The 121,896-nt window shown below is 41.9% G+C and overlaps 2 protein-coding genes and 2 pseudogenes across 2 annotated transcripts; 1 reads left to right on the forward strand and 3 right to left on the reverse strand.

Moving 5' to 3' along the window:
• Positions 1–17,878: 17,878 nt before the first annotated feature.
• On the reverse strand, positions 17,879–22,498 carry LOC118660486 (annotated as a pseudogene).
• Positions 22,499–28,890: 6,392 nt separating this feature from the next.
• SRPK1 (SRSF protein kinase 1) lies at positions 28,891–105,732 on the forward strand. The gene is given in 16 exon segments (XM_036316116.1): positions 28,891–28,981; positions 28,984–29,506; positions 59,373–59,491; positions 61,121–61,229; positions 63,469–63,556; positions 64,533–64,620; positions 75,689–75,795; positions 77,898–78,063; positions 82,951–82,976; positions 83,391–83,604; positions 83,979–84,404; positions 84,736–84,836; positions 93,109–93,216; positions 98,025–98,094; positions 101,426–101,518; positions 103,047–105,732. Coding segments are annotated over 16 exon segments (2,499 nt in total). The 5' UTR covers positions 28,891–28,905; the 3' UTR covers positions 103,232–105,732.
• Positions 87,951–88,558, reverse strand: LOC118659767 (annotated as a pseudogene).
• Positions 105,733–110,714: 4,982 nt separating the features above from the next.
• LHFPL5 (LHFPL tetraspan subfamily member 5) lies at positions 110,715–121,696 on the reverse strand. Its single transcript, XM_036316117.1, has 4 exons — positions 121,281–121,696; positions 116,793–117,029; positions 112,106–112,131; positions 110,715–110,824 (listed from the first exon to the last, which is right to left on the reverse strand). Exons 1-3 carry the CDS (start codon positions 121,690–121,692, stop codon positions 112,121–112,123), a joined length of 660 nt encoding a protein of 219 aa, XP_036172010.1. The 5' UTR covers positions 121,693–121,696; the 3' UTR covers positions 110,715–110,824; positions 112,106–112,120.
• Between the last annotated feature and the right edge of the window lie 200 nt (positions 121,697–121,896).

Genomic DNA, 121,896 nt, shown 5'->3' on the forward strand with positions numbered 1-121,896 from the left:
TGTTCATCACCACCAAACCAGTATTATATGAAATGCTGAAGGGTATTCTTATAGAAGAGAAAGAAGAAGAAAGGGTAAAGATAAAAAATATGAACAACAAAGTGAAAACAAATACATATCTATCAACAATTGAATCTAAAAATCAAATGAATAAAAAATCTGATGAACAGAATAAACTGGTGAATGTAATAGAACCAGGGGCATGGAAATGGAACAGACTGACAATTCTCAGAGGGAAGGGGGTGTGGAGGGTGCGGGAAGAGATTAGACAAAGATCTTATATGCATGTATGTATTACCTATGACACAGACAATAGGGTGGCGAGGTCCTGGGGTGGCTGGGAACCTGGTGGAGGGGAACTGGGGGAAAGAAAAGGGACATCTATAAGAATCTCAACAATAAAGATTGATTAAAAATATATATACTAGAGGCCTGGTGCACAACATTCGTGCACCGGATGGGTTGGGGGGGGTCCTCAGCCCGGTCTGCACCCTCCTGCAGTCCAGGACCCCTCAGGGGATGTTTAACTTAGGCCCAATCCCCTGGGAAACGGGCCTAAGCCGGCAGCCGGACATCCCCCGAGGGGTCCTTAACACTGTAGCGGAGGCAGGAGAGGCTCCCGCAACCACTGCTGTGTTCACCAGCCATGAGCTGGGCTTCTGACTGAGCAGCACTCCCACTATGGGAGTGCACTGACCACCAGGGGGCAGCTCCTGCGTTGAGCATCTGCTTCCTGATGGTCAGTGCATTTCATAGTGACCGGTCATTCTGCCATTTGGTCAATTTGCATATTAGCCTTTTATTATATAGGATAGACATCTCAGGGCATCTGTAATACTGTCAATAATAAACTTAATATATATATTCTATATAATGAAAGCCTAATATGCTAAGTGTCTGGTCGTCTGTTCATCCGTTCAACCAATCAAAGCGTAATATGCTAATGATATATGCTAAGGCTGCTCAACCAGTCACTATGACATGCACTGACCACCAGGGGGCAGATGCTCTGACTGGTAGGTTATCTTGCTGCTGGGGTCCGGCTGATCGGGACTGAGCAAGATGGGCTGGACATGCCCTGGAGCCCTCCCACGGTTTCTCCCCAGCTGGCCAACCTCCCACGTCCTTCCCCAGCCCTGATAGTGCACCGGTGGGGTCCCTCGGCCTGGCCTGCACCTCTTGCAATCCAGGACCCCTCGGGGGATGTTGGAGAGAGCTGGTTTTGGCCTGATCCCGCAGGCCAGGCCAAGGTACCCCACTGGTACATGAACTTGTGCACCAGGCCTCTAAAATGTATTTTTATACATATATATATATATATATCTCTTATCATAGAGAAAACATAAATTCACTCATTCTACAAACATGTACTAGTCTAGTCACCTGCTACATACATAGCACCCCAAACAGTGTGGTAGATAAAACAGCACTATCCCTATTTTATATATACATAAACTAAGGCTCAGATAAGTTTGTATGCTAAGAAAAAGTGGGGGTCTAAGTCACAAGCTTCATTTATCCATGCTTACTTAATACTTTTTTTGAACTCCTACTATGTGCCACGCACTGTCACAGGTGCTAAAGATACAAGATGAGCAGAGTAGATGGCAAAAATAATGATAAATTGTGGTGGCAAACATCAGGAGGACATGAAACCATCTTCCTATAGTAATGACACGTGACCTGGCATCTGAAGGATAAGTAGGAGTTAGGCTTAAAGCAAGTTCCAGTAACTGCCAAAAGGGCAGAGCCAAATGGTGGACCAAGAGTGGCAACCATGGGTGAATACAGAAGCTGGTCACCCAGGGACACAACCAGATGGAGCCTGAGGATAATTAGCCTAAGGGTAATTACCAAGGGCTCAACCAGGAACTGTAGAGCTCAGTTTTGTGGGCTGCTGCTGTCTCACTCCAGCTCCCTTCTCTTCCCACATTGCTGTCAGAGGAAGGTCTTCAAGTACAGAATCAATGGCTTCTGACACTTGGGCAGCAAGTGGTAGAATTTAGAATTTGGTCCTTCCTGCTACAACCACAACATAGCTCAATCCTGGCTCTGGCGCTTTGCCTCAGAAAGACCAGCCTGATGCTTGGAATACAGTCTGTCTTTAAATAATATTCTGCTATAAACCCACAGCACCCAGCCTCTTTCACATTAATAGAATAAAGAAAAATGGCTAATTGATTGTAAATAGTTACTAGTAAAGTGAGTAACAATTACAAGGCCAAGTCTTCTTCCAAAATACCGATCACCCAAAATTCTAAGAAATTTCAAACTTTACAAAATGCTATGATTGGGTTGGTTAGCTCACTTTTCATAACATTGTCATCATTGAAGCTTTTATCTCTCTAATGAGAAATTGAAGAAAAATTCTAAAGACTGAAAAACTAGTACAGACTGGGTCTGAAAATGTAAACGTCTTAGCATAGATTTCTCTCCATTACTGAATAAAAACCTCAAAGCAGCTTATATTCTATAGTAAATGAGCTTTGGGTATAATTTTTATATGTGAAGAACTAAGTACAATCAATAGAACTGCAGAAAAGTAGGTTTGGTCAAAATAGGTGACCCTAGGTTGCTGTCTCTAAATATATCGCACCTTGAGTCTCACCCATATCTGATTTAGATGATATTTATATAAGACTTTGGGCTCAGACCTTTGAGTTGAGGACATGTGAGATGGACATGAATTGGGGAGGGGGTATGTGTCATGGCTGGATTGCTATGGTCTGAATGTTTGTTTCCTTCCCAAATCCATATGTTGAGATCCTAGCACTCAAGGTGATGATATTAGAAGGTGGGGATCTTTGGAAGATGATTAGGTCACCCTTATAATTATTAATGGGATTACTGCCCTTGAAAAAAATCCTCAGAGAGATCCCTCTTCCCTTCTGTCATATGAGGACACAGCAAAAAAAATGGCCATCTATGAACCAAGAAATGGCTTCTCACCAGATACGAAATCTGCCAGTTCTTTGATCTTGGACTTCTCAGTGTCAAGAATTGTGAGAAATAAATTTCTGCTGTCTATAAGCTACCCAATGTATGGATATTTGTCATAGCATCCCAAATGGACTAAGACACCCAAGAACTTAACAATATTGCATCTAAATTCAACTCTTCATTTGTCAGTAGAAATAGAGGAAGTAATGGCATAATACAAGGTCATTAATGATCTTGGGATCATAGAATCTCAGTGTGAGGAAGGACTATAAGAGTCATCTAGTCTCTTACAATTTAACAAACACTTATTGGAAGATTCAGCATATCTCAAATACTCTGTGTTTCTATAATCTATTGCTGCCTAACAATCTACCCCAAAATTTAGCAGCTTAAAACAGTAGTCATGGCCGAAACCGGTTTGGCTCAGTGGATAGAGCGTCGGCCTGCGGACTGAAAGGTCCCAGGTTTGATTCCGGTCAAGGGCATGTACCTGGGTTGCGGGCACATCCCCAGTAGGGGGTGTGCAGGAGGCGGCTGATCAATGTTTCTCTCTCATCGATGTTTCTAACTCTCTATCTCTCTCCCTTCCTCTCTGTAAAAAAATCAATAAAATATATTTAAAAAAACAAAAAAAACAAAAAACCAGTAGTCATGTATTTATTTGCTCATAGTTCTGCAATCTGGGCTGGATTTAGATGGGCCTATTCATAAGGCTGCAGTCATTTAGAGATTCAATGGGGGCTAGAAAGCGAAGATGGCTTTACAACATGTCTGACACCTCAGCTGGGATGGCAGGAAGAGCTGGAGGCTGGCCAAGCATATCTCTCTCTCTCTCTCTCTCTCTCTCTCTCTCTCTCTCTCTCTCTCTCTCCACGTGGTCTCTCCAGGAGAATGCCTAGACCAGGGGTGGGCAACCTTTTTGTGAGTGCGTGACAAAACCAGCAAAATCTCTGACTCAAAATTCTTCTGCGTGCCAACCCTAATTTTTTGAGGACATGTTACGACTACTTGGTATCTCTTAAGGTGTACGTATGTGAAGAACCTTGAAGAAATAATAAAATTCATTCAAGCGACAAAAACACAGTATATGATGATGAAAAATACATTTATTTTTTAATGTATACATGTGCACTGATAGTCCGACAGAAAACTTTATGACTGTTTGATATTACCAGTGGGGCTTTTGCTGCTGCATCACTGATGACAGAGATTTTACATCAGGTTTATATTCCGTGACCTTCAGAGATATGCACGAGCTACTACTTTCACCCGTCAGGCTACTCCTATTACGAGACTTAACAAAATTCATCACTGAGAACAAAGATTCACAAGCATATGTGGATGAAACCAAAACACTGGTCGGATCTAGGAAGGCAGGGAGAGTTAAGGCAGAGGCATAGAAATTGCTCTTCCCCTCTCTCGTCAATCCATGTCTATGGTCTTTAAGATAACCTGTTATGTAAAATTATTTATTTATCTAAGATGCACCTACACTGAATTTATCTGAAAAATAAAAAAAGTCGATATTAAGAAAAAAATTGTAAATGGAAGATTGTAAGAGAGGGTTTCACGTGCCAGCAAGTTACTGGCGTGCCATGTTTGGCATGCGTGCCAGGGGTTGCCCACCCCTGGCGTAGACCTTGCATGGCCACCCAAGGCAGTGTGTCACTAACCACATTCTGTTGATCAAAGTAAGTAACAAGGCCAGCCTTAATTCAATGTGAGAGCAAATACTCTCCATTTCTTGAAGGGAAAAGATCCTGATCTTGAGACATTTGAAACCAGAGGTGGACTAAGTCTAACCAAAGCCACAACATAGATCAGTTTCTAATAGAATTGAGATGATTAGTCCCTCACCTTATTTGCCTAATGAGAAGTATGTGTCCTATCGGGGAGAAATAATATTGACTTCAGTCTTTATTTTTTGCACAACATCCATCATACAGTTAAGAAAAAAAGTACAAGACATTTGAAGATACAGGAAAGGTGTCTGATAATTTGAAAAAGTATACAACAGAAGCAGTCCCACAGATGATCCAGATGTTGGAGTTAGCAGTCAAGAACTTCAAAATAACTATTATAAATATGTTCAAGAAAGTAGAGTAAAAGATGGACGAAATGAATGAAAAGATGAGCAATTTCAAAAGAGAATTATAATCTACAGAAAGAGAACCAAATAAACATTTTAGAACTGAAGTACAAAATATTGGGGAATAAAAACTAATTTGACAGTTTTAATAACAGACTGGACACAGCAAAAGATAGGATTATATAACTCAAAGGCAGCAAATAGAAAATATCCAAAATGAAGCACATACAGAAAAAATAGGGGAATAAAACAGAAGAGAGCAGCCAAGACATGTAAAACATAGGCAGGTGGCCTAATACATGTGTTTTAGGAGTCCCAGAATGAAGAGAGTGGAGAAAGCAATATTTGAAGATAGAATAACTGAGAATTTGCAAAACGCGAAAGATGGCAATTCAAAGATTCAAGGTTAGCAAACTCTAAGCAGGATAAATAGAAAGAAAACCAAGCATAGGCATATCATAGTCAAATTGCAGAAAACCAAAGATGAACAGAAAATCTTAAAAGCAGCCAGAGCGAATGCACATACTTTCAGAGCAACAACAATAACACTATTGCTAACTTCAAACAGAACCTATGGTGAACCAGAAGACCACAGAATGACCTTGTTTAGGTTCTGAAAGAAAAAATAATCTGCTGCCCGAAAATCCTGTACCCAGCGAAAATATCCTCTAAAAACAAAGATGAAATACAGATGTCAGACCAACAGAAACTGAGAGGATTCATTCCCCCTAGAGTCACTCTATGAGAAATGTTAAAGGAAATTCTTCAGGGTGAAGGAAAACTACTCCAGAGGAAAGCTGAGAACTGCTCAAAGGAATGAAGAACGCTGGAAAGGTTAAATGTGTGGACCCATATAAAAGAACATTGACTGTGATTGCTTAAAGCAACAAGAATAACTATCTTGGGCACTTTATAACATATGTAAAAGTATGTTATATGACTACAAAAATATGAAAGACAAGATAGTGGTAAATGGAGTTAAGTTATTCATGAAGTGGTAAAGAACTAATTTAAGGTAGATTAAAATAAGTCAAAGATGCATATTAATATATCTGGAGAAACTACTAAAGTAATATTTTAAAGGCATAATTAAAAATTAATAGAGAAGAAACCAAGATGGCAGCATAGGTAAACACCAGAGTTTGCTGCCTCGCACAACAACTTCAAAAATACAACTAAAAGACGGAACAGACATCATCCAGAACCACAGGAAGGCTGGCTGAGTGGAAATTCTACAAATAGAAAGAAAGAGAAAAGCATACTGACTCAGAGGAGGAGCGACTCGGAAGTAAAATACAAAGGTACAAAGGTACAGAGGCGCATGCGGAGCGGGCTGGCGGCTGAGGGCAAGGTTGTCTTTTGCAACTGGGAGGGAGTCTCAGGCTCTGAGCTCCAGTTCCAGGTGAGTCTTTGGGGACCCAGACTCATACAGGAGAAGCGGGACTGTCTGGCATCAGTCGGAACTCAAGGGCAGCTTTCTCTCCGAGGTGCTTGCAACAATTGCCGGGACACTGAGAAGCAGAGCCTCTGAGGGCAGGACTGAGAGCAGCCATAATTGCTAACCCCACCCTGTTGATCCTGTGGGACCCGCCCCGCCCAAGCCCTGCAGGGAGGCTTTTGCTGGGTAGCCTCAGGCAAAGGCTAGATTAGCACCTCCCTAGAGATCCAGGAGCGAGTGTGCCCAGTGGTCAGAGTGGGACCATCCAGTTTGTACCTCCTCAGACCCTTAAAGGACACACTCAGGGGCAGACTCAGTGAGCACCAAAGCCCCACTGAAGCAAGTCTTGCCCCGGAGGGGTGTCTCCAGCACAGAAGTTCTCCCACTGAAGACATAGCTGATTCTCACTGCCAATTGGCCTGGAGGTCAATTCCTCCCAGTGATCCTACAACAATCAAGGCTTAACTACAACAAGACTGTGCACAAAGCCCACAAGGGGGTGCACCAAGAGTGTCCACCTCAGGTAATTGCGGACGGAGGCTGAACCACTGGGCCCTAGAGGACACTTAGCACAGAAAACCACTTTATCAACACAGGGAAGCATAAAAATATGCGGAGACAAAGAAACAGGACACAAATGACAGAAATGGAGGAAAGCAAACTACTGGATATAGAGTTCAAAACCACACTATTAAGGTTTTTCAAGAACTTTCTAGAAGCCGCCGATAAATGTAGTGAGATCCTCGAAAAGACTGGTGAGACCACCGATAAATGTAGTGAGATCCTCAAGAAATCTAGTCAGCCCCTCGAGGGTATGATAAAGGACCTACTGGAAATTAAGCATACACTGACTGAAAAGGAGGATATTATACAGACTCCCAACAGCAGACTAGAGGATCACAAGAATCAAGTCAAAGATTTGAAATGCGAAGAAGCAAAAAACACCCAACCGGAAAAGCAAAATGAAAAAGAATCCAAAAATACCAAGATAGTGTAAGGAGCCTCTGGGACAGCTTCAAGCATACCAACATCCAAATTATAGGGGTGCCAGAAGAAGAGAGCGAGCAAGATATTAAAAACCTATTTGAAGAAATAATGACAGAAAACTTCCCCTACATGGTGAAAGAAATAGGCTTACAAGTCCAGGAAGCGTAGAGAACCCCAAACAAAAGGAATCCAAAGAGGACCACACCAAGACACACCATAATTAAAATGCCAAGAGCAAAAGACAAAGAGAGAATCTTAAAAGCAGCAAGAGAAAGAAAGTCAGTTATCTACAAGGGAGTACCCATACGACTGTCAGCTGATTTCTCAACAGAAACTTTGCAGGCCAGAAGGGAGTGGCAAGAAATATCCAAAGTGATGAATGCCAAGAACCTACAACCAAGATTACTTTATCCAGCAAAGCTATCATTCAGAATTGAAGGTCAGATAAAGAGCTTCACAGATAAGAAAAAGTTAAAGGAGTTCATCACCACCAAACCAGTATTATATGAAATGCTGAAAGGTATCCTTTAAGAAGAGGAAGAGGAAGAAAAAGGTAAAGATACAAATTATGAACAACAAATACACATCTATCAACAAGTGAATCTAAAAATCAAGTGAATAAATAATCTGATGAACAGAATGAACTGGTGATTATAATAGAATCAGGGGCATAGAAAGGGAATGGACTGACTATTCTTGTGGGGGAAAGGGGTGTGGGGGATGCGGGTAGAGACTGGACAAAAATCGTGCATCTATGGATGAGGACAGTGGGTGGGGAGTGAGGGCAGAGGGTCGGGTGGGAACTGGGAGGAGGGGAGTTATGGGGAGAAAAAGAGGAACAAATGTAATAATCTGAATAATAAAGATTTAATTAAAAATTAATAGAGAAAAAATTATAGAGGAGATTAATGGAATAATAAATACCCTTGATAACCCAAAAGTAGTAGAAAATTGAATAAAAGAACAAATACATATGGGACAAATAGGAAAGAAATACCAAGATGGCAGTCTTCAACTCAGCAATATCAATAACTAAATAGACTAAGCATCCCAATGAAAAGATACAGATTTTTCTGAATGAATTTTTTTTAATCCAATGGTATATATACAATTTATGAGAGCCACATTGTAAATATAAATACACAGGCAGTGTGCGCCAGGTTCCCAAGATGTCATTCCCTAAGTACAAGCCCTGGCGCCTGGCCACCCTGCCCCTACCCAGCTCTGGAAACCTGCCGGCCCCAGCCAGAGGTGGGCCATAGATCCAGCTAAAGGGAGTGCCTGCTTCTGTACAATGACTGCAGCTGCCAGGCTCCTCGAAGATTCTGCTTTGACTTGTTGGACCTACGTATGGTCAGCAAATGTCTATTCCAATTTCAGACCCAACTCCTAAGAACTCATTCTTAGGAGTTTTGGTTGGAATTAGGCCCCTCCTCTTCTGGTATTCCATTTTTAAAACTAACAGAGTTAGAAAAGAAAAACGTATCTGAGAGGGAAAATTGGATGGAACATTTAAAGTCTTAGATTAAGTCTGACAATGATGACGTATGTATTATTGTTTAATAAATCTATTAATCATTAAAAATAAATAAATAGAAATATGCAATGATGTAGAAAGCAGAAGGATGGAGAAAATATGGCAAGCAAATAGTAACCAAAAGAAAGCTGGGTGGCAATATTAATATCAGATAAAGCAGTTTGTGAGATAAGAAATATTCGTAAGGGTTAGAGGCCACACTGCACAGTGATGAAAGGGGTCAATTAAACAGAACATAACAATCCTAACTCTGTGTGCATTTACTAACATAGTTTCAAAATATATAAAGCAAAATGACAGACATAAGAGGAGAAATAGACAAATCTATGAGCACAGTTGGAGATTTTTAAACACAATTGTCTCAGTGCAGAAACAGAACATTCTAAATTCCTTGTATTTTTCAGGAGGAAGATAGAGATGGTGATTAACTCCATATTTCAAGTTAAATATGTGTAGCAATATTTTAAAGGTAGCCACTAAAATAAACAAAGCATGTACTTTCCAAACCACTAAAGGGAAAAATAGGGGAGGGGCAAGAAAGGAGAAAACACTTAATACACGTCATACATTATTAAGTTTGATAAATGTAAGTCTCAATAGGACTGCCTGAGCCCAGCTCGGTTCCCAATGGACCAAGGATGAGCAGGGGAGCCGCGTGTACTGACGACCTAATGTCCATTTGGGGACTCAGAAAAATCCTGAATCTGACTGTCCTTTCCTTGAGTAAATCTTTTCAAGTTTCTAGCATATGGTAGGTGCTCAGGACACATTTGCTGAAGGATGACTTTGAGCTTGAAGATCAAACACATATTGCTCATTTTTGAGGTCTCTCAGTTTCAGACTGACTCCAAAAGGCTGTTTGTGAGCATCATCAAAGAAAAAAGCCTTGAAAAATCATTTTAGCCCACCACTCTCTCAAATAGAGCGTGAGAAGCAGCTTTCGACATGCAGTATCTGAATCTTTTCATTCATTCATTCACTGGCCCATTCATTTCTTCTCTTAATCCTCCATGCATGCATAGATCAAACATTCAAGATAGTCCTTGCCCTGAAGATATTAATAATGTGGACGAGAAGACAGATAGATAGAAGGATAAATACAATACAATGTGATATGTACAACCCAAAAATTAATAAAGAAAACGTACAGAGGGAGGGAGAAAGAGAGAGACCAGGTTTTCCTGAACAGTGCATTCCACTCTTTTTTTATGTTAGTCCACATTTTATAACACAATACACACACACACACACACACACACACACACACGACAATATTATCTCATATTCCTCAATAGTTTCTGTTCTTTTCTATTCCTCAGCCTGAACTGAGTTCTGCTTTATTGTTTAATTATCTTTTAAAATAGTAAAAGTAGTTAGAGTTCAAAAATAAAAACTATTTAAAAATCCAATCAGTGAAAAATCTTGCTCCCAGCCCTAGTCCACACTCCCATTCCCAAATTCCGCCCCCACCCCCACCCCCCCCAGATAACCACTATCCTTAGTTTTTTGTGTGTGTGTGCTTCCAGGTCTTCATGCGAAAACAATAAGGACGGCTGCTTCTTTATGAAACTAGAAGTGAGTATGGATATATGAACATATAGTCTTAAGATCCCCTTTTCTTGCCCACATGGTTATTAAGTATTATTGACAACTTTCTTTTTTAAAGAACTTATCTCAGAGATTTCTATGATCAGTACTGATCCAAAGGGATGCTAGTTTGTTTGTTTGATTTTTTTTTTTTTTTGTTCTGGACTTCAGGTTAGTTTTTAATTTAAAACAGCTTTATTGAGCCATAATTGACACATAATAAATGATACAGTTTTAAAGGGCCCAGTTTGATGTGCCCATGAAACCATGACCACAATCAACATAGTGAACACAACCTGGCCAGTGTGGCTCAGTTGATTGAGCATTGTTCCCTGCACCAAAAGGTCACTGGTTTGATTCCTGGTCAGGGCACACGCCCAGGTTTTGGGTTCTATCCTTGGTTAGGGTGCATATGGAAGGCAACTGATGGATGTTTCTCTCTCACATCGATGTGTCTCATAACACATCCATCACCCCCAAAAGTTCCCTTGTGTCCTTCTGTAATCCCACCCCCCTGGTCCTCCCAACCACATCTCCATTCCCAGACAGCCGCTGACCTGCTTCCTGTCACTATAGACTGGCTCTCATTTTCTAGAATTTTACATAAATGGAATGACACCGCATGTGCTCTTTTGGGGAGGGGTGGCTTCTCTCATTCAGCATAATTATTTTAAGATTCATACATGTTGCTGCATGTATCAAGAATGCATCCCTTTCTGTTGCTAGGTAGTATTCCACTGTGTAGAAGGCACAATCTGTGTATCCATTCATCTGCTTATGGACACTTCGGTAGTTTCAGTTTAGGGCTATTACAAATAAAGGTGCCGTAAAGAGTAATGAGAAAGTCTTTGTATGAACATATATTTTCATTTCTCTTAGGAACAGAATGACTGAGTCATATGGTGAGTATATGATTAACATTTTAAGAATTTTCCAAAACGTTTGTATGATTTTATATTTTCACCAGCAGTGTATGATAATTCAGTTGCTCTCTAGCCTCATCAACACTTACCTCCAGTCTCTTCAATCTGAGACTTTCTAATAGGTGTAGAGTGATATCTCATTGTAGTTGTAATTTGCATTTCTCTAATGATCAATAATGTTGAAAATTTCTTCATTATTTGATATTCATGTTATCTTTTAATTTTATTGATTTTTCTCTCTGGTTTTTCTGTTTGTTTTGTTTTTTGTTTTATTGATTTCTACTCTGATCTTTATTTATCTTTATTTCTTTTCTTTGTTTATTTTAGGTTTCATTTGCCTTTTTTTTTTTATTATTGATTTCAGAGAGGAAGGAGGGGGAGAGAGAGAGAAAAAACATCAATGATGAGAGAGAATCATTGATTGGCTACCTCCTACACGCCCCCAACTGGAGGTCAAACCTGCAACCTGGGCAAGTGCCCTTGACTGGAATCAAACACAGGACACTTCAGTCCACAGGCCAAGACTCTCGCCACTGAGCCAAACAGGCTAGAGCTATTTGCCCTTCTTTTATGAGATTTTTAAGGTGGAAGCTGAGGTAATTGATTAGAGACCTTTCTTGGATTTCTGATTTCACTCCTGGTTTTGTCTTCGACCCCTGGATTTAGAAATGTGTTATTTAGTTTCCAAATATTTGGGGGATTGTCTGGATATCTTTCTCTTACTTATTTCTAACTTAATTCCTTTATAGTGAGAGAACATACTTATTCCTTTCCATTTGTTTTTTTTTTTGAGACTTGTTTTATGATCCAGAAAAGGTCCATCTTGGCAAATGATCCACATGCACTTGAAAAGAATGTGTATTCTGCTGTTGTTTGGAAAATGGTTTTACAAATGTCAATAAAGTTGGTTGATAGTGTTGTTCAAATCTTCTAAATCATTACTGATTTCTTATCCACTTGTTCCATCAGTTATTGAGAGAGAGGTATTAAAAACTCCAAGTATAACTTAAGGTTTGTCTGTTTCTCTTTGCATTTTGTCACTTTTGCTTATGTATTTTGATGCTCTGCTCTTAGGTGTTTAACATTTAGCTTTGTTATGTCTTCTTGAATGGACCCATTCAATTCCTAATGAAATTATATTCTTTGCGACTGATGATATTTTTGTCCTGAAATTTTCATTGCTATTCCCACTTTTTAAAAAAAATGTGTTACCATAGTAAATCTTTTTCTTTTCTTTTCTTTTTAACATATTTGTATTTATATTTAAAGTGGTTTTCTTGTAGGTGGCATGCAATTGGTTCTTGCTTTTTTTCTTTGTCTGAAAATCTCTCACTTTTAATTGGGGTATTTAGGCCATTTGCATTTAATGTGATTATTGATATGGTTAGGTTTTAATCTATCACCTTGTAATTTTTTATTTGTATCATCTGGAGCTTTTTTTTTTTCCTGCTGCCTTTTGTATTAATTGAATATTTTTAGTGATTCAATTTTATCATTTTTGTTGGATTGTTAGTTATAACTCTTTGTGGGATTGTCTTAGTGGTGGCTTCGGGTATAATATACATATTTAACTTACCACAGTCTACCTTCAAGTGATATTATATGACTTCATATATGGTATGAAAACATTACAACTATACACTTGCATGTCTTCCCTCCTAGACTTTGTGCTATTTTTGTCATTTTATTTATCATTTTACTTCTACATGTATTAGAGCCCCCCAAATTCATTGCTATTCTTTTTATCTTAAACAGCCAACTATCTTCTAAGAAGATTGAAATAAGAAAAAAGTTCTAGTATATGACCACATTGCGCTTTTGTTGTGCTTCATTCCTATGTGTCAATCCCTACTCCATCTGGTACCATTTGCCTTCTGCTTGAACATTTCTTGTACTGCAAGTCTTTCAGATTTTTTACGTCAGAACAAGTCTTATTTTCAACTTTGTTTTTGAAAAATATTTTAATTAAGTAAAATCTAGGTTGACAGTTTGAGTGTTTTAAAGAGGTTGTTCCACTCTCTGGTTTATATGGTTCCTAAAGAGAAAGCTGCTGTCCTCTTTTCTTGTCCTCTGTATGTAATGTGTCTTTTACCTCTGGCTGCTTTCAAGATTTGCTCTCTCTCTCTCTCTCTTTTTTTTCCTTTAAAGAATTACAGAACTTTTTTTTCCTTAGTCTTATTAAGGATTGCTCTTTTTTTACTGGTTTTATGTAAATTGATTTATGTACTTTGGTGTAGTTTCCATGCTTCTTCTGCTTGAGGTTCATTGAGGTTTTATGGTTTATAGTCTTCATCAAATTTGTAAGCTTTTTGGCCATTCTTATTCAAATATTTATTCTTTCCCTCTCCCTTCTCTTCCAGGAACTCCACTGACATGTATAGCTATCCACTTGAACCAGTCCCTTAGCAAACTGATACACTTGGTTTTTCTTTTCCCCTTTTCTTTTTACTTTCTTTAGTCTTTCCGTTTTGGGTTTCCTTTTGAATTGCTTCTATAGCTATATCTTCAGGTTCATTGATTTTTTTCTTCTACAATGTCTAAATCTGCTGTTAACCCATACAGTGAATTCTTTTCATCTCAGACTTTATTGTTTTCTCTTCTAGAAGTTCAATTTTGATCTTTTTTTATATCTCTCATGTCCCACCTGAACATGTTCAATATTTTCTGTAGTTTCTTAAACATGTGGAATACAGTTAAAGTTGTCTTAGTGTTCTTTTCTACTAATTATATCATTAATGTACATTGTAGGTCAGTTTCAATTGGCTTGTTTTTCTTTTCAGTAAGAGTCATATTTTTCTGCTTCTTTGCAAACTTGTTAACTTTTATTGAACACTTAACCAATCATGCTAGATATTGTACATTTGAGAATGGGATACAAGTGTATTCCTATAAATATTCTTTTTTAAAAAAAATACGTATTTTTTATTGATTTCAGAGAGGGAGGGAGGAGAGAGAGAGAGAGAGAGAGAGAGAGAGAGAGAGAGAGAGAGAGAGAGAGAAACATCAATGATGCCTCCTGCATGCCCCCCCTCGGATTGAGCCCACAACCTGGGCATGTGCCCTGATCGGGAATCAAACTGTGACCTCTTGGTTCATGGGTCCACGCTCAACCACTGAGCCATGCCAGCTGGGCTTCTATAAATATTCTTGAGCTTTGTTCTGGGATGTGGCTAAGTTACCAGGAAAGAGTTTGATCACTTCAGGAATTACCTTTATGTTTTGTTAGGTGAGGACAGAGCAGCATTTAATCCAGGGCTAATCCTACCCCAAAACTGAGACAAAATATTTCTAAATACTATACCAAGTACTCTGAAAATTGGACTTAACATAGTCAAAGGAGCCTCATCCTTCAATTAACTTTCCACTATTTTATAAATCAGCAAATGGAGACATTTCGAGGTCATAATATGGATTTTTTTTTAAAAAAAATAAAGTTTTTCATTAGAAGAATACCTTTTTTTTAATAAAAATCTATAAAATACCAAAAAAAAAAAATCAGGGGGAAAAAATTTCCACTCCCTAACAATACATCCTGTTAACATTCTGGGTGCTTCCCTTACTTTCCTAGTAGGCAAGATCTTTGTCGTAACGGAGGGATTCTCTCCTCCCAAAGTTATCGAACTTTTTTAAACTTCAGCAAATTAGGGGATGCTTTGATTCAATCTAAGAGGAAATAACCCATCCTAACATGCATTTCTTGTTCTCAAGGAGATTAACATAAACCTCCTGGGAGCCCTGCCAGCTGCCCACAGCCAGCCCAGCCCTGCAGTGAGCTCCCAGGCCCACGTTTGTTTCTAGCATCCTTCCTTCGGGTTTAATGCACTGAAGGAACTGCCAAGATTTCCCTCACTCTCTCCCGTTTTTTAGGAAGCCTCGGCTCACAGCTGTACTTCCGGTCTGGGGGCACGCTACACTTCCGGTCTGGGGCACGCTGTCTTTGACCAAGCTGTGATAGCCGCAGTTTACCTCCAGACTTTTTCACTTAAGGAACAAGTGCTTGCCATGTGCTGAGCCTTACGTTTGTGTGGGGTTTTACAGAATGACTCCTGGCTCTGAAGGACATCATAGGCTAGCAGGGGAGAGAGCATATAACCCAGGGAAGGTAATGCTGAGTACACTGATCCCCTGTGTTGTTTCAAGACCTTGCAGGACTTTTAAGAGAGAGGTAGGAGGCAGAACTCTACCTTGCCCTCTGCTGGGAGCATCTGGAAAGGTTTGGGGTTTGGTTTTGGTTTCTGTTTTTTACAAGAATACCAAACATATTTATTAGCACTAACAAGCAGCCGTAACAAGATATAGCAAGCAGAAACATACATTAGCAGTCAAAGGGCTAGTGTTGCATGCAAATAGCGCCTTTCTTTATTGTAGCCTTGGCAATAACCATAGGGATGTGCAAGAACATTCTGTAGCAGCAGAAACTAAGGAGCACTCGCCAGTGGTTCAGAGCACTTTAACACAGACACAAGAATGAGCTCAACTACTTTAGTACAAAATGTTAGGACAGAATTGTGAATTCATTCAATACCGATAAGCAAACACTAGAACTTGTTATTACGTCCAAAATAGCTCACTCAAGTAGTACTGCATACTATTCCAATTGACCAAAAGGTGCTAAGTAAAGTTATTTACAGATACAATGGTTGTACTACCTTTTGTTAATTTTTTTAATCCTCACCAAGGATATGTTTTTATTTATTTTTTTAGAGACAAAGGAAGGGAGAAAGAGAGAAATATCAATGTGAGAGAAACATCTGTCAGTTGCCTCTCCCATATGCCCTGATTAGGAATGGAACCCACAACCTTTTGGTGTATGGGACAACACTCCAACCAACTGGGCCACCTGGCCACGGCTATCCAGTACCTATTAATCTGAAATTTAGGCTTCAGATTTCTACTAAAAATTAATTGCACTGAAATTCTTTAATTGTGCTTAAGCAATCCAGTTATTAGCTTACTAACGAAGAGGTAAATACTGCCATCCAAATTACTAGTTACAGTCTAACAATAATGCCGACATCAGCAGCCCATGTAGTTACTATTACCTGACTCGGTTGGACATCTTCTAGTTTCAGTTTCTTCCTGGTTCCCAAATTCATCACGGACAGAGGAGAAGGTCCAACTTTAATGAATCAACAATGAGACTGTACCTGTTGACGTTAAAATCACAGGCCTAGACCGCAGGAGCTATTCCCAATGTTTGTTTTAAGTTAAAGCACTCATTAAAAAAAAATCATACCTAAGGCCTTTAAATAAAATTCTACTACCAATTATATAAACATGCATTTTTAAGAACTAATTCTATTTGGAAAACCTGGTTTATTTAACAGTACCTTTTGTGGAAGAGGCAAGAAGACTGAGTATAAACTATATCAATACTTAAGTGCACTGCGCTAAGTGGCCAGAAAATGGAATTGTTTTTTCTAAAAGGAAGGCAGTCTTTATTTTTTGGACTTCCAAAGCCTAAAGCTTGATTTATAGTAACTACAAACATTGCTACTTTGGGAAGTTGATAGAAAATTTCTTTAAAAACTATTAATTTCAAACACAAGTCACACTGTTGAAATAACTCATTCAACATCATTGGGTCATTTGTTCCTGAGTAAGAAATAGAATTCTTCATAGCAAATGCCCCAGGCTTGCCTCACTCAATTACTACAGCCATTAAAACCAAACAGCGCAATCAGCAAAATGTCGCCTCTGTTGTCCCCACAAGCACCACGTTTATGTAACAGCACATGGCATCTGGCAGATACTAACTCTAAGCCTACATTCTGCACTGCAAACTTAACACGGGTGTGTGCTGGCTGCAGGTGTGCTGGCTGATGCACATGAGAGCAGACCTACGGAATGCCCTTGGGGGATAGGAGAGTTTACCTTGCCCCGACTGGTTCTCATTCTAACCTGTGAACGCTAACTTATTGTTTATCATGATGCTCTTTTTTTTTAATATATATTTTATTATTGATTTTTTACAGAGAGAAAGGGAGGATAGAGAGTTAGAAACATCGATGAGAGAGAAACATCGATCAGCTGCCTCCTGCACACCTCCTACTGGGGATGTGCCCGCAACCAAGGTATATGCCCTTGACCGGAATCGAACCCGGGACCTTTCAGTCAACAGGCTGATGCTCTATCCAATGAGCCAAACCAGTTAGGGGCCATGATGCTCTTTTTAAAAGTCCTGCCGAGACCGGTTTGGCTCAGTGGATAGAGCGTCGGCCTGCGGACTGAGGGGTCCCAGGTTCGATTCCGGTCAAGGGCATGTACCTGGGTTGCGGGCACATCCCCAGTGGGAGATGTGCAGGAGGCAGCTGATCGATGTTTCTCTCTCATCGATGTTTCTGACTCTCTATCTCTCTCCCTTCTTCTCTGTAAAAAATCAATAAAATATATTTAAAAAAACAATTAAAAAAAAAAAAAAGTCCTATAACATTGACGGCAAAGGAAGTCCTCCGTCCATCACATGTAGTGCATCTGCAGATTACTACACTGCAGACATACTGTGGGCTAAAAGAGAAAGTCCTATTTAGTGACAAAGCAAATAATGGTTCAAAAACATGCAAGAACTGGAATCTTTATGCTGTTCCAAAAGTTACAGCGGAGTGAAATGCACAAGGGCGATGAACATCAAAGCTAAAGTTGTGATTCTACTGTCCCATGCGGGCTGGCGGGGATCTGCTGCAGTGCGGGAGCTCAGAGAAGAGGACCTTGGCAGCGTCCCGAGCAAATGTGTACCTCAAGTTCCTCCCCACGAAGGGTTTACTCTGTACCGGCCCGTCACTGTCCAGCAACAGAAACGGCCTGTGGTCTGGAGCAAATCGGGCACAAGAAGTGTGTGTGATTAGTCTGTGTGCGACTTTCCGAGCGTCCTGTGTGCGGGCGCAGGCGTGGCTCTCTCCGAGACCTGGAGGTGCTGCTGCCCGCGTGACCGCCAGCACAGCGTGGTGGTGTCCTCCTCTGGGTCACAATTAGCTGTGGAATTGCGGAACTGTCCCCGCGTGTTACAGTCACTCCAGGAGCCAACTTTGGTTCCAGTTTATGTAACAGATGACCCTGTGCAGTGGCTTCAAATGTATGTGTTTCTGCATTGAGAGGGGTCAACCCCTTATTCTATATTATGTCGCCTTCTCTCCCTCAGCTAATCTTCATCCAGCGATGGATCGATGTATCCAGAAATGTTGAATGTGGGCTCACGGCAGCTGAGTGCTGTTTAATCAAATGCCATTTGGGGGCGAAATCTGAGCCCACAGGAAAAAGACATTTCTCACGAATTCATTCAGAAAGGTGTGTTTTTCTTGTATTAGAAGAGAGGGGCTTTGATTGCTTGTAAATTCCCGTGGGGAAACACAGCCCACACTGTCCTGCCACCTCTGTCTCAGAGCGCGGCCTCCTACGGGGGCGCTGGAAACACCGTCCGCACCTGGGCGGAGCTCACGCCAAGTGGCCTCTCTCCTGTGACGTCACTTTGAGTTCTACCAACCTTTTTATCAGCATCCAGAGAACTGTGAGTCTTTGTAGAACAGGAATGTTTTTCCTCCCACCCCATGGAGCACGCCAAGGGTAGCAATCTCTTCTTGTAAGTCTTGCTCCCGGTTGACACACGAATCATTATCCATTTCAATGCTTATTTCACCCATCTAAGGGATGAGCTGAGTCTCTTATACTGATGTTATCTTGGACAAACATCTGTTGGAGTTCATGTCCACATTTTCACCACGGCTTCCTCCCTCATGGCTGAAGACATTCTGACACCTGTATCTGCAGTTAGTCCATATTTTTCCTGCTTTATCCATTGATGATAAGATTGGGACCAATAGGAGGCCGGGCTTTGGAGGGACAGAGACTTGAAGGAAATGTGTGGTTCCTCTGACCCCAGATACCCATGGTGTCTTTAACCTGCTACACCCACTGAAACCTGCCCACCGGTTTTCATTCCTCCGGTAGACCTGACTCTCTGTGACATCTCAATGCATCTTATAAATGGTGTGTGGGAGACAGAGCAACTGAGGAGATCCACCTTCCCACTCCACTTTCACCTTGGGTGCCCCTTCTCTTTCAGACAACACGGGTATGTTATCAGTGGCCTACAGGCAGGCCAAGATAGTAACAGTCATTCATTAACCCTTTACTGTGTGCCAGCCTCTCTCCTACACATTTCACAAAAGTTAACACATTTTTCTGCACAACAACCCTATGAGGGAGAGCTGATACTCCTGTTTTCTAGATGAGGAAACTGTGGTATAGGAGTTCCCTCTCTCCTAGATTCCACCTGAGGCCCTGGCTACCATCTTGCCTACATCTTGCAGCAGTGGGTTTTCAGGGCAAGTCCAATTTCTGGCCTAGTAAGAGGGAATAGTGGTGCCCCCGAAAGAAAAGCAGCAGGGTTGGAATGAAGGACAGCTCACAGCTCTGCGTGTGTGCCAGGTGCAGCTACTGTACCGGCAGCATCCTGTTTCCTTGCCATTTCCTCCAATGCTTCTTTTTATCCTCAAATTATCCTTTGTATCCAGGCTGAGTCTAAGCCCCAGAGTTCGCTCAAAGTCACAGCCATTTAATGTCCATGTCAGAATTCAAACCCAGGAAGGATGCCGAAGATTAGGCCTTGCCTCTACGGAGTGCTGCTTTGACTTGGGGAAAGGTGGCCTTTCCGTGCCTCTGAGCTGAGAAACCCAAATCCTCTCCTTGCCCCCTGCGAACACACCCTGACGTTCTTTCATAACATCCTGCAGATATTCGATATTCATTGAGCACGGACTATGTAGCTGACCCTTTTCTAGGCCCTGAAGACAAAGTATGAACAAAAGGCACTATCATTCCAGGGAGCAGTGGGGCACACAAGACAGACAGACAAACACCAAGGCCTCTCTCCCTCCCCAAAGAATCATTCCCAGATGCACTGCCAGGGGCATAGAGACCCCTTAGGGGTCCAAACAAAGGGGCATATTGAAACTCGGTGTCTGGATTGAGGAAGTAAACAACTTTAATGACTGGGTAACACATCTTTTTGAAAGTCGAAGGTTTCCGATCATTTGCTTTCAACAACATTGAATAAGGACCTCCTGGAGTTGTCAGCTTAAAATAAGTGATGATGATGATTACTATGAGATTTTTGGCACATTATTTGTGAGGAGTTCCCAAAAAATGGAATGATATTGCTACAGCAAAACCCTTTCCATTCCCATTTATTTTATGTGAACAAGTTTTCTTAGCCATTGCCAAAAAAAAAAAAAAAAAAAAAAAAAAAATAGGAATAGAATGATGCAGAACTTGTTGAGAAAAAATCACCTACTCTTGCACTGAGATATATCTGCAATAAATTTCCCTTTATCAAAAAGTGATACTATGTTATTTTGATTAATCATGCAATAGTAATACTGGCAACGTTAGGTAAAAAATAGTTTTTAGAGGATCATGATCTCAGGAAATGTTCTTACAAATTAAATTTCAATGTAGAAGTATGATAGACTTGCAAGCATAAAATTATATTACCTGAGGATAAACTTCTGTGGGAGGAAAATGGAATAGAAATACAAGTTTAAGGAGAAAGTGGAGTAATATAAAATTTATTATACTTAACAAAGTGATATTACTTGTTTTACATATATAAGTGGATGATGGTACAGAATTGCTATTTAAATTCCATTGGATGGCATTCAAAACTGTGAGGTAACACTTTTATTTTAAAATGTCAATTTTCTTTCCTATTTGTATGCATTGTATATCATTTCCTTGGCTAATGACCGTGGCTAGAACCTTCAGTACAATACTGAATAGAAGTGGTGAGACCAGACATCCTTGTCGTGGTCCTGATCTTAGGAGAGAGGACATGCAGCCTTTCACCACTGAGCACGATGTGAGCTGTGGGTTTTTCACAAACACCCTTTATGAGGCTGAGGAAGTTCCCTTCTAGTTTGTTGAGTATTTTGCATGAGAGGAGTTTCAAAAAGCTACTTTGGTGAGTAACTCACCCACCAAAGGAGCAAAATGTTTGATAGCTCAAGTTCAAGTTCCTTAGATGCCCTGCAATAGCCCAGCACTAAGCACCGTGCCTGCACATAGAAGGGATCCAATAAGTGTTAGTGGAGCAATCTATCTCCCCGCGCCCCTTGATTTTTGTAGCCCAGTGATACTGAGCTGCTTCTGGGTCCGCACACACCACGCTCAACTGCTGCCCAGGTGTCATCTCATTCAGGCAATGCCTCTCTCCTCACCTTTCCTCAAATCCTGAGCTTAGTGGGCCTCTTTATTTGAGCTCCTGTGGTACTTTGTGCATCTGCCATTGTGCATTGCATTTATTTACTTATGCGTCCTCCCCCCCACCCACTAATCTAGTGGTGATATGGTATGTGGGTAAGAAAAGGGTGACATGATGTGTGAGTAAGAGTATGGTGACATAGTGTGTGGGAAAGACCCCGGCTGCCCACATGCAAAACCCTGCCTCTTACAAGTTTGTGTGACTTTGTTTGTGCCTCAGTTTCCTAATCTGTCAAACAGATGACAATAGTACCTATGTCATAGGGTTGTTTGAGGGTTGAGAGACAACAATGTCTAGTAAACAGTAATTATTATGTAAGAGCTGGCTATTAAGTCCTACAGGTCATGGCCCGTGTTTGTTTTTCTCTTCTCTGCTTTTCAAAGCCCTTAGTCTAATGCCTGGCCTGCAGTGAGTACTCAGTAAATGTTTGTCATGAGGGTGAGCATGGTGCAAAGTATCTGAAAAAAAAAAAATAGATGCTCCCCATTTCAATGTATTTCTTAAATTGTCTTCACTTTGACCCTAAGATTGCTGAGTCCTTATGGTGCTCCTCTCCTAGGTCACATTGAGTCTGGAGGCTTAGTCACTGCTCAAAATGGGGAAAGGACTTCTGGTTTTCAGTCTGTTACTTTTTAAAAAATATATTTTTATTGATTTCAGAGAGAAAGGGGGAGAGAGAGAGAGAGAGAGAGAGAGAGAGAGTCATCAATGATAAGAGAATCATTGATTGGCTGCCTCCTGCATGCCCCCTACTGGGGATCAAGCCCGCAACCAGGGCACGTGCCCTTGACCGGAATCAAACCTGGAACCTTTCAGTCTGCAGGCCGATGCTCTATCCACTGAACCAAACCAGCTAGGGCCAGTTTGTTACTTTTATTGTCCAAGTCTGCATGGTCCTTTGAACATGTTAAATATAGCACAGCATCTCTCCTGGCCTGGAAGCCTTCTAGGGCACCACATCTCATGCTGTTTGTAGTTTACCTTAAATTACATCGGCATTTATCGTTAGAATCAAGGCAAGAGAAGCATATTCTGCTGAAGATGTTTAAGAAAGGTCTTCTGCTACTTCCAGACCATAAATGGGCTCCAACATGTCCCTGTTTTGGCAACTCACATAGACATGCCATAAAACTTCCTTAACCATTCCCCTAGTGTCCGACTCCCAGATTGCTGCTTCTTTTTAATTGTCTTTAAAAAAAAAAAATCTACTTTTTCAAAACAAAATACTTGGGCAAATTAAAACGTTTGGCAAAGGCAGGACATTTGTAGCTGCCAGTTACTGGAAGTTACACCCAGGTGCAGCTTGAGTTCTAATCAACAATTCCTTTGTCAGGAGAGGTTAGCGACCATTCTAATCAGAAGGTGGCTTTGACAAAATGGCTCAGAGTAACTGAACGCCACAAACTTTGCCAAGCACAGCTCTTTTATAGCAGCCATTACACAAATTAACAAGCAACCCATGTCAGCAGTGGAAACCTGTTTCAGTAACACCTCTGGCATTGATCAGGATTGGAACAGCATAAGGCCTATAAGGGAGCCTACCTCTCTGGTTGCCTGATGATATCTATGCGGGAACAGAGTCTTGCTGGGATACTGTTGTCCCTGCCTTGAGTAAACTTTTCATTCATGCTGTGGCCAAAGCATCCAAAAAGACAGAAAAACCCAGAACAGAGATCATAGGAACTCTTTGGTGTCTTCCTACTAATGAATGTTTAACACATATTAGCTTGTTTTCTTTTTGTTGTTAATCCTCACCCGAGGACATTTTTTCCATTGATCTTTAGAGAGAGTGGAAGGGAAGGAGGGGGGGAGGGAGGGAAGAGAGACACAGAGAGAGAGAAACTCCGATTGGTTGCCTCTTGTATGGGCCCCGGGGGCTGGGGATCAAACTTGCAACCCAGGTATGTGCCCTTGACTGGGAATCAAACTTGTGACCCTTCGGTGTGCAGGCCAATGCTCTAACCACTGCGCACACCGATCAGAGCTAACTTGTTTTCTTGATATACCAAGAGTGAAGTGATCTTGTGGGCAGGGCAAATCCTCATCACTTTAAACTTCTCTGGCAGGTATTGTTACCCGTGAAAGAGAACTGAGCACTGGGCATGATCAGCTTGCAATCCTTGCTGCCTCCCCAGAGCACTCCCAGGGAGCAGAGCGAGGGCCCTACCAGCCTCAGGAACCAGGGATCTCTAACATCCTCATGGCTGGAGAATGCCCTCCCCCCTCCAACCTTCATGCCCGGCCAGGGCATCCCAACGGCCAATGCTAAGACCTCAAAGAACTTACATGCTTTCCTGCCCACCAAGCCAAAGCTTTTACTCTTTCATCTCCTTCATCTACTCCCCTCGCCCCCTTCACTCCAGCACAGTTTCCTTGTGAAGTTTAAGCTTTCATAGAACAAAGCCAGAAAGGGGGTTATCTCTAAGTAGTTTCTGGTCTCTAGCCTCTCCAAGGATCAGGGATCCCAAGAAGGTGGCTTACTTGCTTGGAAAGTGCCAGCTGCCTTGGGTGTTTCCTATAGACTGCCCAGACAGGTTATGCTGGATAATCTGTTTGCCCTCCCATAACCACCCTCCATCCTTCTCCACCCTGCTCTGTGCCCTAAGAGGCTGGCTAGGGTGACCGAGTCCTGCGGGAGACTGCATCACCCAGGCACCCTTCTGACTTCCAGCTGGGGTTTGTCAATGGGAGGTGTCAGCCTGAGAGGATGAGAGGAGAAAGAAGTTGGGTGTTTCTTTCCCTGCTGGACCATGATTACTTCCCTTTATCAAAGGACACAGCTGCTGTCAGACAGCCCTTTCTTACCACGACAGCTCTTATGGATTGAATTGTGTGTCCCTTACCCCCCCTTACCCTCCCCCCCCGACACCCGCTGCAAAAGATGTATTGCAGTCCAACAAACAGCACCTTAGAAAGGGACCTTATTTGGAGATGTGGTTTACAGCGGTGACCACGTTAAAATGAGGTCACTGGGATGAGTCCTAATCCAATGTGACTGATGTCATTATGAAAAGGAGAAATTAGGACACAGATTCAGACACACACAGAGGTAAGACATATATAAAGAGACACGGAGAAGACATATCTACAAACCAAGGGAAAGAGAACAGATCTTTCCCTCACACTCCTCACAAGGAACCAACTCTGCTGACATTTTGATTTCAGGCGCTTTCAAGCCTCCAGAACTGTGAGACAGTGCATTTCTGTTTGGGGTACTTTGAGATGACAACCCCAGCAGACCCACGCAAGCTGTGGCTGGGTTCTGGTAATACCTCCAGCCCTGCGCCTTCAAGCCTAGAGGTGGTACAGACTCCTGCTGTTAGTCCCTGGACGCCTCACCACCCCTGTGGGTTTCCCTTAAACATACCCACACCCCAACCTGTTCATTCAATTATCTTCAATTATTCTGTTGAATGTGCCATGTGTTTCCAGATACTCAAGTTTAGATTACAATTATTTCCCAATATACTTCACAAAACTACCACAAGGGCAAGATAAAGTTCTACTTGGGTTCTCCAATTATGTAGACATCTACTGGGAGTCTTACATCACTCAAAATAGAGTATCTGATATATTTTCACTTTCCGTGGTCCATTTCATCTCACAGGACACTGGGGAAGCCATTAGGGCAGTGGTTCTCAACCTTGGCTGCACATTAGAATCAGCTGGGAATCTTTTTAAAATCCTGATTTCTGGGCCTCATCCTCCGGGAATTCTGTTTCTTTGTTATGGGGTGGGGCCACAAACATTAGTAACAAAGAAACAGAATTTCCAGAGGATGAGGCCCAGAAATCAGGATTTTAAAAAGATTCCCAGGTGATTCTAATGTGCGACCAAGGTTGAGAACCACTGCATTAGGGGAAGTGATAGTTTGGATTTAATTGGATAAAAACGTTGGTCTAAGTGTAAGCGTTTGTGGTAAGCAAGGCAGGGAATGTTGGATGTAATGAAATATATGTCCTACACTTTAGGAGCTCAGATTTCAAAAATTTCAAACAAGCATTAGGGAAGGCCCCAGGGCAGTCTTAAAAACTAAGTTAGCTCAAGAGGAATGGATCTTCTCAGGAATTAAATTCTGACATTGCCCATGAGCAGCAAACAGTACGGTGGCTCATGTTCTCTGAATAAATCCACTTTTAAACGAACCTGCAGAAAAACAGGTGTTTAACTGCGAATGAATACCAAAAAATGGCCACTACTTTTAAGAATAACTTCTGGCTTTCCCTGCCGATAGCTCACAAACATGGTGAACAAACCCGCCGAACTTTCTGTAAAAAGTGTGGCAAGCATCAGCCCCACAAAGTAACACAGTACAAGAAGGGCAAGGATTCTCTGTATGGGCAGGGAAAGCGGCGCTGCGACCGGAAGCAGATGACTTATGGTGGGCAGACTAAGCCGATTTTCCGGAAAAAAAAAAAAAGGAAAAAAAAAGCTAAAACTACAAAGAAGATTGTGCTGAGGCTTGAATGCATTGAGCCAACTGCAGATCTGAGAGAATGCTGGCTATTAAGAGATGCAAGCATTTTGAACTGGGAGGAGACAAGAAGCAAAAGGGTCAAGCGATCCAGGTCTAAGTTTCATATTTTGTTTTATTACTAGTATATGACAATAAAATCTTGATATGTTCACTTCAAAAAAAAAGAAAGAATAACTTCTGGAAGGGTAAATTCCAGACTAGGACAAACCCTGTGAAATTGGGGGGAAGAGGGAGTGATTTTTAAGTTACTTTAAAGCAAGAAGCACAAAACAAGATAGAGGCTTTAGAATAGGGGGAAAATACAAAGTAACTCATATAAACAATTAGAGAACATGTGTGGAGAACTGAAGCATGCTGGGAGAATGAAGAAAAAATGGGTGGGGGGAAACAGGAGAACTGGTCAATTCTGGGAACTTAGTCTGGAAACTTGACATTGACTCTGGAAAAAATCTCAAATGGAGTCCTTAAACAGAGGGCTAGTAAGTTCTTAGGGAGAGAAACAATAGCCAGAGCCTGAATAGGTATGTCCAATTCACGGCAAGTTAAAATTACTTCCTTTTTGATGGATCTGCACTAACACACCTGGGTTTTAGCACAGCTCTCATTTGTCCCTCTGAGTGCTGTCTCTCTTGTCTATACATGTGTCATAAACTGCATATCATTTATTGTCATTGTTGGAGACTGTGCTAGCCACCGAGGTTACATAAAGAAAAACCCACACAGGGCCCCCTACCCTCAGAGTTCGCTTCCTGGAGGGGGATAAATTCCCGATTCTGGGATTTTTCTCAGTGGTATCCGAGCTCTCTCCTGTCTTCCTAAACCACATGTGGTTTTCCTGAGCTGGCAGAAGCCTCAGGCTCCAGGCCTCCACTGTCTGCTCCTTCTCTCCTCTGTTCTCAAGTATAGAGTGGGGAGGAAACTGGGTTGCAGTTTTCCGTGGCCAACAGGTGGTGTCCTCTTTTGCAATACGCTACCATTCAGGTTCCATGCAACAGATATTAATTGGCTAATTTTCCTATTTGGCTAACCTACATTTCCAGCCTCACATTCCAAGTCATCCCTTTAGTCACTACCAGCCCCAGCCCTTGGCCATAAATTTCCAAGTCTGTGCCTTTTTGCTCAATTGATTTTCTCATTCTGGAATGTCTGGCATATCCTTCTCCACCTGTGGGAATCCTACACATTTCTCAAGACCCAGCTCCAAAGCTGCCTCCTCCCCGACTGCTCGATAAAATCCTGCCCAAGCTCCCACGCTTGACTTACGCCGCACGATTGTACTGTCATCTTCCTTTCTGGGTCAATTAATTACTGTCAATTAATTACTGGTCAATTAATTACTCTGTCTTCCCCACTAGAGTCTGAGAGCAAGGGTCTCCAGAACTCCCATCCTGTCCAGCTACAGCACTTCACAACCGGAGTTGGTAACTAAGGCCTGAGCCAAAAATGGTTGAAATAATTGAAAAAAGTTCAACAGAAGAATAATGCTTTGTTAAAATGACATGAAACGCAAATGTCGGGGACTGTAAATAAAGCTTTCTTGTAACACGTAGCCTCTGCTTTCTATGACTGCTTTTGAGTTCCAGGGGCAGAGTTGAGTAGTTGAAAAAGAAACCTCACGGCCCACATGTCTTAATATTTACTATATGACCCTTCACAGAAAATTCCACTAACCCTGCTTGACCACTGAATCACTGGGGCCAGACACCAAGATTTCCTTTCTTTGAATCGTGGAGGGAATAACTATCTTGTCTTTAAGTTGCCATCAACGTCAAATGAGATAATGACTTAGAAAAGCATAAAAGCACCATTTAAAGACAACTGTGTTTTTCATGTACTGAAAAGACAGTAAAGCGGTAAAATGAAAAACACTATTTTTGCTCCCCCCCTTCCTCCCTTTACAGCCTTTCTTTAAACTTTGAAGTTTATAAAAATTTCACTCCTGTTTTCATTTCTTTACAATCAACACTCTTTTGTATTAGTTTCGGGCTTTATATTAATTACAGAATAGTGGTTAGACATTCATATAGTTTACAAAGTGTTCCCCGACATTTCCAGTACCCACCTGGCATCATACCGTCATTACAACACTGTTGACTCTGTTCCCTATTTAAGTGACAATAGGTTTACAGGTTCCTTCCAGTCTTGTGTTGCTCGCCCTTCCTTTTCTTTCCCCCTTCTCCCCTCATTCTCTTTATACAGTATCTCAATTGGCCCTCAAAGCTCAGCGAAGGCCCTGGGGCACGCTGAACCCATTTTACAGGCCAGGAAACTGAGGCCAGCCCCAGTGGCTGCGGAACCGGACTCAGCCCGCCGGGAGCCCTCACAGCCGCGCTCCCCGCCCTTCCCGGGGGCGGCCGCGGAGCCAACAGAACAAACCCCCGTCAGGCTTCCGAGCCTCGTTCCCAAGCACCTCTCCATCGCGGACGCTCCACATTCTTCCCTCTCCCCGCCCCGCCCCCATTCTTTACGGCTCCCCCTTCTCGGGAGCAGGTGGTAGGCTTCGCCCTCACCGCGCAGGCGCGCGCCGCCGTGGGGCGGGGCGCTGGGGGCGGGGCGGGCGCTGGGGGCGGGCGCTCGGGGCGGGGCGGGCGCGGGCTTGCTTTTGGGCCGCGGCGGGAGCCGGAGTCGCCGCCTCTCCTGTGCGCAGGCGCCTGGCGGTTACCGGTCTCGCCATGGAGCGGAAAGGTGAGCGGCGAAGCGGCCTTCGCCACGAGGGGCAACGGCCGCCGGGGCGAGGCCCGGTCAGCGCCGGGAGCTTCGCCGAACCGCCGCAGTCGGGTCCCCGGCAGTGCGGCGCCCCTCCACTGAGGTGGCGCCGCCCCTCAACCCCCGCCTCAGGGCTGCGGATCCGCGCCCCTCCGCCCGGGCGTCCTTCCACGCCGGCAGTCATCGCCCCTTGTTCCCCGCCGGGCCGACCCCCGTCTTGGGGCCACTGCAGAACCTCGCTCTCCGCGGGCGAGGCCGATCCTCGCCCGCCGGCCCCCCGCCCCGGCCCGGGCCCCCTCTGGCGCACCCCGCCTCGGCGCCGCTCTGCGCCCCGTGGGCCGCCCGCCTCCTGGCCAGCCGCTTCGCCGATGCCGCGGCGCTCGCCCCGGAGCCGCCCCTCCGGCGGGCCCCGCAGTCGGGCCTCGCGCCGCTGCTAGGTGCCCACCCTCACCTGGGTCACCTCCCTTCTCCCACCTCCGCCCTTCATCCATCCCTCTCTCCTGCAGTGCTTGCGCTCCAGGCCCGAAAGAAAAGGACCAAGGCCAAGAAGGACAAAGCCCAAAGGAAGTGAGTCTTGACCCCCCCACGCCCCACTCTCGGGCTTCCTCCCGCGCCTCCTCTCGGTGGCACGTTCTGACCGGGCACCGGGTTCGGGCACCCCACAGCCCGGCCGCATGGCCTCCGGGCGGCCTGGTCGAGGCGCTCTCCGCGAACCTGTGGAGGGAAGGGCGCCTCCGTCGGTGCCCGGGGCCCGGCCCGGGTCTCAGCAGCCCCCCTGCCTGCTGCAGAGGGTGCAGGAGGAGGACCAGAGCCGTGCGTCCCCAGCTCCCCGACTCCGGAGGAGGCACCACCGGCGCCCTCGTCGCGGCCTCCCGGCGGGGCTGGTGGGTCGCGGTGTCGCTCCTCCCTACCTGCCCCCGAGCGCCTTCCCTTGCCTCCCGCGTCTGCGCCGTAGGCCGCCGGGGCGCTCCTGAATGCATGTGCCGCGAGCTGGGCCCTTTGCTCGAGGAGGGCCAGGAGCTCCCCCTGGTTCGTCGGTTTCCTGAGCCTTCGCTGGCGGTGCAGGCAGACCGCCGCGGACGCAGCCGGTTTCTCTTACTGCTCCGCTTCCCCCTGGACCCCAGGTCCTCGCTCCAATGCGGGTGCCTTCTGGCGTGGGCGCCACCGTAGCGACAGGAAAGGCCCCGAGCCAGCGCTGTTGGCGATTCTGGGCCGCTGTGTTCAGAGCCACTTGTCTGTCTGGCGTTATCAGCAGGATGCATCACCTTAGCGCTATTGTGGGAAGCACAAAAGTTGGGCACAGCTTTAGGAGAAACGCCCGGTAGAGGGCCTCTGCAGGCGAGGCCCGGTCTAAAGAAGTTTCCTCCTGTACTAACATTGAATAATTGCAAAGGGTCTTGGAAACGGTTAGGCGGTTTGTGTTCAGAAAAAAAAAAAAAAAAGTGCTCTATTCTCTCTGGGCTGATAAAACGCATTTCAAGGCTTTTCCCAGGTTGCCCTGCTGAGTGACAGTACCAGACAGGGGTGTGTGTTATTGGTGTCCGCCTTATCTTTAAGTGCAGCACGTAATGACTTGTGTCAATAGAGCTAATGTGGTAGGTGACCTCACCTCTTGCTCCATTTCTATCGGCTGTCTTATGAAATTTTTTATTTTGTACAGTGCTTGGTAACCAACGCATTTAAATGTGAGTTATCCAGGTATGGATTATTGGAAAACCAGTTTTTAATCCCAGATTGGTTTAATGGAAACAGCAAGGAGCTAACCTGGTTCTAATATGCAGTGGGATTTTAAATGTTACTCATTTTCTTTTTGTATCTTAGTTTTGTTATTCTCTGTGGAGCCGATATGAATATGTTATAAAACATTTTTTGCTGATGTAAGGAGGTGGTGATTTTGTTATTTTCCGTATTAGAAGTCCTCTGTCCTGGTCTTCGAACACGGAAATTAATCTTTATATTAGCCTGAATCAATCTATAATTTGGGAGGTATATAGATACAGATGATTGTGTACTTTATTTTAACACATTATTTATTACTTTGGATTATCTACTTAGCCTTATTCTAAAGCTGAATTATATGTACTTTGATTATCGGTTACTCTTCCATTTACTTCTATAACCTACTTACTTCTGTTCTTAATTATTTCCATACTTGCATAAAAGCAAGTGAATAGTACAGATAATCTGCAGTTATTTTGCTGATATTTAATCCTCTGCAACTTTGACTCCTGAAACTGATACTGTTTACTTGTAGTGTCAAAGGTGCTTTATTTTTTTGTCTTCAATTAATACTCTTTCTTGATAATTTTACCTTTTATTTTCTAACCTCCTCTTAAGTAGCTGAAATGTCTAATTAATTAACTTGATTAGAGTACAAGCCCCACCTGACTCAGGTAACTTGACTCTGTTCCATGACTCCTGATTCCAGTCTTTTCGCCAAGGCAAGCTGTTAGTTACCAGGAGATAATGAGGGAGAAGGTCTGAGGAAGAAGCATGCCATAGAGTTTGGTCAGAGTCAGATCTGGTTTGAATTTTGATTTTGCCACTTTTTAGCAATTTGACCTTTGTTAACTAAGTTAAGAAATAGTCCTACATGCTCTTATGTCTGGTAGCTCAGTCATAATGAAAATTGATAAGGACCAAGCATTTAAATGAAAAAAAATTAGAAACTTTTGAAAGTACAACAGTAATAGCATCCTGGTAATTTAGTCATGGTATGATACAGGTGGAAGTGCTTTTCGGTCCCCTGACTTTGTAGATCTTGAAACTAGAACTTAGTACATGAAATAATACACCCAGGGAGCTGGAGTTGGTTGTAGCAGGGTCAAAACTGGAATCCAGGGCTCCTGCTTGAGCTTCTTAGGGTGTTTCCTTTGGGTTCATATACTGTGTTGAAAGATTTTACTTTGAGGATTTTTAGTTGTCTTATTTGAAGAAATCCTCCTTCATTTCACTTTTTCAGACTCTACTCTTATTAACATTAACTTGTTGATGATAATCTGTATTTTACTTTGCATATAAGGAAATTGAGATTTGTAAATTACTCCCCTATAAAATTGTAAAGTTAGGATTCCAACCGGAGTTGACATACCCCAACGTACACTGCTGTCTCCAAGTGACAGTTGTTTCAGTGTGCCGGAGAACAAATAAGGTAGAGGCTGAGTGAACAGAGGCTTCTGAATAAGGGGCCTCTGGATGCCTTAGGTACCCTTTCATGGCCCATTGGTGATGGCTCTGAAAGGGCAGAATGCTCTATCTCCCTTTGAGCATTCATTCTGTTTTCAATGTGTATACCAATAGCTGGGCTTTTATCTGTTTGTCATGAGGTTTTATAATTTAACAGTTACACTGCTTGTGAAATTATTTCATGAAACATATTCCTGAATGGATTTTATATGTAATAATTTTATTACTTAGAAATTTAGTCTGGACAGTAATTTTTACTTTATTTGCAGTAAAGAACTTTGTGAGTTTAGTATAAATTTGGTAGCTACAGAAGTGCTTTTGCTTATTCTAGTACTTAACTGCTCTATGGAGGCAGAGGGGAGATGGTTTTATTTAATTTTCCAAAAATGTAATTGTTACATTAAAACTTTAGAAGAGAAAAATACTTTAAAATTTCCAATATTTTTATCCAGTAGTGAGTAGAGTACATAAACTTAAACCAATTTTTAAAAATGCAGTGGTATTGCCCTGGCTGGTGTGGCTCAGTTGGGATAAACATTGTCCTGTGCATCAAAAGGTCGCTGGTTGGCTTCCCAGTCAGAGCACATACCCAGTTGCAGGTTCGGTTCCTGGATTGGGGTACATGCTGGAAGCAACCAATCAATGTTTCTCCCTCTCCTTCCTTTCTAAAATCAATTTTAAAAAGTTGTTTTTAATTAAACAGTATTGGGTACTTTTTACACTGAACAGTGTACCTTGGAAATTGGTAAATTGGTTCTGTATCAGTTCCATATAGTTCAGTCTTACTATTTTTTTTAAGGTCTGTTTTTTGTTGTTGTTATTCTCGATAAGTCTTAGAATTGGCTCTATACTAAGACAGAGTAGCTTTATCTGGTATTCCATTAAATGGATAATTTATTTAGTTCCTATTAATGAGCGTGTACTATTGAAGACAAAAATTGAATCATTGGGTATACTTTTCCAAGCTACCATTACCATGAACATTTTTCATAGCATTTAGTATATTCTACATTTGAAATACTATACTGTAGGCTGTTTCCAGTTTTACACAGCCAAGATGAATAATCTTTTAGATAAACATTAGTCACTCACATCAGTGATTATTTTCTTAGGATAAATTCTTAGTCATAATGACAATAGTTCATATTGTCAAGAGTTTTCTTCAGAAGAGTTAAGTAGTTTAACTCCTATTTATTAAACAGTTTTGAACACCTATAATGTGATACATTAATAAAAGAAAAACATCGCATCCTGGGGAGCTGTACTTAAATGGGGTAGACAATAAGCAATGGACATAAGTTAATTACATAGTATGTTAGATGATAAGATGGAAAATGGGGGGATTGAGAAATGGGGATAGGGATGCAGTTTTAAATAGGGTGAGGCCACATTGAAAAGGAAGCACTTGAAGTAGGTAATTAAGGACTGTGCTAAGCAGAGTATCGGGGGTGGGACTATTCTTGTATCTCCTGCTTAGCCACCAAAACTGGGCACTATTCTTTGAAAAAGCCTCTCAAATCTGGTAATCTATAAATGAATTTTGTTTATATTTGTTACCAGCAAAGTGACCATTTGGAGATATATTTATTGACCTGCTCCTATCTTTTGCCCATTTTTTATATTAGAGTGTTGGTTATTTTCTTGGTATTAAGTGTTTATTTAGAATATATCTTTTGTCATGTGGCAGATTTGTATTTCAGCTTGTTAGCTTTTCAGATTTCATTTATAGTGTGTTTTTGACATAAATTGATTTTTTTTAAATGTAGCTAATCTGTCTTTTCCTTTTCCTTTGAAGTTTTCAACAGCAACTATCATATCCTTTAAAACTTGCATATTTAATTGTGTGATTACATTAGAATGGTACTTGGCAAAATTGTATTTCTAGATTTGCCCTTGTCAGAAATACTTGTTCCTCAGTAATTTTATATGTTGGTAAATTTTGTTTACATTACTGTTTCTACTACAGTGAGGCCCGAAGGCTGCCGTATTATCGTGTCCCTTTAGATTTCTTGAAATGAGGAACTTGTTTCATGCTTAGGAACTCCTTTATTTTTATTTTTATTTTTTTTAATATATTTTATTGATTTTTTACAGAGAGGAAGGGAGAGAGATAGAGAGTTAGAAACATCGATGAGAGAGAAACATCGATCAGCTGCCTCCCGCACATCCCCCACTGGGGATATGCCCGCAACCCAGGTACATGCCCTTGACCGGAATCGAACCTGGGACCCTTCAGTCCGCAGGCCGATGCTCCATCCACTGAGCCAAACCGGCTTCGGCAGGAACTCCTTTATTAAAAATGAAGAAAAGCCCAGCCAGTGTGGCTCAATGGTTGAGCGTCAGTCCATGAACCAGGAGATCAGGGTTCGACCCTGTCAGGGCACATGCCCAGGTTGCAGGCTTGATCCCTAGTAGAAGGCAGCTGATCAATGATTCTTTCCCATCATTGATGTTTCTCTCTTTCTCTCCCTCCCTATCTCTGAAATCAATAAAAATATATTTTTTTTAAGATGAAAAAAAGACAGATTGGTCAAGTAAAATCAGTTTTTATTATTTTTTTTAGACTGGGTGGAATAACTGCAGCAATTCTTCCCGCCCCCCCTCCAAGTACAATGCAAATAATTATTTAACTAAGGAGAAATCAGTATCTAAATACAGGATGGGGCAAAAGTAGATTTACAGTTGTCCATATGAAAAATATAATAATCTTACATATATATAAAAGCCAAATATGCAAAGTGTCCCCTTGGGAGTTCTGTCGCTTGCTATGATGTGCACTGGCCATCAGGGGGTGGTGTGGAATGAAGAAAGGCCCTGGCTGGCAGCTGGAAGACCCCGATCAGCACTGATCGCTGGCCAGTCCTAGGAACTCTACCCATGCATGAATTTTGTGCACTGGGCCTCTAGTAAATAATAGAAGAAACTTTCATGTACTCACAACTGTAAACCTACTTTTGCCCCACCCTATATATTTATAGCCTTACAGTTTTTTATTGAATTAAGGTGCAGTTTTAAAATACACCATTTTATGTACCACTAAGAAAAAACACTATCAATTAAACTGATACACCATTTGCTATAAAATGTGTCTAAAGCCCAGCTGGCATGGCTCAGTGGTTGGGCATCAATCTATGAACCAGGAGGTCACAGTTCGATTCCCAGTCAGGGCACATGCCCAGGTTGTTGTCTTGACCCCTAGTAGGGGGTGTGCAAGAGGCAGCTGATCAATGATTGTTCCTCATCATTGATGTTTCTATCTTCTCTCTCCCTTTCCCTTCCTCTCTGAAATCAATAAAAATATTTTTTAAATGTCTTGATTTCAGATATGTAATGGTGGGAGACATATCCATGTCTGATTTTGTGAAATGCAATAATTCCAATGATATGTAGAATTGATAGAATTATTGCCTTTATTTTATTTTTATTTCTAAATATATTTTTATTGATTTCAGAGAGGAAGGGAGAGGGACAGAGAGATAGAAACATCAATGATGAGAGAATCATTGATTGGCTGCCTCCTGCGCGCCCTCTGCTGGGGATCAGGCCCGCAACCGGGGCATGTGCCATTGACCAGAATCAAACCTGGGACCTTTCAGTCTGCAGACAGACTATCCACTGAGCCAAACCAGCTAGGGCAAATTACTGTCTTTTTTAAAACTTAATGTGGAAAATTTCAAATATATATAAAATGAGAGAAAATGGCAAAATAAATTTGTGTATTCATCTCAACTTCAGCAGTTATCAACTGTGGCTAATGTAATTTTATCTACAGTAAATCTCTCCTCCCCTCCATCTTATTTTAAAGCAAACCTTAGACATCATATTTTGTAAGATATGGACTCTTAATTTTTTAAAGTATAACTACAGCATTATTATCACACCTAAAATAATTTAAGCCCTGCTGGTCTGGTTGAGTGGTTGAGCAGAGGTCATTGCTTTGATTCCTGGTCAGGGCATATGCCCCAGTTGCAGGATCAATCTCCAGAAGGAGACATGCAGGAGGCCGCCAATCGATGATGTTTCTATCTCTTTATCTCTCTCCTTCCTCTCTCTCGAAAAATCAGTAAAAACGTATTTTTTAAGACAAGTCCTTAATAGCAAATATCCAAACTGTTCAGATTTTCCTGCTAATTTTAAGTTTGTTTGAATGAGGATTCCTAAGGTCTTTATATTGCTATTGTTGGAAAAGTATCTCTAGTCTTTTAATATATAGACTCTCTATGGTTTTCATTTTTGCTAGACTGCTTCATAGGTGATGGTGTATGCTTTTATTTTTTTAATATATTTTATTGACTTTTTTACAGAGAGGAAGGGAGAGGGATAGAGAGTTAGAAACATCGATGAGAGAGAAACATCGATCAGCTGCCTCCTGCACACTCCCTACTGGGGATGTGCCCGCAACCAAGTTGCATGCCCTTGACCGGAATCAAACCTGGGACCCTTGAGTCCGCAGGCCGATGCTCTATCCACTGAGCCAAACCGGCTAGGGCTGGTGTATGCTTTTTTACCAGGCAACACCTACTGTCTGATTGACTCTTTGTGATGTTAGTGGCCATTGGTCATTTCCTGGATCCATTTTATTTAGGGTTGCAAAATGATCATCTATTATTCTTAACTTTATTAACTAATATTTCTCTAAAGAGAAACTTCACCTCATCTCTTTGGTTACCTAGAAAGGTGCTTCATATGTTTGAGAGACAGGAGAAATACTTGGTACTTTCCAGTTTTCAAAATAAATTGGATTCCTAGTATCCTCCAAAATGACCAATAAAGCTTTATTTGAGTATAAACTCGTATTTGTGGTTCAATCAATTATAGTTAGTGCCCCTAGCCAGTTTGGCTCAGTGGATAGAGCAGCGGCCTGGGACCAAAGGGTTCTCGGTTCGATTCCAGTCAAGGGGCATGTACCTCAGTTGTAGGCTCCTCTCACATCGATATTTCTCTCTGTCTTTCCCTCTCTCTTCCACTTTCTAAAAATCAATGGAAAAATATCCTCGGGTGAGGATTTAAAAAAAATCATACTTGGTATTTTGTGTATAGCTTTATGGAGCTATAACTTAACACACATAAAATTCACCTGTTTAAAATGTATAATTCAGTTATATTTTTGTGTGTTCACAGAGTTGTGCAACCATCACCAAGATTTAATAAGTTTCAACCGTTTTCATCACCCCCAACAGAAACCCTGCATCCTTTAGTTAGTCACTCATCATTACCTCCAGTGCTATCCCACCTTTAACCCTAGCCAACCGTTAATCTATGATTTGTCTCAATGGATTTTCCTAGTCTGGGCATTTCATATAACTGGAATCATATAATATATACTCTTTTGTGTCTGTCTCCTTTTACTTTGCATAATATTTTCAATATTCATACATTTTGTAACGTGTAGTTATTTTTATTGACTGTTCCATCTTTGACCAATGGAATCCCTACATGATGCTCTCCTAGGTTCATTTGACTTAATTTAAGGCATCCCTGATAGCTTTTTGTACCTGGTATGACAGTTTATCCAGACTTATTTTGTACCTGGAAATAGCCTTTTCTCTTAGAACCCTTTTAATGGGAAATAGCATTTGGAAATCACAATCTGGGCACTTAAGATGCTTATGCCTATTGAGTTAGTGTTTCTAGGCCTTTTCCTGTTATTAGAGGTAGGACATAAGTTGTGTTTTTCCTTTTTTTTTTAAATCATGAATTCATGTTATGCTTGAAAATCAAGTGACCTGGGGACTTTTCTTACCTTTGATTTTACTTCTCTATCTCCTTTTGCCTAGACTAGAAACCCTAGTTCTCAACAGCATCAGCATTATTACTCGTTTTCTTTTTCCCACAGTATAGATACCAAGTAGTCTCAGAATGATAATGCCAACATTACCATCAACAATAGATTACTGAAGGAAGTTAATGATTTTTGTTGTTGTTGTTGTTGTTAGGGTATATTTCACTATGGCTGTAGAGTAAAATTACGGAGTTTAAAAATTACGTAGGCTAGTTTCTTGATGAGTGTTTATGTTACCATCTAGTTACACAGATCTTTTTTTTTTTTAATATATTTTTATTGATTTTAGAGAGGAAGGAAGAGGGAGAGAGAGAGAGAGAAGCATCCATGATGAGAGAGAATCATGGACCAGCTGCCTTCCGCAAGTCCCACACTAGGGATCGAGCCCCCAACCCGGGCACATGCCTTTGACCGGAATCGAACCTGGGACCCTTCAGTTTGCAGGCCGACGCTTTATCCACTGAGCCAAACCGGCCAGGGCGTTATACAGATCTTTTATTTCATTTTATATTTTTGGCCTTCAAAAAGATTCCTAATCTTGCAGAATTTGGGTTATCTGTATTTAAAATTAATAATGTATGTAATTTGTGATAGTGTTGGTTTATTTTTAGAATGTGGCTTATGAAGCATACTATGAGTAAGCCAAAAGGGAATGGTGATTATTAGAATGTGTTCAGTGGGACTCCTCCGTTATATCTAAAGAAAAGACTTCTTAGCTCTTACTGGTTGTCCAGTGGGAAGATGAGCCCAGAGTTACCAAGTTATCGTATATTTTGAGAGATTCTCCAAATTGTTCAGTGTTCACAACTATTTTAACTTTTTTTTTCTTTCTATACATTATAAACAAGAGCTTAGGAGCAAGATTTAGCTTACAGTCTGCGTCTGCACTCTGTAATTTCTGCCATAGAGTCTTCATAGGCATTAACGGGCTTAATACTGTCTCAAGCACCCTCTCTTAAAATGATAGTAAGCACAGATGTAGAAGAGCCCTGTGATTCTGTGTGCCTCTTATGAAATGATTCGCTTTGGGAATTTGAAAAGGACCACAAGATCAGTCATGAAGACCAGGGTATCAAGTTTTTCAACTACTTTAACATGAAGAAATTTCTGAAAGTTATCAGAAACCACAAAATAAGTTAAATATACTTTGTTCATTTTCAGAGAAGCATAGTAGTAGCACTGGACACCAAAGTCAGTTGGGAGGAGCTTATGATAAATCATGTTGATTGTACCAATGCATGCCTTTAGTTGTACAGATGACGATATAAAGCCAGGTGCTATTGGGTTATTTATTTATTTAGGGCAGACAAGCAGACAGACATCGTTTTGTTGAGTGCACTTATGTATGCATTCGTTTGTTGCTTCTTTTATGTGCCCTGCCTGGAGAGTAAACCTGCAACCTTGGCATTTTGGGACCAATGCTCTAACCAAATTGAGCTACCTGACCAAAGCTGCTATTGAGTACTAACATTTTGGGTGGCATAGTGCCTTGGACAATATTGATAGGTATTCTAGGATAGCTTATTTAAGGAATTTGAGAACATTTAATATATATTTTAACTACTATATAAGAACTGTCACCAATAGCGGTTAACAAACATCAATGACATAAAGCTTGGAGTTAGTACAATGAGTCATGTAGGTTATCTGTATATATTATTTACTTTACTCAAATTCTAAATTCTTTGTTTTGAGTGACACTAGGCATTTTTAAAAGGGCTCCCAGTCCTTGTGAACTTTTGTTTCCTGAAGTACTAGGGTAGGCTTGTTTTGTAATTGATTTAAAAATGTAATTTATGGGCATTCATATCCTCTCATTCACTTTGCTCTTAATCCCCTTGCTGCTCTTCAGCCTGTGCATGTTCTTGAATGTCCTTTCAACAAAGCAGTTTGATCAAAGATGTCAGGTTCTGAGTACACGTGAGCTTGCTCCCTTGATATTCTAGTACTCGTTTTAATGTTTTTATTGATTTTTTAAATATGTTTTCTATTGATTTCAAAGAGAAGGAAGGGAGAGAGAATTAGAAACATCAGTGATGAGAGAGAATCATTGATTGGCTGCCTCCTGCACACCCGCTACTGGGGATCAAGCCCACAACCCGGGCATGTGCCCTTAACTGGAATCAAACACGGGACCCTTCAAGAGTCTGTAGGCCAGTGCTCTATCCACTGAGCTAAACCAGCTAGGGCTTTATTGATTTTTTTAGAGAGAGGAAGGAAGAGGGAGAGAGAAACATTGATGTAGAGAGAAACATCAATCCACTAACTCCTGCATGCTCTTGTGCGTGTCTTAATCTGTGTCCAAATTTTCCCTTTTCATTGGGACACTAGTCATATGGATTAGGGCTCATCCTAATGAACTCAACTTAATTACTTCTATAAAGATCCTATCTTCAAATCACCTTCTGAGTTACTGGAGATTAGGACTTCAATATATCTTTGGGGGGGGAGGGGGTGCACAATTTAATGCATTACACAGTCCCCTAGAAGATAGTTCTCTGCATTGGGAGATCCTACAGTTCTTCATTCCTCAAGGCAGAAAGAAATGGAAGACTAAGTTTACATGTAAATAAACTGATTTCTAAAAATAAGTTAAATGAACAAATATTTGCTTGTTCCTTTTCCCTTATTTCCTACACGCAATGCTAAAATTTATATATCAGGCACTGTACTAAGCATAGGATAAACATAACCTGTATATAGTCCCTATGAGGTAGATACCTTTCCTGCCCTCATTTTACACACTGGGCAACTGAGGCACAAAGAGTTTCTTGAATTAGCAGTTTACTTAAAATCATGGACCCTGGTAAGCTGTCAATCAAACCTAAGTCTCCTGACACCAGAGACCTTGGCTAAAGTGTCTCCTGGATCTTTGCTTTCTAGTCCTGCTACATTTTACCACCTCCTTGCCAAAGGAATTTTTCTAAAGCACTGCTTTTGTAGGGTCACTCTGCTGCTTAAATCTCTTGAAGACTTCCTTCCACATAAAATACTAAAATGCCTGACATTTAAAGCTCTTCAGTCTAGTTCCATAGGGTTACTGGTGGGGGGTGGGAACATAATGGACTTCAATTGAAGAATGACATGTAATAGTGAAAGACGAAAGAGAAGATACATGCCTTGTATGTATCCTTCTTGAGCAAAATAAAGTCTGGGAATGTGGGGAGAAAGACAAAATGTCAAGTGCTGAAGACATATAAAGCAAGGTGAAGGGGGTTAGGTATGGCATGCAGCCAACGGCTCTTTTATATAGCAGGATCAGGGAAGTTCTCTGGAAAGTTAACACTAACACAGACCTAAAGAGAGAAGGTCAGAGGTAGGTTTGGGTGGCAATGAAAAGTGAGATCATAAGGCCTTGTAGGCCATTGTGAAAACATTTATTTTGAATGTAGTGGTTGCCTAAAATGGGTGCTTTATTAAAGATCATCAGTTTTTGTTTTTCTTTTTAAGTATAATTGAGTCTGAAATGCTTTCTGTGGAAACCTAGGCTGCTGAGATTAGGGAATCACAAACTGCCATCTAGTGCCTGTTTATCATAAATGTGGGTGAGCCTTCCAGAAAATAAGCAGGCTCTACAGAAGTTTGTGTTGCCAGCTTAGTCATATAAATGGAAAATGTGGATGCCTAGAAAAAACCTTCATTTATGAACTATGTGAAAGTAAGTTATAGACATTGTGCCTCTTTACCTCTAAATACTTTGCATATTCCCTTAGAACAAGGACATTCATTTATATAACTACTAGAGGCCCAGAGATCGGGTCGAAACCAGCAGTCTGACATCCCCCGAGGGGTCCCAGAGTGCAAGAGGGCACTCTGCAAAGTTGCTGTGCTCGGCAGCACCTGCATTGAGCGTCTGCCCCCTGGTGGTCATTGCATGTTGTAGCTACCGGCGGGTCGTCTGGTCCCTTAGGCTTTTATATATACAGATCAAATATAATTATCAAAATAGGAAATGGATTTTCTCTACATCTGCTCTGCTGTATGACTCCATGCCAAGACCTTTCATTATGAAGAGCTGTTAGTTTGCTGTGGGCCAGATTTCAAGAACTCTCAGTAAGCAAGGAAAATCTTAATACCTTGCTTTTGGGTTAATCCAGGGAGTTTTAATTATTAAAAACAGAAGGAAGGGAATTTAGTAGTCCCCCTTATTTGCAGTTTTGTTTTCTGCGATTTCAGTCACCTGCAATAAACCAGGGTCTGAAAATATTAAATGAACTTCCAAAAATAAATGATTCACAAGTTTTAAATTGGGTGCTATTTTGAGAGAAATCTCACACCATCCCTCTCCATCCAACCCAGGACATGAATCATCCTTTTGTCCAGTGTACCCAACACCATTTATGTTACCTGTCCACTTAGTAGCTATCTTGATTTTGAGATTGACTATTGTGGTATCACAGTGCTTATGTTCAAGGTATCCTTGTTTTACTTATAACTTTTATTATAGTATGTTGTTATACTTGTTCTATTTCATTATTAGTTATAATTGCTAATCTCACAATGCCAAATTGACAAATTAAACTTTATTATAGGTATTTATGTGTAGAGGGAAAACATAGCATATAGGGTTCAGTACTATCCACGGTTTCAGGCATCCACTGGGGTTCTTGGAACATGTCTCCGTGGATAAAAGGGAGACTGCTATACCTTGTTTTTATTTATTATTATTATTTTTTAAATATATTTTTATTGATTTCAGAGAGGAAGGGAGAGGGAGAGAGATAGAAACATCAGTGATAAGAGAGAATCATTGATTGGCTGCCTCCTGCATGCTCCCTACTGGGGATTGAGTCCACAACCCGGGCATATGCCCTTGACTGGAATTGAACCCAGGACCCTTCAGTCTACAGGCTGACACTCTATCCCAGCCGTGGGCAAACGACGGCCCGCGGGCCGAATCCGGCCCGTTTGAAATGAATAAAACTATTGAAATAAAAGACGGTACCCTTTTATGTAATGATGTTTACTTTGACTTTATATTAGTTCACACAAACACTCCATCCATGCTTTTGTTCCGGCCCTCCGGTCCAGTTTAAGAATCCATTGTGGCCCTCGAGTCAAGAAGTTTGCCCACCCCTGCTCTATCCACTGAGCCAAACTGGCTGGGGCTACCTTATTTTTAAATAGACTCTATTGAGTTATAATTTACAAACAATATAATGAATTCATTTTTAAGAGTGCAGTTTAGCCAAAACCGGTTTGGCTCAGTGGATAGAGCGTCAGCCTGCGGACTGAAAGGTCCCGGGTTCGATTCCAGTCAAGGGCATGTACCTCGGTTGTGGGCACATCCCCAGTAAGAGATGTGCAGGATACGACTGATCGATGTTTCTCTCCCATCGATGTTTCTAACTATCTCTCTCCCTTCCTCTCTGTAAAAAATCAATAAAATATATTAAAAAAAAAAAAAAGAGTGCAGTTTAGTATATTTTGGCAAATGGATGTATCCATGGAACCAGCACTCCAGTCAAGGCTGGAACATTCTCATCACTGCAGGAACTTCCAGGGTCTCACCCTCCCCATCCTGGCCCTAGGCAACCACCAGTCTTTCTGACTGTGATTAGTGTGGCTGGTCAACAATTTCATATAAATGGGATTGTACTGTATGTACTCTTCAGTGTCCAGCTTCCTCAGGTCAGCATAATGGTTTTAAGATTTGTTTGTGTTGGTCACATGTATTAGTATTTTATTCCTTTTTAATGTTGAATATGAATCTATTGCAAAAATATACCTAAGTTTGTTAATGTCTTCTCCATTGGTGGGCATCTGTGTTTTTTCTCTTTGGGGCCATTATGAGTAAAGTTCTATGAATTCTTATACAAATCTATGAGTGGACATATCTTTTATTTCTCTAGGATTAGAATTGCTAGAATGTGGTTGAAGTCTGTTTAATCCTATGTAATAAAAGCCCAGCGACCATAATGACCAGAACGACCGCTCAACCAGTTGCTATGAGGTGCATTGACCACCTTTTGGTCCCTCTTCTGCCCCCGCGTGCCCCCCCAACCCCCCGGCCCACAGGCTCCAATTGCCGGATGGCAAATGGGGAACCAGGGTGGGTGGCGGCGGGGCAGGACTAGGGACTGGTGAGCGGGTGGAAAGGCCAACCTCTTGGTGCCTCCCCCTGGCCCACAGGCTCCGATCACCAGATGAGAAATGGGGAACCATGGGGAACCAGGGTGGGTGGCGGCGGCGGGAATGGGGACTGGTGAGCAGGCGGAAGATGGCCCTGATCGCAGGCTAGGCCTAGGGACCCTACCCACGCACAATTTCGTGCACTGGGCCTCTAGTTTTATATAAAATGCCAAATTTCCCCAAAATGACTGTACCATTTAACATTATCACCAACAGTGTATGAAAATTTCGATTATTTCACATTTTTTATTTTTTTATTTTTTTTTTATTTTTATTTTTTTAAAATATATTTTATTGATTTTTTACAGAGAGGAAGGGAGAGAGATAGAGAGTTAGAAACATCGATGAGAGAGAAACATCGATCAGCTGCCTCCTGCACATCTCCTACTGGGGATATGCCCGCAACCCAGGTACATGCCCTTGACCGGAATCGAACCTGGGACCTCTATCCACTGAGCCAAACCGGTTTCGGCTATTTCACATTTTTTAATTGAATTTGTTGGAGTGACACTGGTTAACAAAATTATATAGATTTCAGGTGCACAATTCTACAACACATCATTTATACACTGATTGTGTTTTTACCATCCCAAGTCATTTCTCTGTCCATCACCATTTATCCCTCCTATACTCTCCTCCACTTTCCTCTTTACCCTTACCCCTGGCAGTTACCACACTGTTGTCTGTGTCCATGAGTTTTTGCTCTTTTTTTTTTTTTTTTTTTTTTTTTTTGCTCAATCCCTCTATTAACCTCCACCTAGCCCCCTTTCCTCGGACAACTGTCAGCCTACTATTTATGAGTCTCACTGTTTTGCTAATTAGTTCATTTTGTTTATTAGTTTTCACATATGAGTGAAATCATATGGTACTTGTTTTTCTCTGACTGGCTTATTTCACTTAGCATAATGTTCTCCAGGTCCATCCATGCTGTCCCAAAAGATAAGATTTTCTTCTTTTTTATAGCCAAGTAGTATTCCATTGTGTAAATGTACCATGGCTTTTTTATCCACTCAACTACTGATGGGCACTTGGGCTCCTTCCAAATCTTGGCTGGCTGGCTGGCTATCTATCTATCTATCTATCTATCTATCTATCTATCTATCTATCTATCTGTCTATCTAAAGAGCTAATATGCAAATGGTCATCACACCATAATGGCTCAGACACTCAACACTGGGGAGAGAGGAATGGGGACCAGCCAGGCACAAATGAGCTCATGAGAGAGGAATGGGGACCAGCCAGGCTGCGGCCCGGGATTGGGATAAGCCACCCGCCCTGCGGTCCCGGATGCCTGCAGCCCAAGCAAAGCTGCCTGCCCATGGTCCCCTGCAGCTGCGGCTGGCCCGGGCACAGCTGCCCTGGGTCCTGGGTGTCTGCAGCTGGCCAGAGGGAGGGAATCCTGGTTCCCAGGTGCGAGGTAGAGGCAGTTAGGGGTGATCAGGCCAGCAGGGGAGCAGTTAGAGGTGATCAGGCAGGCAGGCAGGCAGGCAGGCGAGCAGGTAGGAGCCAGCGGTCCTGGATTGCGAGAGGCCCCCCCCCGGGGGTCCCGGATTGGAGAGGGTGCAGGCCAGGCTGAGGGACCCCCAACCCTCACCCCCCGCACAAATTTTGTGCACCAGGCCTTTAGTTGTGAATAATGCTGCAATGAACATGGGGGTGCATATATTCTTTTGAATTAGTGTTTCGGGTTTCTTTGGATAAATTCCAAAAAGTAGGATCACTGAGTCATAAGGCAGTTTCATTTTTAATTTTTTGAGGTAACCATACTGCTTTCCATAGTAGCTGCACCATTTTGCATTCCCACCAGCACTGCACAAAGGTTCCCTTTTCTCCACATCCTCACCAGCACTTGTTGTTTGTTGATTTATTGATGATAGCCACTCTGACAGTTGTGAGGTGATATCTCATTGTGGTTTTAATTTGCATTTCTGTGATGGGTTAGTAACATTGAGCATGTTTACATATGCCCATTGGCCATCTGTATGTCCTCTTTGGAGAAGTATCTGTTTAGGTCCTTTGTCCATTTTTAAATTGGATTGTTTGGGGTTTTTTTTGGTGTTGAGATTTGTAAGTTCTTTATAAATTTTGGATATTAATCCCTTATCAAATGTATTGACAAATATGTTTTCCCATTCAGTGAGTTTCTTTCCTCATTTTATTGATAGTTTCCTTTGCTTTGCAAAAACTTTTGAGCTTGAAATAGTCCCATTTGTTTACTTTTTCTTGTTTCCCTTGCCTGAGAAAATATATCAAAAAATATATTGCTTATGGTTTTAAGTCTAATATTTAAGTTTTTAATTCATTTTGAGTTTATTCTTGTGTGGTGTAAGAAGGTTCAGTTTCCTACCCACCCCTTTTTTTTTTGCATGTACCTGTTCTTTTTTCCCAGCCCATTTATTGAATAGACTGTCTAGCTCATTATGTGTTTTTGCCTCCTTTAACAAATATTATTGGACTATAAAGGTGTGGGTTTATTTCTGGCCTCTTTATGTTGTTCCATTGGTCTATATGTCTTATTTTTATGCCAGTAACATGCTGTTTTGATTACTAGGCCGTATAGTATAATTTGATATCAGGTAGTGTGATTCCTTCAACTTTGTTCTTCTTTCTCAAGATAGCTGTTGCTATTCAGGGTCTTTTGTGGCTCCACATAAATTTTTGGAGTTGTGTTGACTCTATAGATTGCTTATCAGTTTTTGTGTGAAATCTTTAGGGTTCTCTATATATAATATCATGTCATCTGCAAATAATGACAGTTTCAGTTCTTCCTTTCCAATTTGGATACCTTTTATTTCTTCTTCTTATCTAATTGATGTGGCTAGGACTTCCAGTACTGTGTTGCGTAAGAGCGACATCCCTGTTTTGGCCCCAGTCTTAAAGAAAATGCTTATAATTTTTGCCCTTTGAGAATGGTGTTGGCTGTGAGTTTGTCACATAAGGCCTTTATTATGTTGAGTTATGTTTCCTTTATTCTCACTTTGCTGAGAATATTTATCATGTGTGGGGTTTTATCAAATGCTTTTTCTGCATCTGTTGATGTTCATTTTGTTACTGTGATATATCCTGTTTATTGATTTGTGGATATTGTACCAACCTTGTATCCCTGGAATGAGTCCCACTTGATCATAGTGTATGATCTTTTTAATGTATTGCTGGGTTCAGTTTGCTAATATTGTGTTGAGGATTTTAGCATCTATGTGCATCAGGGATATTGGCTGCTAATTTTCTTTCCTTGTAGTGTCTTTATCTGGTTTTGAACGTAGGATAATGCTGGCCTTGTAAAATGAGCTTGGGAGTCTTCCCTCCTCTTGAACTTTTTGGAATAGTTTGGGATAGGTGTTACTTCTTTGAATGTTTGGTAAAATTCACCTGTGAAACCATCAGTACAGAACTTTTGTTTGTGAGGTATTTTTATGACTGCTTCAATTTCACTAGTTGTTGATGGCTATTCAGATTCTCTAATTCTTCCTGATTCAGTTTTGGAAGATTGTATTTTACTAGGAATTTATCCATTTCCTCCAGATTGTCCAATTTGTTGGCATAAGTTGTTCATAGTAGTTATTCTACTTTTGACTTTTTTCATTTAAATTATTTTTCTTTGACTAAATGCTGGAAATGCTTACTGGCTATTTGTGTGTCTTCAATGAATGGTCCCATCTGGGTCACCCAAATGTTACTGGAAATGAAACCTGGCCCTTGGCAGGTCTGCCTGCAGTGATGGCGAACCTTTTGAGCTCGGCGTGTCAGCATTTTGAAAAACCCTAACTTAATTCTGGTGCCATGTCACATGTAGAAATTTTTTTATATTTGCAACCATAGTAAAACAAAGACATATTTTTGATATTTATTTTATATATTTAAATGCCATTTAACAAAAATCAAAAAAATGAGTTCGCGTGTCACCTTTGACATGCGTGTCATAGGTTCGCCATCACTGGCCTAGGGACAGCCGGTAGTGTATGTATGGGTTCTTGATTTCATGCAGGAGAAATTTCACAACACGAGTTCAGGTGACTATGAGGGAACATTTATTAAAACTGAGGACAATAACACAAGAAAGAAGGACTTAGCATAGAAGAAGCAATGGGAGAGCCTAGGTTGGGTTGCCTTAGCTCTCTGGAAAGTCAGAGAAAAGGGGGTCTTGGGAACAGGGTCAGGGGTTAGCCTGGGGTGGGCTGATGCTGTTGTAAGTCTCCTGGGGGTCTTTTAGGAGTTTAGGAGATGCATGCCTGTGGGGGAATGAAAGGGGACAGGGCATGGCAGGGACCTGCTCTCCAGAGGGAAAGCCCAGGCTGGGTCCTTTGTCTTGAGGCTTTATCTCTTTCTTGCTGGAGGGAATCTTAGGGGAGGTCTCAGGGAGGGTTTCAGCAGAATATTCATCAGTTTTCTAGATGTGCTCCTTCAGAGTTGTCTCCACTGATTGGTCAGTGTCAAGGCCTGGGGTTGTTAGTCATTGCAGCTGCTCCTGGTGTCTCCCACCTAGTTTTGCTGCTTTTCTGGGCCTGGAGCTGAAATACATCTGAGGCCTAGATGTTATCTCTAGGGAGGTGACTTCTGTATCTGCTGTAAATTGCTCTGCCAATTTGTCAGCTGTTTGTCTCAGTTTCCCTATTCCACTTGTTCTGACTCACTGGCCTATCACTAGGACTAAAGGATTGATTGGATTTCAGTTAAACATTTTGATGAGTATTCAAGGTGATGCTGTGTACTTCATCATATTGTATCATGTTTGTAATGGGAAGTTTGATCATATGGTTATTGGAATCTAGTTTGCTTTTTTAAAATATATTTTTATTGATTTCAGAGTGGAATGGAGAAGAAAAGAGAGAGAAACATCAATAAGGAGAGAGAATCATTGATTGGCTGCCTCCTGCACACCCCACACTGGAGATTGAGCCCACAACCCGGGCATGTGACCTGACCGGGAATCGAACCATGACCTCCTGGTTCATGGGTTGACACTAAGCCATGTCAGCTGGGCTAGAATCTAGTTTTTGAAGTTTTTAAGGTAAAACCTTAGTTATTCCATTACAGTGCATACCTCCTTTGATTAAATTAGAAAACATTAGCACTTGTGGATATATTGAACCTGAAGGCTTTTCTGTCCCCAGATGGGAGAATGAGTTTTGTGTTTGTTGTATACTGTCTCCTCTTGGACTGCTATTCTCTGGAGCACATAGAGAACTAGACAGGAAGTAATGGCTTTATTTCTTAACACATTGTTTGCGGGTAGTTTTTATTGCGCGCTAACAGGTGGCGCGGGCCATTTTTGTTAATTTTTTGCGCAAATGGCAACGTTCAGTAAAATTACGATAACTTTAGTTTACATATTTATACGTTACCTGCATTCTCCCGCTAGTCTATAAAAAACGTATTAATACGTGTCCCGCGCTCTACTACACTGGTCGAACGTATAAATACGTAAAACATATAAATACGTTTCCCGCATACAATGTGTTAATCAGCAATGAACCTTGTTCTATATTCCCATGTACTTGGGTAAATATTCAAAGTAAATCTTCCTTAGTTATATACTCATTGCATAAAGCAGTGGTGAACTTTAATATTTTTGTGGTTTTGAATTGGACTGAAACAAGGAAGTTTGGTCTTTTAGTATCACTAATTTGAGAAGTATTTAGATGTTGTATGCAGTTTTTATAATTGATGTTTTGTCGTTTAAAACATTGGTTCTTTTAATTCTGATGTCTTTGGAGAGGGTAGATGTAGATGTAACATGTTTATGAAGAGGAATTTCTAAATTATTTTCCTTGGGAATGCAGTAACTGTCCTAGGTAGGAGTTGTCACTGTCTTTTCTATAAAGTTTTAAGAAGGGATATTTTAAGTACCTTTAAATAAATGCATGAATGAGTTGAGTCTTTCCAAATGAAATAATAAAGGGGGACATTATATAATAATCAAGTTCAGATTTTCTTTTTCTTCCTTTTTTTTTCTTTTCTATGTTTAGTGAACAACTACCCTTCCTGAGAGAAGCAAATGAATTGTGCTTACTGGCATTGCTGGTGTATGAGAAGCATCAGGGACAAATAGATGAGCACAAAAACTACATTATAATATGAAGAAAAATTCCCATCTCTCTCGATGTCAGAATGCTCTCATCTACTTTATTACACAGGCTTTACTGAAATCACTAAGTAATTTTTTTAGAAAGGCAAACAACAAAATAAGATCCCTTATTTATTGACCGGAATAAAGATAAAATTAGTGTGTCGTGGCTTTTAATAACCTAATAAGTGATATTAAGTGATATTTGTGAAATATGAGTGTATTCTACAGGCAGGTACTATTATTGATACCTTTGTTCCAAAATTTTAAAATAGATTATTATGGACTAGCTGCCAATATTCATCAACATCAGCCTATCATAGAGAAAAGCTCTAAGTAAAGACCTCCAGCCCAAAGAGACTATCTACATCCCAAAGAGTCTATCTAAATTTCTGTGTGCAATAATAATAGCACTGGTTGCCAGACACTGTTGTAAGCTTTTTTTTTAAAATATATTTTTATTGATTTCTGAGAGGAAGAGAGATGGAGAGAGAGAAACATCAATGATGAAAGAGAATCATTGATTGGCTGCTTCCTGCGCACCCCACACTGGGGATCAAGCCCATAACCTGGGCATGTGCCCCTGATGAATCGAACCTGGGACCCTTTGGTCCAAAGGCCGACACTCTATCCACTGAGCCAAACCAGCCAGGGCATGTTCTAAGCTTTTATAGGTACTAATTCATTTAATGTTCAAAGCAACCTTGTAAACTTGGTGCTTTTATTTTTATGACTTATAGATAAGGAAATAGACTTGGAGAGGTTAACTTACCTGCCTCAGATCACCCAGGAAGTAAGTAACAAATCCAGGATTTGACCATACAGGCAAGTTGCATCAGCAATTTTCAACTGTTTTCATCTCCTGGCACACATAAATTAATTACTAAAATTCTGCAGCACACCAAGCTGACCAAAAAAATGGGTAGAATTTTGCTTCATTCACCAAGTCATCTATTGTTGTGTTGACTGTTGTCATTTTTTTATTTGACAATCTAAGGAAAAAGAGTTCAGTGCCCCCTGAGCAAATAGTCAGGTATTCCATATTTTAAAAATTCTTATGGCACATTGTTTGAAAATCGCTGCTCTATGTTATGTCTTTCACGATAGGTGATATATGATTGGCATTGAGGTTCTAAGAAGGGAGATAAAAAGGCACATGTATCTCTGTTGAATTTAAGGGCTTATGGTCATTTTGTATAGAGGAAAATCTATTTTCTTTTCCTACTTAATCTGAATGCCATGAATTCCCTGGTATTGAGACTATGAATATGCAGGAATAATGCTAACGCCTTTTCCCTCTGCAAGTGTTTGGTGTACAATGTATTTGTTATTTTTTTGATTTGGAAAATTTGAACTGGAGCCACAGATCAAAGGGAGGTCTTGGGGAAAACACAGATAAGAAGGTACAGAAGAACCTGGCAATGTGATAAGTTATTTTTTTCCAAATTATAAAAGAAAGTTTATTTAGAAAATTACAAAGGTAGTAGAAATCAGCCAGCTGGGCTGTGTAGGCTCAAGAAACAAGTTACAGAGGCAGAAGAAAGGCCCTTGGAGCTTAGGAGTTCTGAAAACAGCAAGAAGGAGGGGGAATGCAAGAATGTAGCCTTGAGAGTAGCTTATCTTGTCTTGCAGTTTGAACAGAGGGGCTGTTTGAATCAGAGGAGATAATAATCTGGGAGTCTAATTATCAGGTGCTTCTCATAAACTGTGGAAGCCACAGCAAAGAAAAAGAAAATGCCTTTTTCCTGTCCTTACAATATGTTATGTCCATGTGGTCCAATGTGTTAAAGCTGGTATTTCCTTGTTGTTTTTCTGTCTGGACAATCTATCCTTTGGTCTAAGTAGTATATAAAAATCCCCTACTATTGTATTACTGTCTATTTTTCCCTTTAGTTCTGTTAATATTTACTTTATATATTTAGGTGTTCCTATGTTGAGTGCCTACATATTTACAGATATTATATCCTCTTATTGGATTGGCACCTTTATCATTATGTAACATCCATCTTTGTCTCTTATTACAGTCTTTCTTTTAGAGTCTATTTTTCTGATATAACTGTAGCTACTTTAGCTTTCTTTTGGTTTCCCTTTACATGGAATACTTTTTCTATCCCTTCACTCTGACTGTGTGTTCTAAGATGTAAGTAAGTCTCTTGTGAATGGCATATAGATAGGTCTTAGTTTTTTATCCATCTTTTGATTGGGGAATTTAGTCCATTTACATTTAAAGTAATTGTCTGTAGGTATGTACTTATTGTTTACTTACCCGCGTTTATAGTTTCTCTTTGTTCCTTTTTTCTTCTCTTGCTCTCTTTTTTGATGACTTTCTATAGTGGTGTACTTATATTCCTTTCTCTTAATCTTTTGCTGTTTACTATAGGTTTTTACTTGTGGTTACCACAAGGCTTACACATAAACATATATCTATGGTCTACTTTAAATTGATAACAACTTAAATTTGATCCCATTCTAAAGCTCAACATTTTTATTCCCCATTCCCACACACATTTTGGTTTTGATGTCACATTTTTCTTGTGTATCCCTTACCCATTTATTACAATCATAGGTAGTTTTACTATTTTTTGTCTTTTATTCCACACTAGCTTTATAAGTGATTAATCCACTACCTTTACTATATATTTACCTCTCTAGTGGGATTTATTCTTTTATATGTTTTCTTGTAATCAGTCAGCACCCCCTTTTTTTTTTTTTAGCTTAAATAAGTCCATTTAGCATTTCTTGTAAGGCTGGTTAAGTAGTGATAAACTCCTTTAGTATTTGCTTATCTGGAAAATCTTATCTCCAATTCTGAATGATAACTTTTCTGGGTAGAGTATTTTTGGTTGGATTTTTTTTTTCTGGCACTTTTTCAAATTGTGGTATAATATACATAAAATTTACCATCTTAAGCGTATTTAAGTGTATATACAGTTGATTGGTATTAAATATATTCACATTGTTGTGTAATCATCACCACCATCCATCCTCATAACTCTTCATTTTGTAGGACTGAAACCGGTTAAATATTTTGAACCTTGCTTTCAATTCTTTTAGGTGCAAACACAGAAGTAAAATTGCTGGATTATATGGTAAATCTATTTTTAGTTTTTAAAAACACCATACTGTTTTCCGTATTGGCTGTGCCATCCTTAGTTGTCTCACCAAAGTAGCATACAAAGGTTTCAGTTTCTCTCCCTCCTCACCAACATAGTTATTTCAGTCATGTGAATGTGTTTTCAAATGCATTAGCAGCATTATGCTAATTACATTAAATGTCAAATTTTCACAGCATTATCCCCATATGAATATTTTAAACTTTAAACTGTCAAATTACCTCTAAAAAGGCTTCACCAGCTCAGATGGCATGGCTCAGTGGTTGAGCATTGACCTATAAACCAGAAGGTCATGGGTGGATTCTGGTCAGGGCACATGCCCGGATTGCAGGCTTGATCCCCAGTGTGGGGCGTGCAGGAGGCAGCCAGCCAATGATTCTCTCTCATCATTGATGTTTCTGTCTCTCCCTCTCCCTTTCTCTCTGAAATCAATAAAAATGTATTTTAAAGATACATAAATAAAAATAAAAAGGCTTCACCAATTTTAATTTCATCCATAGCCTAAAACAGTGGTTCTCAACTTGTGGGTTGCGACCCCTTTGGTGGTCGAACGACCCTTTCACAGGGGTCACCAAAGACCATCCTGCATATCAGATATTTACATTATGATTCATAACAGTAGCAACATTACAGTTGTGAAGTAGCAACGAAAATAATTTTATGGTTGGGTCACAACATGAGGAACTGTATTTAAAGGGCCAGAAGGTTGAGAACCACTGGCATAAAAGAATGCCCACTCAACCCCTCCAAATCCTTGTCAACATGCAAAATTAATCCTTTTTTATTTCTGCCAAGTCACTGGACATTTTTTTTTAAAATCCTTGTTTTAATATCTTTTTCCCTGTTCCTATTGATTTAATATCTTTTCATGTGTTTACAGACTACATGAATCTTTTCTTGAATTAATTGACATGTTAGTTTGAGTAAGCTAAACTGCTTTATTAGTTTCCTATTGCTACTATAACAAATTGCTACAAATTTAGTAGCTTAAAAGGAGACAAAGTTATCTTCCTTCTAGAGCAGCGATTCTCAACATGTGGGTCGCGACCCCTTTGGGGGTCAAACGACCTTTTCACAGGGGTCACCTAAGACTATCGGAAAACACATATATAATTACATATTGTTTTTGTGATTAATCACTATGCTTTATTAGGTTCAGTTTGTAACAATGAAAATACATCCTGCATATCAGATACTTACATTACGATTCATAACAGTAGCAAAATTACAGTTATGAAGTAGCAACGAAAAGAATTTTATGTTTGGGGTCACCACAACGTGAGGAACTGTATTAAAGGGTCGCGGCATTAGGAAGGTTGAGAACCACTGTTCTAGAGGCTCTAGGGGAGAATTGATTCCTGGTCTTTACCAGCTTTCTGCATTCCTTGGTTCATGGTCCCTTCCTCACATTGTTTAGCATATCTCACTCTGATCTTCCCTTTTTACAAATAGCTGGTTTTCCCAGTGATTATGGTAAACAGTTCATGTTGTTTTTAGTTTTGTTGTGAAATGCCATATTTACCCAATACTGAATTACCTTATTAAGTGTATGGCTAGATTTCATTTTAATCCAGTACCAGTACTATAGCATTTTAATTATTATAGCTGTTTATTCCATCTTGCTATCTGGAGCCCAAGTTCCCAATCATTTCTCTATTTTGAAAAATTCTTGGCTATTTTTGCTAATTTTCTTTTCTAAGGAAAATTCTACAAAAATATCTTGTTGATTTCAGTTGAGATTGCTTTGAATTTATATGAATGTATAGGTTACTTTCTGGAAAAATGACATGTTTAGTTTTGATTCTTCCCATCTGGGAATATTCAGTAGCTTGTTTGTTTGTTTGTTTGTTTGTTTGTTTGTTTGTTATACCCTTCAGACATGTGTGTTTCTTATAGTCTTAGATTTTTACTGTGATTGCTTTTATAAGTTTACTGCTTTTTATCCATTACATTTTTTATTGGTTATTGATGGAATGTTAAAACTGTTGCTTTTTAAATTTGTATGGTAATTTGTTACCTTCTTATTACCTAAAACCTTGTATTGGTTGCTACTGATTTTTTTGATTATTTTTCTCAGATTTTCTAGGTGAATAACCATTTTATAATGGTAGCAGTTCTGGTTCTTTTTCTTCCCTTAAATTACTAAGACTGCCAGTATAACTTTGAAAAGTAGCCATAAAACTGTGTTACATCTTCTGTCTTTTGTGGGAATGCTTGTGTAATGTTTCAATGGGTTACTAATATATACCTTTAATTGAGTTGAGTAGTAAGTCTCTCAACTTAATTATTAAGTTTATTCCTATTTATCAAGGGTTTCAATCTCAAATACATCTTCAATTTTGTCAAATATCTTTATGATTTTTGTATGATCTTTTAGTTATTTATTTTTTTTAATTAAATCTTTATTATTCAGATTATTTCATTGGTTCCTCTTTTTTCCCCTCCACCCAGTTCCCACCCCACCCTCCACCCTCACTCCCCACCCACTGTCCTCATCCATAGGTGCACAAATTTTGTCCAGTCTCTTCCCACATCCCCCACACCCCTTCCCCCCACCCCGAAAATAGTCCACTCCCTTTCTATGCCCCTGATTCTATTATAATCACCAGTTCATTCTGTTTATCAGATTATTTATTCACTTGATTTTTAGATTCACTTGTTGATAGATGTGTATTTGTTGTTCATAATTTGTATCTTTACCTTTTTCTTCTTCTTCCTCTTCTTAAAGAATACCTTTCAGCATTTCATATAATCCTGGTTTGGTGGTGATGAACACCTTTAGCTTTTCCTTATCTGTGAAGCTCTTTATCTGACCTTCAATTCTGAATGATAGCTTTGCTGGATAAAGTAATCTTGGTTGTAGGTTCTTGGTATTCATCACTTTGAATATTTCTTGCCACTCCCTTCTGGCCTGCAAAGTTTCTGTTGAGAAATCAGCTGACAGTCGTATGGGTACTCCCTTGTAGGTAACTGACTTTCTTTCTCTTGCTGCTTTTGGGATTCTCTCTTTGTCTTTTGCTCTTGGCATTTTAATTATGATGTGTCTTTGTGTGGTTCCTCTTTGGGTTTCTTTTGTTTGGGGTTCTCTGCGCTTCCTGGAGTTGTAAGTCTATTTCTTTCAGCAGGTAGGGTAAGTTTTCTGTCATTATTTCTTCAAATACGTTTTCAATATCTTGGTCTCTCACTTCTTCTGGCACCCCTATAATTCTGATGTTGGTACGCTTGAAGCTGTCCCAGAGGCTCCTTACACTATCTTCGTATTTTTGGATTCTTTTTTCATTTTTATATACTGAGTGTGGCAAAAGTAGGTTTACAATTTGTATGGAAAATACAATAATCCTATCTAATAATAGACAAACATGGTAATTAACCATACCTCTGCTACACTTCCCATTGGCTAATCAGGGTGATATGCAAATTAACTGCCAACCAAGATGGTGGCCGGCAGCCAGGCAGCTGAAGCAAACAGGAGGCTTGCTAGCTCCAGTGAAGGAGAAAGCCAAAGTTCCCCGCCTGCCGCTGCTGGGCTCTGAGCTTGCACTCTAAGAAACAATGTTGCAATTATAGAAGCTAAACAAACCCCATGCTTTCAGCCAGCCGGCCGAGCTGGAGTTGCAACAGTGTTTCAATTATAGAAGCCAAACAAACCAGATACCTGCTTTCAGCAGCCGAGGTCTCAGAGCTAAAGCCGGCTCTCAGTTCCAGTGACAGCCATAGAAGGTAAATAAATCCCAGAATAAAACAAAAAAGAAAAGAAAAAAAGGAGAGGTTGGGAGCTTCAGTCACCTGCCAGCCTGAAAACGGCCCTCAGCCCCTCACCCAGACTGGCCAGGCATCCTAGTGGGGACCCCCACCCTGAAGGGGGTGTGACCAGCTGCAAACAGCCATCATCCCCTTATCCAGGCTGGCCAGGCACCCAAGTGGGACCCCCACCCTGATCCAAAACACCCTTCAGGGCAAACCAGCCGACTCCCACCCATGCACCAGGCCTCGACCCTATATAGTAAAAGGGTAATATGCCTCCCATCACCGGGATCAGCGGAGTTGCGAGACCTCCTGGCACCGGGATCAGCGGAGCCGTGAGGCCTCCTGGCACTGGGATCAGTGGAGCCTCCCAGCACCGGAATCAGTGGACCAACGAGGCCTCCCAGCACCAGGATCAGCGGAGCAGTGAGGCCTCCCAGCACTGGGATCAGCAGAGCCGTGAGGCCTCCTGGCCCCTGGAGCAGCGTGACGGGGCAGCGCCCAAACCCCCTGATCGCCCTGGGGCTCTGTGTGTGACAGGGGGCGGGGCCACAACCTCCCTATCCGCCCTGCTGTGTTCGTGACAGGGGAAGGCGCCCCAACCCCCTGATCGGCCCTGCTCTGTGCGTGACGAGGGTGGCGCCGCAAACTCCCCATCAACCCTGCCTTGAGTGTGACAGGGGGCTGCGCCCCAACTCCCCAATCGGCCCTGCTCTGAGCCCAACCAGGGGCTGCACCTGGGGATTGGGCCTGCCCTCTGCCACCCGGGAGTGGGCCTAAGCCAGCAGGTCATTATCTCCCAAGGAGTCCCAGACTGTGAGAGGGCACAAGTGGGGCTGAGGGACACGCCCCCCCCCCCCGCCAGTGCACAATTTTTTGTGCACCGGGCCTCTAGTCTACACTAATAATAGACAAATATGTAAATAGACCATACCTCCATGATGCCCCACAGCCAATCAAGCGTGAATATGCAAATTAGCAGGACGAAGATGGCGGCGGCCATGGAGCCAGCTGTAGCAAGCCAGAGTCACCCCGGCTCAGAGGAAGCCAAGCTTCCCGCCTGCCTGGCCGGCCACCGAAGGAGGGGTCTGTGGGTGGTGGCCACGGAGCAGGCATGAGCGCTCAGGAGGCTTGGGTTGCCTGGGCTGGCCACCGAGGGAGGGGCCTGCAAATGGCACTCAGCCCCTCACCCAGGCTGGCTAGGCCACCATTGGGGTGAGGGTCCCTGCTGGTGGGCGTGGCCAGCCTGAAAATGGCCCTCAGCCTGCAAATAGCCATCAGCCCCTCACCCAGGCTGGCCACAGCCCCTTCAGGGTGGGTGTCCCTGCTGGGGTGCCTGGCCAGCCTGAAAATGGCCCTCAGCCCCTTACCCAGACTGGCCACATCCCCATGGGGTGAGGGTCCCCGTTTGGGGGCGTGGCCAGCCTGCAAACAGCCATCAGCCCCTCACCCAGGCTGGCTACACCCCCACAGTGGGGACCCTCACCCCATGGGGGCGTGGCTGGCCTGCAAACTGCCCCAGCCCCTCCCCCCGGCCGGCACCATCCCCAGTGGAGACCCCCACCCTAATGGGGCGTGGCCAGCCGGCAAACCACCACAGGCCCCTCGCCCAGCTGTCCCATCCCCCAAGGGAACCCCCACCCTGATCCAGGACACCTTTCAGGGCAAACCAGCTGGCCCCCTATACTAATAAAAGGGTAATATGCTAATTAGACTAGGAGACCTTCCAGGATACCTTCTGGACCTTCTTCTGGACATAGCCATGGTGGCAGGGCCAAGGTAGAGGCAGTTGTGGGTGATCAGGCCAGAATGGGACGTCAGTTGGGGGTGAGCAGGCCGGCAGAGGGGACCAGTTGGGGGCAAGCAGGCCAGCAGTGGGGGGCAGTTGGGGACGAGCAAGCCGGCGGGGGGAGGCAATTGGGGATGAGCAGGCCAGCAGGCAGAGTGATTAGGGGCAAGCAGGCAGGCAGGCAAGTGAGTGGTTAGGAGCCAGCAGTCCCAGATTGCGAGAGGGATGTCCGACTGCCGGATATTTCCCAAGGGGTCCCAGATTGGAGAGGGTGCAGACCGGGCTGAGGGACACCCCCTCCCCCATGCACAAATTTCATGCACCAGGCCACTAGTTTATAAATAATAATACAAGAATAAACTCTTGTGTTTCACGTTCTCACCACTGTAAACTTACTCTTGCCCCACTCTGTATATTTTCTAGGTTTATTTAATCTGTACTGACTTTTTAAAAAGTGGTATGTTCCTAACCTGAGGTAAAGTGATAGTTAATGTTTTCCTAGGCTGCCATTAGATAATATTCTGTTTATATTATCTGTTAAGTGGGAGGAGGACATTTTGCTAATATTTCCTTAAAGTCCTATTCTGTCCATTTAGATTGAACATGTTTGCATTATTTCTTAGATCTGAAACTCAGCACCGAGGCTCTGCTCCCCACTCTGAGAGTGATCCACCAGAACAGGAAGAGGAGATTCTAGGTTCTGATGATGATGAGCAGGAAGATCCCAATGATTATTGTAAAGGTAAGACTTTCTATAAGTAAGACATGATCCAGGTGTATTCAGTTTCTCATTTGAATGTTTGCTCAATCATTGTAAAGTTTTGATGCTTTTTTGCTTACCGTATCTTTTAAAATTTCTCTTTATTGAAAGTATTACAGGTGTGCATTTTTCTTTCTTTAAATATAGGAAATAGTATTTCCTCTTAGTTTGACTCAATTTATTAGTTTTATATCAAACCTGTTTTTACCTTTTATTCTCCTTAAAAATAATAGTGCATACTTACCTTAGAAAACTTCAGACATATATTAAACAAAAAGAAACTAAAAGCCATCTTTAATGCTATCACCCAGAAGTAACCAATGATGAAATTTTATTTTTTATTATTATTTTTTTTAATATATTTTATTGATTTTTTACAGAGAGGAAGGGAGAGGGATAGAGAGTTAGGAACATTGATGAAAGAGAAACATCGATCAGCTGCCTCCTACACACCCCCTACTGGGGATGTGCCTGCAACCAAGGTACATGCCCTTGACCAGAATCAAACCTGGGACCCTTGAGTCCTCAGGCCGACGCTCTATCCACTGAGCCAAACCGGTTAGGGGCATAATGTGTTTTTTTAAATATATTTTATTGATTTTTTTTTTTTTTTACAGAGAGAAAGGGAGAGGGATAGAGAGTTAGAAACATCGATGAGAGAGAAACATCGATCAGCTGCCTCCTGCACACCTCCTACTGGGGTGTGCCGGCAACCAAGGTACAGCTGCCTCCTGAACACTCCCTATTGAGGATGTGCCCGCATCCAAGGTACATGCCCTTGAGCAGAATCGAACCTGGGACCCTGAGTCCACAGGCCAAAGCTCTACCCACTGCGCCAAACCAGTCAGGGCTAGTGATGAGATTTTATATGTAGACTTTTGCAAAACACCTTTTTATTACTTTTTCTCATAATGATTGCTAAGATAAGTTAAACTGGAATTATATGTACTTAAACTATGTCCTAAAATTGCCTGATAGCTTTTCTATTTCTTTATGAGACTTTCCAGTATTCTTTGGTAGGAACTTATAACAAAATATATCTTACCATCTAGTAGAACCTGGGTCTTTTTATTTTCATCAGGCAAAGATAGATGTTAAAATAACTTGATTCTTGCCATTGTTGGAAGCCTTTTCAGGCCTTCCTGAGTTTTGTTGTCTTGTGTTTTAGAAAATCAAATCCTGTGTGTTTTTAGGTTAAATAAATGGAATCCATTGATCTCTCTCTTTAAAAAAGAAAAGAAAAATCCTGAGACTGCAACTATAAATAGATTTATATGTTTAGATAAATCTATTGTGATATATAACCTTATTTTTGTTTGAGGATGACTTATTTTAAATAGCAAATGGTCTACAAAGCATCACTTGCTCCTTCTAAATCATTAATTTTATTCTCTAAGATCTTTTTTTGTAACATGAGCTCAATGATACTGTACGCCTGACTTGACTTAAAATTTTTTTTACTTAAATAACTTTTCCTACTACAAATGTTGAATTCATAGCATAGAAGAAACCATTTTTATTTAATAAAAGGTATAGAGACGTTGAAAATGGGATATAAGATACCTTTTCCTACTACTTACGTGAATGTTTCCCTCCTGTTATTTCTTCTAGGAGGTTACCATCTTGTGAAAATCGGAGATCTATTCAATGGGAGATATCATGTGATCCGAAAGTTGGGCTGGGGACACTTTTCAACAGTGTGGTTATCATGGGATATTCAGTAAGTTTTTGTGGTCCTGCAAAAGAATTAGTTAGGTGATAGCTAAATGTTTCTGATTTTCCAGAGCTGATCCACCTTCAGTTTAACTCTGACTGATTTCTTTCTTTTTTTTTTTACTATATTTTATTGATTTTTTACAGAGAGAAAGGGAGAGGGATAGAGAATTAGGAACATTGATGAGAGAGAAGCATCAATCAGCTGCCTCCTGCATACCTACTACTGGGGATGTGCCTGCAACTAAGGTACATGCCCTTAACTGGAATCGAACCTGGGACCCTTCAGTCCCCAGGCCGACACTCTATCCAGTGAGCCAAACTGCTTAGGGCTCTGACTGATTTCTTGATCAGAATTTTGTTGTTGATAATCTTTGTGTTCTTGGGCAAATGACTTTCCTCTGGTGAAGAAAGTTTTAAAGACAAAAGATTAATTAAATTAGTGTCAAAAGGCACTTAGAACTCCCAAATTCAAAGCATTGCAACTATTACTAAAAGTAAGGTATGTAAATTTGTAGTTTTCTCACCAGAGTAAAGTTAAATTGATTTACAAAACAATATAGTAGTAATTACCTACCCTTTCGTTCCAAAATAACTTTTTAAAAATCAGGTGCCTAGCCCTGGCCAGTTTGGCTCAGTGAATAGAGTGTCGGCTCATGGACTGAAGGGTCCCAGGTTCAAGTCCAGTTAAGGCAGCGGTTCTTAACCTGTGGGTCGCGACCCCTTTGGGGATTGAACGACCCTTTCACAGGGGTCGCCTAAGACCATCAGAAAACACATATATAATTTCATATTGTTTTTGTGATGAATAACTATGCTTTATTATGTTCAGTTTGTAACAATGAAAATACATCCTGCATATCAGATATTTACATTATGATTCATAACAGTAGCAAAATTACAGTTTTGAAGTAGCAATGAAAAGAATTTTATGGTTTGGGGTCACCACAACATGAGGAACTGTATTAAAGGGTCACGGCATTAGGAAGGTTGAGTTAAGGGCACATACCTTGGTTGCAAGCTTGATCCCCAGCCCTGGTTGGGGCACTTGTGGGAGGCAGCTGGTTGATGGATCTCTCTCACATGGATGTTTTCTCTCCTCTCCCACTCCTTTCCACTCTCTCTAAAAAATTAATGGAAAAATATCTTCAGATGAGGATTAACAAAATAATAAAATGAAATGTGTTAATAAAAATTAAAAAAATAAAAATCAGGTACCTATACTTGTTTATAAGAATTTCTGGTACCAAGAAGTAACCAGTCAGGTGCAACCTTATTTATTATGTGACATGACAAATAAGATGCAACTCTGTTATATGACCTATATACTTATGCTTCAAGACAGATCATTTACATTGGACAGCAATTGTCCATTTTTTAATGTTATAGTCTAAGAGGAAAAAGGTCAGTGCCCCTGACTAAATAGTTAAGTATTGCATGTTTTAAAAATTCTTGTAGCATACCGATTGAAAATCGATGCCCTTTTTTTCTGCCAAGAGCCATTTAGATATTTATAACATCATTCTCGGGCCATACAAAATTATCAGCTTAAAAGTTAGCCTGCTATTTTTGTTAGACATTTCATTAACTCACCGCTAATGCTTTGGCTGGGCCACACCAAATGATGGCCCACAGGTTGGATGGTCTTTACCCCTGCTCTAGATGAACCTATGTGAGATTTTCTTATATTTTCTTTTGGTAACAGACTTGCTCAGTCTCACACAGTCTAAAACTATTCTCTACATAAAAATCAATTACCATGGGGTGTTTACCTAAAAGTGTACTACCTATCTTTGATGAAAACAGTAATTGCTATCTATGTACTTTTTTTTTTTTTTTTTGTAGTTTGTTTTCACCCTATTTTTTCTTCTGGCTTCCTATAGGAAAGTATTATAGTTTTTAACCTTTTAGTTTTTGCCAGGTAGACAAGATACTTCAAATTTGGTGGGGTTTCTCCCCTTATCTATCCCTTTTTATGGTTTTCCTTGGTTTCAGGGAGACATTAAGAAGGTAGATTTTAACTTAGAAAAAATGTTTAATTACTGGCATTACCCAAGAACATATTTTCTTTCTATAAATTAAATCTGGCCAGTTAATTGTTGGGTACAAGTGATCTCTGTATTTGAGTACAAGGAAACATGAAATCAATATTTGTATTTTTGTCACTGCCTCCCATTATATCGAAATCTTAGCTTCCTACAGTAAGGGAGGACATTTAGTCCTAACTGTCTATGTTTGTTTCTTAGGGGAAAGAAGTTTGTAGCCATGAAAGTAGTTAAAAGTGCTGAACATTATACTGAAACAGCACTAGATGAAATCCGGTTGCTGAAATCAGTGAGTATTTTATGTGAACTGCAAAGCATTAAATAAAGTTTTATTGAATTAAAACATACAAAGTGTAAATTCTTTAGCATGGCTAATATTTACTATAAAGTTTCAATATCTTTAAAGAAGTAGAGGAGACACAACATTCTGTGCATGTGGTAGGGAACTGATGGAATATGCATGCTCTCATACACATCGAAAAAAACTTACAAATAAAAATGTTTATTGAACATGTTTTATTTGCCAGATAGCACAAAGAATGTTTTTCTTTCCTACTATGGTTAAAAGGAAAGTTGTGCTAATAAATAAATACCTATTTTATGTTTTTAGATGTTATAAAAATAAACATTGTATTAAATCCTTTATACTTGAAAACTTAAGTATATTTAACAAAAACTTACTTTCAGTTTTATTAGAAAATTCCAATGTAGTAGAAGGAGCTTAAAGTCAGAGTTAGAAAACCTAGGTTTTAGGATCAGTTCTATCCCAATATATCCTCCAACTCTTCATTTTCTTTCTTCTGAACTTTAAATGTTTCATTTGTAAGACCAGGAAGTATTTTTCAAAGTATCAGTCTGTGACAGAATAAGGAGTTTGTGCCCAAAAGTAAATTACTGTATTGTTTCCTTCATTGAGAAAGTTTATCTTTGAACAAAAATATCAGCTTGAATAAACCATGTGGTTAGTGCTGTGGTTAATGTGCATCCTGCCAAAGCTTAATTCCTCGTAGCCTGGTTACCAGCAGTTAATTTGGGAATTGTGCTTTGAGTAGAAAAATGGTCGATTTAGTATAATAGTCTTTTTTTGATGCATTTCCTTTTGTGAATTAAGTTCTTTATCTATTTTAGCTAATAAAATTTTAATGTTTTTCTCATAAATTTGCTGTTTCTTGGAGTAATTAATCTTTTATTATATTTGCTGCAGGTAGCCATTTGGCTTATTTCAGTGCTTTCCTTTTTACTGAATACTGTCTTCCCCATTATAGGTGCGAAATTCAGACCCTAATGATCCAAATAAAGAAATGGTTGTTCAACTTCTAGATGACTTTAAAATATCAGGAGTTAATGGAACACGTATCCTTTTTAAAACCTATTGAAAAATAAATCATGAATTAACTTTATCCCAAAAAAGGAACCAGATTTGTAAAACAGCATTGGTCTCTTTTCTGAAGGCAAACTAAAATCAAATTACTTTCTTTTCTTATAAATTTCTGACCACAGATGTGAATCATATCTGTCTTTATATATTGTGATATTTCAGGGTATTATTTTAGGCTTTTCCCCCTTTTCAGCCCAGTTAAGCCAAAGTGAAAATAACTTTTTTAGAAAATAGCTTTGTATTATTAAGAGGAGGTTCTATGATTTTTATCAGCACAGAAATTTTAATAAAGTAATTTTTCATGATAAATTCTGGGTAAACATTGAAGAGGTTGTGTGTGTAGTTAAATGTTTATAACCTAAACAGGTGTGATTGTTCACATACTATCAATGAAAAACTGACTTGTTTTATGATTTTATCCAGATCCTTAGAATTTTATAATTGGAGGGAAGCTCAGCTGATTTTCTTTATGAGTTAATTTCAGAGTGACATGCAGTGAACTAATTGAAAGGTTGTTGTAACAGCTATGTTAATAAAGGCCTATCAGACTTTTCAGAATAAATGATAGCATCTCACTCGGATTGGAGAGTCTAAAACTGCTTATTCATAAACTATTTAAAAATGTAAAGAAAAGACTTTTCATATATCATTCTATTTCCCTATATGTTTAGCTTCTCTTAACATTCTTAATTGCAAGCGATGATCTTTTTTTAAGGAGACAGACTGCATATGGTTCTGTAGTATCATGTGGACTATGGTAAGAGATATGAACAGAGAAGCAAAAAGAAAAGATGGGAAAGCAGAGAGAACAGGTGATGTGAAAATATTTTATCTGTCATTCTGTAGTTAGTTGTGAGTTATTTCCTTGAAGTGAAACTTACATCCCTATTCCCTAAGGAAAACTTGTAAGAATCATCCCATTTTAAAACAGTATCTTGGGTCCATTGTGGTCACTTTTTGTTGGCTTACTGTGTATGAATTCTGTTTCCTGATTTTTAGATCTTGTCTTGTACCAGATTTCTTTACTAATTTGGAAATGTTACAAATAAAACTATTCTAATAAGACATATTCTAATAATGTCCTCTCCTTAGTAATGTTCATTGCCTTTATTTGACCCAAAACTAGAAAACTTTTTGAAAATTATTGAAATATCTTAGTAGATTTGAATTTCAAGCTCCAAGATATTTTCAAAACTTACCAGGTGGTTTCTCTGTAGTTTCTATTAATTTAATCCCTATTTTATTAATTTATTTCTTTGTCCTTATCCATTTCTCTCTGCCCTTCCTCCTTCTTGGCTCTCTTGGCTACTGATATCTGCTGCTATAGATTGAAAAGGATAAAACTCAGAGCACTGAGTTAAGGGTTAATGAGTTAGTTTCCTGCCCCTCATCTCTTTTCACTGTGCAGACATACATCATGAAACTATACGTCTGACTTTTTTTTCTATATACTGCTTTTTCCCTGGAGCAGTAGCCTTTCTCATCCTATCTAATAATAGAGAAACATGGTAATTAGCCGTAACTTCGCTACCCTTCCCATTGGCTAATCAGCAAGATATGCAAATTAACTGCCAACCAAGATGGCGGCCGGCAGCCAGGCAGCTGAAGCGAACAGAAGGCTTGCTTGCTCCAGTGATAGAGGAAGCCAAGGTTCCCCGCCTGCCGCTGCCGGCCTCTGAGCTTGCACTCTAAGCAATTATGTTGCAATTATAGAAGTTAAACAATCCCCAGAAACCTGCTTTCAGCCGGCAGAGCTGGAGCAGCAGGACCGCAACAGTGCTACAGTTATAGAACCCAAACAAACCCAGATACCTGCTTTCAGCAGCCGAGGTCTCAGAGCTGGAGCCGAGCCTCAGAGCTAAAGCTGGCTCTCAGTTCCAGTGACAGCCATAGAAGGTAAATAAATCCCAGAATACAAAAGAAAAAAAGGAGAGGTTGGGAGCTTCAGTCACCTGCCAGCCTGAAAATGGCCCTCAGCCCCTCACCCAGACTGGCCAGGTACCCCAGTGGGAACCCCCACCCTGAAGGGGATGTGACCAGCTGCAGACAGGCATCATCCCCTCATCCAGGCTGGCCAGGCACCCCAGTGAGGACCCCCACCCTGAAGGGGGTGTGACCAGCTGCAAACAGCCATCATCCCCTCATCCAGGCTGGCCAGGCACTCAGGCGGGACCCCCACCCTGAAGGGGGTGTGACCAGCTGCAAACAGCCGTCATCCCCTCATCCAGGCTGGCCAGGCACCCAAGCGGGACCCTTACCCTGATCCAGGACACCCTTCAGGGCAAACCAGCCAGCCCCCACCCATGCACCAGGCCTCTATCCTATATAGTAAAAGGGTAATATGAAAACTGACCCTAACAGCAGAAAGACTGGGAATGACTGGTCACTATGACACACACTGACCACCAGGGGGCAGACTCTCAATGCAGGAGCTGCCCTCTGGTGTTCAGGTCGCTCTCACATGGGAGGAGCTCTGCTCAGCCACAAGCCAGGCTGATGGCTGCCAGTACAGCAGTGGTGGTGGGAGCCTCTCCTGCCTCCTCAGCAGTGCTAAGGATGTCTGACTACAGTTTAGGCCTGTTCCCCACTGGCAAGTGGACATCCCCTGAGGGCTGCCGGGTTGCCAGAGGGATTTCTGATTGCCATCTTAGGCCCAATCCCCCAGGGAGCAGGCCTAAGCCAACAGGTGGTCATCCCCTGAGGGGTCCCAGACTGCGAGAGGGCACAGGCCAGGCTGAGGGACCCCCCCCCTCAAGTGCACAAATTTTTGTGCACCGGGCCTCTAGTATCTACATATTCTATATACATAAAAGCCTAAGCGACCGAACGACTGGTTGACCAGTTGCTATGATGCACTCTGACCACCAAGTGGAAGATGCTTAATGCAGGAGCTACCCCCCAGTGATCAGTGCGCTCCCATAGCCAACCTCCCACAGCTGGCCAACCTCCCTCAGTACCTCCCCCCAGCTGGCTAACCTCCCACAATCCCTCTCCCCAGCCTCCAGTCCCCCCCACCCCCCATTGGCCCCAGTTTGGGGAGGTGCAACCTCCTGCGGTCTCTACCCCCAGCCAGCTGCCCACACCCCCCCCCCCCCCATCAGCCCTGATCACCAGCCAGGCCGAGGGAACCCCACCCATGCACAAATTTGTGCACCAGGCCTCTAGAAATATAAAGAGCCCTGAGCTAGAAAGGTATGTAGACTTCTATAACCTCTATGGATAGTGAGATGAATGACTAAGAAGGAAGAGCTGGTCTGTACATAATATGGACACTAGCCAGTGAGCGTCATTTTTGGCCATCTATGTGATTTATGTCTTTAGGATACTTTTTTCCCTAGTATGCATTTTGACTCTTTTGCTAGCTCCTCTTGTTCAGAATGCACACTAAATATGGCTCTTACTTCATTTAAAAGGCTTTTGTTTGTTTTTCTTTACACCATCTCCCCAAAAAATGTTTTTTCATATATCTTTTTGATATTTTATCCAATTATTTTTGTTTTCTAAGCTACCAAATATTTGGTCAATTTTATATCACCCCTTACAAATTAAAATAACATTGTTGCCATATTGCAATGCTTCTCTCAATAAATAAAATTTAAGGTTGAAAACTAAGAGTATAAGCAAATAAATTAAAAATTCTGTTTCCTGGGTTTTTCTGTATCTGTGTGTATATCTTTATTATTGAAAGTATTAATAGTGTTCCCCTCTTTCCCTCATTAACCCCTTACCTTTCTACTTGAGCACCCTCACCAGGCCTTTACTGTACTACTGTCTGTGTCCATGGGTTATGTATATATGCATTTAATTCAGTCTATTGCATGCTTCCATGTTTCTGGATCTATTTTATTTGTTACTTTATGTTGTTCATTAGAGTCTACAAGTAAGTGAGATCATGTGATATTTGTCTTTCTCTGACTGGCTTATTTCACTTAGCATAATACTCTCCAGGTCCCTCTGTTGTCTCAAAGGGTAAGAGGTTCTTTTTTTACAACTGCATAGTATTTCATTGTGTAAATGTATCACAACTTCTTTATCCACTCAGCTACTAATGGGCCGTTTCCAGATCTTAGCTACCCTATATAATAAAAGCCTGATATGCTAAGTGTCTGGTCATCCAGTTGTCTGTTCAATCAAAGCATAATATGCTAATGATATGCAAAGGCTGCTCAACCGCTTGCTATGACGTGCACTGACCACAAGGGGGAAGACCCTTTAACTGGTAGGTTACCTTGTTCCTGGGGTCTGGCCGATTGGGGACTGAGCGAGGTGAGCTGGACACACCCTGGAGCCCTCCTGTGTCCCTCCCTGGCCCCTTTCGTGCACCAGTGGGGTCCCTCAGCCTGGCCTGCACCCTCTCATAATCCGGGACACCTTGGGAGAGCCGATTTCTGCCGGATCCCGCATGCCAGGCCAAGGGACCCCACTGGTGCATGAATTCGTCTTGGATATAGTCACTTGCTTTTCATTATTTTGTATACTTCCTGCCATGATTCCCTTCTAGCCTAAAGTGTTTCTATTGAGAAATCAGCTGACAGTCTAATGGTAATTTCCTTATAGATAATTTTCTGTCTCTCATCTTGCAGCTTTTAAGATTCTTTGTCTTTAACATTTGCCATTTATGATGTGTCTTGTTGTGGGTCTTTTTGGATTCATCTTTATTGATACTTTCTGTGTTCCTTGGCCCTGTGTGACTTTCTTCACCAAGTCAGGGAAGTCTTCTGTCATTACTTCTTCAAACAGATTCTCTATCTATCCTTACTCAGATTCTTCTCCTTGGGGCACTCCTTTGAGGTGAATGTTGTTAGATTTCATTGTCCCAAAGCTCCCTTAAATTCTCCTGCTTTTTTTTTTTTTTTTTTCAGTTGCTGTGAATGGATGTTTTTTCCTATCTTGTCTTTTAATTCTCTGATTCAGTCCTCCACTTCTTCTAGCTTACTGTTGATTCCTTACAGGCTATTCTTTCTTTTAGTTATGTCATCATTTCCGATAGATTTTTATTTATGGTTTCTACCTTTTTTTTTTAATGCTAGTGTAGTTCTCAATAAGTTCCATATCGTTCTCCTTAAGTTCTTACTAAGCTCTTTGAGCACCCTTATAACCATTACTTTGAATTATTATCTGACAAATTGCTTGCCTCCATTTCATTTAGTTCATTTTCTGGTGATTACGTCTTCAGTTTCATTTGTTGGTTGGTTGTTTGTCTCCCCATTTTTTCTGTCCCTTTGTATTTGTTTCTAGGTATTAGATCAAACTGCTATGCCTCCAGATTTCATGGGATGGTCTTAGGTAGTAAGTGTTTTGTAGGACCCAGTGGTGCAGTATCTTGGACCTCCTGAAAATACCATCCCGTAGTGGAGGGCTCCCTCTTCACTTTTGACCTACTGCCTATGGGGGCTGGTTCAGTCCCTCTTGCGGCCTTGCCCTTCCTATCAGTTTCCAGGGGTTTTGTGTCCTTCCTTGATATGTCTCCTCCTCAGCTGGGCCTCAATTGGTAATTCCAGGTGAATGTATTTCCAGTCTGGCACTGGTAGGAGATCTAAGAAAGGTCTGCATATTTGATCGCTATCTTTGCATATGTGTTTGTTTTTAAGCAATCTGCACTTCTAAAATTATTTCTTTTTATTGATTTCAGAAAGGAAGGGAGAGGGAGAGAGAGAAACTTCGATGAGAGAGAATCATCATTGGCTGCTGTCTTCATGCCACCCCACCCCCTTACTGGGATCAAGCCCACAACCCAGGCATATGCCCTGACCAGGAGTCAAATGTCTTGAGGTTGACGCTCAACCACTGAACCCCACATGGCTGGGCAAGCCGTCTACACTTTTAAAAATTCTGTTTTGATGTATTTTACATATACAAAAATAGAATAGTTTAATGAATCCCCACAGATCCATTACCCATTTCAGCCATTATCAACTGAGAGCCAATATTGTTTTATCTCTACCTCCTGATAATTTTGTGACCAATATTAGATATATTCTTTCATCCATAATTGTTTTTAGAATATATGTCCAAAAGACAAGGACTCTTAAAATACAACTTTAACATAATTATTATATCTAAAAATAATTGGTTGTTGACCTATGAACCAGGTCACAGTTCTGTACCCAATCAGGGCATGTGCACAGGTTGTGGGCTTAATCCCCAGTAGGGGGCATACAGGAGACAGCCAATCAATCATTCTCTCATTGATGTTTCTATCTCTCCCTCTCCCTTGATCTCTGAAACCAATCAAAAATATTATTTTAAAAATTGGGACCAATTTCTTTGAAATTCAGTATCTAGTCAATGTTTCAGTCTCTCTAAATGTCTCATGTTTTTTTCTTTTAGTTTTGTTTTGTGTTTTTGTTTTGTTTCTTATTTGAGTCAGGATCCACATAATGTCTTGACAGTTTTTTATAATTTGTCACATGAAGATGTTTCCGATTCATCTTATACATTTCTGGTCCAAATCTGGAATCATCCATTTCTCTGAGAAGTCATAACTCCTTTTATAGTGGAAAATGGCAAATAGAATCTAAGCACTAGGAGTATACTTTGATACTGGGTTGATCACTGCTGTTATTTTTATAATTTTTTGATCTATTGTAAAGAATAAAACCTTTATTTGTTGTTCTTCCCTTTTTGGGGGGTCACTTTAAGTTGCCCCTACAGCTTACTCTTGTGGGTGTCAGTTGGTTTGTTTGTACTTTTTTCTGTTTTTCACTTTGCATAGTTTCTTTTGCTATGCGTTCAAGTTCACTAATCTTATTCTGCAGTGCTTTATCTGCTATTTATCCTATCCAGCATGTTTTCATCTCAGAGGTTCTATTTGGGTCTCTTTTTTTATATCTTCTATGTCTACGCTTTTCAGTATATAGAATGCAGTTATAATGTTTAATGTTCTTGTCTGTTAATCCTGATTTTGGTTACAGTTCTGGGTCAGTTAGCTGCCTGGTAATCTTTGAGACATTGTGATTTTTTTTTTACCATCTTGGCTGCTGATTTTTTTTTTTTTTTAAGAGCCTCTTTCTTTTTCTTTCTTTTTTTTGAATATATTTTTATTTCAGAGAGTAAGGGAGAGGGAAAGATAGAAACATCAGTGATGATAGAGAACCATTGATTGGCTGCCTCCTGCATGCCCCATATTGGGGATCGAGCCCACAACCTGGGCATGTTCCCTTGGCTGGAATTGAACCCATGACCCTTCAGTCTGCAAGCCAACACACTATCCATTGAGCCAAACTGGCTAGGTCTGCTGAATATTTTTTATTCCTATATATCTTGAGCTTGTTCTGGGAAGCAGTTGTTTTACTTGGAAATAGTTTGATCCTTTTCAGATTTTACTTTTATGACTTGTTAGATAGATCCAGAGCAGTGTTCAGTCTTGGGCTATGAGATATAATACTGTATTAGTTTTGGATATACAACATAATGTTAATATGCAGAATAGTATCATAACTAGAAGTTTGTACCTTTTGGCCACCTTCACTTATTTCCTCACCTGTGGCAACAATCAATCTGTTCTTATCTATAAATTTGGGGAGTTTTTGTTTTTTAGATACCACATATGATTGATATCTAGTATTTGTCTTTCTCTGTCTGACACTTTTCACTTAGCATAATGCCCTCAAGGCCTATTCATGTTGTCACAAATGGTAGGATTTTCTTCTGTTTTATGGCTGAATATTCCATTGTGTGTATGTACTACCTCTTCTTTATCCACTCATCCAGTTCACCCCTCAATGGACACTTAGGTTGTTTCTGTGTCTTGGCTGTTGTAAATAATGCTGCAATGACATGGGCTTCCAGATATCTCTTTGTCATGGTGTTTTTGTTTCCTTCAGATAAATACTCAGAAATGGAATTTCTAGATCATATGGTAATTGTATTTTTAACTTTTTGAAGAAATTCCATGTTGTTTTCCATAGTGGCTGCATCAACAGTGCACAAGAGTTCTCTGCTTCACATCCTCACCAACACTTATCTCTTGTCTATTTCATAATAGCCATTCTAAGGGGTGTGTGGTAATGTCTCATTGTGGTTTGGATTTGCATTTCCCTTATTATTGTACCTGTTAGCCATCATTTTGTCATCTTTGAAAAATTTTCTATTCAAACCCTCTGCTCATTTTTTAATTGGATAGGGGTTTTCTATTGAGTTATATAACTTGTTTATATATTTTGTTGAGAGAGAGAGAAACATCCATTTGTGTTTCCACTTATTAATGCATTCATTGTTTGATTCTTATATGTGCCCTGACCAGGGATTGAACCTGCAACCTTGGCATACCGGGACGATGTTTAAACCAACTGAGCTACCCAGCCAGGACAACTTATTTATTTATTTTAGATACTGTCCTCTTAATCTGATATTGGTTTGCAAATATTTTCTCCCATGCCATAGATTGCTTTTGCATTTAATTGATGGTTTCCTTTGCTGTGCAGATTTTTGTTAGGTGTAGTCCCACGTGTTTATTTTTACTTTTGTTGCCTTTGCTTTTCTTGTCAAATCCAAAAAAAATCTTCACTGAGACCAATGTCACAGAGCTATCCCCTATATTTTCTTCTAGGAGTTTTATGGTTTCAGGTCTTACGGTTAAGACTTTAATTCATTTTGAGTTGATTTTGAGTTCAGTGGTCTTTTGCATGTGGCTGTCCAGTTTTCTCAACACCATGTATTGAAGAGATTGTTTTTTCCCCATTGTATAATCTTGACTATTCTGTCGTAAATTAATTGACCATATACGTGAGGTTTCATTTCTGGACCACAAGTACGACTGAATTTTTCTAGTCTTTTTAATGAGAGCACACACTGTTGGTACCCCAGGGAATGCTGGGCACTGTTTCCTCTAATCCTTCCAGGTGATTTCTTTTCTGTCTGCCTCTGGTAGTTTCCTCATATACCTATTCTGATTAATACACTGCTAAATACTTGTAGGGGCTCCCTCTACAATCTCCAGGCTTCTCTTTTTCTGCAGCTCTCTACTCTCTGGTATCTTGAGCTGCCTTAGTCTCTCAAGACTCAGTTCCATATGTTTACCTTAAGGCAGTGGTTCTCAACCTTCCTAATGCTGCGACCCTTTAATACAGTTCCTCATGTTGTGGTGACCCCCAACCATAAAATTATTTTCGTTGCTACTTCATAACTGTAATTTTGCTACTGTTATGAATCATAATGTAAATATCTGATATGCAGGATGTATTTTCATTGTTACAAATTGAAGCATAATTAAAGCATAGTGATTAACACAAAAACAATATGTAATTATATATGTGTTTTCCAATGGTCTTAGGCGACCCCTGTGAAAGGGTCGTTCAATCCCCAAAGGGGTCGCGACCCACAGGTTGAGAACCGCTGCCTTAAGGGGTCTGCCTGGAAAATCTCGAGGCAGTAAGATGGAAGAACCGTAGGCTTCAGCTCATTTACTTACCTTCTCTCAGAGATCACTGACTTCATTGCCTGATGTCCAGGGTCTTAAAATCTGTTATTTTATGTATTTTGTCTGCTTTTGTTGCCATTTCAAGCAAGAGGGTAAATCCAGTTCTGTTACTTCACCTTGCCTGAAACAGATTTCCTAGTTGTATGTTTAATTCCAACCAGTTTTCCAAAGTGGTAGTACTATTTTACATTTCTACTAACTTAATATGAGAGTTTTAATTGCTCCACATTCTCACTTACATTTGGTTATGTTAGTCTTTTTATTTTAGTCCATTCTAGTGAGTTTGAATGTTATCTTACTGTACTTTTGATTTCTATTTCTCTGAGGTAGTCATGTCCCTTTAATCTTTAATTTAGAATACTTCCCACGGCATTAACTTTTTTACTAATTTTTCCAAAGAATGTTTTGTCTCTTAATTTGGATTGGTCTAATTGTTTCCTCATAGTTAAATTGAGGTTAAATCATTTTTGTCAGGCACACTAGATGGATGATGTTTTGTTCTTCTCAGGGGGCACATGATGTGAATTTGTGCTTCATCATTGGCAGTGATAGTTTGCTCAGTAGGTTATGGCAGTGTTTTCCAGATTTCTCTGGTTAAAAGTACCTTTTTCCTTTTATAATTAATAAGCAATCTTTGGGGTGATATTGTTTCAGTTTTCCCAATAGTTTTTCATTCGGTAGTTTAGTTTTAGTATGCATTGATTTTTACCTGAACCAGTTATTATAGTCATTGTAAAATTGTGGCTTTCTATTTCTGTCATACTTTGTATATTTATTACTTGACTTTTTCTCTAAAAGGAGGTATTTCCTGTCTCCTGATACATACTTGTTGTAGTATCCATTTGGACTCATTCTATTTTTAATTTATAAGTTAATTCATAACTTTACTCGTTAAAATGTTCTGAACTTGGATTAATGACATCTTCAAACTGATTTGTTTATTCTTGACATTTTTCCTGCTGGCATAGCAAAATGGTCCAGGTTCACCCTGGATTTGGCCATTTCTTCAAGGAACCAGGGTTTTCTTTAGTGGAAAATTTAAAACGAAGTTTGGGCACTAGGTCATTATTACATATCTGTGTTTTTGATTTTCCAATTTATGTAGAAATTTCTAGAGATAGAAGATAACAACATCTTGCTACTAAAATCCCTGCAGCTCTGCATACAACCAGGCTGGCAGTATTTCTGCTGTGTGTCAATGATGGGGATGCTCACACGCAGAGAAAACATGGTGGCACTGGAACTGAGACTAGTTTTGTAAACTACAGAGCATAAAGCACGTCAGTTTCCTATATTATTTAAAATGTTGACATTTGCATTTTGGGGGTTAAGTCTTGGTACTTTATCTTCTAGTTAAAGCAATATTTCTTTCTTTTCTTTTTCTTTTTCTTTTTTTTTTTTTTGTATAGTCTTATTGATAAATGAACCTACCAGAATTTTCCATTTCTTGGGTGTTTTCAGTAACTAAAGCATTAATTAACCTTTGGAATTTCAGAATATTGACAGTTAGATTTTTTTTAGTCAAGCTCTATTACCTTTTATACTGAAAGAATAATACAGTAACATTTTCATTGGGTTGGAATGCATTTTGCCTCCCTTTTTCCTCCTTAATAAACTTCTAGATATCTGCATGGTGTTTGAAGTTTTGGGGCATCATCTGCTGAAGTGGATCATCAAGTCCAATTATCAAGGGCTTCCACTGCCTTGTGTCAAAAAAATCATTCAGCAAGTATGTATCTTAGTATCTTCTATGTGGTGATTTTTATTTTTTTATATTCTTGAAGTGTCAGGAGTTTCCTGTTTCCAATAGAAGTTTTATTTTAAAAAGTAGGCTTTTTAAATTGTTTTACTCAGTCCATAGGATTCACTATATTTATTCTGTTGTTAAACATTTTATCTAAACCATTTCCCCCCAGTTCATTTTCTATAGCCCTGGCCAGTTTGGCTCAGTGGATAGAGTGTCAGCCCACAGACTGAAGGGTCCTGGGTTCCAGTCCAATCAAGGGCATGTACCTTGGTTGCAGGCTCAATCCCCAGACCTGGTTGGGGTGCCTGCAGGAGACAACTAATCGATGTTTTTCTCTCCCTGTCTCTCCCATCAAATTCTGTTCTCTAAAATCAACAGAAAAATATCTTTGGGGCCATAACCGGTTTGGCTCAGTGGGTAGAGCGTCGGCCTGCGGACTGAAAGGTCCCAGGTTCGATTCCGGTCAAGGGCATGTACCTTGGTTGCGGGCACATCCCCAGTAGGGGGTGTGCAGGAGGCAGCTGATCGATGTTTCTCTCTCATCGATGTTTCTAACTCTCCATCCCTCTCCCATCCTCTCTGTAAAAAAATCAATAAAATATATTTTTTTAAAAAAGAAACATATCTTTGGGTGAGGATTAACAATAACAACAAAAAACAATTTCTATAATAATTACTAGAGGGGAAGCTGTGTGCAGTTCCTGATTTTTGAAAATTTGGAACCCTTATTTAGAAGTTCTGGTTACAAATACTAATTCTGTGGTACTAAAGAATTGCTATGTCGCCCTAGCCAGTTTGGCTCAGTGGACAGTGTTGGCCCACAGACTGAAGGGTCTCAGGTTCAATTCCAGTCAAGGGCACATACCTCAGTTTGATCTCCGGCCCTGCCTGGTCCAGACATGTGCAGGAGGCAACCAATTGATGTTTCTCTCCACATCGATGTTTCTCTCTCTCTCTGTCTCTCCCTCCCTTCCACTCTTTCTAAAAATCAATGGAAAAATATCCTTAGGTGAGTATTACCAGAAAAGGAATTGCCAGGTCAAATCATTACAATCTCTTTTTATAACATTGTTCATGGGCACTTTCTTTTTCTTTTTTTAAAAATGTTTTTATTGATTTTTTGGAGGGTTTGTGGTTGTTGTTGTTTTTTTTGAGAGAGAGAGAGAGAGAGAGAGAGAGAGAGAAACATCCATGTGAGAAACATGTATCAGCTGCCTCCTGCACGCCCCCTACTGGGAATTGACCCGGCAACCTGGGCATGTGCTCTGACAGGGAATCAAACTGGTAACCTTTTGGTGCATGGGATGACACTCACCCGACTGAGCCACACTGACCAGGTCTGTGGGCATTTTCTAGTATTATTAATACCTTTCAGTGTTCAGTAAAGAATACTGTCAGGAAAGTATTAATACATCAAAGGGCAAATAATTTGTTTCGACATTGTGTTTTGGTGGAAAGAGCTCCACACTGGGAAGCAAAAGTTCTTCATCAAAAGGAAATTTGAATTACAAGATACCTAAATCTCTTTCACCACGTACTAGTACATTTCAGTATTTAAAGGGCATCTGTACCATTTTTTTCCTCAATCTTTATAATGTACTTAAAAATATCTCCAAGTAGAATTCACTTTGTAAAACTTGGAAGAACTTTTTATTATAAATAAGTTAAGCTCTTGCCTTCATTCATAATTCACAGTTAATCTTTGTGCTTTAAAAAAATACCTTATTCTCTGTGGAAAGCTGCCACATCATTTGTATAGTTTTTTTTTTAAATATATTTTTATTGATTTTTTACAGAGAGGAAGGGAGAGGGATAGAGAGTTAGAAACATCCATGAGAGAGAAACATGGATCAGCTGCCTCCTGCACACTCCCTACTGGGGATGTGCCCACAACCAAGGTACATGCCCTTGACCAGAATCGAACCTGGGACTCTGCAGTCCACAGGCCAATGCTCTAGCTACTGAGCAAAACTGGTCAGGGCCATTTGTATAGTTTTATTTTTTTTTAAGTTATTGTGATTTCTTCCTTTTCCAGAAAGACTTGTCTTTTGTGTTTGCAAGTCTCCTGCTCTGTTCCCACACAGGTGTTACAGGGTCTGGATTACTTACACAGCAAGTGCCGGATCATCCACACTGACATTAAACCAGAAAACATCTTGTTGTCGGTGAATGAACAGTACATCCGGAGGCTGGCTGCAGAAGCCACAGAATGGCAGCGGTCTGGAGCTCCTCCACCTTCTGGATCTGCAGGTATATTTGTTTTGGGGACTTTGCTTTCATTAGCAATTAAGTCAAGTTTCTATTTTTATTCTATTACTAGACAGTTAAGTAAATCACATCTTCTACACTAATAAAAGAGAAACATGGTAATTGGTGCACGACCGCTACCCTTTTCATTGGCTAATCAGCGAGATATGCAAATTAACTGTCAGCCAAGATGGCGGCCGGCAGCCAGGCAGCTTGAAACTAACATGAGGCTTGGTTGCCTCAGTGACGGAGGATCGTTGGAGGAAACCAACGTTCCCCGCCTGCGGCTGCAGGCCTCTGAGCGAGCAGTTTAAGAAACGTTGTAACAAATACCACCGGACTTCAGCCAGCAGATTCACAACATTGTATGCAAAGGCCAGAAACCTACTTTCAGCCGGAGGCCTAAGAGCTGGAGCCAAGCCTCAAGGTAAAGCTGGCCCAGAATAAAAAAAGAAAAAGAAAAAAAGGAGGGGTTGGGAGCTTCAGTCACCCCCAGCCTGAAAACAGCCCTCAGCCCCTCACCCAGGCTGGCCAGGCATCCCAGTGGGGACCCCCACCCTGATCCCAGGACACCCTTCAGGGCAAACCAGCCAGCCCCACCCATGCACCAGGCCTCTACCCTATATAGTAAAAGGGTAATATGCCTCCCGGCACCGGGATCAGCGTGACAGGGGGCAGCGCCCAAACCCCCTGATTGCCCTGCGGCTCTGTGTGTGACAGGGGGCGGGGCCCCAACCCCCTGAGCAGCCCTACTCTGTGCCTGATAGGGGGGAGCTCCCTAACCCCCCCCCCCCCCCCCGCCCACACGGGCCCTGCTCTGTGTGTGATGGGGTAGAGCCATAACCTCCCCATCGGCCCTGCCCTGAGTGTGACAGTGGCGGCGCCCCAACCCCCTGATTGGCCCTGCTCTGTGGGTGACGGGGGCAGCGCCCCAACCCCCTGATTGCCCCTGCCCTGTGTGTGACAGGGGGCAGCGCCCCAACCCCTGGATTGGCCCTGCTCTGTGCATGGCAGGGGGTGGCGCTGCAACCTCCCCATCGACCCTGCCTTGAGTGTGACAGGGGACGGTGCCCCAACCCCCCAATTGGTCCTACCCTGAGCATGACTGAGGGTGGCATCACAACCTCCCAATCTGCCCTGCTCTGTGCATGAGGGGGTGGCGCCCCAACTCCCCAATCGGCCCTGCTCTGAGCCTGACCAGGGGCTGCACCTAGGGATTGGGCCTGCCCTCTGCCACCCGGGAGCAGGCCTAAGCCAGCAGGTCGTTATCTCCCGAGGGGTCCCAGACTGTGAGAGGGCACAGGCCGGGCTGAGGGACCCCCTCCTCCCCCCGAGTGCACAAATTTTTGTGCACTGGGCCTCTAGTTAAACTATAACAGTGGTTCTCAATCTTCCTAATGCCGCAACCCTTTAATACAGTTCTTTATGTGGTGACCCCCAATTTCATTGTTACAAATTGAACATAAAGCATAGTGATTAATCACAAAAACAATATGTAATTATATATGTGTTTTCTGATGGTCTTAGGCGACCCGTGAAAGGGTCATTCAACCCCCAAAGGGGTCTCAACCCACAGGTTGAGAATCGCTGATCTATAATAATAAAAGTGTAATATGCAAATCAACCGATTGGCTGAACAACAACGTCTGGACGACCACGCTATGACAGGCACTGATGCCAGGCCAGCCAAGGCGGGTGCAATTGGTCTGGGGAGGGGGGTGGGTGGCCATCACCCTGCAGAGGGAGGCCCAGACTACCCCACCTGTGGCGCTGAGGCAGGTGGGTGGGGCCTCCCTCTGTGGGGCGATCCATTGAGGGGCTCCAGGAGTGCGAGAGGGCGCAGGCTGGGCTGAGGAAGACACACATACACATATCCAGTGCACGAATTTCATGTATCAAGCCTCTAGTTTAACAAGAAGGTACAATAAGTGCTTATGTGTACAAAATAGTCCCAGTTTTCCAAAGATTTTTTTCACTCTCTGTATTGCTTCCATAATTGGAAGGAAAACACTAGAGCTTGTGTCTTTTAGGTATATATATGTTGTACAGTTGACCCTTGAACAACTGGGGACTTAAGCACATAGACCCCTATACATTAAAAATATTTGCTTTGTTAAGTCATAGCCAAATCTTTTCTAAAAGAAAAGCTTTATTGAGCCACATGCTAGCCAGAAATAGGCCTGGGTCCTGGAGCATGCTATCTAAACCATCAGCAGCAGAACTACATGGAGAAGACAACAATGTCTACCCTTCTGGGATTGGTGGATCTTTTAGACAAACAGTTTAGGGGGAAGAAAGATGTAAGTTGTTTCGAAAGAATTTAGTTATAGGTAAAGGGCTAGTTATGAGATAGGTTCAAAGGAAGAAATGTTTATTCTTTAAGATAGGTTGTGTGCAACACTCTGGAAATATCGTGCATAAGCCGGATGCAGTGACACTTGGTGGTCAGCTATTAGGCTATTTTTTCTGAGATAGTCACCTGGAGATTAATTGAAAGTGTCAGCATACCTTCAGGAATATTTGTTGGTTTTGGCCTGCATGCGTTAAGAGATTAGCCTCTCATCTCTTCCTTTCACTCTCCAGCCTGCTATAATTTAATTTAGGACACCTCAAAAAAATTTTTTCTTGCCCAGCTGGTGTGGCTCAATGGTTGAGCATCGACCTATGAACCAGGAGGTCACTGGTTCGATTCCCAGTCAGGGCTCAAGCCTGGGTTGCAGGCTCGACCCCCAGTAGGAGGCATGCAGGAGGCAGCCAATTCATGATTCTCTCTCATCATGGATGTTTCTACCTCTCTCTCCCTCTTCTTTCCTCTCTGAAATCAATAAAAATATATTTAAAATATTTTTTTTCTTGTCAGCTTAACACTTTTGACTCCCCCAAAAAGTAACTACTAATAGCCTACTGTTGACCAGAAGCCTTACCAATAACATATAGTTGATTAATACATATTTTGTATGTTATATTTCATATACTATATTCTTATGGAAAAGTAAGCTAGAGAAAAGAAAATGTTATTGAGAAAATCATTAGGAAGAGAAAAAAATCCTCAATTAAGTGGAGTCACACAGCTAAAACCTGTGGCAACTGTATATGTAAAAGCTGGTTCATGTAAAATATTTTCTCTTGTGATTTGATGGCTATTTTTGATGTGTTTACCTCTTACCATGCTCATTTATGGATCAGTGATCTGTGCAGGATCACGGTAATACCTATTAAAACCTTAAGTTTGCCCTAACTGGTTTGGCTCAGTGGATTGAGCGTCAGCCTGCGGACTGAAGGGTCCCCAGGTTCGATTCCGGTCAAGGGCATGTACCTTGGTTGCGGGCACATCCCCAGTAGGGGGTGTGCAGGAGGCAGCTGATCCATGTTTTTCTCTCATTGATATTTCTAACTCTCTATCTCTCTCCCTTCCTCTCTGTAAAAAATCAATAAAATATATATTTAAAAAAAAAAAAACACCTTAAGTTTAAGCACTGGTACGAACAGATTTTGAATCCTGGCTTCATCATCAGCTGGGTTTCCTTGAGTGAGTCATTTGACTTCGTTATTTTCTCATGCAGGAGTTATTGGGATTAAATTTCATGTTAAAGCAGTTGGCATTGTGCCATATAACATCATGTACTAAATAAATATTGGCTACTGTGATTACAATAATTATTTCCATTTGAAGTTCAGATTTTAATTTTAATAGTTTAATTATATTTGAGGACCTTTTTTAAAAAAAGATTTTTCATTGAGTTTTTAGAGAAAGAAGAAGGGATAGAGAGAGGGAGGAACATCAATGCAAGAGTGAAACATTGATCAGCTTCCTTCTGCGCGCCCCCTACTGTGGATCAAGCCCTCAACCTGGGCATGTGAACTGAACCAGCAACCTTTCCTTGCACAGGATGATGCCCTGCCAACTGAGTCACACTGGCCAGGGCTGAGGAACTTCCTTGATCTTCAAATTGAAAGTATCAGTTATTAGGCTTCCTTTGATAGGAAGTATCATAGGCTTCCTTTAAAAAGGAAAACTCAAGAAGAGGGAAATGGATAGTTTTTGATGAGCATAGCATTTCTTTTTTTTTTTTCCAAAATGAAATGGTTATAGAAATTTTACCCAACAGTATGAATACAGTTAATACTACTGATTAAGAGGGAAATTTTATGTGGTTTTGCCACAATTTTTAAAAATTTTAAAGGGATGCCCTAACCAGTTTGGCTCAGTGGATAGAGTGTCGGCCTGTGGACTGAAGGGTCCCAGGTTCGATTCCGGGCAAGGGAATGTACCTTGGTTGTGGGCACATCCCCAGTAGGGGGCGTGCAGGAGGCAGCTGATCGATGTTTCTCTCTCATCTGTGTTTCTAACTCTCTTTCCCCCTCCCTTCCTCTCTGTAAAAAATCAATGAAATATATTTAAAAAAAGTTTTAAAGGGAGACCGAAGATTCTTCCTCTCACCTAAGCTAAACTAATATTCATGATATGCTGTGTAGCAAATTACTATGGCTCTTGATGACACTCTTCATTTAAAACTGACAAGTGATAGGGGAAGAATTAGATGCGAATCCTGGGTAGGGATGAGGGGGTTGTTTTCTGTCATACTCTATTTTAAGCAGTATGTGTGAATGGGATTTTAGCAGCATTAATTGTGGAAACCAGAAATGGCATATTGGCTCTGCATTTATGCTGTCTGAAGAATTTAATTTATTTAAACTTATTTTAAGTTAGTCAACTTTTGTATGCATTATTTCTTTTAAAAAATGTTCCTATCAAAGTTGCTTAAGTAATTTTCTCTACAGTATAAACTGTACAAGAGAGATTTTTCATTCTGGTATGGTGTCTTATGTGAGCATTAGTTTATTTTTGCTGAATGCCAGGATTCTTACTTGGTTTTCTTTTCTTTTCAGTCAGTACTGCACCCCAGCCTAAACCAGTAAGTATAACGTGTTTCTGTATTTAATTCTGATCTATGGGGCAGGGATTCTCCTGTTATGGACAATGACATTTTGTTTAGAATTTGAAAACAAAGGAAAAAATATTCCTGCGCTTCTATAATTTTCTCCAAGAAATTCCATGCATCTTTGGCAAGTTGGTACTGGTGAGGTATCTATAAATTGGAGTGTGTCTGAGAGTACACCAGCCCCATAGGCTGCTCAGAGGACCAAGATTTGTTGTTAATTTTGTTTTTATTTGGTTTGATAAGAGTATACACTTTTTTGAAGTTAATGAAAAATGTCAGGGAAAGAGTGACATTTGATTAGGAAGTAATTAAAGTTAACAGTTATCTCCAACTAGGGGTAATGGATTAGCCACCTGAAGGCTTTATCTGTTTGTAATCTCCGCCCAGGCTGACAAAATGTCAAAGAATAAGAAGAAGAAATTGAAGAAGAAGCAGAAGCGCCAGGCAGAATTACTAGAGAAGCGAATGCAGGAAATTGAGGAAATGGAGAAAGAGTCGGGCCCTGGGCAAAAAAGACCAAACAAGCAAGAAGAATCAGAGAGTCCTGTTGAAAGACCCTTGAAAGAGAACCCACCTAATAAAATGACCCAAGAAAAACTTGGTATAAATAGAGCATCACAAAAATAACTTTATTGCAAAGTTTAACATTATCATTGTTATATGTAATGGTTTCATGCATACAGCACATCTTTGGGGGTGTCCTTATATAGTAAGAATACAGAATTTGTCATAAATGTTAGGCAGGTGATGTTCAAATGTAATTTCTAACTTTTCTCAGGAAATGCAACATAGACATCATTTAGCAGTTGGGTAAGGATAAGAAGATCTTTGTCCTTCTATACATAGGTTTTAGTTCAATTGTGTTTTTACATAACTGTGTAAGTTCTAGAAAATATTTTGATCTTGTGGAGAAATTTTTCTGTTCTTTCACTCCTACGCATACACATGCATCCTTTTTGTCTCTTTGTTCCTCAGAAGAGTCAAGTACCGTTGACCAGGATCTAACACTTGTGGAACGTGGTGTAGAGGGTGGTACAGCAGAAATTAATTGCAATGGAGTAATTGAAATCGTTAATTATACCGAGGACAATGAGGACAGTAATAAAGAAACACTGAGGCTTACAGATGACCTACATAATGCTAATGACTCTGATCAAAATTTGAAGCAGGAAACTAGTTTCCTAAGCTCCCCAAATGGAGACAGCAGCACATCTCAAGAAACAGACTCTAGTACACCTGTAACCTCTGAGGTGTCAGATACTGTGGTGCGTCAGTCTTTATCAAATGTAGACCAGTCACTCAGTGAACAGGACATCAGTCAGCTTCAAGAAAGTATTCGGGCAGAGATACCTTGTGAAGATGAACAAGACCAAGAACATAATGGACCACTGGACAGCAAAGGTACCTATGCAGACATATTTCCCCAATACTTCCCCGCATACATAGTCATCAATTTCATGGGTTTTGTTAATAAAGCTTTACAGCAGGTGTCCAAGTGACGTTAAATGTATAAGTCTGTATGTAACTGAATTTTATTGTCCTGTAATGGGTGCACAGCCAAGAAGGTAAAGGTTTTAAATCTGGAAACTCAAGGTGTTGCTATCTTCCCTTTGTCTTAGAAAGGTTATTGTAAGTTGCCAATTGGGGGCCTGGTGTATTACCTCAGAGTTTTATTAACTTTGGGTAGTTCTGTTCATTGAACAGTCTTATTGATAATGCCTGTTGTCTATAGGGAAATCTACTGCTGGAAATTTTCTTGTTAATCCCCTCGAACCAAAGAATGCGGAGAAGCTCCAAGTGAAGATTGCTGATCTTGGAAATGCCTGTTGGGTGGTAAGTTAAACTAGTCTCAGTGCTTTGTTTTGAAGCAACTAGTGATGAATGAGATTTGAATGTAGTTCTACTAACAGAAGAAAACATCTTCAGTTCTGTACCCAGATTGCCAGTTAACATTTTTAGTGACTGTTTTTTACTTCTTCTAGGAAAGTTCAAATATATTTATTAGAGAGAATAATATAATGAAACAATCCTGCCCAGTTAGGCGTTTATTAACAGATCACCCTGAGGTTATTTTCAGTCACTGGACTTGTCAGGTTTAGTATGGAGTCCCTTTTTATCCACATTATGGGGTTTTCAAATAGCTTGATTTTTAAGGGAGGAGTCTCTCTACTCCCTTTGCCAATTTTTCAATCTCCACACATCAGTACTTATCTTTATTTCACTCATAAATAACTTGACTATATTGCTCCCAATTCTTTTTTTCAATTTTAGGTATTATTTCTTCCTCCTGAAAAATAGGACTAATTTACCACCACTGCACCCATCCCCAGTCTTCCCAATTTAATATGATTTTTGGCTAGGTATTTATTCTGTGTTTCCTTATTAGGACTCTACTGTTACCTTTAGCTGAACTGAACATGCATTGTGTTAGGATTCCTTTTCCTTTTCTGCCTAACACTGTTTCATGCTTAGACAACTCTGTACACTTATCACTTAATTCAACCCCACATTTTCTCCTAGTGGTGTGAATACTTACACTTTAACACAAAAAGATACCTTGGTATTCTTTCTTTTTCCCTAAAAATCTCTATCCTGGAACCTGGAGTCTTCTGTCTGTGTTCATCCTTTGGATTGCCCTATCGGCCTGCTGCATTTCTGCTATTTGGGATCCTTTACTGTTGTCCTGGGGATTATTGTTTACTCTCTTTTTATATCCCTTGTTTCTGTCTCTGATCTTTCTTGGTTTTGTTTTTGTTCCATTTTTTGGAGTACATGTAACTTGAGTAGCTTCCTAAGAAAGGGTGTATGAGATTGAGCAGGCAGAGGGGAGCCTTGTGTGTCTGATATGTTTTTATTCTGCTTTTACAATCAGTTGGCTGGGCATCAAGTTCTAGGTTGAAAATCATTTCCCCTCAGTGTGGTTGTAATTGCTCCATTCTTGTCTTTTAGTTTCCTGTCTTGTTGCTGCTAAAGCTCAATGCCATTCTGATTCCTGGCCCTTTGTATGAAGCCTTTCCCCAGGGAAGTCTGAGGGACATCACTTCGCAGCAGTGTGTGCCTCTCTAGCTCTGTTTTCATCCATTATGCTATGGACTCAATAGTGAAATTCGAATTCCTTGGTTTTATTTTCTTAATTTTTTTTTTTTTTTTTTAATTCTCTTCTTCTCCTTGGTCTCTGTTCTCTAGCTCTGAAGTCGCATTATTCAAATGTTAGACCTCCTATGCAGGTGCTATCATTTCTGATGTTTCTCTCCTATTTTCTATTGTTTTATTTTCTGGAAGATTTTTTTTTTCCCCAATGGGAGGGGGATGGCAGTTTATTGTCCAACACTCTCAGAAGGGGGGTAGCCAGGGGGCTCCGTCTGCATCTCCTCCCTGCATTTGGTTAAATCAACAACTTTTCTTCTCAAATCCCTATGCTGTATAAGATAGACAAGGCCCCCCACCCCTACCCCCAGGAGGGGTTTAAGCCAGGGGTGGGCAAACTTTTTGACTGGAGGGCCACAATGGGTTCTTAAACTGGACCGGAGGGCCGGAACAAAAGCATGGATGGAGTGTTTGTGTGAACTAATATAAATTCAAAGTAAACATCATTACATTAAAGGGTACGGTCTTTTTTTTTCTTGTTTTTTGTTTTGTTTTGTTTTTAGTTTAGTTTTATTCATTTCAAATGGGCTGGATCCGCCCGCGGGCCGTAGTTTGCCCAGGCTGGTTTAGGCAGATGGATGGGCTTGGGGGTAAAGTTCAAGTATTCAGTTCTCCCAAATTACACTGCGCCCAGGCCATGAGAGTAGATCCCAACCTTGGGGTTTCTGGTGATGTTAATAGCCCTTCTCTCAGAAACTTCAAGATGAGCTCCCTACCTCTTTCCCTGACCATCACAAACCACAGTCCTAAACCAATGATGGCGAACCTTTTGAGCTCGGCGTGTCAGCATTTTGAAAAACCCTAGCTTAACTCTGGTGCCATGTCACATATAGAAATGTTTTGATATTTGCAACCATAGTAAAACAAAGACATATTTTTGATATTTATTTTATATATTTAAATACCATTTAACAAAGAAAAATCAACCAAAAAAATGAGTTCGTGTGTCACCTCTGACATGCGTGTCATAGGTTTGCCATCACTGTCCTAAATCCTAGAGTCTTTGCAAGGAGGGGTCCTCAGAACTCCACTCTTCTGAGGCCCCTGGCCCCCTGGCATGGAGTGATGGGGGCAGGCAGCCTTCTCAAGTAGTGACGCCTTGGAGCAAGTGGTGAGGGGAAGGGAAAGGGCTGAGGACCTCAGGAGGCAGGTTGGGAGGGGCCTGGTGGATAAAGCCAGACAGCTTGGTGTGCCTCCTCACCCCACACCCCGGGCCCTAATCCCTGAGAGTCTGCCGGCCAAGGCCATATAGGTGGGGTGGGGGGGGTTAAGTAGGTCCTTGTCCCCCAACCCCGGCCAGCCCTATTGGGGACATGAAGCTTTGGAAGGACTAGGACTGGGCTCCAGGTCAGCTCTCAAGCTCTGACCTTCCAGAACAGCTGAATCCGGGGTACAGGATAGGCCTACTAACCCCCATATCCCATGTCCTGGCCTGTGGCAGAGTGGTGGGGACAGGGGGCGGGGGGAGGGGTGTCCTAAGGCCGTTATAAAAAGCTAAAACCATTAAAAACTTCTTGGGGAAATGTGCCTCCTAGCTTTCTGCTTCCCCAAGTTACCAACCTCCCTAAAGCCCATCAGAGAGCTGAGCCCAGAGAGGGGGTCCATTAGCACCATGCAATGTTGGGGTGCCCCGCGGCCTGACCGACCCCAAGCAGGGGCCCTTTAAAGCTGGAGTGCCACTTGCTAAAGCTTCTGTACCCTTGAGGGGGGGGACCCCTGCAGGGGACGGGTAAGGGAAGAAGGCTTGGCCAAAGTCCAGGCAGGCGTCTCAGCTGGGACCCCAAAGTTCCCTTCCTGGGGTCATGACTTAAAAAATCTTCGTACCACAAACTGGCCCAACAGAACCACGGCCAGAACTATCAGCACATTCTGGAAGGGGCCATTGCCCAGGTCCAGGGCCGCCCCTCTGCGCCATCCACCCGGGCGATGCAGTGATGCAGAATGAAGTCGGCCACGAAGCGGGTCACCTGGCCCAGGAAGCCGGTCAGGCCTCGCTGGTAGGTGTAGAGGGCCAAGCAGTAGCCGAAGCCCAGGAGAGCCACCACCCGGCCCCAGTTGATGCCGCTCTCAAACAGGCTGGAGGCAATCTTGGTGAAGTACTCGTAGGCGTTCTCTGGTGTCAGCTGCAGGTGCTGCAACATGGTGTAGCACTGGTTGATGTTGTCCTTGATGATGGCAAGCTGCCGACCCACCTGCACTAAGGTGCTGGCAGGCTCTGGGGACAAGGTGACCATCTCTGGGTCAGTGGGGGCAGCTGACCCCTCAGCTTCCTGCTGCTGATGGCGATAAAAAACGTAGTTGCGGAAAACCTCCTCTGTGTCCCGGGCTACCTGCTCCTCCAAAGTGGAGGACAGGGCAGGCCCTTCACACGCATGCCTGGGAGGGCCAGGTCCTTGCCCAGACGCCATTTTTCAGGTCCCAGGGGAGAGCATTGTTAGCCCAGATCCCGGCCTAGGCCAGGGATGGCTCAGTGGGGCTGAGGCTGGAGTTCCCAAGGGGGTGCTTCAGGGTTAGCTGCCCAGGCCCAGCTCCAGGAGTGACTGTCAGTGAATTCCTGGTGTCCAGATGCAGTCTCTGCGGGTCCCAGTGCGGCTCTCGGCACCCAAGAGGCTTCGGGGAGCGTGGAGGAGCCGGCAGCTCTTCTGGAAAATTTTTTAACTTGTTCTCAAGAAGCCTTATTTTTACTCTCCAGGTTTTTTGGTTCTCTAACTTTCAGAGGATATTGATCATTTTCCCAGTTTTGATATTTTCTTCCTCTAAGGTGTTACCTCCTTTCTGTTTAGGGTCACTAAACAAAGGACCGTATGACTATATGAATGGAGTTATTAGAAAGCATTTGGAAGCTCTGCCTGGGTGGATCTTGTTGACTGTTATTCACTATAGAATGATCTGTCTGGGTTTCTTTTTTTTTTTTCTAATTACAGTTGATATACAAGATTATATTAGTTTCAGGTGTACAACATAGCAATTGGGCATTTATATAACTTACGAAGTGATCACTCTGGTAAGTCTAGTACCCATCTGGCACCACACATAGTTATTACAATATTATTGACTGTATTCCCTATGCTGAACTTTACATCCTGTGAGTGTTTTCATAACTGACAGTTTGTACATCTGTCAGGCCATTTCATTTCATCCTCGGATGTCATGATCTCTGGATCTTTCCTCTTAAATTGGTCATATTTCCCACAGAAACTTATAGTCTTCCTTAGATTTCCTACCCAGAGAGTAAATGCCTGGCTACTAGCACTCAAGGAGCTGAGTTAAGCAAGAAAACTGGGGCTCACCATGCAATTAGTCAGGGGGGGCAAACTTTTTGACTCGAGGGCCACAATGGGTTCTTAAACTGGACTCAGAAGAAGGAGCTGCGGCCGTGTTTCCCGACGTTGCCATGTTAACACTGCTGCTGGTGAAGGAGCGGAGGGGAGAGCAAGAGAACCCTCCGCTCTTTCGGCTCCGCGGGCCGGATAGAACAGCTGAACGGGCCATAGTTTGCCCACGGCTCAATTAGAGTCACTTAATTTCCTTGTCTTCAGAATGGTACTCTCTTCAACTCTACAGAGCATCTCCGGAGACCCTGTTGTACCCATTCCAGAGAAAACCTCCAAATGGTCTGTGGGCCATAAGGGCTGTTAGACTCTATCAAGCCCTGTGTTCTGGAGCTCTGTTTCTTTAAAAGGTGTTTTAAAGGATCATTCCTGTATTGAATCACCCCTTCATCCATATTTCCAGAGATACAGTGGGGCCTTGACTTACAAGTGTCCTGACTAACAAGTTTTTCGAGATACGAGCCGTCTCTCGGCTGATTTTTTGCTGAGTTGCGAGCTAAAATTCGGGTTACGAGCCAGCTTCAGATACCCCACCGCTAGTTGGCGCAGCGAACGTCACAGTGAATGCCACATCAGCCCGGCATCACATGTCTCACTCGTTCACTGTTTGATTTGACATACGAGTAATTTGAGTTACGAGCTCCGTCACGGAACGAATTAAACTCGTAAGTCAAGGCCCCACTGTACTTGATACCACCAATCCCTGAGCCTTAGGGGAGGTGTACTGTAGTATGCATCACATTGTTTCTCAGCTTTCACCAGTGGCTTATTATTCAGCTTTTTTGGATCCATTAAGACATTCACCAAAGATCTCTCTGTTTTCCAACTTTTAATTTTCATTGCTTTGATTTCTTTGCCACTATCCTTGTCAGTTTATACTTTAAAAATTAACACTGCGTTCTCTATTAAAGTGAAGTTTCAGGAGTGAGTGGAAGTGTGTGTATGTATCCAATCCACCTTCTTTATTTTTGCTAATACTTGACCTCATTTATCAGTTACAGAATCTGTGTAAGGCATTAGTGAGGCACATGAATAAAGACAACTCCTTTGATCAACATGTTCATTTTTCCAAATGTGTCACCTGCAGTTCATTTCCACTTCAAACTCAATATTGGAATCCCTTGTTTTCTCATAAAGCCATTTTCCTCTCTCAGTCTCTTCATAAACATTCTTTTAAATTCGTTTATTTGAAATAAGATCCAAATAAACCCATGAATGCAAAATTGGGTACTAAATCTCTTAAGTTACCTTTACTATAGAGGTGTTTCCTCCTCCCCCCCCCCCCATACATTTTATGTGTTAAAGAAACTCCACTTGTTTTGCTGGTTGTATCCTCATGTACTTAACATGATCTGTTTCCCCAAGATTCCTGTTTGATTTTTTTGGTGGGGTGATGGGGAGAGGAGGATGAGGGTGAGAATTCTTTTCTTTAATTGAGGTAACATTGGTTTTTAACATTATATTAGCATTTCTTATCAGCTTTTGTTTTGTCTTGGAAAGCATTTCTCCTTCAAATCTAAGGATAACTTTACTCCATAAATTATTCTTGGCTGGCAGTTTGTTGTTGTTTTCATCCTTACCCTAAAGTATGTTTTGTTTTTAATTGATTTGAGAGAAAGAGACAGAAACACCAATGAGAGAGAGAAACATCAATCAGTTGCTCCAGGCAGGAATGGAACCTGCCACCTTTTTGGTGTACGGGGACAACACTACAACCAACTTGAGCCTCCTGGCCAGGGCTTGGCTGGCAGTTTTAATCTTTCAGTATTTTCGATATGTCCTTCCACTCCTAGCCTGATGAGGGTTCCTGTCTGGGTTATTTTCTTCTTTTTCCCTGGCTGCCTTTACAATTCTTTAGCATTGACTTTTGACAGTTTAATATAATGTGTTTTAGAGAATGTCTCTTTGTATTGAGATAATTAGGTGTTCTTTGACCTCCCTGTATGTCCAACTCATCCAGGTTTGGAAACTTCTTATCTATTATTTCTTTAATAGCCTCTCTGTCCCCTTCTCCATCACTTCTCCTTTTTGGGATACTTGTTCTTATTTTGCCCTTTCTGATGGAGTGGGATAGTTCTCCTAGAGTTGCATGTCTTTTTAAAATCTTAGTTCTCTCTGCTCTTCCCCCTGAATCATCTGTAGATTCCTATATTTGAGCCTGCTAATTCTCATTTCCAGCCAGTCTACTCTAATTCCAGTGCTTTCTAATGTATTCTTTATCTTATTTGTTGAGTTTTTCAGCTCCAGATTTTTTGTTTGGTTCTTTTTTAGAGTTTCAGTATCTTTTGTTCAGCACTCCTTTTGTTCAGTAATTTTATTATTGAACTCATTGGACTGCCTTTCTGAGTTTTCTTGTATCTCGTTGAATTTTGTTTTATGACAGCTATTTTGAATTCTGTGTCATTTAGATCAGTCTTCCATGACACTGAGTTTGGTTGCTGGCAAATGTCATTTTATTTTTATACTACTGTGTTACTGTGATTATCCATGGTGTTTGATTCCTCTGCTGGCGCATTTGAAGTAATGAACACTTTTCTTGCTTAGGTACAGCTTTGTTTAATTTTAACAATTCAACAAGTTGGTACTTAGAGGCCTCTTTTGTTTTCCAAGAGGTGGCACTATAGCACAAGTTTTTGGTTTCTCTTACCTGAGTGGACTCTGGGTATATGACAGCTAGCATTTTCTTTCTTTCTTTTTAAATCTTTATTGTTGAAAGTATTCTATATGCCCCCTTTTCCCTCCTATTGACCCCTTCTAGCCAGCCCAAGAGTTAGTATTTTCTACCCTCCACAGCTGCTGTCAGAGATATCACAGGCTGTCTTGGTAGCAGCTTGTGCCTCCAGGGTCACTGGTGCCTTCCAGTGTTGCTGCAGCCACAGTTTTAGCTGGAGTCACCAGGATGATGTGTGCCCCACTGTGTCCAGAGTTGTCTGCGTCTCGGGTGCCACCACCATGGCAGGGGAGCCAGGGTCACAGGCACTGCTGCAGCCAGGGGAGGGAGCCAGAGTTGCTGCTGCCTTTTTCCTTTTCTGGGGTTTGTGGGTGTAGTCATGAGCCCCTTCTCCACTGATGCTGCCATGCCCACTGGAGTGTGGACTCAGCTGCCACTGAAGGACGGGGTATCAGGCATCCTCACTGCTGGTCCTCTGATTCTACCTTTCCTTGCATTCCAATTCACCTACCTCAGATGACAGATGTGTGGATCTCTCACGCATCTATCAGTGTGCTGATCAGCATTCCAGTCATTGTAGATTGAAGGGGGCAGACCAAGATTATGTCTCACTCTGCCATGATGCTGATGTCACTCTCAGGAATTCTTCATAGGTGCTGTTTTTTAAGGTTCTTAAAACTTGAAACCTACATCTTAAAAATAAATTGTTTTTCTCTAACCTGTGTATATAAAGTTTAAATTCATATGTTTGCAAAATAATTCAGAGTAGACTGTAAAGCAAAGTGCTGTTTGGAGGTAATAGCATCAAAATGATACTTAACAGATTAGCTAAATAAAAACTGGTTTAGGAAAAATTTAGAGAATTTATTTTAATCTCCGTTATTAAGCAATCATGACTTGTTACTTTTTAGACTAAATTAATTTTAAAATACTGTTTCCTTCTGTATTTACTCAGCATAAACATTTCACTGAAGATATTCAAACAAGACAGTATCGCTCCTTGGAAGTTCTGATAGGATCTGGCTATAGTACCCCTGCCGACATTTGGAGCACGGCATGCATGGTAATGTTTTTTCCCTTTTTCCTTCACTTGTTATTTGGTAATAACATGCCTTGCCCTGTTTGCTCATTTCAGTAGACCAGCAAATTAAGAAAGTGAAAAAGTACTTTTTGTGTGACTTATCACTAGTACTCTAAATCCTGTGTCTGGAGAGGTCTGAATTCAAAAGCTGGATGTAAACATCTAGCTTTCCATTTGGTTCCTACCGAATTCCTGTTAGGTGAAGGAACCAAATGTTTCTTACGAAAGTTGGGGGTGGGTCCAGGTGGATTGTAAACAACTACTCTGAGGTAGTGTCGCTTTTGTTAGGGTGTTACAAGTACCCTTCCCCTTTGGCTCTGATCTTATTTTCAGAATAAGGAAACCCCTGGAAACTGTTTCAGTCTGTAAAGTTGAAGTTACTCAGACATCTTTGCACTTCATAAAATGTGAAGCTCAGTCACTCATAAGTTGCTGCTGTGTCCCAGGCAAGCAACTATTCAAATGGTTAGATTTAGTTGCTACTAAATGATTTCCCGCAAATAGCCTCATGTTGGAATGTGTTATATTGTTTCCTGAAATGGAGTATACTCTTTACTTGTAATTGTGTGTTTATTTGCTTGTTTCTCTTCCACTAGGTTATAAGAGCCAGCAGGAGTCATGTGTGTTATGTATAGCAAGTGTCTGGTTAAGACCCTGGCACATTTTGCCTGTGTGTTTACAATGGAGTTCTGATGCTAAATACCTAGAGTTGTCACAGATTTCACAAGTTAAGGGCATAGTTCGCCTCAAGGCTGCCTCTGAGGCCCACAGGCCACCTGTACTTCTGGCCAACTGGCCACACATTGGGAGATTCCACTATCATTTCAGATTTGATAGTTCACTAGAATGACTCACAGAACTCAGGCTCATCATGAGTCACCTCATTAGTATAAATTTAAGTATGGCCCAGTGTTCCATTGTGAATAACAAAAAAACACCCTGATCGCTTGGAAATTTAGATGCTATCTCCCAGGAAACAGGAACAAAGACCAAACAAATTATTTATTATGCAACAGTACTTAAGAAATATTTGTGGACCATCAGATGTGTTTAACTAAGCAAGAAATACATTAAATTCATTTTAATTAACATTTAGTATTCACAATCAACTCTGGAAAACTTGAAAGAGAAAGGACAAGGCATAAATCTCCACCTGTTTTAGTCATAGATTTTTGACATCTACATTCCTGAAAAGCTGTCTTTCAAAGGTAACAGAGTTAAAAACCATGTTGTTAATATGGCATAACTTTATAAATCATTTGTTAGGACATATCATTGACTTTTGAAGTGGAGGACTCTGAAATAAAGTAAGGTTTGGTATTTTACACACAAGATTTTACACATAAAATCTGACTTCTTTCTTGCCATACCTTAAAGCAGGGGTGGGGAATGTCTGGCCTGCGGGCCGTATAAAGCCTGTGAAATCATTTGGTCTGGTCCTGCCAAGCAAGGCATTGGGGGTGAGTTAATTAAATGTTTGACCAAATATAACAGGCTAACTTTTTTTAAACATGTATTTATTGATTTTTAGAGAGAAAAGAAAGGAGAAGGATAGAGAGAGAGGAACATCGATGAGAGAGAAACATCATTGAGCAGCTGCCTCCTGCATGCCCCCACTGGGGATCGAGCCCACAACCCATGCATGTGCCCTGACTGGGAATCGAACCAGTGACCTCTTGGTTCATGGGTCAATGCTCAATGAGCAGCAGGCTAATTTTTAAGCTGATAATTTAGTATGGCCCACAAATGATGTCATAAATATCCAGATGACCCTTGGGATAAAAAAAGTTCCCCACCCCTGCCTTTAAGCTTTAAATTTATTGTTAGAGAAAATAAGTGAGCAACATCACCAACTACAAAATATAGCTAGATGGTATCTGTTTATTATGATAATAAATAATATTATTTATGAAGTGGTTCTTAGTAGTAGGCTGATTATTTGAGGGTAGTGGATCCTGCTTGCCATTTAACATAGTATTTACTATGTCAGGCTTAAGAAGTGAGGGAATTAACCTTGCCTCCTATTTGGACCAGCTCATGTGCAGGAATTTTCTTGATGAGGGGGGGAAGCACTTATTTGACATGAGATAGTCTTATGAGAACTTATGCCCCAAGCTTCTCTCATTTTGCTGATAGGTTTAGAAGTGTTGCCTAAAGTTTGGCCATAATCAGAGAATAAAAATAAATCCTAGATTATCAGAGATGCCCCAAGAGATGGTTCTTGCATCCAGTGTAATTAATTGATAGAAAGATCGGGGCCCTTTCTGAGAGATAAAGAGACAAGTTATGAGAACGCCTATACCACTAGTGATTGAGATGACCAAGTTTAGATGGGCAGTAACATAAATGTTATGTTAATGTTCTGTGACGAACATTAAGAATCAATAAAGAATAGATGTTTTTAATTCTCCAGTCTGTGGATCTTAACAACCTTATAATGACATGTATCAACCATTATAGCATCAGGTAGAATAGTTTCACTGCCCTAAAAATCCTCTGTGCTCTGCCTATTCATCCTTCTTCCCCTCCCTCCCTCCCTTCCCTCAACCCTTGGCCACTGAGCTTTCTATTGTCTCTATAGTTTTGCCTTTTCCAGAGTGTCAGCTTGAAATCCTACAGTATGTAGCCTTTTAGGTTGGTTTCTTTCACTTTCTAATATTCCTTTTATAACTGATTTTGCCTGTGTCTGTGACCCTGAGTGATGCTGAACAGCCTCTGGTTAGTGTGGGACAGGCATGAGTGGGAGTTGGGAGCCCCGGATTGGGGGATGAGCTTTGCCTTTCCGTTGGGGCACAGTTTTTTCATCTGCAAAGGAAATGTGTTTAACTAGGTGTTTTATTATCTAGAGCTCCTGCTAGCTTTCAGTTCTAATGTAATCGTTTGGTTAGGTTTTTTGCTGTTTTAATAAAATTATAACTACTAACAACTACCTTATGTTTAGAAAATAAAACTCTTAGAGAACTTTAACTAGATGTAAATATCTAGATGAAAAAAATTAGAAAATTTAAGTTTTAGAATTTTTAATATATTTTTGTAAGCTTTAATTTCAGTATCTTTACTGTCCTCCCACTATGAGACATTGAAGAATTAAAGTACTGGTTTCAGAAGATAGACAAATTTTGGTGAATAAGAATCACAGTTGGTTTCTGTTCTGCATTGGGACTATAAACCTCAGGGCAATTAGAGGGTAGCACCAGTAGCTGCTCTATCAGTGTGGTTCAGTTTCATAGTGAGCTGCTGGAATGTAAAACAAGCTATACCTGGCAAGAAGCCATAGCATCCCTAAACCAGTGATGGCGAACCTATGACACACGTGTCAGAGGTGACACGCGAACTCATTTTTTTGGTTGATTTTTCTTTGTTAAATGGCATTTAAATATATAAGATAAATATCAAAAATATAAGTCTTTGTTTTACTATGGTTGCAAATATCAAAAATTTCTATATGTGACACGGCACCAGAGTTAAGTTAGGGTTTTTCAAAATGCTGACATGCCGAGCTCAAAAGGTTCACCATCACTGTCCTAAACCTTCTGATTTTGTGGCCTTTCTCTGGGTGGTAATACAGCCCACAGATACTGTTTTAAGAAAGTCTGTCTTATCCTGAAACTGCAAAATCTGACACGAGCAAACCACTGAGACCTAAACATGAGTCTCAATTGAGAATGTGCCCCAACTAAATCCACCCCACAGTCTTTGAGATTGTCTGAACTACTTAATGCCATTGAGTCAATCAAAGTTGTCCCACGATTAGCACTTAACTTTTTTTACTTCACTTTTATTATTATTTTTAATATATATTTTTAGTGATTTCAGAGAGGAAGGGAGAGAGAGAGAAAAACATCAATGACAAGAGTATCATTCATTGGCTGCCTCCTGCACACTCCACACTGGGGATCAAGCCCACAACCTGGGCATGTGCCCTGACTGGAATCGCATGACCTCCTGCTTCATAGGTCAACGCTCAGCCACTGAGCCAGGCCAGCTGGGCTGACTTCACTTTTATATCAATAATGTTCTTTTAAAACTGTTCTATTGTTTTTTAATCCATTTTAATCAATGAAAATTTAACATAGCCCCATCACTCAGATGCTGTCTTTTCATACTGCTTGGCATTTATTCCATAGGAAATCACTTTCTTTCAGATACTCTTTAAAACCATTTATAAGAGGCTGTCTGTGGTAGGAGACTGCCTTTCTTTTCCTGGTTAGTGACACAGATTCTGAGTTGCTCCTGATTCCATTTACACATAATCTTTTTCTGATTTTCCATAGGACTGAGAATTGGGAACACTGTCTGGGATAGGTTAGGGAGTGCTTTCCAACGCAGAACTTTAAAATGTACTTTTTGCCAAGCACTAAAGAGTTATAGGTAGAAAAATGTCTGAATTTTTTGGTTTCAGTTTTGGATACAGAATCTCAATTTCTAGCCATGTAAAATTATAATGTAAGACTTGCTCTTCTCACGAAAATTTAATAATAAAAAATCACTTTACTGTCCAGGTGTGCCCCCTCTGAGCAAAAAGAGAAATTTGAGAGCTTAATTACTGATTTGGCGGGAGGTGGGGAGGGCATGGAGTAATCTACATGTTGATATTAACTGAGTTTTCACTATTTTCCTGCTCCATTTTATTAAGATATGGGTGTAGGAGGAAAGCTCTTGAGGAATAATCTCTTAGATATTTTTTAAATGATTATCTGCAGGTTACTTAATATTGAGCCAAATAAAAATAAGCTTCCCAAAGGTCTTTTTTTTATTAGTGTTTTCATACGCTGTCCTCTTTTTCTTAGGCCTTTGAACTGGCCACTGGTGACTATTTGTTTGAACCTCATTCAGGGGAAGAGTATACTCGAGATGAAGGTGAGTCCCCTTAACTGTGATTGTTTGTGGGTGGTAGTTACACTTTCCACATGTGGCTCACATCATTTATTAGTACTGAAGAGCCTTAGTCTTTTTAGTGTGCTAAAAATATATAAATTTCAGAAAATACAGAAATATGTTTTATGTTAGGTATTAGATATACTAGATATTTTATAATAAATATTAAATAACTCTAGATGAGGATTAAAGGAGGCCACAATTGGGTAAACTAAAATTTGTGTTCTTCTAAAATATCTAGTTATCTTTCTTTCTATATAAACCAGTGGTGATTCATTCTTTACTCAGTTTGAATCTACCTGTTGATCAACTTGTTGCTCAGTTATACCTGCAACTTTGTCTGAAAGTTAATAATTTTAATATACAAACATGCTGTGAATGAATGCAGAAAGAGAGAAGCATCTATGTGAAAGAAAAACACTGATCGGTTGCCTCCCACGACCTAGGTGTGTGTCCTGACCGGGAATTGAACCTGCAACCTTCTGGTGCATTGGACAACAGTCCAACCAACTGAGCCTCCCGACCAGGGCCAGAGACTTTATTTTATTTGTCTATATAAATTCTGTACCACTTAGCATTTTTTCCCCTTTATGAAAATTAAAAGCCGTTGTTTTCTAATGATACTAATATTTATAATTCCATTTTCCAAAAGAAAAACAAAATTGATTTACATTTTGTGATAGCCAGCGGGAAGAGCCCAAACTGTCAGTTGCTTCATCTGGGAGACTGTAAAAGCAAAGAACTGAGTGTATGATTTTTTTTTCCTATTGACTCCCAATAACTAGAAGAGATGATAATGTGAATGAAAAAGTCTTAAATATTTTATCTTCTTTATTATACAGTTTGTGCAGCTTTGGTTTTAAGGATTAATGGGATTGCTTTGAGAGAGCAGTAGCAATATGCCCTCTCAGTGTGGAAAATAAGTTCTTTACTTTCTGTGCTTCCCTCGAGTCTTTAGGAAGTCGGGTTTCACGCTCTCTCTGTAGAAACAAGAATGCTCTTTCTCAAACTGGCTCTCTGGGATATTATGGGCAATGTTAGTAGGGCTTGCTGATAATCATAACAAGTGCTGTTTGGAAAATTTATAGCCAAATGCTTATTTTAGTGGGTACAGTTTGGATATGTTTTCTATACATAAGCTCTGTGAGAAAATGCTGTAATTACCACCATTATATACACTTGATTTTTCCCTGTTCTCTGCTTGCTTTTTTTCTGAGTTATGCATATAAATCTATATGCTGTAGATTTACATTGTTTTTCAAATGCCCTACTATTATCTATTTGGAAGGGGAATTAATTTTTTTCTCTTTACTTCTGTAGACTCCCTATAAATAGTGTGTGGTACAGTGCACATATTGTGGCTAGAATTATATAGAGTAGGACCTTATGCTACCAAACCTGAAAATTGAAATGTATAAGAAAAGTCTCAAGGCCGAAACCGGTTTGGCTCAGTGGATAGAGCATCGGCCTGTGGACTGAAGGGCCCCAGGTTCGATTCCGGTCAAGGGCATGTACCTTGGTTGCGGGCACATCCCCAGGAGGGGGTGTGCAGGAGGCAGCTGATCGATGTTTCTCTCTCATCGATGTTTCTAACTCTCTATCTCTCTCCCTTCCTCTCTGTAAAAAATCAATAAAATATATTTAAAAAAAAGAAGTCTCAAGTAAGGGTCAAGGGAGAACAGTCTACCCTAGATATTTAGATCCTGACTTTTCCTTCCTATGCCAGTTAGTATTAACAGTCTTTAGATGAAACCTCAAACTACTACAATAAGTTTATAATAAGATAAACTATATATAGTCTCACAAACTAGCCTCACAATTGATATATACAAAGACATTTATTCGCAGGTCCTGCCTAAGATTGGTAGAAATTTCTTGGCAGCCAAGTACTTGTTACCAAGCCATAAATTCAGTTAAAATTGCCCAAAGGTTATAGTGAATTCATGAATGTAAAGCCCCTTTAAAAAGGCACCAGTGAGTCCTTTACATGAGAAACAGAGATGACCTGAAAACTTCACAGGTTCCCAGCTATGTGACTACCTAGCATATTGTTCCCCTAGAAGATACATTATTGGAAGTTTTCTAAGTGATTCTTTTTGACATCGATGATTCTGTAACTGCAGGATTAAGTTCATTTATAAAGCTGTTGTATCCAGGAGCCTTCACTTTAAAGCCTCTCGATAGTTTCTGTCCCCTGCCTGTAAGTGTGGATGGGGGGTGGTCCCAAGCTCACTTCCTGATGACAGACTGCACGCGTCCCTGTCAGTGTCCATAGTCCACATTCATGCTGTGACACTCACCGGGCACCACATGACTTGGACATTTGATGGCCTACAAATAGTCAGGGAGCTGTGCTTTAAAATGTTGGTGCTCAGTTTTACTTAACACACACACACACACACACAACCCCGTACTAGACTACAATGTGGGTTTTCATTCACATACTAGCTCTTATTAGCCCTACAGCTTCAAGTGGTCCATTTATTCTCTGTGAGGTTTCATTTCTTGTCTTTAAAATGGTATGTAAGTCTTTGGCCTGTTGTGCAGGGTATTGTGAAAACTTAATCATATTAGTGCTTTAATCATCACGAACATTCGTATAAATTTCTATGATGTCTAAAAGCATATTGGTACATTGTTTTACCTTTCCTAAAAACCCTGTCTGAACTTTAATATAGAGACAAAATAGAAATAAAGGTGTAGATAAGCCGCTAAACTCCAGAAAGGGCATGCCAACTACTATCAGGTGACCAACCACCTGAAATAATTCTTGACTTTCCCAGTCTTCTCTTGAGTAGCCTTGGTTTTATTTGTAGTGACTTTTAAACAGCTAGTCCTTGAAAAGCTATTCTTGGAAAAACCTCTTTTACAGCCTGTCCTTGATCCTGTTCTTCTTACCCTTCTATTTTAGACCACATTGCGCACATTATAGAGCTGATAGGCAGAATTCCAAGACGCTTTGCCCTCAGTGGGAAATATTCACAGGACTTCTTCAATCGCAGAGGTAGTATTGTTAACATGAGTTTTCATCTAGGCCCCAGGATACACCTTCAGGAAGCAGAGCATTCACACCAAGATTATTTTAACTTACCGCTCAAGTCCCCCTGGAGTGGGCACCTGATTTTTATGGTTTTCTGGATTCTCCATTAGATGGATGGAGTCCTCCTCTTCCCATTTAGGACAGGATGCAAGCCTGAGATGCTTTACGAAGAGGTGTGCATGCTACTCTTTCTGCCAATGTCTAGAACTGTATTTGTTACTCCTGTTATGTATGTCTTTTTTTTCCCCTTCTTGAAATGTTTGAAACATACAGATCACATTGCATTGATCATAGAACTTCTGGGGAAGGTGCCTCGCAAGCTCATTGTGGCAGGAAAATATTCCAAGGAGTTTTTCACCAAAAAAGGTAAAATAAGTGTGTTTATTCCCCAACATTCAGGGGCCAAAAGTGCTTTAAAATTAAGAGGTAAGTACAGCTGGGTGCATGTTCCCAGCACCTACAAAAGGATGGTCCTACTTTGAATGTGAGCTGTTACTTGGCAGAAATGAAATTAGTCACTCACGAGCAGAAACTGGAGCCAGACCATGTGGGTTCAAATCCCAGCTGTTCCACTAGTTATGTGGCCATTGACACAGCCTCAGTTTTCTGATATCTAAGTGTTTACATTAGTTTAAGTTATTCTGTGTATAATACCTGGCACATGGTTGGTTACTCCTATACAGCACTTCTAGAAATGAGCAAATTTTTGCTAGCCTTTGGCCTAACAACTGCCTCTATCAAAAGGCAAGCAAGTATTTTAGCTTAAGCTTAAGGGCAGGACTACATCTCACCCATCTTGTAGCCCTTTGACACCTATCACAGTCACTTCAACCCATCAATCATGTGAATTAACTTTATTCCTTTGTAGTCTCATAAGTTCGTTATCACTTCTTAGTGAAGGAACAGATAAAACTCTCACTTTAAATTTTTGACTTGACAATGTATATTGGCATATTTAAATATGTATTTCTTCTGCATTTCAAATAAAGTTTAAAAGCTAAAATGTAAAAACCTGACTTAGAAGGGACTTGCCTTTTTCTCCCTTTTTGCCATGGTTCCTTTTCCTCACAGCCTCTACACTAGTGCTGAGAACAATCACTTTCCCAACACTGACAGCAAGCACACTCAGAAACGCTCCTTAATGTTCCTCTTTGGGGCAGGAAAATGGTGAAGTGCTTCCCTAAGAGTTCCTCCTTGTGTGCAAAGTCAGGGTAATACGAGCCTCTGCCAAGCAAGTGATTAAATTGGCGCTCACTGCCCACATGAGAGGCTTCCGATGAGTGTCGCACGAGAAAACACATTAAAGCAGCATTTACCTTAAGCCCTGGCAAATTGACTTATCTTAAATTGAGGTTCCAGAATAGTACCAAGGGTGGCACAGCATCTCTGAAAGCTGTATGGGGTTCATTCAGCTCCTTATTTTTTATTTATTTTGTTGTTTTCTTAACTCCTTATTTTTAAAGACTGCCCATTTTTTAAGTAACATTTACTCGACTGTCAAGCCAAGAAAAGAGAGTACATGCAAAGTGTTTTTGGTATATGGTTGTAAACTGCCTTTGAACACCATATTGAATACATCTGGATTATACAGGCATTTAATCCTCATTTCAGTAAATAGGTCCTGATATCCCTACCCAGTTTGACCAGGGCTAAAATTCTGGAACGGTGGAACAAACAAGTTCCCTTACATTTTTAGGCCCTCATGAAAAAATGGAGATACTTCTTTCCAGGGACTAGAGTAGAGAAGGGGAGGTGCTTTATAGATGGAGAGTTAGATTCTGATGGTAAAATTTGATTCTCTATAGATTACCTGGATTTGCTACTGGGTTTCCACAATGGAATCTTGTCATTTGTCAGTGTTGGTCAGTTTCTTTTGTACTGCTTTTTACCATAGGTGACCTGAAACACATCACGAAGCTGAAACCCTGGGGTCTTTTTGAGGTTCTAGTGGAGAAATATGAGTGGTCTCAGGAAGAGGCAGCTGGCTTCACGGATTTCTTACTGCCCATGTTGGAGCTGATCCCCGAGAAGAGAGCCACTGCCGCTGACTGTCTCCGGCACCCTTGGCTCAACTCCTAAGCCCCAGCCCAGCTCCGCAGCAGAGACCACACGCCGCCCCTCCGCTTCCCTCCAAGCATTTCCCTCTCCCTTTTCAGGTGAAGCTCTTTCTTCAAGGGTTTCTAGGTTTTGGGCGGCTTTTTATATTTTTCCAACATGTTCATTTGGGTCTGCTTACTTGACCCTGTGGAGATTCCCCCACAGCCATTGGGCATCCTAGGTGAATTTGGCCTTGATTGGGCTTTGCCAAAGACTAACGGACTAAAATGTGGAACAGCCTCTCGCCCTGTGCCCTTGTCTTTCCATTAGGACATCCTTTAAATAATAAGCAGCCTTTTTAAAAAGAGCTATGAATATGTAGGAGCTCATCCTTTTATTCACTGACTCTAAGAGTCAAATTTTCTAATGCATATCCTCTTGCCAGCATAAGGATGAGAAGGGGGGAAGGGTGACTCTCTGTACAGCAGAGACATTAAACTTGCTGTATCCAGGCTGCACCATCTTCCTGGATTGTTTCTGTTGTTCTCTATGTTCACATTTTTTCCTGCGACTTTTAAGCTACTGTCTATTTTTAAATGCGCTGTATAAACACCAAATTTGGGTACCATTATATCACTGTTCAAAATAATGTCATGTTCTCTTAATAATTCTAAGAGTCTTGCAACTTCAGTCTGATTTTTGACGGAAACAAAAACAGAACCATTAACTAGTTATTTCTTCAGAACCACAGGTGTCCTGCAAACTGTCCTTTCCTACATGTCTTCTGTTGTCCTAAAAGCAGTTATTTTGATAGGCTGTTTGAGGGGTCTTGGGGGGTTTTTTGAATCCCTGGCTGGCATTTGACTCACTTCACTTGAGTTTATTTCCCATGGCTAAAGAATTCAGGCTGACTCTAGAAAGGAGATCTGGGCTTCAGAGATTTCCCATCTAACAAGAAAATGTCCTAGAGTTCTTAATCCTTTTCCAAATGGTCCCCAAATGTTATTTACAGCATTTTCTTTGCCTTGTCCAAAATTCAGCTTTGGAGCAGTTTCCCTCTGTGGCTTTGCCTTTCTCATTTTCTCAGAGGCTGCAGGTCTTAAATGAATTTCTTAAATGAAATCCCAGGAAAAAAGAACCGGGGCAGGGGGAGGGAGGGAGAGTTGGCACTTGTTTCATTATTTTGAGGGTTTGGGTCTTTTGTGTGTGTGTGTGTGGTTGGTTTAGGATTAACCATTCTCTGCTGCTATTTCCTTGTATAATGTAAGTTTTTAACTGCAATTTTGAGATGATTGGATGTATTTGAGGTGTTTTCTTTTTCAAATGAGAAAAGGCTTTATGAATTTTATTTTAGGGTGGGTCTCTCTCAGACTTGCCCTAGACTGCATATTTCTCAGTTCATATTGAAAAGTAAAAGGGGCATGATAGAGGCCACAGCCGCTTGTTGAACATGGACCAAGAGGGCCTCGGGATCGCACTCCGGAAGCGCTCCAGGACTGATTCACAGAAGCCAAGGAGGTGCAGCGTGAGGCTCTGCTAGCAAAGCTCCCAAGGAGACGGGTAGCCAGCTTTCTGTACGGGAATTGGAATATAGATTCTGTCATTCATTCACCAACAGTGGGAAAGGAAAAAGTGGTGCAATTATGCAATCCAGTTTACACATTACCCTGAATAACTATGGCAAGCCGTTCATTGGATCCTTGATTGGGTAGTCCTGAAATCATACATGTTCCTGTAGAAACCATCTTTTTTTAATTTTTTAAAATATATTTTTATTGATTTCAGAGAGGAAGGGAGAGGGAGAGATAGAAATATCAATGATGAGAGAGAATCACTATTTGGCCACCTTTTGCATGCCTCCTACTAGGGACCGAGCCTGCAACCTGGGCGTGTGCCCTGGCCGGGAATCAAGTCTTGATCTCCTTGTTCATAGGTCGACACTCAACCACTGAGCCACACTGGCCCGGCCCTATAGAAAGAATTTTAAGTGAGGCTGCCTATGCATCTATCAAGAATAAAGAGAATAGATTGTACCAAACAACGGCAGGGAAAATCCTTCAGCAATTCTAATCCACTTTGGATTTTCTGCGATATATATACATCTAAAGCAATAGCAGACTAGAACTGAATTCTACACTGTCAAATCACAACTGTGGGATTACAGGAATTCTGGTTATGATATTAAGATGAAATAACAAAAACACAAATAGCCCCATTTTAACAGTTGACATGAAAAGAACTTTTAGTAGAACCTGTAACTTCATTTTGGAACTCTTTCTCGTGACATAAGGGCTTCCCCCATTATTTAAGGAGCCAGATGAATTAGAAGCCGTAGAAAGAGGCAGCTGTAGAATTTGATCTTCCAAGTACCCTGTGTACCTTATTGAATTTAATTATAATACGTCAAATTGCCACGGTCTCACAAAAGGATTTCTATTTGCTGTCAGTTAAAAATAAAACCCTGAGTCCATTTTTACTCTTTCTACTGGATGCATTCTGTTTTCTTTGTAAATGCAATACAATAAACGGTTTAATAACCCACATGTTTCCAGAAAACGTGTTCGTTTACTGCCCAGGTTGGTCTGACCCACGCTTCAGAGTGGAGGAAGGGATCAGCTCTGTGCTTTTTGAACTTAAATATACAACAAAACTACAGCCTGAACACATGCTATTCAGTGAGGTTTGTAGCTTTGCTTCTGTCTTTAAGTTGGGATTGGGGTGGACTAGCAGTACATTTTGGAAAGTCTAAGAAAATTGTTATTCCTGCATCTGACAGCATTTGTCCCAGAATATTCGTGGTGTGTTTTTTCCTCAGGTTGCAATCACCGTGTGCAGAATGCTAAAGGTTTGTGGACTGGCTAAAGCACTGGCATAGTGAACACGCATACACAGGTTTTGTGTACTTGTCTGATTCACTCCTGTGATAAATTCTTAGAAATGGAATGGCTGGGCCAGAGAGTAAGCACATTTTTAAGGTTTTAATAAATATCACCTAACTCCTATGGAGAACAGTTGGGCTGTTCTGCTCTGACCAAGTGTGTTTGAATGAGCCTGTTAGAATCGCACTCGTTTTGTTCCTAGTAGCCAGCTTGCCCAAAAAAGGGCATGTCTGAAGTCAGAAACTTCTTTCATGGGTCTTATTGGCCATTTGTAATTTTAGGTTATTTGCCCACGTTACCCAGCTTTCTTTTGGCATGCTTCCTTTCTGGTGACTTAATAAGGACTTAGAAATGCATTGTTTTACTTTTTCCATCACATTCTTTTCTAGGTTTTAATTTGCTTTTCATTTTTATTTGGGATATTTTTAATGTTATTCATAGTAAGTCCTTTCCTATCCCTGAATTACATAAACTGCTCTAGTTAATTTGTTTTGTGCCATATTTAAGACATACATCGTGTATTCATATTATAGTGTTAATGATAATGGAACTTGTTTTAAAAACAACCTAAAAATATTAAATCAGGATTCATCAAACCATTATGTTCAGCAGACCACTCTGGGCATTCACTCTAAACCTTGTGTTAAATACATAGACCTAGAACTCAGGAGTGTGGAAAACGTAAGTACTGCCTAGGAGAGCTTATAGCCAACTCTCAAAGGAACCAGCAAACGGGTGGAGTACAACCCCACTTTAACTTTCCATCTGCCCCAAGTGTCTAGAGGGAAGTCATTTATAGTTGCTGCAGAAAGGGCCAGGTTATAAATCGACTTCCTTACTGCCTGTTCTTTTATTTTTGAAGCCTGTGGAGTCTTCCAGTTTGGCCTTCTAAGGAATGTGAGTTGCTCTTAGTCTTCTGTGTCACAGAAAATTGTGATTTATTGGCAATAGAATCTGAACTTTGCCCACCAATTTCGTGCCTTTGGAGTTAACAAGGCATTGGTAACAGCTCTTTCTGTCTTCAGAACTATATGAAGATAAAAATATAAACATTTATATAAAGCAATATATGGGCCTTGAGGAATTGATGTGTTAATCCTCACCTGAGGATATTTTTTCCATTGATTTTTAGAGAAAGTGGGAAGGAAAGGAAGGGGAGAGAAACATTGATTGGTTGCCTCCTGCACGCATTCCCGGACTAGAGATCGAACCTGCAACCCTGCAGTGGGGGGGCTGATGCTCTAAGCATTAAGAAAACTGCCAAAGGCAGAATTTGTTCTATCACTAAGGTCTTGTTTTTAAAAGTTGGGTTAAAAACTAAGTGTGTGATATGCATTTGTCTTTAAGCCTTTGCACAGATACTAGTCCACACCAAGTCCTTGTGAAATCAGATATCCCAGTCGGAAAGCCAGGAAATTTGAGACCATGTTGTTTTAACTAAGTAATTAAGCAAGTTTACATTAGCGCCTAGTTTTGTTACCCATCGCACCATTCCTTATAAAGGGAGGAGGCTTTTAATATGTAATAAATTTGATTTTATATTCTCCCAAGTTCACTTTTTATCATAATCTCTCTTGTCAATGCAGACCTGGCTTTTTTCATTTTAACACAACAATCCTTGTCCTCCAATTGGCAGAACGAGGCTGTATTTCAGAAGGTGCATCAGCTGTCGACAGTTGGAGCTATGTTCTTAGAAGTTGTGCACCTAAAATACTGCATTGGTAGCTATGGTTTTACCAAATATAGAGGAATGCTGGGGATTAGTGGACTCTATTCTAAGTCCTCTTGAGGTTAGATAACAAAAGTGGGGGAGGGGGGCTTTCAGGATCAGGGCCCTTGCATCTTGAGCAACCTCATCAGCAGCATATGAGGTTACTAGAATCTAATCTTGGTTCCAGTAAAGCATTCTGGTAAACGCCTATCCCAGCAGGAAATTAAAGTACTTAATTATGACACCAAAAAGTAAATTGGGTAACTGAAAACCAATTTTAAAGGACCCCAATGACTCCTCCTTCCTGTTATTCACACACTTATAATCCCCTTGCCTTGAATGTGGGCTGGACTTTGTGACTAACAGATTAAGGCAAACACAACAATGTCATTTCTGAGATTGGATTACAAAAGGGCTGTGACTTCTCTGCAACTTGCTCATCTCAGAACCCTTGCTCTGAGGTGCCATGTGAATACGGCTGTGAACCCCTCAGTGCAACAGCCTCTGAGAAACAGCCCTGCAGGCAACCAGAGCTCGGAATCCCTTCCAGCACCTTCATTGCCGCACTAAGGAGACTTGGCTGAGACTTTCCGATCCCAACCCACAGGAACTGAAATGGTTGGTTGGTTGGTTGGTTTTTTAGAGAAACGTCTATGAGCTGCCTCCTGCACACACCGCACCTGGGACCAAGCCTACAACGGGCATGCGCCCTGACCAAGAATCGAACTGGCAACCTCTTGGTGTACAGGACAATACCCAGCCAACTGAGCCACACCAGCCAGGGTGAAACATATTTTAAAGGCACTGAGTTCTGGGTAGTTTTTTTATGCAGCAAAGGTAATATACAGGGATGTAAAATAATGAAAACATTTGGGGTATCTTTCCAGTCCACACTTCAGGTATAAATGACCTGTGCTTCCTCTCTTGGCCATATCTGTTAGTCGTTGGTGAGGCTTGGGCATCACAACTGTCCCTAGCCCCAGCCAAAGACAGGCAAGACAGGAGTGAGTGAGCAAGGAATAAAGCAACTTGGTTAGAGGAGTCTAGTTTTATTGACTTTCTATATACTTTCAAAGATGAGATTGGAGGTGCCTTTTAAAAATGTATTAAAGGTAAAACCACTTTAGAGTTACTATCAACAAAAATTATTACTAACATTGGAGAGGCTGAGTTCTGAGTTTCCCTGAAGGTAGAGCTGAAGGGGAGCGCCGGGTGGTGACTCATTTGCAGTTTCTTCCCAGCACTGAAGCTCGCTGTGCCCGGCAGTGCGGGGGCCAGCTGTTGAAGGTGCACCTTCAGCCTCCAGAAGCTTCTGTTGATAGTTGCCATTTCAATGAGAAATATTTTGAAGGTGGAGAGGCTTTTAGAAATGTCTGTGTTTTGTATAAAATAAATGAACAGCGCTGGCCAGTGTGGCGCGGTTGGAGCATTGTCCTGTGCACCAAAAGGTCATGGGTTCGATTCCCGGTAGGGGTGTGGGATGCAGTCAATCGATGTTTCCCTCTCTAAAATCAAAAACTTTTAAACTTTTAAAGGAATAAATGAACAAATATAGATAGAAAACTCACCTACAGAACTTACGGAAATTCTGTCATTCATCAAGCTTGCATAAAGTAGGTGCCTGGCTCTGAAATTTTTTTTTCAGCACTAGAAAATATGAATATGATCTTCCTTAAATCCCATTCTAAAAGTTCCCATCAGCCCAGTCGGCGTGGCTCAGTAGTTGAGCGTCGACCAATGAACCACAGTTTCAATTCCCAGTCAGGGCACATGCCCAGGCTCGATCCCCAGTGTGGGACTTGGCAGGAGACAGTCGATCAGTGATTCTCATCATTGGTGTTCCTCTCCCTCTCCCTTCCTCTCTGAAATCAATAAAAATATTTTTTAATAATAAAATTTTTCATCAGCAACAATAGGGACAGTACTGGGAGGCTCTCACCCCTCATCAGTCCGCACTGGAGAAAGGTCGCTGCCCTGACTGGGCAGGTGGTCGGAGTGCATTGGTGCAAATGTCATGCGCTACAGCCCAGGAAAACGACGCCTGACTGCTGCTGGACCAGCTAGGACGAGGTCCCCAACAGCCTGTTCAGCATTTACCGCGCCTGTGGGGGAACCCGCCCACGCAGGAAACACCTCTTCCTGGGCATCATACCGCGGATAATCAACAAGACCCTGTTTCTCCGCGTCATCCCCCAGGCAGGAAACAGCCTAAAGAGCCTATCGTGTTGGCACTGCTCCAGTGACTGCCACCCAGACTGAGTGCCCCTCCGGGGCCTGCAAAGCTTCCACCATTTAGTGTGCCAAACCCAAAGTGTTTTACAAGATGTATCGGTGGTTATTATAACCAGTTACTTGAACACAAGTAGATTTATGAGTCTGGGATCCAGTTCTGATTGGGTCAGTGTGGGCTCTGTGAAAAGTGTGATTTGGGGGTCCCACAGGAAAAAAATTCAGTCTCAAGTTTTTAGGTCCTATGTTCGCCCAGTCTTTATTAGGCTTCCTAACGGCCTCGGTTCCGGGGGCCTCTTCCTCACCCACCTCCTGAGCATCAATAAGGAACAAAATGTGAGAAATAAGATGCAAAGGCCCCTCAAAACTTCAACCTGAGGTGATCCAGCTCACTTAGCCGCCTCGTGTTCAGACGCCCTTGAGAGCAGGGGCAGTGACCCATGTGCCTTCCCTGGAGGCCTTCAGATAATTGGCTGTGGGAGTCAGACCTGGAGGCGCCTGGGCATGGACTCATTCACCCTCTCCTCTCACAGAGAGGTCTCAAGAGGGAAAATAATTTGCACATATGAAGGGATCGAAAGAGAACTTGGGGCCCCCATCAGGAGAGAGGGACTGAGTCTGAATATCGTTGGTATGCTCACTGCAGTTCTGCTTCTCTGGAAAGTTCTGTAGACAGAGGGCGGCCTATCTCAGGAGCCCACCAGGTTCTAATCCTGCAGCAAAGGGCTTCGGACAGGAAGTGGGCAGGAACAAGTTCATCTCTGAAGAATCCTACTCCGGAAGTTTCCAGTGTCACGGAAATGGATGACCTGTGATCTTTAAAACAACAGAGTTTGAGATTGTGAGATTTGATACTTTTAAAGCCAAGAAAAAGCTCCATGAATGCTCACATTTTGATTCATTTCTACCCAGGCATGCATCTTCCTCATTAGTGTATGAGAGTATGCAATGCCCCTCAAAAAAATTCATGTCCGTTAAAATGTAAATAAAAGGTAGTGCAAAAAAGGGGAGCAGACAGAGAGAGGCAGCTGCCTTTGACTCTCATCCCACTCTATCGGAAAGCTATGACAGCAACCCAAAATGGCTGATAACCACGGTCCAGTTTAGCAATTGGCAACTTTTAAAGTCTTTCATAATGAACATTGGGAAAAGGAAAAATTTGCTATTTGAAGTGTGATCCCAATTCCCGCGGCCATCACTGGAGAGCTGGTTAGAAGGCAGTGTCCGTGGCCTGATCCCATGGAGTCAGAACTTGCACTTGAACAAGATCCCCAGGCTATTGGGTGCAGATTAAAGCATGAGAAACAGCTAAAGAGGTGCAATGCTGACTTTAAATTATTCAAAAAAGTATATGTACGTGGTCACAGATTGGAAGGTGATTTGGAAAAATTAACGTAGTTTGAAGGGAGATGTTCCCTCCCACCCATACAAAGTGCCTGCCCCACTGTAGGGAGGTCAAGGGCAGCTGTGAGGGAGCTGACACTGTCCTGGGCTTTGCTTTATCGTTCTTTAGAACGTGTTCCTTAATGTTCTTGCTCAGTCACCGTTTGGAAACCTAAAGGACAGTGAGGATATTGATGTGCCGTGCTGTTTTCCAGGCATACATTAAAACTAGCTTTCTTTCTGCCTCAGCTATCAGGAAGCATGGGAGTAAATGTAATATCAGTACAGCAATTCTATTTGCCTAGCTTCCTGGGATATTTGTTTTCCTCTTACGTTTTCTATTTTATTAGGTTTTTCTAGGAAATGTCTTACAAATCACTTCCAGTTTCTTAACGTCAGAGCCCACATTACAGTCATGACTTCTGAAAGGCGTTCTTGTCCACCACGCTCCACAGACAGATGTTATGAAACTGTCTTGTGAATTCTCTCCCTGCTCTTTTTCCACTTCTCAAGACAAAAGCAAAACTAAAAGGCTGCCGTTTAACCCTCAGTGAAGGGCTCAGATACCAGCCAAGTCCTACCTGGGTGGTCCCCAGGCCACCTCGCAGCCCCCACAGCCCAGCCCCATGAGTCATTCCGGCTGAGGATTCAATGAAGAGGCAGAAGCCACAGCCCATCCGAGGCAGGCAGACCACCTTCCTGTGGAGTACTCACCGCCCTTCAGCTGCTTCAGACTTCCTCTGCAAGGAGAAAGAGAACACAGTGCTTGCTTACAACCAAGCCTTGTTTTCGGGATAATTCCCCATCAAATTCCTCATTCATTCTCAAGAAAGCTTTGCATTTCTGTTCATAACATTTACCAGTTTATAATTCCATATTGCTAGATGGTCTCCAGCATCAGGCCTTAGGTCCAAGTTAGACTTCTCCCCTCACCACTGCACCCCCAGGAGTCTGCACAACTGAGCACAGGAGCCCTTAATTGGTTGGGCAAATGGATGATGTGAAACGTGGGGTTACCAGAAAGAAGGGGGAAGAGAACTAATGTTGATTAATCGGCTATAATATGCAGGCAGTGTTAGTGTTTTATATGCACTATCTAAACAGCACAATCCTTTAAACATAAATTTTACTCATTTAAAGTGTACAACTTGGTGGTTTTAAGGATATTCACTAGGTTGTGCAACCATCACTGCTATCTAATTCTAGAATGTTCTCATCCAAGAAACTCTGTGCCCATTAGCTATCACTCCCAACTTCTCCCTCTTCCTAACCCTAGGCAACTACTAAAATCTACTTTCTGCCTCTATGGGTTTACCTGTTCTGAACATTTTTTTATAAATGGGGTCATGCAATATATGGTCTTTTGTGTCTGGCTTCTTTCTCTTAATATAATTAGATAGATAGATAGATAGATAGATAGATAGATAGATAGATAGATACATTTCAGAGAGAAAGGGAGAGATAGAAACATCAGTGATGAGAGAGAATCATTGATCAGCTGCCTCCTGCACACCCACACTGGGGATCAAGCCCACAACCCTGGCACAGGCCCTGACCAAGAATTGAACCGTGACCTCTTGGTTCCTAGGTTGACGCTCAACCACTGAACCACATCAGTGAGGTTAATGTTACTTTTTCAAGATTCACATGGTAGCAGTTTTCAGTATTTCGTTCCTTTTTGTGACTGAATAATATTTCATTGTGTGGATATATACATATTGTTCACCATTCATCAGTTAATGCACATTTGGATTGTTTCCACTTTTTCACTATTATGGACATTCATGCACAAGTTTTTATGTGAACATATGTTTTCAGTTTTCTTGCATATACACCTAGGAGTGGAATTGCTGTGTCACATGGTAACTGTGTTTAACTGTTTGAGGAACTCCCATTCTGTTTCCACAGCAACTGCACAATTTCACATTCTCACCAGCAGTGTACGAGGGCTCCAAGGTCTCACATGCTCACCAATACTTGTTCATCTTTTCGATTGTAGCCATCTGGTAGGTGTGAAATGCTATCTCATTGTGGTTTTGAATTGCATTTTCCTACTGACTAATGATGTTGAGTATCTCCATGTGCTTATGGCCATTTGTATATCTTCTTTGGAGAAATGTCTATTCAAATCCTTTGCCATTTTAAAAATTGGGTTATTTGACCGTAGCTGGTTTTGCTCAGTGGATAGAGCATCATCCTGCGGGCTGAAGGTCCTGGGTTTGATTCCAGTCAAGTTGCGGCCTTGATCCCCAGTAGGTGGCATGCAGGAGGCAGTCAATCAATGATTCTTTCTCATCATTGATGTTTCTAACTCTCCCTCTTCCTTCTTCTCTGAAATCAATAAAAATCTATTTTAAAAAAATAAAAATTGGGTTATTTGTATTCTTATGGTTGAGTTGTAAGAGTTCTTAACATATTCTGGATACTGGAATTATAATTTATGATTTGCAAATATTTTCCCCCAATATATGAGTTGTCTTCATTATCTTAATGGTGTCCTTTAAAGCCCAAAAGTTTTCAATTTTGATAAAATCCAATTTGTCTGTTGGGGGTGGGGGTGGTTTGGTGGCTTGTGTATTAGGTGTCATATCTAAAAAACCACTGCCTAATCCAAGGTCATGAAGATTGACACCTATATTTTCTTCTAAGAGTTTTATATCTTGCAAGTAGATCTTTGATCCATTTCGAATTAATTTTTATATATGATGTAAGGTGGATGGTCCAACTTAATTTTTGTTTTGTTTTGCATGTAGATATCTGGTTGTTCCAGCACCATTTCTTGAAAGACTGTTATTTCCCCCATTTAATGGTGTTGGCATCCTTGTTGAAAATCAGTCAGCCCTAGATGTTTGGGCTTATTTCTGGTCTCTCAGTTTGATTATTCCATTGGTCTGTATGTCTGTTCTTAGGCAGGTGGCACACCATCTTGATTACTGTCGCTTCTTTAGTAAGTGGTGAGATCAAGATATGTCATCCTCTGACTTCGTTCTTGAAGGTGGTTTTGGCTATTCTTGGTCTCGCATTTCCACATGAATTTAAGATCAGCTTGTCAATTTCTGCAAAAAGCCACCTGGGATTTGTATAGCGATCACATCTAATCTGTAGATTAGTTTGGGTAATATTGCCAGCTTAACAATATTAAGTCTTCTGATCCATGAACATGGATGTTTTCATTTATTTAGGCCTTTTTTTCAACAATGTTTAAAATTTTTCATGTATATACTTTGCACTTCTTTTGTTAAATTTTCCTATTTTATTTTTTATGCTATTGTAAGTGATATTTTTCTTAATTTCATTTTCATATTGTTTATTTTGAGTGTATACAAATCCAATAGATTTTTGTACATTGCTCTTATATCCTGCAACCTTGCTGAAGTTGCGTATTAGCTTTAATAGTTTTTTAGTGGATTATTTAGGATTTTCTATATACAAAATCATGTCATCTGTTAAAAAGTTATTTTTACTTCTTCCTCTCCAAATTCAAGTTCTCTTATTTCTTTTTCTTGACTAATTGCACTGGTTGTAAACTCCAGTACAATCTTCAATGAAGTCACAAGAGCAGATATTTTTATCTTGCTCCTGAGCACAATCTTTTGAAGTAGGTTACTTAACCCCATGGAAATGAGGCTCAGATGAGGAAATTGAGACTCAGAGAAGTTAAGTAACCTTTACAAAGTCACACAGCTCGTTAACAATGGGGCCAAAGCTTTAAACCCAGGTCTGACTCTAAAGCCCATTCTCATTTACTTTGCTTCCATAACCTCTAAAGAGTAGATTAGCAACTATATATGGTGCAGGTCTTCCTTTCTGCTGTCATTGTTTCATTTATGCCGCACAACAATGGAGGTAGCAGAGCAGGGGTTCATGACCCCCTTTGTCCTGGAAAGGACACTGGTAATGTGGCTCAGAAGAACTGGGATTCAGACTGCTCTCCTGGCCCAATGCTGTGCTTTGTCAGCAGCAATAACGACTTCGTTGAGTAGTTAAGAAAGCACTTTAAAGAGGACTTCTGTGAATAAAATTTCTTTCTAGTTCAAAGAATTTCTTCTGAGAAAAGAATACAAATGAGCCCTGGTTGATGTGGCTCCATTGCTTGAGCATCGTCCCATGCACCGAAGGGTCGCCAGTTTGATTCCTGGTCAGGGCACATGCCCAGGTTTCGGATTCATCCCCAGTAGGGTGGGTATGGATGGAAACAGATCAGTGTTTCTCTCCTTCTCCCTTCCTTTCTCTCTCAAAACCAGTCAAAAACATTTTCAAGAAAGAACACAAATGAGTGATATAAAAATGCTCTGTGCCTGTGTCCAGACAGATGGCCCTTGAAGCTGAGACCTAGGCAGCCTGCCTCCAGCTCCTGCTGAGGCCTCCCTGGAAGAACCCTCGATGCAGAAAGCTGTGTAGATTGCTGGGATCCCCACCTCCAACCTTTCCTTGCAGGGTTGCTGTGAAGATTAAATAAAATGGCCCCTAAGAACCTTGCATCACTCCTGCACACAGAGGAGGCTCAGTAAATACTGCTTCCATTTCCCTTTCCTTTACAGGGCCTGCAAGGGACCCAGGCCCTCAGCATCCCCAGGACCCATTCTCTCCCCCTTGGTCCAGCTCTTTCTAGTAATTTGGTTTCCAATCATTTCCCTCTAGAGAAGTGCTGAGCCAGAGAAGACCCGAGTTCTGTGCCCCTCTTTGCTTCCTCCTCTCTGAACTTCCAGGTGGTCTCCCTGGAGGGCTTCAGGCCTCCACCTGGGAAGGGTCTTTGGTCACCGGGGAAGGGAGTTTGCCTGCATCTTCTAGTTCAGGTCAGTGGGCGATGTGAGGACGGCTACGGGGAACGAGGCCAGAGCTAGGACAGGCCGGATAGTGGCCACCTGCTGGGAGTAGGCGCTTCAGGCCCACGGGGTGTGAGACAGCCTTGCCCCGTGACAAGGCGGTGAAGCGCATGTGCTGGAAGTTAGCCCCTCCAGACAGTGGAAGGGCTTAATGAGAGGCGCCCGGGAGGAAGGGAGGCCAGTGGGAGGCAGTCCGGAGGCTTCCCGGATGTCTGCCCGGCCTCCAGTGTCGCTTCAACTGTCTTCTGTGACTGAGGGGTAGGATGCGGATGAGAGGACACAAACAGGATGGGCATATGGAGAACCCCCAGGCTACCTGGAGAGCTTGGGCTCCCCCATCTGCAGTCCAGGGCTGCTTTCTAGGGGAGGCAGGCCTGGCTCCCAACTGGATCAGGACTCCCTGAGAAAGCAGGGGGCACCCTTTTACATGGACAGCCTCTGCCCCACAGCACTGCCCGGATTGCAACCCTCTGCATTTTATTTGCCTGCGACAAGGGCTGTGTCCCCATCTCTGGGCCAGGGCCCAGCCCAGGTGACTGGCTGGGAGGAAGCCCCGCCTCCCTGGGGAGCGTTACCTTGTCCATCGGCCGTGTAGTCGTCGGGGAGCAGCTTGTCCTGCCGGTAGCCCAGCACGAAGGCCAGGAAGGACAGGATAAGGGCATCTCCGATGCTGAGGATGGCCAGCATGAAGGCCCAGCGGATGGTGCAGTGGCCCAGCGTGTACTTGCCCGTCTGCTCCCCGCACATGCGCCGCACCTCACTGGAGTCCCAGCCATCGGGGTAGACCAGGCAGCCAATCATCAGGCCTGTGGCTGAAGGGGCAGAGGGCGGCTGTGTGGGTTGGGTGTGCTCAGCCCGCACCAGCCTCGCACTGCTGTTATCTTGCCACCTCCCTTTTCCTTGTGCTAACAGCCATGAGAGGCACACGGGCAGCTCCTGCCACCTTTGTAGGACACCGGGCAGCTACCGGGAGCAGCAGGGAGCGGCTCCAAGCCCAGGGCGGGTTCTGCACAGGACAAGGGGTCCCACCAGGCTCAGCTGGCTCACCCGGCCTCCAAAATCTGGTCCGGGCCCAGAGAACTCATCACTCCTAAGACGTACCTTTGTTCACATTTCAACATCTCTGAAACCCGTGGTGAGAAAGGTCAGGCCATCACTTATGACAGCGGTTCTCAACCTGTGGGTCGCGACCCCTTTGGGGGTCAAACGACCTTTTCACAGGGGTCACCTAAGACCATCAGAAAACACATATATAATTACATATTGTTTTTGTGATTAATCACTATGCTTTAATTATGTTGAATTTGTAACAATGAAAATACATCCTGCATATCAGATATTTACATTACAATTCATAACAGTAGCAAAATTACAGTTATGAAGCAGCAACGAAAATAATTTTATGGTTGGGGTCACCGCAACATGAGAAACTGTATTAAAGGGTCGCGGCATTAGGAAGGTTGAGAACCACTGACTTATGAGAAGTGTTTTCCTTTTACAGCAGGAAGGGTAGTGGTGTGTCCTTCAGCCCAGGGATCTTAGATTCACTGAATACAGAAGCCCAGCCCGGCTCTGCCTGCTTCCTCATGAACCTTCTGTTCAAGCATCAGGCGTCCTCCCCTCCAGGGCAGCACCGTGCAGCTGCCCACACTTCCTGAATTTGAGAATCCCCTGGCATATTCGTTTAAAGTGCTGGTTCCAGATCAGGGTGGGCTCGGGACGCCTGCTTTGAAAGCTCTCCTCCGGGTGGGTGGCTGTCTCACTAGGAACAGCTCACTGCCAGCCCAGCTCTGGGCTAACCAGCCGTGTGACTCCAGCGAGCTACTTACGCTTTTTGCCTCAGTTTCCTTGTTTGTAAAGTGGGGGTGATAACAATACCCAGCTGTTTGCCTTGCAGGGAGAGTCCAGTGAGTCAGGACTGGAAGGTGCTCAGCACAGGGCCGCACATACTTGGCACCGAGAGTTCTACTGTTGCCCATCTGTGACAGTGTCCACAGCCCGAGCCCACTCCCCGCCTGCCCCCGCTTCTGCCGTGCCTCCCCACGCTGCACAGACAGGTGACACAATCCTGGGATGTGACTGGGGTGACCCCGAGCACAGCCGCCAGGCCGGCCAGGGGGCCCTTTCCGACCCGGGCCCCTCTCCACAGGCCCCTCTCTGGTCTCAAGGCTGCGCCTACCCGGGCGCCCCTCACAAAGTGCCTCACAGGACCCAGCGTCACCTAAGGTGGCTCATCTAGCTCCGCGAGGGAGGCCAGCGGGTCAAACGAGTGCACAGGGACGTGCGCGATCAGGGTCCACCTCCCCACAAGTCCATCGCCTGCCTTTGATTTGTTTACAAGAGGAAGTCATATATGTACTTCTTTTCTAGATCACAAAATACTTCATCTTGCATGTTTCTCTTGACCTGAAAATAGTTCTGTGAAGAAGGCCATGTAGTAATGTCCCATTTGTAAGGTTGGAAAACAGGTCTCAGAGAAGCCAGTGCCTTCTCATGGCTCCTGACTCTCTCGACTTCAACGTTCATTCCCTCTACTCCCAGGTTGTGACATCTCCGAAGAGCTGCATGTGTTTGGCGGTGACATTTCAGACTTAGCGACAAACTGAGAAGTGTTTGAGGAAGATATTTAGGGTTGGGGACCCTCCCAGAGCTCTTTGGTAAAACCTGTGCGCTCCCCCTGTTGGTATGAGATCAGCCTGGTATGTGCATTTCTAGGCCAGAGCATTTAACAGCTTGGGGGAGACCTTCCGGAGCCCCCTCTCCTCCAGTGACAGGTGATGCTCGATCAGCCTGGGTTCCAGAGAGCACAGTGAGGGCAGAGCCCCCACCCGACCCTCAGTGAGCGAGAACCATGTTTTGCATGCATTGCATCATCCCCTCCTTGTAAGAGCGGTGCAGAGGGTTCTGTTGCTACATCATACAGATGAGGTTACCAAGATTCACAGAGACAAGCAGTTGGCCCTGCTGCGTTGCTAGAGCTGGGATCACACAGCCTACACCTGGCATCCAGAGCTCTAACGTTGTGAAGGTTTCCCTTCTCCTGCTCCCTTCCTTGGACCCAGGCATCTTGGCAAGGTCAAGCTAACCAGTCAAGGCCTCATCAAATAGATGCATCTCCCAGCTGCTGGCTGTGGGACACCACCCCCCGCCTCCCCACCCCCCATCTCTCCCTTGGCTCATCTTCCCTTCCCCAGCACTGAGGGAGGGAACATGACACCACCTTTACTCTCCCCCAGCATAAATGTTTCAGGGGACAGCACCCGGCCACTGCCAACAGTGTCTCCAGTTCCATGACCCAGAGTCTGGCTCAGATGGCCCAATAGCCCCTCCCCCACCCAGGCCCTCCCAGCAGGGCCTGTTCAGCAAGTGATACCTGTTGCGGGAGGCTGGGGGAGGGGCAGTGCAGAGAATGAGAGGGGTGCTTGTGTCTCTGGCACCCCATAACTCTAACATGCAAGGCCAGTTGGCAAGCATGTCAAGGTCCATTCTACTCCTCTTTGTCACAAAACTGCTAAACCTTCATTCTCCCTTCTTCCTCCCCACTGCCCACCGAGGCTTGCTTCACCACCGCCCCAGCCTTTCCCTCATCTTATAGAGAGACTACAGAGGAAAGGGAGATGGGGGGGTGGGGGGATGGGGGGAGGCGCAGGGTGGGAGGCAGCTCTGAAGCCTGCTGAAAGGCCTGGGTACAAGATCTGAAGCCAAAGGCTCTGTCCCTCACCACCTGTGTGTGCTCAAAGGCAAGTTACCCGCAGGGGCCTTGTCTGTAAAACGGAAGGAATACCCTCCTCATTGCGTCGTGATGAGGGTCCTCGAATGCTACACGCGAGGGCACTCTGCAAACCATCGTACTGCGTAAACATGCGGCTCTGCCTTAGTTCTCCTAAGCTCTCGGTGGCCAGCCGACCTGCTACAGCTTGGCCAAGTCTTATCATCTCTCTCAGCCCTGACTCCTCATCTATCGTTGGGGGGCAGAGGGCTGCAGCTCTCTGGGGTCCACTCCAACCCTGACAGGCTTGTTTAGTTGTCTGGGATTCTGACTCCTGTTTCATTCCCTCTGTTAAGGGTAACACTACTGCTCATTCTAGCCAACCATGTCAAAGCAGTTTCATTCTGTCCACAGTCCCCAGCTGTCCTGGACATCTCCCCAGTACAGACAGGCTGAGTGAAGTCCTGGGGGTGGGGAGGGACCAAGGGCTGCGGACAATGTCTTAGGCCATCTTTTCTTGAGCTCTGGGTGAGAGTAGGACCCGCTGGCCCACTGAGTCCTGCCGGAGCTAGGAGCAGGGAAAGGGGGCTTGGAAGGTCTTGCCTCTGAGCACCAATAGTAACCACCTGCCCTACATAGTCTTAAAGCCCCTACACAGCACCCCTCCACATCACACACTGTCACTTCCGCTTACTACCTCAAGCATGGAATCCTATAATTAGGGAACAGAGACTTCCACTCCACAATGAAAGAGAGAACTTAAATGCAAGTCTCTACGGGAAAGGTCACATGCACATAACATTTTAAATCCATGGCTGGCCTTCGAGTCTCCCCTGAGAGCAGTTTGGGGTGGGAGGGAAGGAGTGAGGGCAGGGACCTGGGGATCCTTAGAGGAGACGGAACAAATACTCAGAAGTGGGTGATGTGGGCCTCTAGAATGGGCTTGACTGGCGTCACTCTCTGCCTTGCGTTGGGTTGCATTCCCACATGGCTGACAATGGAAGCTTCCTTTTTCCTCCCTCCCAGAGCAGCAGCAGTCTCTGGTGTAATGGCCTGGGAGTCAGGACACCTGATTTCTCCTACCAACCAGCTCTGTGCTCCTGGGCAAGTCACTTGCCTTCTCTGGGCCTCAGTTCCTCGTCTGCAAGACAAGGTTGAACAATCTGGTCTCCGAGGTCCTCTCCATTCCAGCCAAGCCGCTACTTCTCAGAAGCTTCTATAGAGCATCGAGTAGGGCTGGGCTGAAGGAGGCGAGCCGAGTAGGGGACCGAGAGCCTCCACAGAGGATGGGATGGTGCAGCTGCACCTGTGGCCTGGGGTGGCCCCTGCCCGCCCGCCCAGGAGCCCCGCTCACCCGCAGCCAGCTGCATCCATGCGCAGATCTTGTAGACTGTGGCAGTGTTGCAGACGAAGAACAGGCTGAAGCAGATGATGGAGCCAATGATGAGGAACATGGCCAAGGCCACGAAGAACATGGCAGTCTTGAAGGCTCTGGAGGGGATGGAGGAGAAGTCCAGAGGGCCGCCCTTGCAGATGAGCTCGGAGGACAGCACGTTGCCCACGCAGTAGGAGAAGAGGCCGAAGTAGCCCGCCTGCGGGGTGTTGACGCTGTCCCCGATCCAGTAGGGCTGGATGAAGAGGGCCATGACCAGCACGGAGAAGCAGATGGTCAGCGTGCCCCACATCACGCCAATCGCCCTGGCGTTGCGCACGTAGTTGGTGTGGTAGATCTTGGCCGCCTCCTGGGCGGGGAGCAGCTTCACCATGGCGAGGGCGCGGGCCCGGGCGGGGGCCGGGGCTGGGAGTCGGGGTCCGCGGAGGGAGGCCCAGAGCGGGCCACTCCTCAGCCGGGTTTGGGGAGAAGGCTGAGGTCAGGGCTCGAGGTCAGGGCTCCTCCAGCGGGGAGGAGCGGGTTAATCGGACCAGGAGGACAACCGTGCGCCTTCCGGAGCTCGTCCAGGTGCCGGGGT

Source organism: Myotis myotis, unplaced genomic scaffold, assembly GCF_014108235.1.
Source record: "Myotis myotis isolate mMyoMyo1 unplaced genomic scaffold, mMyoMyo1.p scaffold_m19_p_7, whole genome shotgun sequence".
NCBI lineage: Eukaryota > Metazoa > Chordata > Mammalia > Chiroptera > Vespertilionidae > Myotis > Myotis myotis.

Coding starts and splice junctions, on each gene's coding strand:
- LHFPL5 (XM_036316117.1), bottom strand. CDS start 121,692: ATGGTGAAGCTGCTCCCCGCCCAGGAGGCGGCCAAGATCTACCACACC. Junction 117,030..121,280: donor ATGGATGCAGCTGGCTGCGG/GTGAGCGGGGCT, acceptor CTGCCCCTTCAG/CCACAGGCCTGATGATTGGC.